The following is a 105,990-nucleotide window of genomic DNA, read 5'->3' as shown; positions in this document are numbered from 1 at the left end:
TTTTTGACTTATGATTATTAAATTTTGTGATAAAGTATTTTTGACGCAAAAATGTTTTCAAAATCAAAACGACTACTTTGAGCAACAAACTGACGAAGACGTCGGCGATAATCAAGCTTATTTTGATTCTACAGTAGATATTGTTAAAATTTTATGAAATTTATTATAATGTTCAATTGCATATTATATTTCCAATCATAGCCAACCAATCTTGTACAAAAACTTTTAATTAGTTTTAAATATTTTAGGCACACAATTGCATACAATTTCTAAAAACAAAGCACCAAAGTATACCTGCGTTAAACTCTACGTACATAATGTACCTTCTTGTTTCGTTCCTCCTTTTCTACGACCTCTGCCTCCCATTTCACATAATTTATAAATCTTGTATAATTAATTCATAATACCATAACGATGTATTTATGTGTTAAATTACCTCAAGATTCATCTTCTATTCTATATTATATAAAACGCGTGTCTTATAGCAGAGATTAATATAAACTAAAAGTACATTTATCCATATACTTCTATAATATAATATAATATATTCCACTCGCGCATTGTTGAAGATAATTTGCAAATGAACCTAACCACAGCTTGTCGCGTCATCATCATCATCATCAGCAGGCTTCAGAAGCTATACCATCTGTGATTAGCATAATTAATTCGATTTAAAACTCAAAACGTGACTATGAAATCGGTATACGTTTTCGCGGTGTGTTCTTCTAACTATATTCAAAACCACAGTGGAACAGCTGATGAACAGGTATAAAATTAGTGAGAATTCAAGCACCAATTCGAGTGTAAGCTCTTATTTCTGAGAATTCTCATAATTTTATCTTAGTTTTGTAATTAAAAGAAAATTAATTTAAAACCAACTTTATCATGCATGCTACCCCACTGTAATTTTGCCAAAATAAAGGTACAATCTAAACAAGCATAACATTCTCGCTAATCTCACATTAAAAATTCCACTCGAATCTCATGAAACTTGAGTGCAATTAAATTTAACATACCGCCGGCCGCGCCGCCGACTTTGCAAAGTCGTAATAAAAATACAAACAAATGATATACAAATTAATATTCAACTGCCCGATTCCAAGGCTATTTCACACTTCAGTTGTGCTTAGTTAAATAATAATAATAATTCCTTAACAATACGCTGATTAGTATGAAAATTCTAAAGGTACGTTAAATGCACATAAATAAAGTGTGTTTTTTTTCTTAGAGGTGTAGAACTTTAGTTGGTAACACTATTTTAACTGGTAGCCATTTTGACAGCTGTCAAGTGATTTATTTTAGCTTTGGTTTGTCATTTAAACATAAATAGAGTAACGACTTAACAACGCTTTTAAATTGTTAAAATTCATTTTGAAAATAATGATTCTTTTTAAAAATACGTATCGAATACGACGTTAATTTTAAAGAAAGAAACGTTTGGTAAGTTCTTGATTTCATGTTACGGACCCAAGAATTGGCCTTGACTATTTTCTGTAGTGAAATTGATGTTAAATTTTGTTATCCTCCATTCCGAAACTCCACACCCCTACAGAAAAAAAAACACCCTTTATGAAAGTTCGTTGAATTTTATCATCATTACGGAGCGTGTGATCCACTGCCACTTGAAATTCAAAACATTGTCGAAATCTCGTTTGCTGATGACGAGGTGGCGGCGGATGCCGTAGATGGTCATTATTAAGGCTGAAACATATTGTTACCAAACCAACTATGCAGGACGTACTTAGGTAGGCAGTTTATCACGGACGAAAATCAATGCATTGTAAGCCGCCTCTAATCCCGCTCGTTGAGTTGTCCCGTGCATTATTGATATCCTCTGAAAGCGGATTTGTCAATTAACTTAATTAATCCAATCAGTCGACAATATATCGTCGTAGTCTGACGGACGAACAAACGACGCCGGCCACTCCGCCGGCAACTAGAACGACGAAGTAAATGCAATATGTAGATGTATTTAAAATTAACCAGTGCTATCCTTAACCATTTCTATAGCTATGGACGAGTATATTCCAATTGGTTTTTCGTCTGGACTCGAACCCGAACCGGAACCTGAATCAGGACAATAATAGCCTTGCCATTAGTAAAATGATGATTACCTATTGCTGATGCTTCATATATTGGAAAGGATGTTAGCTCTTGTATGAAGGTGGAATTGGTATTGGTATTGGCATTGGAATTGGAATCAGAATCAGAATTGGAATCGAAAAGCATCAACTAGTCATCGAGGATATCTCTGTTGGATTAATTTGATGAATGGCCCAAGTTTTATTTGCCTATACTTTTACCATTACCTATACTCCATAGCAGCCTCCACTTCACTGATATTTTGTAGGTTAGACTTGTTCTCTCTTCCCATATAGTCTTTTAGGTTTGTACAAGGATAGGTATAGTTTTGTGTAGATATCATTAGATAGCAAAGAAGCATTGAAAAAGTAGAATTTTCATCAGTATCACAGTCGACGAGGCACAGGACGATATCCACCATAAATAATGAATGAATTCATCATCAACAAAAAGAAAAAAAAGAAAAACTACTTTCGGAAACGAAAACTCATTCGATGTAATTAGATTTGAATGATTTGTCAGTGCATTAGCGTGATTATGTTTACATGAGAAATGAAGGAAAAAGGAAATAGTTATAGCTCCATGGAAATTTATAGGGAAAAACAAGGATTCAACGAACAATAAATACAAATTTCAGTCTTTTTGTTTTTTCCCTGTATTTAAAAATGTTAGTTTGAAATAAGTGCACGACTGATGGATTGCTTGAAAGTGCATTTGAAGGGTTCAGGGCAAAGTTTTAGAAACCATTAGAAAGAGTTGAATTACTCAAAATTGTGGTACATAACATTTCCGCAAAACTTTCCAATGCTATATTAGTTCACTTCACTTATTTTTTGTTTTGCTGTTTTGAACTTCATGTCAAACTTACAGTATTGAAATGTGGTCAATTCCTGAAATCATAAGATTGAATTAATGAAGACGTGAACAATTGAGTCAGGATAAATGAGTTTAAGCACATTATGCTAATGTAGCCATTAACCCTCTTTTTGAAATCGATAAGCATAAGGTCATTTTGTTTTTTTTTGCTTCGAAAGTTGATAAATTACTGAACACACTTTTATTGTAATATAAGGAAAACACTTTGTCATCAAGTGTATATAACAATATAATTCAAATGATGGCCTTGGAAATATTCTGTCGAGGTATAATTTTTTACCACTTTTTTTTTCAGACCATAAATTTCAATAAATTTGAATCATCAGCAACAAGAAACAGTGATATTGTTAACGTTCCTTAAAATATCAGTAACGCTTCCTTTCCCTTAAAATTTTAAGGTTTTTAGCAATTGATAGGCTAATCGGTCGATTATGTAGACTGAAATCATCCCGTAATACGTGGAAGAACTTTTTTTAATAAGTTTTGCTTAATTTTAACGCAATTTTCAATTATAAAGCGATCTATAGTTTCAAATAATTTGCCCGATACATACAAAAGGAGACCCTCTAAATTGCGCCAGTTACAGAGGCATCAGTCTCCTTAACATTGCACATAAGATCCTTTCTGCCGTATTATTTAAACGTCTGAAGCCGTTGGTCAACAACCTGATTGGTCTGTATCAGTGTGGCTTCAGACCAGGAAAGTCCACTATCGACTAAATATTCACACTACGGAAGATCTTGGAAAAAACCCAGGAGCTTCAAATCGATACCAACTATCTCTTTATCGATTTTGAAGCCGCGTATGACAGCTTCCATAGGGAAGACCTCTACAGAGCAATGTTCTAGTTTTAACATCCCTGTCAAACTTATCCGTTTGTGCAGAAGAACGATGGAGAATGCACGCTGCTCTATCAAGGTCGGCAAAGATCTCACCGATGCATTTGATGTCAAAAAAAGTTTTAGACAAGGCGATGCACTGTCATGCGACTTCTCCAACATCGTTTTGGAAAGAATTGTGCAAAACTCAACCGTCAACACTAGAGGAACAATCTTCCAAAGGTCCATCCAATTACTTGGATACGCAGATGATATTGACAAACTGGAAGATCAAAGCGTGATGTCAGTGGAGCGTTTTTGAGCATTGCGACGGAAGCGAAGAAGATGGGTTTAGTGCTCAATGAGGGCAAGACCAAGTTTATGCTGTCTTGGACAAAACGTCACCATGGACTGCTATAAATTTGAGGTAGTTAAGGACTTTGTCTACCTAGGCACCGCTATTAATGCAGACAACGACACCTGCGCTGAAATCAAATGAATAATAACTCTTGCAAGTCGCTGCTTCTTTGGACTTAGAGTGCAATTGAGAAGTAAAGTTCTCTCTCAAGCATCTAAAATGACCATCTATAAGACACTCATCATCCCGGCTTCCATTTATGACTCTGAGGCCTGGACCCTGTCAAGGAAAGACGAGAGCGTCTTAGGATGCTTCGAGAGAAAAATTCTTCGGGATAATTTTGGTCCCGTACGCATAGATGGAGAATGGAGGAGAATATAAAACGACAAACTGTAGGGGGCTGTACAGCGGCACTGACCTTGTAAGCAGAATTAAAGTCATGTAGAGCGAAAGGACATCAACGCTCAAGCCGGGAAGGTCTTTGAATCCAACCCCGAGGGACGGTGCAGTAGAGGAAGACCGCGACTCAGGTTGGTGAAGACCTCAACCAACTTGGCGTGCGAAATTGGAGACAGCTTGCTTGGGACCGAGCTGCCTGGAGACGCATGTTGGTTGAGACCCAAGTCCGCCCAGGACTGTAGCGCCACCTAAAGGTAGTAAATTAGTATTGTTTCAAATGGAAACCATTAAACTAATATTCGGACACTTCAAATGACAACGGAGTTTGAAAGGTGTCGGTTGCAGCCGTAGCAACTTGAAACCAATAAACAAATTAACCTGTATTTGGGACATTGCCCTTGCCCTGCAGAATAATGGTTTGAAAATTTATTAATGTTAATGAATTATTTAACTGATGAGTGATCTGAAAAAGCTTTAAGAAAAAATCCCAAAAGACAACAGTCTTAGAACTTTTTTTGGGACTGCAATGTTGAAAAATTCTTCAAAAAATTACTGAGTTTTCTTTTAGAAATTTAAAATTTATCTGCGCGTTGCCCAGTGAACTTATTTTATAACACATTTATTGTTATTGGCAAAAGCTTTTTGGAAAGAACAGCTTCTCTTGTAATGGTGGGTAAAACTTCAAATGGAATTTAAGAATTTTAAAAGCGAAACAAAGAAATTTAAATTTTTAAATTTCTGTATATTTTTCTTGATATGATCATTTACGACCTTCAAAAAACGTTTCCCTTATTTTAAAATTTCCGAGTAAAAATCTGTGAAATACAACTTTTGTAATAATATTTTTAACTCAAATCAGTCCTCAAAATTTTATTCGGAATGGAGTTTAGAACATTGACTTGAGAAAAGTTTTTCCAAGTTTGTGGTGACGATATTGATTTAGAGAATATGAATGGTGAATTCTCGTCTTCCAAAATCCATTTAGTGTCAAGTCCTCTAGAATTCCAGAAAATGCTTTTTGTGGTGGATGAGTATCAAGTAGGAAATGCAATCATTTCTATAAAAGATAAACGCACTGGACTTGACAATAATAACTCTGACTTAATTACTACCTACCTCTTCTTCAACAATAATTATAATTAATTCTAAAACACAAATATTAATTTTCCACTTCTTGGAAGATGTCAAAAATCATACCTATCCCACAACAAAGAACGAAATGAGTACAGACCCATATCTTTCCTTGCTAACTAATTAAAAAATGCATTAAAAACAAACAACTTTTGACTTTTCTGCAGTCAGGATTCTGGTCTAGATATATTTCAGCTTTGCTTAAAAATTTACTACTGTCATAAACTTACTTGACTTTTTGAAGGCATTTGGATGCTTGAATTCGAATTTTCTTTGTAATAAACTGACTACTTATTTTAACTTCTCTAACATAACTTATAACCTTATTTATTCATATTTGACCAAGCGTATACAAACCGTATCTTGTAATTGTAAACTGTTTTCGTTCCTTTCTGTTTATACTGGTGTCCCTCAAGGGTTATAATCATTAGGCCTTTACTGTTTATGTTATTTATTAATGATCTGCCTTCTGTTTTGCCCTTCTGTCAATACCATGTCTACACGAATGTTGTTCAGTTCTATATTAGTTTTTCTAAGAGCATGATTAAGGATGCAAAAGCTTAAATGAACATTGATCTACAGTCTAAATATGATTGGTCGACCTACAACGGGCTTAAACTTAATCCTGATAAAAACTAAAGCTTTTCCAATATTAAAAAAAAACTCAAACCTAAAAACTTCCCTTCGGTTATATTTATTATTTCCATAATTGATTATGATACATAAGTCAAAGACTTAAGGTTAAACTTTAACAATAGACTAACTTGGGTTACCAGCACGTTGATACTGCTGTGTCGAAGATTTATGCATCGCTCATAGGACTATCTGTTATTAGATCAATTCTACCCAGTCGCTTAATGTTGGTTGAGTCTCTTGTTCTGCCTATAATTTCGTATGGGTGCGAGCTGTTTGCAGACCTTGACTTTCATTCGGCTAAGAAGTTAAAGGTAGCATTTAATGCCATTGATCGATTTGTTTTTAACTTGATTAGATTTGATCATCACCTTTTTAGCTGTAACCTGGTATTCAAATATCGGTTTCAATTTGTTTGTTAAAAAGTCTTCAAGTTATCTTAATGTACAGCTGCTTTATAAATAAATAATTATCAAATATCAAATGTCAAATATGCCAATGTGTATTCAAAGATTTTCAGTTAACAGGAAATTTAAAGAAATTGAAGAATTTTTTTTTTCAAATTCAACATTCACTCATTTTCAATCAAATTCTATCCATTTACCACTCCAATTCCTTCCTAGTCTAACAATCATTGGTTTTCCAATTCCTTATCCTTTTTTCATCCGTATAAATTTTCTTCATCATAAAAGAGTAACCCCTCTTACTTTATACGGATCAAATTAGTTCCAAACAAATTGAAATTCCAACATAACAAGACAATCTTAATCTTAATCGTTTCAGATAAACCTGGTCTTTATTAAGATGACCGTAACCATTAGGAATACCAGGGCCCAGCATCCCATACACAACTAACACAATATGCTATTTGCCAATTTATTCTATGAATCTGAATCTAAATGAAAATGAAAGAAAAAAAATCTCTCCACAGTAAAATTTAAAGAATTATACGGTACCTTTAGTACATTACATTCCTATATGAAGCCTTTAGGTTTTTGGGAAAATATATGTATTTTCTTCTCTTGGAAATAAAGCAAAAACATGTCAAATGATGGGTTATCTTCTGGACTGGTGCTCTGTGAATGGTAAATCCCTCAAAGCAAAAGCTCTATAGTCATGTACCTAACCTCTATCTATGGTGAGTGGAGAACCTCTTGTGAAAATTGTTATTTGAATTTCCAAATTCGGATGTATGTTGTTTTGGGAAAATGTGTGCACAGGTAATCTACTGCAGACACACAGACAGAGTAAGCAACACGTAATCTGGAACATTCCAAAAACACTTGCAATATTCTCCACTCTCCTATGCGCCTTCGTCCTTTCTTTCCTTTTACGGTACCCCGTTCGAGTGCCAAATTCATTCAAAAGGTAAGGTATGGTATTTGAAGAAAGAAAGACAAACAACAACAAAAATGTAAAACAAAGATTTTTTCACACAGCAGAAAAGCCAGCAGCTTAAGAGTGTTCCTCTCTCTCTCATTCGTTTTCGTATGAATTTTACAGTCATCCGTTAGTTATCCTTTGAAACTTTATGACCATACATACAAAGGTATGTATGTTTATAACAATGGTACCTATATTATGTCCTTCGTTGATCCTGACTGCCTAGCATCACCACCCCCCACTTGAACATACTCACAAAAACAGGCGAACTACAACAAGGCTCAGAAGTGGGATGCTGAGCATCATGGCATCACCATTCCACACCACACCACACCGCATCAGGTTAGGAACCTACCAGCTCTGTCTCCTTTGTCGGGTTTACAGAAAACTTCCTTCAAAAAGAGAGTAATTTAGAAAATATATATACATATATACGTACATACGTATAGGCATGTGCTGCAAAAGGTACATACTCGTAAGGAGGTTTGTAGGTAGGTGGGAACAGAGATTTTGTTGTGATATTGGGCTAAGCCCTTAATTAACTTCATTCGAGTGGTTAGTTAAGGTTGTTACACAAAAATTTAACGTAGATTTGAAAAAGTCCTCAAGAGTTTGTATACTGAAGTTTATAAACGCACAGCACACAAAAATATTAATGAATTGTGTTTGAGGTTTTTTTATATGTATTTGTGTATGTATATTTTACAACACATAACAAAAAAAAACCTTTAAGGACGAAATTATACTAAAGGAAAGATATAGCATGTTAAAGCATTATTTGAAAGGAAAAGTCATAAAGTTAAAGGGTTTTGTTATAGTTATTATTTTTTTGGTTTATTATTTTTAAGTTATGGATGGAGAATTGGAGATGGATGTCCTTTGACGTGTTATGGAAAAGGAAAGGATATAAAATATTAATCGTTATAAGATCTACTTGTAATTAGAAAATTTTAATACTTCCCTGTTTGTCGTGTGATGGGTTTTCCTAAATTTTATAGTTTTGTAAATATTTCACATCAGATTAGTTCGCTTTACAGGCGTAATTTACTTTGGAGAACCTTATTTTAAGTGTTTTTACATCCACAAATGAAAGTGATGAATTTTAGAACATTTTTCTCTCTGGAGTCGGGGATTACGACTTTTTAATTCTACTTAAAGCTTAGGAATTTTAATAAGATTTAACCCTTTCCTTTAGAAAATTTGATACGAAGATTTATTAAACATTAAATATTTGAAAAATGTTCGCTTAAATTTTATGTTTGCTTATTTACTACTAATTTCAAAATTTTGAGACCAGTGTTCGAATTTGTTTGTATGCTTTAATGATGAATTTTGGTCTACAATTGTTTTTCGAATTAATACATTTTTACATCAATTATGGGGTAATTAGAAACTACAGGAAAGTTTTTGTTGAAAAAAAGCAGTGGACCTGGTATGAACTCATTAGGCATACCAATAGAATGAGAATAATAATTAACTTATGTATGGCGCGATACAGTTTCAAACCTACGAAAAGATACAGAACGTGAATTGTTGTTACTTTAATAAAGTAAAGCACACCTTTGTGTAATTAACGAAAATATAGCTGTCTAAAGAAGTAGTACCCGTAGCGTGATGGTTAGTGCGTTGAACTACCTGCCAAATTTTCGGTCGATAAGTCTTCTTCCGAGCATCAGCAAAGTTTTCGAAAAGATCATTAATAGGGCTCTGACTAAGTGGGCTGCGGACAACAAATTAATTCCGGATAAACAGTTCGGGTTCAAGGCGGGTCATGACACAATTCATGCTGCGTCTAAACTCGTTGCTGATACCCATTGGAAAAAATCAAAACAACAATGCACAGGTGCTGTTCTGGTTGATTTGGAAAAGGCTTTTGACACCGTATGGTTAGAGAGTCTTTACCTAAAACTGAGCAGGCTTGGCATAAGCAAGCCATTGTTGTATAAACTTTATGATATGCTTAACGGTAGAAAGTTTGTTGTCAAAAGTGGCAGTGTAACTTCTACCACAACATTCACAATTAAAAATGGTCTTCAACAGGGATCGGTGAATTTGCCGATTCTCTTCAGCATTTACACCAGCGATCTGATAGGTAGTCCTACAAAGGCAATTGCGAATGCCGACGATCTTATTGCCTACAGAACGGCCCGAAAGGTTGAGGTTATTAGAATTCTCTTGCAGCGTGATTTCGACAAGATTCAGCGATATTGCGACGACTGGAAACTGAAAATAAATGTCCAGAAGTCGGAGACAATTCTGTTCCGGACTCCGTTGGCTAGGGCCACGAGGGTTACGTGTAAGAATTGGCGCAAGATGGTCATCGTTGATCTTCACGGGCAGCCATTAGCGAGCAAAAGTGTAATGAAGTACCTAGGTATCTGGTTAGATCAGTATTTATATTTCGACAGACATATAAATGCTGCACTGACTAGGGCCAGAGGAGCCTTCGCTCTGACGAAACGATTGTTTTTTAGCAGTCGGCTTGACTCCAGAGTGAAGGTAATTTGCTACATGGCCCTCATACGGCCGATGACCTTTTATGGTTGTCCTGTGTTGTTCAACGTTGCCCCCTCCCAGATGGAGAAGTTTCGGGTGTTCGAGCGGCAGTGTCAACAACGCTGTACCGGTTTATATCGAACAGCCGAGTCTTCTTATGTGCATTACTATTCCAACGGGGTCCTATACAACGGGGCTCGAATCAACAGAATTGACAATTTCGTGATAAAACTCGTCTGAGGTCACATTATCACATATCCGAACGACGAGTATTTTGAAAGTGCACGCTTGAGCGGGTTCATTCCACCAGAGGCATTCCTCTTTTTAGACAGATGCCGTCTGATACAGGATAGATTGGCAGTTCCGTTAATCTACCACGTCAGACGAAGAACCGTGGATAGGCGACTCCCGTACAATAGGGACGTCATGGCACAAGGCGGAGTGGAGCTCCTTCGGTTCAGTAGTGCTGTGTCCAAACGGGACCAAACTGATAGGGTGATGGGGTTTTAAGCCTTGGCCGGCTTACATACTTGTTTTATAGTTTAAGGGTTTAGTTTTAAGTAGAATAGACATGTTGGCACAAAAAAAAATAGAAACAAAATACAAAACAGATGAAAAAATAGAAAAAAATAAACAAAAAAAAAACATTAAAAAAAATTAAAAAAAAAAACAAAACAAAAAAAAATGGAATAAAACAAATTTTTAAAAAGACATCAAAATATGAAAAACAAAAATGTTAGATATTTAGATTTGCTACTGTGGTTGTTCTAGTTTTAATTAGTTTATAGGTAGAATAGGTAGTTTAAGTTAGCTTTAAGTTTTATATTAAGGACCTTATTTTAAGTAGTTTTTAAGTAAAAATAAAAATGGATCTTGATATTAGTTTTTTTTTTTTTTATTTTCTAATAAATACAAAATAAATAAAATTCAAATTAAAGTAAAATAGATCTTAGGGCCGAAACGCATTAGTATTAAGTATTATTTTTTGACTTATAAGTTTTAACTTTAACTCTATAGAGTGTCCGTATGGGACCATTAAGTTAGTTGTAAGTTATGGATAATTAGGCTAGTTTTATGAATTTGTGTCTAGCTTTTAGATAGGTTTAAGATTCAATTGATAAAAATGAATTGAAAAAAAAGTGCGTTGGACTGTCATTCAAGGGGTCTTGGGTTCAATCCCATCTCGTGCCACCTAACTTTTTTCACGGATACTGCCTCGTTTGGATTTGGCATATAAGCTGTAGGTCCCTTCCATCTCTCACAACATTGCTTAATTAGCTTATTTATCTTAAAAGAATTACTTTTCTTGCAATATTGGTTTTCTTTTTTAGTTTAAAGCTCTGAAGTGTGACTCTTCACCGCATGCTGAATACTCTAAACAAATTTTCTACAGAAACTTTCTTTTTTTTTGTTTTGTAACGCATTTAAGCATTTGAAATTTGTGGTTTTAAGAGGTGAAAATTTAAAGGATGGTTTCAGTTGAGTTGGAAATTAATAAATCTTTAACATTGATAAACTCATTTTAATTAAACGAGTTTTTAGAATCAATAACATGGTAGTAGATAAAACTAGTTTATTTTAAATAAATAAAAAAATATTGAACTATTTATTAACTTTCCATAGGAAGTTATTGTAATGGGTCCGATTTGTCGAATTGAATTATAGACATTTCTTGACGTTTCACGCTCACTAGAGTCGAAATAAAAGATTTTTAGAAAGTTGTCTGGCGAGCGTGTCTACGTACGTTCGCGACGTTTTTTTCGTTGCCCATAGCTCAAGAACCAGAAGAGATATCGACTTCAACAAATTTTGTTGTACAGATAATAATGCAGAAAGATGCAGAAAGGGACCTCAAGAAAATTGAGCAAGTGTTTTTTTTTACCATAGCAGTTTAAAAACAAGGTGAACATTTTTGGTTAAATCTATATATCTCACGAACCAATCACGCTAGAGATTTGAATTAGGTTTTATATTATATAACGTAACGTGATACCAAACAAGTAAATACAAAAAACACTAAAAAACAAATTTGTCACATCGAAAATTTTACGAATAAAAAACGATTTCAACTCCAAAACACTTTGGTGCAACGAAAAATAACGTTTTGAACATCTGGTAAAATTTTGAGAAAAATGCAATTGACAGTTTATATTTAATATTGTTTTCAACATTAGGACAAATTTTGATAAAAATCGAAATGACAGTTTTTTTTATAAAAAACTAAAAACCTAAACAAAATTTTACAAAAGTTTGTTAAAAATTAATTTTCGATTCAAATATCTTTTCAAAAATTTGAGATTATGGCTTCCAACTAATTTTAACTCATAAGACATATTGTTTTCAACATTTTGAACAATTTTGAGAAAAATCGAATTGACAGTTTTTTTTACAAAAACGAAAAACCTAAACAAAAAAATTAAAAAAGTGGGTGAAGATTGGTTTCTACTTAAATATCTTTTCAGAACTTTAAGACATTGGCTTTTAACTACTTTAATCTTTTAAAAAAATTGTTGTCAACATTCAGTAAAATTTTGAGAAAAACCGAATAGATATTTTTTTTACAAAAAAAACTAAAAGAATTTTTACAAAAGTTGTTAAAAATTGATTTTCGCCTCAAATATCTTTTTAAAACTTTGAAATATTGGCTTTAAACTTCTTTTATCTTTTGAAAAATATTGTTGTCAGCATTCAATTAAACTTTAAGAAAAATAGAATTGCCAATTTTAAATAAAAACCAAAAAAACACTACACAAAAATTAGGAAAAATTTTCTTTCGACTCAAATAGCTTTTCAAAAATTTAAAATATTGTCTCCAAACATTTTTTATTCCACAGAAAATATTGTTTTCGATATACATTTGTTTTCTTATAAAAATCCAACAGTCCGTTTTTTCATAAAAAAATTAACGCTACAAAAAATCTTACATTTGGTAAAATTTGATGCTCGGTTTTTGATATCCCTCAAATTAATTTTATTCATACAATTTATGAAGATTTAAGAAATGCTAATTAAACTGGTAAAAATTTGTTTTCGACTAAAAGTCTATTAAGAAAAACTAGATTTTCAATTTAAACTATTTCTCTACATGAAAACTGTATTGTTGGTCATTTTAAATATTTTAAGAATAATTCAATTTACAACTGTCTTAACCGAACACGAAAACCTAAAATCTTTTAAGCAAGACAAATCGACAGACAGGAAGGGAAGTTATCAGTGCGGGTCGCATCAAAGCCTCTTTTTCATCATAGAATTTATCCCCTTTGCTAGAACAACCTTTTTCATCGGCTATTTAAATTCATTTCAGAATGTTGATCAATTGTTTGTTGCCCGAAAGCACAATACAACTTTGAAACTCTAAGTATGCTGAACAAAAAAAAACACACACACAATTTTTACTTAGCTCAGCCTCTATTACACGTGTACAAAAAACAGAAAAATGTTGACTTTTTACTGAACTAACTTTTGAAATGACCCGACCAAAATTATAGTTCTTCCAATTTCGGTTGAATTTGATGAATGATGAATCAAATATGATAAAAAATATATTATAGGTCACCACTTTAAAAGAGATATAATTTTTACCAATAGGCTGAGAACGGTAGGTTTTAATGACAACATCGACGAAGCGGTTAACCTATAGTATCAAATTCAAAATCCATCTAAAACCTCAATATCGGCTTTAGAAATAAAAACCAAGACAATAGGAACATTTATAGCGGCTTTTATGAAGAAATGATGTATAAACAATTTTAAAGCTAATAAAGAGTTTTGCATAATGTGGTCTTAGATTCTTGAAAACGCCTTAGAATAGACTAATTTTGATTGTTCAGACGCCTAACCGGAGGTGATATTTTTGACCCTTCGACTTCAAATTTTAGCTCTAAACTTTTTATTACCTGCCTATTAGGACAAGAATGAAACCGAAAATTTGAGTTAACCCTCTTAAAATTGTTGTCAAATGCTTTCAATTTCGGTAGAAAAATTTTAAAATATAATTTGCACACGATGCTCGTTTCATGAAAATGTTGAGTTTACTGAGTAAATGGACAGTGACAGTTTGATGATTAGTGAAAGGTGGCTTATTAATTAAATTCAAATATGTGAAGTCCTATTAGATAACCCGATTCAAATTGGAATGTAAAAATTTGAATACAAACAATAATCTGAAATGAAAAGAAATATTTTTTGATTCAATTAGATAAAGCGGTTAAAAATGCCTTGCCATTAATGCACAATTGAGATGATAGAAAGGCCAACCAAATTGTAGTTCGTCTAAGGAAAATATGACTTATTCCCAGAAATCAATTTTCATAAGAAGCTAGTCTTTTTAACTAACAATATCTGTGACTGTGTGGCTGCATTTTTCAACCAATTTTCATAAACACTCAATTTTGTATTAAGCGTTTCTGGTAGAAGGTAAGCTACTTGACTAGAGCCCAAGAAAGAACCTTTTACATCAGATCTTTGTATAGCTTCTTTTCGCTCCTATTACGTGCCTTTTCTAAAATGTAGGAAGTAACACTAAAAAAACACCCTTACTTGATAATTTAGAATTTGTGTTATAATTTTTACTTATTGGACTTAAAATCCAAAACTGCCCTAAAATAAACATTTCACTTTTTCACTTGCTTTTGACGTCTTTAAATGTGTATGGACTAAAAGATAAAAGATGGTTTTTGGGGACTTTAAACTCACTACTCAAAATTAACCGATGTATCGATTGCAATCAGAAAATATTATAAATATATTATTTGGACATTTCGGTTGTATTTTACCTATGTTATGCCCGAACTTAAAAAGTAAAGAAAAAACTTAAAAGCCCACCGAACAAAAGCACTATCATCTAAAAAGGATCATGGATGGTCATCGTAAGTATACCGGGAATGCAGGATGTGCAAACAAATTTTTGTGTCATAAAATTTTGGTTAATTTTTAGTTAGATGGCTCATAAGAGCTTTAATCAGAATCATTATTTTATTTTAATAGAAACCATAACAACATTCACTCTTTCATGTAGTATGTCCATTTAATCGTATGCAAATTATTAAAAGTAAGTGAGTCAAATTTTTAAGACACTTTAATCAGAGTTTCATAATAATTACCACAAATCCTATTTGAGTTTTGCAATTGACAAACGTGCGTTTCCTCTGGTTTGTGATATCATCACAAAGTCCACCCCGTCCACCTTTTCCAACTGCGGTCATTGAAATCATGCGGATAAAATATCCCATTACATAGATATGATGGACATCCGTTAAATTATAAGCGTCCAGGTGTTTCCCTAACCATTCATTAGCGTTTGCATCACTAACTCAATATCCTTGGGGTTTGAAGTAAGGGTTTGTCGAAATGAAACTTGCGCCTAGAGCGAAAACTGCAGGGCCAATGCAATTAACATTTTTTATGGTTTTTCAATGTTTGTTTCTTTTCAATCAATTTTTAGTTTAGAGTGAAGACGGTCCATTTAAGTTTGGGGAAATCTTTCCAGAGGCGAATTACTGTTTTTTTTTTCTCCCCGAAGGATGACCTTTAATTTGTTTTAAGAATGAATCGATGGAATATTTTCCTGTTTTAAATTTTGAGCCCCAAACAGAAAAGCTCCCTTAGGCTTACCTATTCCTGCCCCACTTTTTCGGTGACTCTGTTAGAAATATTTCCATAGTTTCTGATTTCAATGATTTTAATTTTCGAAAAGTGCAATGAAAACCATCACCAAATCGATTGACTGCGCACATATTCGAGGTATGTATTAGGTTTTTTAGTATATACGAGTATCTAACCTATGCAAATGCATAACGTCATTGGGTATAATATTTGGAAATAATTATGTAAAATCGATTGATATTATGTTCGTTTGTAGGTTAAGTCCATGCGGTATTTATTTGAGGGACTTTGGAGACCGAATGTGATTATATTTGGCAATTTGTTTGCTGTCGACTGCGTGTGTAGAATGTGTGTTAAGGTTGATTTTATGGTCGATAAGAATTATGTTTGTAGAACTTTGGACATTTGAAATGTCCATCATTTATAATCAGACCGGATTTGTTGCAAAATTGACAATTTTGGACTTTCATTGTGAGTAAGCAGACTTACTGCATTATTGACCGAAGTGTCAATGTCAAAGCTTGTTTTAATCATAGCAAAGTTCATGAATAAAGGATATTTAATAAAACATTTTTGGCACCATGACTTTTAAAATAAGTCAATGAATTAAGTGAAAATTCTATTTTTGAAAGTTTGTTGATGAATCAAAATAACAAAAATTTGAAATGCTTGAAACAAATTAGGTTACGAATGTATTTTAAGACCAGTTGGTTAAGAAATATATGTTTTACTCTTTTAAATATTACTTTTCCCCTAATGTTATGCTATCATTTACATATATCATTTCGTTAGTCTTCTTTTTCGGATCTCACAATGAACCAACTTGAACAAACAACGTTATTGAATATTAATTTATAATTTGTTGAAAAACTTACCTTGAATAAACAAATATGAATTACTACGAAAATACTTCGAAAGAAATGATTTTTGGATTTGAGCGAAATAATCGAATGGATAAACCATTTGTTTCCCGATACTTCATATTTTTATGAAACAATTTCTTTCCTACTTTTTAAGCAGACTAGAGCTTAGAGCATATTTCATTAACATTGGCAATTGAGCCAGGTGACAGGTGAACATTTGGTTGTTTACAACTTGACAACTGTCCAAAACGGTCCCATAAACAATTTGGTAATTTTGTAGAATTTTAGGAAAAAAAACTGACAGTTGACATCTTTTCGTTTCATAAAGAAATTGTCACGACAAGGAATTGTCAAATGTTTTTAGACATATTTTCAGGATTTTTCCGACTAATTTGTACTGAAAACGCTTTTTTGGAAAAAAAATAAGAACATATTACAATTTAAATATTTGTCAGTATTTAATTGACTATTGTGACAGGTAACTCAGTTACGATCAAGTTTTGACAGTTTTCACTGTTAGATCTAAGATAATAAACGTCTTATTTTTAAGTGAAATTAAAAGTGAATATGATGCAGATTCTCAGTTTGGTCTTCGTGTAATACGTCGCCGGAGCCTTAGGATGATTTTGAATATGTAATTGGCCTTATTTTGAGAATGTTAGTAATTTTAAAACTCTCGATTTTTATTATATTTTCTGTACTCCCCGTTTTACTAATGAATCATGATTTTCCAAATTGTAAAATTTTGAAGTTTAAGGGCGCCAGTGTTCTGTTAGTCGTAATATCAAAAAATTGGTCCAGAAAGGATGAAAACTCCACATTTCAACTTTTTCGATCGTAACACATTTCAAGATTATGCAATGAAATTGTCACGACAAATCTGTCAGTATATGACGATGACAAATTTGTTACCTATTTTTCTGACAAACTTATCACCTGTCAATATTTAATGAAATGAAGATCTGTTTTTTTTTAAATAATGTACCGGCACCCAAGGTGATATTTATACCCTTAACATGTTTACGCTTAAACACAGTGTGAGTGTTAGGAAAATAGTGAAGGATTTTTTCTTAATATTTTGAATATTTAAATGAGGCGAAAAGGGGGGGGACTAATTCGACAGAACATTGCTTGTAAAAATATCTGTTAAACAATGAAAGGTATGAAACATTGCGGTGATTTTCGAGTGATGTAAATGTTTTGGTTATAGTTCTATTGTCTAAATTATAGCCAGATCAGAAGGGGTGAAAAATGGAACACCAGCATTCATTTTGTGAGTTTCATATTTGAAACCATCTAATACAACTTGTATTGTATGGTTTGGAGAGTTATTTCTAATCCGAAGGAGAAGAGTTTTATTTATACCAAAAGCACGCATTTTCGATAAGAGAGCTTGATGACAACCTCTACTAAATGCTTTTGAAATATCAAGTGCAATAACCTTTCTTTCTCCCAAATGATGTAAAGATTTGTTCCACAGTTAGGTGAGATAAACCATTAAACCACCAGTGGACCTATTGCTACGAAAGCCATTGTGCCGGTCATTAAGAAACTTCCGTTCCTCGAGATAGTTTTTAAGCTGATAATTGATCAGTGTTCTCATTACCTTGGAAAGAAGGGAAGTGAGTGCTATTGAATGATAATTGAAGGGGGAAGATGAATTGCCTTTTAAGGGACAGGCTGGACAAATGCTATCTTTCATCCACTCGGAAAGAGACCTGAAGAGTAGGAAAGATGGAAAAGTTCACACAGTGATTTTTCAACGTTAAAGAACACCTCTTAGAAAAAATTTAGTTCGTCAAATATGACCGTTGCAGGTCTTTCTAGGTTGTTTGAACTTATTCCGGTTTTCCTCAGTGGGGTTAGCTTTATAAATTTGGAAACTTACATCTTTGATCCTAATAACTTCTTTAGAGTTTTAATCAAACTATGAGTTTTTCATGGGCTTGAGAGATTTTACCCTATTCGGAATAAAATTTCTCATTCCACAAAGAATTAAATTTGTAACCATATCTGCTCTGGAATCCACGTCACTAACGAGAAAACATAGTGACCCATTAAAGTTCCTGAAGAATTCATTGAGACCGTCCCAGTTGAGTCTCATATTGCCAAACGATTCTCTTAGAAGTTTTTTTTTTTTACTTATTTTTTTTGACATGAGGAATTTACAGATAAGATGCAATGGTCTGATGAGCCTAGAGGCCACAATACACTGATTGTGTATTTACTAGGGTCAGAGGTAAGAAACAAGTCTAGGGTGTTGACGGATTAACATGCAACGTCAGGAATTCCTGTGGGCTCATCGATAAGCTCAGTTAATTTATTTAACTCAGCAGAGACTTCGCCCGCAAGGACAATTTCAGTGTGAGGATAATGGTCAACAATTCTTTGAATGGAGTAGGACTTCGATAAAGAAAGCCGGCGTGGATGATGTGCTTGTTTACCGTGAATTTTAACCACATGAAGTTAAATTTTGTGTTGGAGCACAAGCCATATTGTGGTTGAAATTGGTATGCAACATAATTTCTTAAAAAACGGCTAATCCATGGTGAGGAAAGAATAATGGCACTAGTTTGCCCATTTAGATTAAATTTTAAATGATCGGAATCTCCACCTATCTGAGTTTCACTTAATGCAAAAACAGCTGACGTTTGTGTTTCAGTGTGAACATATGAGGCATAGTAATTCTTTCTTAGACCACGAATGTTGTTAAATATCCACACTGAGTTCACCAAACAAGTCAAAAGTTATAATTCTGTAGAATTGTTACCTCATTCGGGAAGTAAAAAATCATTGTTTGTATATTTCAGATTCCTGTTTAGATTTGGGGTTATTATTTTGAACTTTCTACAATTTTGGGCAAAGAGTAATTCATTCTTGATTTGCTTTGATACTAGCCAAGGTTAGCTGTCATTTAAATTATCGTAATATAAAATGAATGCTTGCCATTTTTGATAATTTATCATAATTTGCAGCAATACGACTTGTTGTACCTATTTTGGAAGATCATGACATTGAAAACGTCACGGCAATGAGCCTCATAATTCAACCATATCGCGTGAGAAGTTTTTTGGTTGAACTATCTATATTTAAGACTTTTCAATTGTTTAGATATGTTTTTGGTTAGTGCTTATAAATAAATTGTTACCCTGTTTTAAAGATATCATACTTTGAAAATAAAACGAAGCAAAATATTGGGTCTTTGTGGGTACTCTTCTGGAACAACAGAAAATGTATTGAAAGAAGAACAACAAATCTTACAAACATATAACTCGAATATATGGACGAAATTACCGGCATCACTTTATCGACTTCTTTATATCGTTATTCCATCAAGTTCCTATACGTCACAAGTAAAAAAGTGTAATTAATTCGCATCTCGGAAAAAATTGTAGAATGCAATAAATAACTAAAAGAATGAATTACAAGAAAAAGAACTACATATCTTTGAAATGCCGTTTAATAACCAATAACACCTCTTCAAAAAAACCCTAATACCAAAAAAAGTTCCTCTCAAAATTGTGGTAAACCTATATTCAAATTTTTGTCTAGACCCTTTAAATTAGGTAGCGATATTTTGTGTTAATTTATTCTCTATGCATCAATATAGTTTTAATTTAATTACCATATTTAAGTCTACCATATGTTATATCACTTACCCCTAACTTCCTGCTAACTCAACTGGAAACACACTACTTGTCATCGGAATGTTTAATAATAATAAAAACGCTTAAATTCAAATAACTATTCTGATCGAATATACAATATGCCAACAATTATTGCAATCCTCGTTTATTTATTTTTTTTTCATACCAATCTAAATGTAATTAAAATTCCATTACATTGTGGCCAGTCAAAAAAAATACAACTATTTTATTTAAATTTTTCTAAAACATTAAAAATTAAGTCCTTCTGCCAACAGCAACTAAACTGCAGCCACTTGGATAACCATTAATTTTAACTTTGTTTCATTGTGGGTGACATTCAATGTAGACCAATATCCTTTTTTATTCGTGTTATATTTCATTTTACCTAAACTACCATACACACTGCAACCGCCAATTTTACAGGCCACAAAAACCAAATACTAACCCAATGTTACCACACTCCGGATACGGATATACTATATAAAATAGAACTAACCAAAAAAAACATCTGTATAGCTTGATCCAAATAAACCTGAACCCACAAAATAAATGTACATAAGTTTCAATGAATATTCCAATCAGTAGGTTCCCTTAAAATATATAGAGTACCTGATGATGATGATGATGATGATGGCTGATGGCTGATGGCTGATGGCTGCCTTCAGGAAGACACAAGGGACAGGAAAATTAAAAAATAAAATTTAACAAAAAAAGAAAGAAATGATGCAAAGAAAGAAATCAACATCGACTATAGTCCTCGACAGCAGTCCTCTCTATATTGACGGTCAATTAAAATAGCGAATGAGCCCATTTGTTCACTTGTCCACATTGGATGTGTCCACACATCCTTTTTGGCAGTTTCCAGTTTGTTGCCAAATGACAACATGAAAAGCGCCAGGAGTGGCTTCATCATTTGCCTTGGCAAACCACAACTTTACCATCATATACATATGTATGTATGAATGTAGCCCTATCGACAGTCGACACAGTGTTGTGTCTGTTGTGTTGGTTATGTCCTGAGTCCTGTGTAGTAACACATGGTGCGGTTTATTGTGCTTTCCCATTAAGCAAGTTGTTAAATAAAATAAAATTACACATCCTCGCGGAGGTAGGTAGGTAGGCTTTTTCTACCTATAGGGTTTTGGTGTTTGGTCATGTCCGTCGTCGTCGTCATCGTCCTAGATGTGAGAATATAAAATCATATAAAATATATAACTACCCAGGTAATGGGTTAGTGAAATGTTGCGTTTTATTGAGTATTTATCTGATGCAGGGTCATAAGTTCAGAGAATAAAAATTTCACAGTTTATAGACTGAAAACTGTTCGAGAGTTCCTAAATTACTGCCTGTTCATTACTTTTTATATTGACATTTTTTTTGGGTTTTATTAAGTACTAACCTTTATCTTTTAGAAGATTTATGTTGCATTTAAGTTGGAAGCATCCTCAAAAAAAGTTACGTTGTACTTTAGATTTCTAAATTGTTTCGTACTTAATCATACTCGAGAATATTCACTCGAAATAAATATTGATAAAGTCGAATTTTAGTGGATAGCGCAATTAAAACCTTCTTAAAAGTACTTACTTTAAAATTGAGAGGATTCAAAAATTAAGTAGAGTGAGAAGAGAACAGAATATTTTTATCCAAATTACTACAAAACTATTTATTATTCTTGAACGAAATTTGTAGATCATATAGAATCAAGATTTTGGCAATTTATTCAATCTCTATAAGCTTATTTCCTGATCTATTTTTTTTTAAATTAAACTTTACTTTCAAGAGCGTATAAATAAATAAATTGGGTGGTGCAACAGTCCGTTGAGAACCATGCCCTAGGGACTTTCAACTCTCGACCAATCCTGTGTGCGAGTACTGTTTTCAGGGATGGAAGGAGCGTTTAAAGAACTTTAAACAAAAAATTGAAATATTATAGAAAGTGACCAAGTCTAAAGGATGAATTGAATCTATAAATTATTCCTAAATCACTTTGTTGTAATTTGTAAAATAAACATCTGAATGGGAGTGGTACTTCCTTTAGATTTCAAACATATTTGAAAAATGTACATTTCGAGAGAAACAAAAAAAATTACATTTTGCTTCAAAGCACTCACTAAATGGTGTTTCTGAATTTAGGATGATTTTTAAATTAAACTATGTATATACCAAAATTCAATCTTGTGGGATTTTTGGAATTAAAGACTATAATTTCACTAAACTAACAAGAGTTAGAATTATGTAAAAATTACATTATGCGTATGTTTTGAGAACTTTTTCCGAACTTCTTTCTTATAGCCAACATTTTTTTAAAGAACCCAATTATGTTAAAAAGTCGAAAAATTAAATAAATATATTATTATAATTACATATACACTATATAAATATAAAATATAAATTTAAATATAAATATAAATATAAATATAAATATAAATATAAATATAAATATAAATATAAATATAAATATAAATATAAATATAAATATAAATATAAATATAAATATAAATATAAACATACAAATATAACAAAATATACAAACAGGTCTGCTAGGCTAAAAAGTTAAATTACACACTAAACTTAGCGACCAGCTTGGAAAGGTGTAAGGATTCAAAATTTTGTTGGTATAATGTACGGGAGTTGTGTGCAAACAATCGTTTGTCTTCAAGCTGAAGTTCTTGCATCCCGTTTGCGATCAAGATGACTTGCACTCGTTTCATTCTGCTTGCCCAGACACAGCTGATGATTTGCTTGATTCTGTAATAATCCTTGATGAACTGGCTTGCTCTTTTTAATAAGGGAAACAATAAGTTCCCAGCAATTGATGGCATTCCCAATATATGATAGAATACAAGCAATAGAATACAATCAATAACTTCTTTACCAGCTTACCTGAGAATTACAGAGGTATTTCAGTATTAATCTGCTAACAGTAGCTTCAATAAACATGCTCAGCGTAAGAGTAAAGAAGCTAAAGTAGCTCTCAACATAATGTGACCAACTTTCTTTTCATACAAAAATATAGACTTAGGATCAAAATACCGAGTTTTTTCAAGCAACCATTAACACTTGTTTGTCTTACCGTGTTCAAGTTTTTGGTCACACCTATTTTGAAGAATTTGAGTTAATACAACGCCTCTTTTTCAAAACCTATGCATTTCATGTTGAGTCCGGAATTGCGCCGATTTATAATAAAAATTTGAAATTGCAAGCAGATTTTCTAACAAGAGTAATGAGTAAACCAAGTTCGTATCTTCACACATCTATCATGAAGGTTCTTTTGCGAACAGAAGCATCGCCATTTAAGGAATGGACTCAACTTCCCCTACTGCATATGTTTTTCTTGAACTGAATGAGTTTAACATAGATAACTGGCAAGATATCTTTTCGAATGTTATCGCAAAAGTTGATGAACAAAAATATCTTCAACATCTAAATAGAGCATCATCATCGTCAGAAATACTTATAATAGAAATCTAAGCCATTCTTTAAATACTAATATTTCAATAATAGACTTTCTGCGAGAGCTATCGGTATGTACAATTTTCAGAGCAAGGGTTGAAATATTGATCTTGAATTATATTCCACATTGGTCAGATCTACCTCTCCTTTGCAATTATTGTAACAGAAATGAACGTGACGATATTTACCATATCATAGCTATTTGTCCGATACTACAAGAAATTCGAAGGCTCTATTTTCAACATAGTGTCCTCTCTAGAGAACAAGTGTTTGTTGTAATGAACGGATCCGTTGGGTGGACAGATATCTACATGTTCTGTGACCATGCCTTAAATTATCGAACAAGCTTTTCAACTATTTATTTTTTTTTAAATTCTGTTTTCCTAAAAATATTAATTTACAAATTTCTGAAACAATTTATAATATAAATTTATATAAACGTAAACTAAAACGCAAAAATCAATAGTGATCAAAATATCATTTATTTTTTTTTCTGTTTCAGCGAATGTAAAACAACAAATTATATTTTTTTATAACAAGAAATCTAATGAAAACCTACCAAGTATTTATTTTATTATTTTACTTAAGCAAATGTTATTTTCTGGCAGACGGCAATCTTGCCATGTTCATATATGATTTTGTTTTAAAATTGATTTAAATATCCACTCAATTTGTTGTTTTTATTTTTAATTTTACAGTCAAATCCTTATTTTCTTAAGCCTAATAGTACGGTTCCACCAAAAAATAATCCGAGATTTAAGGCAAATGATTTAAAATAAATCATGAGGTGTTTCCACAAAAATACAAAAATACTTGATTACTTACGTAAATAATACACAAAATACTTTGACTGTGTTAAAAAATATATATTTTGTTATTAATTAAAATTCACCATTTAATTTTTCTTTATAAAATTGTTTTGTTAACAATTTATTTAAATCCATTATTTTTTTAGATTTATACAAGCCTTTTGTAGAGAATTGTACGAGTATGTTCTTGTAAACAATTGAGATTAAACTGTTTTAAATTCAATAAAATAAAAAAGCATTGCATTAAATAGAACTTAATTTTTCAAAGTTAATTACATTTCATATCTAATATATAAAATTCTCCTGTCACAGTTATAGTTGCCATACTCTTCCGAAACGGCTTAACCAATTTCAATGAAATTTTTGCATATACAATACATTCGGTTTGTCTGAGAATAGTCTTTTATCTATTTTTATATTAGTAATTGCTATTGTTTAATTGCATCAACATCGTACACAGTGCAACGATTTTACGATAGTATTCAGTGACGCTACGTACAAAGATGCAATAATTGCTATTGAGGATCTTTGCGTTATGATTGCCAACTTACCACTCTGTAATTTCGGTATGCACTCACCAAATTGAAATGCATCTCATTCAATAGACACTGAAGTGAACCGTGAACTACAATACAATCCTGTAGAAATTGTTGCTCGCAATGTCCCAATATATGTCCCAATATACAAAGAACCATTTATGACCATATCATGCTCGCAGTATCGGCAGGACAAGGTGGATTATTTTTTTGGAACTGGCAAAACATTCCTTGTTTCGCTAATTCTTGCTATAATACGATCAAATAATGGTATCACATTTTTATTGGTTGGAGGCAGAACTGCTCATTCAGCATTTAAACTGCCAGTAAATATTCAAAATAACCTAGACGAGCTGTGCAATGTAAAAAAAAAACAATCATCCATGGCGAAAATGCTGAAATAGTCTAAAATGATCATCTGGGATGAATGCACTATGGCACACAAACATTCAATTGAGGCGTTGAACAGGACATAGAACGATATAAAAACAACAACAGACTATTAGGTGATCCAACTGATTTTTTGATAATTTACAACTGAAGGTTGGATCGGATCAGTGGTAATGTTGCTTCGTAATTTGAACCCACCACGGTTATGTAGCGGCACGCGATTAGTAATTAAAATTTCTATGAAAAATACTATCGATAATTCTAAATTGCAAATTCCAAGGTGAAAATATATTATTACGGTGAATGTCTATTTTACCCACAGATGTGCCAATTCAATTCAAAATTTTAATAAATTAAACAAAATTGTTTGGTGATTTGTTATATTAATATTTTGTCACCTTTCATACCACATTCTTACACACTTACAATAAGTTATTTATTTTTAGCAAAATATTCTATAGAAATTATTTATATGACAAAGCAAAGTTTTTCAGGTCAGCTAGTCATGATATAATAAATGTTTACCGTTATTGAACTTACGAAACAAACTGAAAATCGGAAAGTTAAATTAGTAAACACCTCAGCTAATAAATCATGTATAAAGTAATTTTAAAAAATGTATATATAAGATCTATTATAATATATTATTTTCTAATTTAATCTATCATAGGTGGAATTTTCCAAGCTATCATTTAAGTGTTTTCTTGTAAATCAAAGACCAATGTAAAACATCCAAATATGGTAAAACAACAAACTTTTAAGCTTTAAACCTATGACCCTGCATTTTTTATGAACAAATTTTGTTTTTTGATGTGCAAGATTTTTTCCACAATCCTCCTGTAAAAATAAACTTTTAATTATTGTATGTTTTTTATTGTTTTATTTATTTTTTATTTGAATAAATAAAAAAAATTATGGTATATTTTTTCTCCCCACATGCTTATGGGTGACCGAATGAACAAAATTGAATATATGTTTTTTTTTCTTAATTTTTATTGGTTTTATTTTTATATGCGAACAAAAAATTGCAGTTGTTTTTACAAATTGCTTATTGATGTTAACAGATGTAAACTGATTATTTTGCACTTCCACATGCTCATTATATACAAATATATAGAGAAGTTTGTAGATATAAATATTTTATTTATTTATACACAACAATAATCGTGTGAGTTAATTTATTTTTGATTTTTATTGAATGTAAATTGTGTTTTTTTTTATTATAATTATTTATTTTTGATGTTGTACATGTGGTTCAACAATAATAATAAATTAAAAAAAAAAACATATATATACTTAATACAGAAGAACCAGAGAATTGATTTATTTGTTTCTTCAAAGTCAATAATGAATATTGATTTAAGTTCATTATTATGTAACACATTTGAATTTTAATTTAATTTAATATTGTTTATTAATTTCTATTTACTTTATGGCTACCTCATTAAACATTGGTTTTTCAAATGTTTACTTTAATCTACTTTGATACCTGCTCATGGTTTAAGGAGGGGTCATGTGTTAACACAACATTATTACCTCCATGTTTTGAAATACACATCGCTTTTGAGGAGCAGTTTCAATACAACTCAATGAGGTCCCTCCTGGCTTGGACTTTTTAAAACGCCATATGGATTCTTAGATCAAAATACACATAAAGAATGGAACGTTGTTTATGATGTCCAGCGAACATAATTTCTGCCCTAAATTACCTAAAAAAGAATGCAATAAAAAAAGGACGAATCATGTCTACATTGCCTATTAAACTCTTCTTAATAGGGACTAAATAGCGCGCTGCCATTAAGTATCCTCCATATAATATACTTAAATACACCAAATGCTGCTCTGCTCTGCTCTTCTCTGGATGGGAATAAATTGCTGGCAATAAATTTGGAATCTGTTCAGATTCGAGCGGTTTGTCTGTCTGTCTTTTTTTATATCACATCCTTTACCGAGACCCTGCTTAACATCATCAACATAATGCACTAATAAAATGTCACTATGGGCTGGACCACAACAAGGACGACACCAAAAAGTGTAATACACTCTGGCAGGACCTGAGACTCCACCATCGCCATTACAAAAACAGGACCATAAACACCACGAACACAATACACTATAATGTACAAATACAACAAAGATGGCTGATGAAATGATGGCACTATGAAACAGGAACAGGAAACATTGAACATCATCAGACAAACAAAAAAGACAAACCTGGGGTTGTGCATAGCATAGTTAGGGCTTTGAATATTTCATGAATATTTTTATCACAACCATTAAATAAATTTGTCGTCCTTTTTCATATCGATGCGGAGTTATGTTCCATACTATGGTTTGGCTGATTGCTACCTCTTATAAGGACGATATTTATAGTGGTTATAGGGCTTGGGCATGAGGTGTGTGTGCACACGAAAGGTGTTTGACTTTATGTTGTGGCCCAAACAAGGTTCATATTTAAAGAGGGAATTAAATAGGTACAAGTGCTCAACAGGGTTGGTATCTTCTTCTTTAGCAGATTCCTTTTTTATGTTAAAAAAAAGGTCCTTAAAATATGCTTTCTTTTTGTTACAACTACAGTAAAATTGTTTTTGTTTTTTTAAGTTTACATAAGTCATTGCAAATTACTTAAGTAGAAGTATTATGCTACAATTAAGGTAAAATGGTAAAGTTTTATGGTTAAGGGTATTGCGTGATGAGTTGCATTTTTCTGATGAATTTAAGTTTGAAAATTCTATGATTATGTTAGCATGAAAGTTGACGAGACTTTATACGATTCCTTTTAAAAGCAGGAAGAAGAAAAATATCAATTTTATGTCGTTATAAGAAATGTAACTTTAACATGCAATGACGATTAAATACAAATAAATGTGAAATGTCGAAGTAGGTTTAGGTTTAACTTCTATAAAATTATATTGATTGAATAGTTTAAGGAGGTAAATGACTAGGTATGGTCTTTTGAATCGTTATTTAAAGTTCTTAATAAATTTTGCATTAAGTGATAGATTTAGAAGAATTTTTGTTGTTGTTTGGAAGAAAATATTGATTAAATAATGATTTAAGCCTTTAACTATATTCAATTGATTTTTTAATGTCGATAAAAGTGAAACAGTAACATTTTCCCGTTTAAAATTAAATAATTTTAAATTAAAAAAAAAAGTGTACACAAAGGTTGTTCAAGAATTAAAAGGTTACTGATATTTTAAACCTCAAAGCAAATTTGCATATTATAAGAGACAATAATATTTAATTTTTTAGTATGAATCGACAAAATTACAACGAAAAATATAAGAGTTTTATTTTATAAGACTATCGAAATGAAAAATCGAGATTTTGTCAAAACCTTTGAAGTAACATTGAAATTACAATTACAAAATGTTTACTTTTTATTTAAAATGGAATTTTTTTGAAATTTTTTGCTATAACTATTGTAATATTTTTAGGACACGTGAGACTCCAAAATTAAAAAAGGGACTGGATTAAAATTTGTATAAAGTATTTCATACTCGTATTCTTTAAAAAAAAATTGAGTTTTACCTGTTTTCTGTTTCCGATAATTTAAAACAATGTTTTAATTTTTTTTATTTATTTAATTCAGAATCACACCCGTCTTCTTCGGATGTGGAACTGCAACAGCAAAATATGATAAGCTCATTAAATTCCGACCTAAATTTAATGCTTCAAAAAGCCAATGCTGTCTTGTTTCGTTAAGGCGAGATATATCCCCTTGCTATTATCCATAAATGGCACTTGCATCGAGGAGACTGAACATCTCGATATGTGTATCCCCAAACACCTTTTGAGGAACGATCACATACGCGATGTTGTCAAAAATTCCGCAAGATGTTTGGGTTTTCTAAGGCGATGCAAAAAGTTTTTCTCCTCCTCTGATCTGGCTGTTATTTACAAGACTTATATACATCCAAAGCTTGAGTATAACTCCCATATCTGGGATGGTGCTCCTGCAACTTACTTAAGCCTCTTGGATAGTATTGAGCATTTAGATTGATTGGTGATATTACCATCATATGATCATTTACGTCACTTGAACATCGTCGAAATGTTTTTTGTCTCACCCTCTTTTACCGTTATTTTAATGGTTTATGCTCTAAAGAAATAGCCAGCTGCATTCCTCCCCTTAAACAGTTCAACCGTAATACTCACGCTTCTAGGAATGCTTATCAATATACCCTCGAGCCCAACTTCGGTCGAACTGTCAAGCACAGAGATTTGTTCTTTAGCCGTACTATGCGAATGTGGAATGCCTTGCCACACTCTGTCTTTCCCAGCTATTGCAATATTCAGGAATTCAAAACCAGCACCGACATCTCCTTTCAAACCTTCTCTCCCTTTCCTAGTGCTCCCTTTGAGTGTGCGCTTATTATAAAAAAAACATACTTGAAACAAACTTAATTTTGGTAAAATAAGTTTATGTCATAGTTTTTAAATATAAAAAGGATATTTTCGAAAGTTTTCCAAATTATAAATAATAATAACAAAAAAGCTAAGCTAATATCTTTATTTATTAACTTCACATAGGAAGTTATTGTTATGGGTCCGATTTGTCAAATTGAAAATTTTGACATTTCTCGACGTTTCAAGGTCCCTAGAGTCGAAATAAAAGATTTTTAAAAAGCTGTCTCGTGTTCGCGACATTTTTTTCGTCGTCCATAGCTCAAGAACCAGAAGAGATATCGACTTTAAATAAATTTTGTTATACAGATAATAAAACAGAAAAATGCAGAAAGGGCTCTCAAGGAAATTGAGTGGGTCGTTTTTTTACCATAGCAGTTAAAAAAAATGTTGGTTAACATTAAATATCTTACAAACCAAAAACACTGCAGACTTGAATTAAATTTTATATTATATGGATATTGTAACGTGATACCAAACAAATATATTTTTTGGTAAAAGTAGAATTAACATTTTTTTATAAATCAAAAAAAAAACTGAAAAACAAAATTTGTCACCTTGAAAATTTTAAGAATACAAAATGATTTTATCTCCAAAACAATTCTGTGCCACGAATGATAAAAATGTTGACATCTGGTAAATGTTGAAAAAAATCGAATTGACAGTTTTCTTACAAAAAATAAAAACCTTAACAAAAAAATGAATAAAAGTTGGTTAAAATTGATTTTTGACTCAAATATTATTTCAAAACATTAATATATTGGCTTTTAACTAATTTTATCTATTAAAAAATATTATTTTCAACATTCAGTAAAATGTTGAAAAAAATCGAATTGACAGTTTTCTTACAAAAAATAAAAACCTTAACAAAAAAATGAATAAAATTTGGTAAAAATTTACTTTCGACTCAAATAACTTTTTTTTAAATTAAAAATACTGTCTTCAACCTTTTTTATTTCACAGAAAATATTGTTTTCGATATTCAGTAGTTTTTTTTTAAATCCAACTGTACGTTTTTTCATAAAAAATAAAATCTACAAAAAATAGAACGCAAATTTGGTAATAATGGTAATGGATTAAATTAATATCATCCATCTAATTTTTAAAATTTAAGAAATATTACTTAAATTGGTAAAAATTTGTTTTCGACTAAAAATGTACTTAACAAAACTAGATTTTTAAACTTAACTTTTTCTCTATATAAAAAATATCGTTAGTAATTTAATATTGTTTTAATCCAACACGAAAACCCACAAACTTTTAAGCATGACAAATCGACAGACGGAATTTGAAGTTATCAGTGTGGGTCCATCCCAGCCTTTTTCCTTAATATAATTGAGTCGAATATCAAATTTTAAAAGTGTTTATTTGTTTTTTTATAGGTTTTCATTTTTTATCGAACATTGTCAATTGAATTTTTCTAAACATGTAACTAAAACAAACATTTTGTACATGATTAAATAGTTTGCTTTCCATACCTTTTCTTTTTTCGAAGACATTTTAATTGAAAACAAATTTTTATCAATTTGCTATTGCATTTTTGTATTATTATATTAATGAGAAAACTGTTAATTGGTTTTTTCTATTTTTGTATGGAGTGCAATCATTTTAAAGTGTAAGCAATTTTTGGTTCACGACTAATTTTGAAATTTAAAAATGAAGAACTACCCACTTAGGGTTTTTTTTGTATCCTTTAATTGTATTATCTTTGTACATACTACATACATACATATATAACAAAATCTATTTTAAATTAATAGCTCTACGGGTTCTTGAGTTGATCTAGATTCAATATTTTCAATTCCCAGAAAAATTACAATAACTTCTTATAAAGAGTCAAAAATTCGTTTCCGTCGTTCTGACTTCTCGTTACATAAAATATACGACTGGATTGCACGAACTTTTAAAAAGTAAAACCTAGCTGTACAAAAAGTGTGTTTTATAATATATGTTTTAACTTTATTTTCGTAAAGAAATTATAACCCATTTTTAAGATATTTTCTTTTAAAAACAATAATGTTTAAATTTTTTTTTTTCAAAAATCAAAATAGTTAAATTTTACAGAATTTTGACAGAAAAATGATTGAAGTCTTGAGAAAACTTAAAAACAAAATAACAGTTCTACAAAAATATTCCATTTTTTTAAAGAAGCAAAATTAAGAATAAATTTGTTTTCAAAAATTCCAACTTTCGATTTTGACCAAAAAATTCGTATGCGGACTAATATTATTCTTAGTCTTTAAAAAAAATAATAAAAAGTCTAACGCGAATCAGCTCATAACCTTAATTTCCGAATTTGAAGTCAATCGACCCAATGCCTTGAGATGTAATGGCAAGGATAGATAAGCGGACGGAAGCGGAAGACCCATTTTTTTCGACTTCTCTTTCAAAAATGTTTCTTGCTAAAGTTAAAAATCTAAAATTTGTACAATAAAATGACATATTTTACATTTGTATGATAAATCTATTGGCGCACTTTTAAAAAATAGTAGATTTCTGAAATTTGTTGTCGTAACCATCTTTCTACAGTCAGTAGGTAATAGGCATATTTGAAATATTTTTGATTGCTTATTTTTTTTTTGTGGAAGAGCATTTTTGAGAGCTCAAAATAAAAACTATTTGCACATAGAATTTTTGAACTTTTTCTTGTTTATTGAAGTATTGAGATTTTTTTTGACGAATCGATTATACAGCATGATACTCGACTTCTTGGTTCAAATTCAATAATTGATTTAATTTAGAATAAGCTTCTGTTTCTGCCGCTGTAATTATTGACATTTGACAAGTAAAAATGAGGCCATTAATTCAAAGTGGAAGTTTAGCGACACGCTTTAATAACTCAATTCAATTTTTGAAAAAAAAATTGAAAATGATTTAGTTACATTTCTCACTTCTCTTTTTTTCAAACAAATTGCCTGACCGTGTTATTTCTCTCACAAATGGCAATCGATATCTTGTAATTTACAACCTTTAGATTTGTTCTTATTTCCTTTTTCTCTTGACATTTATCTGTTTCAGCCGAGGTCTTGAAATTGCAGATGGTATGGTCACTTTCATTACATCGATATGGTCTTGCAACTGTAAGGCATTTGGCTGAATCTGTTCCTGAATGTTAATGGTTTACCTTCTTCTTTACAATGTTACAAACTTCGATCGATGTCTCTTTAATAAAAATTCTAATTTGTTACAATTTCAAAAAGTAATAATGTTATTAAAAAATCCTATATTCTATAGAAAACAAACATCTCTGCAAAGTACAGGCTTTCAGTTTGATATAATTAGAAATAAACAACAAATTATATTTTTTCGAGACAAAATTAATAGTTTTAGAATCAATAATTTAAGATTTATTTTGAATGAATTACAAAAGCAAACGTTTTGAGTTATCTCAATTTACTTTTTTCACAAATTTCACATTTGATTAAATTTTGAATTTATTAATAGTTCGCAATCCTTGGAACAATCTGTGTCCGAAATTTGAATAGAATTTGTATAGCAATTGAAAAACAAAAAAAAACACATTTGTTTATTCCGTAACACTTGTTTGTTCAAAATGTGTCAATATTGTTCTTCTCATAATGTGAGTTTCCATTATCCATACAATTGTGTAGCCAAAGAGGAAAGAGACTGTCTGCCTATGAGTCTAAAGGCATCTTAAAGATCATCCTAATATTATCTTAATTACAAACAAATATTTACTTTATTTTTGTACAAACGAAAAACAGCTTTTCTTACTTCCCCTAAAAATTCTCCTTCAGGCTATAAACAAAGTCATCTTCCTTAAGTATCATATTTATCTTCCACTAATTTCCATCAAAATTTATAAATGTTTCCTGTTTTTTGGATTTTGTTTCCTCTTATTTTCTCTTAAATACAAAATAAACTTTAATACTATCTAAAAACATTTATCTTTTATTTTTTTTTCTCTTCCATAACAATATTTCAAAAAAACAAAACGAAAAACAAGAAAAATAAATAAAAATATAATAATTCAAAACGGACAACACATATTTCCAATGTCACTTGGACTAAAACACCATCCCTTAGATGTGCACAGGACTCGTCTCAAACGCCTCAACATCAAATTATTGCCCACATCATTGTATTGACTCCATTCGAATGTTTGCATTGTCCACTTCAATAAATCAGCCGAGAATGTGTCGTATGTCGGAATATCCTGCAAATATTTAATATAAAAAACAAAATAAAAAAACTATAAGTTTATATAAATCGAAGAAAAAATAAAATACAAAAGTTCAACTTTACTCGTAATGTGTACTACGAGTATCCTTTTGAGTAAAATAAAATATGACAAATGGTATTCTTTTCTACGACGATTTTGTGTCAATATTATTTTATTCTGTGATGGCACCGGATATACTATAAGACAGGATATAGTATAGGAAGCAAATAAATAAAATAACATAGAATTGAATAAAGTACACTCTAGATCAGCTGATTGACATCTATATTCTTTGTTTTTTTCTTTTTTGACATTTCACTTGACATTGAAGTTAGTGTTAGATCAATTAACTTACATCAAGTGACTTATTTTGACATCTTTTAATTGTTTTATGATTAGAAATATGCATGCAAACATACTTCAAGTGAAGCAGGATTATAATTTAAAATAAAAATGATTTGGAATGAAATCAACTTAATGTCAAAATTAGATGTCAACACAAGACGAAAAGTTGAAGTAAACTGTGAGTGAAAATCATTAAAATTTCTGAATCTAAATATGAAATTGTAGAAAGTAAATAATGTAAAATTAAATAGCGTCATCGTATCATACGAACTGCGAACTGTGAATGTGTACATATTTTGACTTTTTTTTCACATGAGCTTTACTTCAACTCGCAGACAGCGGCGAATTGTCAATTTATAATTACCCTTTTTAATAAACAAAACAATAGTGGTATAATTTTGAGGTTAAGTTAAGCGCTAACAATTTATTCGTTGCAGTGTGGATGGTATGTGGAACGCGAATAGAGTTTGACATTTCGTAGCAACCGCACTGCAATTCGTTACTTTCAAATTTTTTTTTACAAAATTGTCTTATTTTAGAGAACAAAATGCAAATTTTATTATCCTAAATTAGTGTCAATTGGTATCTTATAATTTAAATGTGTTTTTGTTTAAAATTTACTTTTTTAAATATGTAAAATCAGGTTTGTTCGTCCATTTGTTCATTCGTTGTTCGCTCTCATGTGCAAGGCCTTTAACCATAACGAACTGTCAAACACAATTAGGGTTTTACAAACAATCCACACTTTAACGAATAAAATGTCCACACGCATCTTAACCTACAAACTTCATTTTTTTTTGTGCATCTTTATTTACGATCAAAAACAATAGTCATGTGAAAGAATTTCGTTGGTCGCTGGTGGTCGCTATCATGTGAACAGTCTTTAAGTCATCAGTTTATTAAGCTCTATTCTAAATTTTCGTATTAAAATTTCAGCGTTCAGAATAGCATAACGTAGGTGACTTATTTTATATCACTCCAGCTTGCAGATGCAGGAAATTTTGACAGGAAATAAAGTAAAACAAACTGATAAACTCTAAAAATAAAATGTCAACATGAGATAAAAAGCTAGATTGAACTGTAAACTGAAGCCATTGATATTTTTGACTATAATGAAATATAGTACAGATGTCAAATTTTATCTGACATTGAAGACCCAATATGATGAACAGCAAGGCGAGCAAAATAAAAATGCTCTTTCGCTTTCAAATCTTCATTAAAATGGCAGCCAACTTTTGACAGACGTAGATTAAACTCATTGTGAGTAATTTGTGTTTTTTGAAATTGACTTTTAAGGGTGTGAAATCATTGAGATTTAAAGATGTCAAATGGTTGACATTCAATGATGCCACATTATTGACATTTAAAAACGTCAAATCAATAAAAGTCAAAATCCAAATATGTATGCTTTTAATAGATAATAGACATAGAATAACAGAATTGACACTTAAGTTGGCACACATCTACCTAAGGATTAAAAACAATGTAATTATTTAGTTGACATAAATAAAAATATATCAAAGTGACAGCTGTCGCTCTGTCATTTTTGATCTTTGTAAAATATGTATTAAGAAATAAAAATCATAGAAGGAGCTTTTATCATTTATTCCAGCTTATGGGTCAGGATCAGGAAAAGACCAAGACCTCAATAAAATGACCTTGAGTGTATAATGTGATTCCATCTCTATAATAAGTCAAGTGAGTATGTTTTCTTTATTTCATTCATTTGTTTTATTTTATTCGCATATAATGTTCCATTCTTCTTATAAATGACAACAATGTAGAGCTACAGATAGTATGGTAGGTGATGTATTTTATATATGTACATAAACAAAAATGAACCCGCAATGCATCAAGTTAAGTAAATGATGGACACGAAGGACATCCTTTTGTGTAGGCGAAAGGAAAGGAGTGTATAAACGCTGATAGCTAGAAGCATCGCCATCCTCGTCCTTTTGCTCGCAAGCTTGTTGTTTAGTCGTGTGCCATTCTATGATATTATCCTTCCTTAACTAACCAACCAACCGAGTGTGTAATTATGCACGAGAGAGAGACTATAACAGTACATAGTACATTACTCAACTTTTGCACAAGGGTTGCGGTATACAGTTTGGCCCTAACCCTTTTTTCCGTTTTATTATGTCCTCGTACTTATTGTTTTGTTGCTTTTGTTTTTTTTTTGTTTTTTTTTGTGTTTGAGCAGGCGATTTCCTGGGCTTGTAATCAAATTGCAATCAGTTAACCAACTTATAGTCCTAGTCTTATAAATAGAGAGTATAGGACCTCTTTTATTATGGGATGGGATGTTTAAAGAGGATGAGGGAGAGAGGGTTAAAAAAGAGAGTTTGTTGTTTTTATAGGGATTCATAAGATTGTGGATAGTAATAAGTAATTTAGTCCTGCTCGGCTGCCGGATGTAATTTACCCAGACGTATCCTTCCTTGCCTGGAAATGGCAAAACGTTTAATTATGAGTGCCTATTACTATCCTGAGAGGGTCCTTATGTTTGTTATTTCAACCCACTACCACCAGATGGCTGAGTAAACATTTTATTTAACGTTTCAAAAGGTTCATTCTGCATAAAAGCCGGTCTGTTTTTCATTAGAAGGTGTTTCTCTGGACGTTCGTTTAACAAAAAATACAAAATAGACAACTTAAAATGATATGTGAATAATTATCCTTACATGTACATAATTTTATATTGCTGGGGAACATGATTTTCTATTGTTATTGTTGGTTAAACTTTTTATCATGTTTACAACCAAAATTGTAAAATTGCCAAAAACTTATTTTTCTCGGAACTATAAAAGCCACAACTATAAGCTATTCGAGTTTTAAATTGGCAAACGTACGACAACGTTACGAGTTTTGTCTAGGACATTTTTTTCTTTTTTATGGATAAACAAACTTTCTTCTTATCCTCAAAAATTTTATACATGAATAACGCTTTTTTCCAAATTAATTTGAGATAGTGATGCTCTAGAAAAAAGGTTGATGATTTCGATGGAACTTTTCAATTTTCGTCTTTTTTGAAAAAGGAACCATCTATAGTACCCATACATGGGAGTAAATTTCTATGTGCTCAAATAGTTTAGAAATGTTCAGAGAAGTTATTTAACTGAATTAGCAAATTTTGTCTGCAGGTAAACAAAGTTTCTTCTATCATACGACAATATACAAAATACATATATCATCCAAAATATCGTATTTAAGGAAGTTATTTGGCAATGACAGGACATTCCATTTTATACTGTGAAGGGAAATTTAAAAAAAAATAAAGTTGCACATTATTCGATCTCCTTTATGTTTTTTTCTTCATTTGTACAGCAGCAATTCAAAAAACAAGTTGGTGAAGGATAATAATGTACGTAGGCAGGGCAAGAGAGAAATATCCTAGAGAAAATATTTTATTTTTTGCACCATAATTTATAAGTAAAATTTTATTAAGAATGAGTTTCTATAATTCAAAAAGTAGTAGAGTCATTATTTAAAAAAACTTCAAAGTAATTATTGATTAAATCAAAAAAATAGTTTTACAGTTATAATTGAAATAAATTTAATCAATATAGAAATACAAAAAAACATGTTAACTTCCCATAGGAAAATGTTGTAATGGTTTCGATTTGTCGAATTGAAAATTTTGACATTTTTAGACGTTTCAATGTCCCTAGAGTCGAAATTAAATCCAGAAAATCCAAAAAACTGAGAGAAAATGTTGTCATTTTGATAATTTTACGAATGAAAAAGGTTTTACCTCCAAAACAATTTTATGCCACGAAGAATAACGTTATTGATATCAGGTACTATTTTGTTCTATAAAAACAAACACATACAAAAACGATACTCAACGTTGGTAAAAATTCAATTTCGACTCTAATATCCATAAAAAAGTTCAGATTATGGCTTCCAACTTATTTCATCTTATAAGAAATGTTGTTTCAACATTCGAAACAGTTTTGAGAAAAATCGAATTGACAATTTTTTTGACAAAAAATAAATACCTAAAAAAAAAGTTCGTAAAAATTGTTTTTCGACTAAAATATCTTTTCAAAAATTTAAGATATAGGCTTCAAAGTAATTTTATTTTATAAAAATCTCGTTAACCAAAATAGATTTTGAAATCAAACTCTTTTATCATATCCAAAAATATTGTTGGTAATTTTTAAATTTTTTAGAATAATTTAACTGATACATTTTTTAACGAAACGCGAACACCTACAAATCTTTTGAGCAAGACAAACGGGATTTGAAGTTAAAAAAAAAGGTTTTCTTCTTTTCTTTAAGGTGGCGCTACAGTCCTGTGTGAACTAGGGCCTCACCCCAGTTTCGCGCTCCTAGTTGGGTGAGGTCAGCTTCTACCTGTGCGCGCCACCTAATCCGCGGTCTTCCTCTACTGCGCTGTTCTGTGGGTGTGGATTTGAAGACTTTCCGGGCCGGAGCATTGGTTTCCATGCGCTCTACGTGACGCAGCCATCTTAGTCGTGTGACTTTTACCCTTCTGGCTAGGTCTACGTCGCTGTACAGCCCATACAGCTCGTCGTTCCATCTTCTCCTCCATTCCCCTTCGATGCATACGGGACCGTAGATCACACGAAGAACTTTTCTCTCGAACCGACCCAAGGTACTTTCATCCACTTTTGTTATAGTCCATGCTTCTGCACCGTATAGCAGGACAGGGATTATAAGGGTCTTATATAGAAGCACTTTGGTCCCTCGAGAGAGGACTTTACCACTCAATTGCTTTCTTAGTCCAAAGAAACATCGGTTACCAAGGTTATCTCAGCTCTGGTGTTGTTTTCTGCGTTTACAGCGGAGCCTAGGCAGATGAACTCCTTGAATTCCTCAAAGTTACGTCTGTCGATGGTGACGTTTTGACCAAAACGTCGGTGTTGTATGACCTTTCTTGATGACAGCATGTACTTTGTTTTGCCCTCATTAACCGTTAAACCCATTTTTGCCGCCTCTGTCTCAATACTCACAAAAGCCCCATTGACATCACGCTGAGTTCTTCCGATGATGTCAATGTCATCAGCATATTTTAGCAACTGGACAAACTTTTGATAGATAGTGCCTCTGCGTTGACCTGTGAGCTCTGCTTACACATCACATCACATGACAGCGCATCACCTTGTATAAAAACTTTTTTGACATCGAAAGGTTCTGTTAAGTTGATTCCAACCTGTATGGAGCAACGTGAATTCTCCATGGTCATCCTGCACAAACGAACGAGTTTGGCAGGGATGCCAAAACTAGACATGGCTCTATTCAGCTCGTCCCTTCAGATGCTGTCATATGCGGCCTTGAAATTGATGAAAAGATGGTGGGTGTCGATTTGGTGTTCTTGGGTTTTTTTTCAGGATCTGCCGTAATGTGAATGTTTGATCGACTGTGGACTTTTCTGGTCTAAAACCACACTGAAAAGAACCTATCAGGTTGTTGACGATGGGCCTTAGACGTTCACATATTACGGCAGAGAAGATTTTATATAGGCGATGTTAAGTAGACTGATTCCTCTATAGTTGGTGCAGTTTAGAGGGTCTCCTTTTTTAAGGATCGGGCAAACATTACTAAGGTTCCATTCATCGGGCATGCTTTCTTCCGATTATATCTTACAGATAAGTTGGTGCATGCTCCTAACCTACTTATCTCCAGCTGCTTTAAAGAGCTCGGCATTGAAGCCATCCGCTCCGGATGCTTTATTAGACTTCAGCTTAGATATATCAATCTTTACTTCGCCTAAATCGGGAGGATTGTTGGTTTTCGTCGTCTATGTTGAATAGATCATCCTGCCTGACAGCGGAATTCGGTTCGTCGTCGCCGTTATACAGTCTGCAGAAGTGGCCCTTCCATATCCTCAGCATTGACTGCGAACCCACTATGATTTTTCCACTTTCGTCTTTGCAGGATTCCGTTCTAGGTTTATGTACCTGTGAATTTCGTTTCACCTTCTGAGAAGTCGGCGTTCTTCTCGCCTCTTCTGCTTATAGAGCTCATGAGCAGCTCTTGTCCTTTTATGCAGCGCCACTTTGCGTGCATTATGTATGGCTGCATTTGCCTGCCGACATTCCTCATCAAACCAGGGGTTCCTTGTTCGTGGCTGCTTGTAACCCAGCACATCAGGGTCTATAAACCCGAAGTGCTACCTTGGCTACAACGAGGTAGTGGTCCGAGTCAATGTAAGCTTCTCGGAAAGTTCGGATATCTATATGATACTGGCAGCGTGTCTGGCGTCGATCGCAACGGTAGATTGATCTGGAGAACTCCAAGTTCCTTTGTGGATGTTGAGGTGTGGAAAACGCGTACTGGCTAATATGACGATTCACCCCGCAACGAAATCTATGAGTCTGAATCCGTTGTCGGAAGTGTTGTCGTGCAGGCTGTTTTCCCGATTAATTCACCAAAGATGTCTTCCCTTCCTAGCTTGGCATTAAAATCGCCCAGGACAATTTTAATATCATATCTAGGACACTGCTCATATGTTTTGTCTAAGAGCTCGAATTACATATCTTTGCTTTATAGCAGTCTAGGGCCTCCGCAAATTCTTCGGCTGCATGTGGTCTGCTAAGGGACCTAACATTGCACGTGCATATCCGAAGTTCGCTTTCCCTAATTCGTTTGCGTAGGTTGTCAACAGTAAATCCGTCCGTATCCGAGGCTTGTTGGTGCTTCGCAACTATTAAACGTTTCAAGACTTGAAAATATATATGCCATTTTGAGAATCAAAAGAAACTTAATTTATAATTGTTTTTTTTTTTTTTGAAAATCGTTAGATCGTTTTTTTTTCAAATTAAATAACGCTGTTTGTCCGCGATGGACTCTTAAACTACTTAACCGATCTAAATCAAATTTGTAAACGATATGCAGTTTGATACAACTTGAATAATAGGATAGTATATATCTCAGTTCATGATCGAAATATTATTTTATTGCAAATTTTATGTCTATTATTTGGCAGTCAAAGTTATATATATGCTCCAAACAGATAGCGACATCTGTTGGCTGGATTGAGTAAGTATTCAATAGATGGCGTTATGTCAATCTTATATCGAAAGTATACGTTAAATTTATCTTGTAGTAAAGGAAATATAAAATCGAAGTATTGCATAGAACTTAGCAAGATTTAAACGGTAATGATACATTTTCAATGGTGCTCTCTGGTGTTTACAATAAACCTTACCAGTTATACCTCAAAAGTGGTCCAGTTGCCACGTATTCCAATGATACCGCCAGATTCTATCATGCCCTTCACAAAGTTACAATTTCCAATTCGTTGAGCTTTTGCTATGTCTATAAATAAGTCTCGAGGCCAGACAATGTCCATTTGTGGTCAACTATCGCATCAAGTGCTCTTAACTGCCTTATTAAAACTGCTTTTAAACGACTTATAAACGACTGCTTAATGAGTTGTCAAAAGCTCTTAATCGGTTTTTCAACGGCTTTAACCGACTAAAAAACTCCTTTTTATCGTTTTATCAGTGGCTCTCAGCACTTATTTGCATTGCCAATACAAATTTTAGCTTCACCGAAATCAATTTAAAATCCTATCTAAGCTCAAATTGATCAATCAACTTCACTTAACCAACGTTTAATCTATTATAACCCTCATAAAATATATATGATACCCTATAATTCTATGATACATTTAAGTTATGAATAAAGGGTAAACGCAAACGCAAACTAAAGATACCTTTGCTCGTTGTTATATTAGTAAGATATTATATCTTGAAAATTATACTTGCACCGCACAAAATCAACGAAAACTTAAACATTTGTAAACGTTTCCTCATATCTGATATAATATGATGGCAAAGTGTCAAATGTGGTGTCGAAATTTATCTTAATTAGCATTATCCATATATCCATATAGAACTTATATAGCCATATGAACACAAATTGATGCATGCATAAATATTTGAAATTCCTAACTCGCACTAAAATTCGCGTACCTTACGTACCTATGTAGGTACCTAATACCTACGTATTCTAACTAACTAATGTTTACGTATGTACCATGAAACTTTATTAAGTTGATGCTGATGATGATGATGAAGAAGGGTGAGTGGATGTGTGTAAAACATATCTCATTAGAGCTCCAGAGTTGGCACTTTCGCATGAATTTGCGATATTCATGGTGTGTAATATGGTCAAAGTCCGGTGTGAAGTCGAACTTAGTTTTTACAGACCCAAATGAGTTTTAATCAATTTAGTGTTTTAAGGGACACTAGGCTCGAAATACTTTCAATTTTCCCCACATCCAAAATGGATTCAAATTTATTAGATACTAATCAGTTTGCATTCAAAGCAAAATATATTAGAGGAAAACTTGTTTATACCAGAGTTAATATTTTAATCAGTATTTATTTCAAAAATTGGGACAAATTTGTTTCAAATTCAAGTTCTTCCTATCCAATGAGCAAATCTTTAAAAGACGTTCGGTACTATATCGACTTTAATGTATCTTGTATATAACAGGTACAAGATTGGTCGTAGGTCACTTTATTCAATTTTTTGATCGTACTGTACTATAAAAAGTAGATTTGTAACAAAGAATTTTAGTATAGCAGCGCAGCCTGTTAATATCCCTTTCCAGATTGTGCTCAAGTCCGAAGTTTCAAGTTGTACCTAAGGCTTGATTGACATCTTTATAATAACAGTCCCAATTCTTTTTTAATATTATTGGTTTATAGTGATTTTGGTTTCTCAGATGTTACTTCTGTTTATGGCCTACTTTGCTTAGGTATAACAATTAGCACTGCAATTTCACACGATGTGGCACATATCGATTAATTTACAAGAAAAGTGCGTATACGCCTACATGAACTACAAAAGGGAAATTCTAGATAAAAGTACCATCTATTGGGTCAGTAGCTTAATGAAAACGTCTCAAAAAAAATATAAATAAGTGTTAAATTACATAATAATTCAAGGAGCTTACAAAACGAGTCGTCAAAATGAGACGCGTCAAGTTATCCGTACTACTTAAAAGAGATCTAAGAAAATTAATTATTAGAAACGAAAACTACATTATAGGAGGTGACCTCAATTGTAGACATAAATAGTCCAACCTATTTTCCGTCTGGGTCGAGAGGTTCACCTTCCGTCCTTGATCTATTTCGAACAAATGTACCCTCATTTTTCACGCAGCCCGAAACTATAAATGATTTAAGTTTTTATCATATTCCTATAAAATTGAGGTTTAAGTTTAGACCAATTGCAACTGATTTAAATATTGTATCTTCAAAAGAAGATTTTTTCTTAAACCAAGTTCTGAGAACAGTGCAGACATGTGTACCAAAAAAAAATCAAGAAACCATTTGTCATCAAAATGCCGGATTATATTTTAGCTAACATTCGTATAAGGAATTCTTTTAAAAGACAATGGCAACTTTACCGCTTACAAGAGTACCACAATAGCGTTTAATTGTATAACAAAAAGATTGCGGCGGAAATAAGTAAATTAAAAAATACAAATTTGAATGAGCAACTTAGTAAGTTGGAAAAGAATGTTTAACCTTTCTGGAACATAGCAAAAATGATCAAAAATAAAAACAGGCAAATGCCTAACCTTCAAAATAATCATGAAGTTGTTAATTAAAAGTTCAGATAAAGCCAATGTCTTTACAACAATCTTCCTGAAAAATCATTGTGTATCTCAACACCTTAGTGATGATCCTACTAAAATGCTAGTAAGTGAAACAGCAAATGCAGTTCACTCACAAATCACTGAAACTCCTAGGGATCAGTGTATATCCAGGGATTATGTTAAATACATCGTTTCAATCTTAAAAGTCAAAAATCTGATGAACTTGATAACATTAAAAACACATAGGTATGTATCTAATAAAAAAAATAAAAGCAGATCTCGAATTTCTTACGTTTTTGATAAACTCTTGTCTCAAAACCCAACATTTTCCATTGAATTGGCAATATGCAAAGGTAATACTGATGCCTTAATCTGGAAAATATTCAAAACTCCCAACAAACTATTGACCAATAAGTTCGTTCAGTTGTATAAGCAAAGTTTTCGCACAAATTTTGAAATGTAAAATATTACGCATCGTTGATGAGCTTCAGATATTTTCTAATGTACAATTTAAATTCAGAATGCATCAGAGTACTACTTAAAGTCTGTGAAGATATTAAGAAAAATCGATCCCTTGGCAAATCGACGGGGATTATTCTACTTGATATAAAAAGACAAAATGTCATCTTAAAAAACTGCAAGTATCACAAAACAAGATTCTAAAAATTATGCTTTATCTTTCTCATTTCACCATAGACTTCAAGAGGAGGCAAATGTTAAATTGATTTATCTAAGAATCAATAAACTGACTAACACCTTCTTGCTTAATTGTTAACCCTCTGAAAATCGTCTAATCAATCAATTGATTCATCAACCATTTTTTTTAATATGTTTTTGTTAGTTTGAATTATTCGTACCTATGTTTAAATATTACTCGTTACATTTTTGATTTATTAACTTATTTTCTATGTTCATTATTTTTGTATTGTTTGTCTATATTTATCTTTTTATTAATTTATTTATTTTTTTATTAACCTTATTTTTGATTGACTGACAATTTGCCTTTGACCATAACCCATATAGTTTAGTTAAACAACTCTGGGATGTGCCCTACCTATACGTCAGCATTGAGACTTTTCCCATTGCTGATGCTCTGATGTTCACTTATTCATTAGGAACCACAAAACATCAGCCAAATATCCTCGTTTACTCCTACATGTACCCACCTATATTAGGAAGGACAAACATTGTGGGATTAACTTCATCTGCCGCGCTCGCGGTATTCAAGTTGATGGATGGATGAATGAATGGATGGATGGATGGAACCTCTATACCATCAACATCATCATCATCATCAGCACCAGCACCATCACGTAACCCTTCAACAACACCCTGAATGATGGATGTGCGTTGAAATATGTTAAAGAACTCAAAGTATGATCTATAGAGTACACATGCAAACTCAAGACTTTTTGGTTTGGATTTGATATAATTGCTTGATAGAAGGTATTTTCGTACAGTAATGGAAGTAATAAGTGTTGTAATAAAATAATTTGAGAAAGATCCCACAACCAAGGATATAATGTTCCTTTATATGGTATAAATTTATATAAGCTTGAGGTATTCGTGCAATATGTCATCATATCTTTAAATAATTGTTTAAATTATTCCCTTAAGGCGTCAATTTGTTATGCCTATTGGGCTCTAGGGCGATATTTGTCTGTTAAAGTTAATAATTATTTAAAACAAACGATTTTCATACAGGTTGTTTATTCGAGGTAAATCACTTGAAATGATATGCAATTAAGGAGCAAATATTTGCAGTTAAATTTTGATCTAGTTTCAGGTTCAATATTTCTTAGATTTGGTTTAAAAAATAAATTAGATGATGGGTTGTGGCCTAATAGCTTCAATTTATTTTTTGAAATAAGCTTAATTGTCGATTAACGAACAAAAAAATGATGTTATCTATAATTATTGAAGTTTAAGCTGGTTTTTGTTTTTTTTTTCTATCGAGATGTTCGTGACTTAACCCAAATTAATGCAATATGATTTCAAAAAATTTTCAAAAAAGTTAACAATAAAATTTCCTATAAAAAAGAATAAGTTTAGAGTTAATACCTTAATTTTTTCGAGATATTCTTTTCAAAAATCAATGTTTAACAATTTAGAACTTCCTTTAAGAAAATATTGCAAAATATTCCGATTTTCCGAATCGACAATTTTCGATGTTTCAACGTCCTTAGAATTTTAATAAAAGGTTCTAAAAGAGATGTCTGCGTGTGCGTACGTAAGTCTGTAAATTTTCGTCAAAGATATCGGCTTCAAATAAATTTTATTTCAAAAATATTTACATCAAAAGATCTAGGAAGGACTTAAAAAAATTATTCGGTGTATTTTTTTTTATCTCAAATATCTCTTAAAACAATATCGCTAGCTACTTAGAAAACATTTTATTTAATAAAGTGCGTCTTGGTCGAACAATATTAAACTAACGGTTTATTTTTCTAAATAAAAAACTTAACAAAAATACATGTCACCTTGAATATATTGCAAAAAAGTTATAATACCTCCAAAAATCATAAAAAATAACGTTTTAGATATTTATTAGTTATTTAGGAAAAAATCGAAGTTTACGTTTTTTACAAAAACTTAAAGTCCACCTAAAAGTTTTTGAAAATTGATTTTCGACTGGAATACCTTGGCAACAATTAAATATATTGCGTTTAAACAAATAGCGAACTAGTAGTACCCGAGGCGTCATGGTTAGTGCGTATTGCGTACGGGACCAAGTCCCTTGTTAGGGACGAAGGTTGAGCTTCAGCTCATCTTCAACTCAATAAAAAACAAAAAGTCAGCAGGTGTCGATGTTATATCCAACGTTGTACTAAGACATTTACCGATTGAGGCAATTGACATTTACACCACGCTCTTCAATTATGCACTAAACAATGCATATTATACCGAAAAAGGGAAAGGACAACTCCAGCCCGTCAAAGCTTCGGTCGATAAGTCTTCCTCCGAGCATCAGCAAAGTTTTCGAAGAGATCATTAACAAGGCTCTGACTAAGTGGGCTGCAGACAACAAAATAATTCCGGATAAACAGTTCGGGTTCAAGGCGGGTTATGGCACAATTCATCCTGCGACTAAACTCGTTTCTGATATCCAATGGAATAAATCCAAACAACAATGCACAGGTGCTGTTCTGGTTGATTTGTAAAAGGCCTTTGACACCGTATGGTTATAGGGTCTTTACCTAAAACTGAGCAGGCTTGGCACAAGCAAGCAATATTGTTGTATATTATACTTTATGATATGGTTGACCTTGGGTCGCTTCGAGAGAAAAGTTCTTCGTGTGATCTACGGTCCCGTATGCATCGAAGGGGAGTGGAGGAGAAGATGGAACGACGAACTGTACGGGCTGTACAGCGACGTAGACTTAGCCAGAAGAGTAAAAGTCCAACGACTAAGATAGCTGGGTCACGTAGAGCGCATGGAAACCAATGCTCCGGGACGGAAAGTCTTCGAATCCGCACCCACAGGACAGCGCAGTAGAGGAAGACCGCGGATCAGGTGGAGCGCACAAGTGGAAGGTGACCTCACCCAACTTGAAGCGCGAAACTGGAGACATCTAGCTAGGGACCGAGCTAGATGGAGAAGTTTGTTGGGTGAGGCCCTAGTTCACACAGGACTGTAGCGCCACCTTAAGTAAGTAAGTATATGGTTGACGGTAAAAAGTTTGTTGTCAAAAGTGGCAATGTAACATCTACCACAACATTCTCAATTAAAAATGGTCTTCAACAGGGAGCGGGGAATTCGCCGATTCTCTCCAGCATTTACACCAGCGATCTGATAGGTAGTCTTACAAACGAAATTGCGTACGCCGACGATATTATTGCCTACAGAACGGCCCGAAAGGTTGACGTTATTAGAATTATCTTGCAGCGTGATTTCAACAAGATTCAGCGATATTGTGACGACTGGAAACTAAAAATAAATATCCAGAAGTCGGAGACAATTCTGTTTCAGTCTCCGTTGGCTAGGGCCACGAAGGATACTTGCAAGAATTTGCGCAAGATGGTCATTGTTGATCTTCACGGGCAGCCATTAGCGAGCAAAAGTGTAGTGAAGTACTTCGGTAGCTGATTAGATCAGTATTTATATTTCGACAGACATATGACCAGGGCCAGAGGAGCCTTCGTTCTGACGAAACTGCTATTTTTTAGCAGTCGGCTTGACCCCAGAGTAAAGGTAATTTGCTACATGGCCCTCATACGGCCAATGATCGTTTATGGTTGTCCTGTGTGGTTCAACGTTGCCCCTTCCCAGATGGAGAAGTTTCGGGTGTTCGAGCGGCAGTTCTTAGGACGCTGTACCGGCTTATATCGAACAGCCGAATCTCGTTATGTGCATTGCTATTCTAACGAGGTCCTATACAACGGGGCTCGAATCAACAGAATTGACAATTTCGTGATAAAACTCGTTCGAGGTCACATTGCAAGAGCTATGTCTTCGACCAATAATTTAATTTTCGGGGCGTACTATCCGAACGACGAGTATTTTGAGTGCACGCTTGTGCAGCTTTATTCCACCAGAATCATTCCTCCTTTTAGAGAGATGCGGTCTGATAAGGGATAGATTAGGAATTCCGCTAAGCTACCACGGCATACGACGAACCGTAGATAGGCGACTCCTGTACAATCGGGACGTCATGGCAAAAGTCGGATTAGAGCTAATTCGGTTCACTAGGGCTGTGCCCGAAAGGGAACGGGAATTCTTGTCTAGCTCTAAGTTTGTTTTAAAAATTATGAATAAAAATGAATTTAAAAAAAAGTGCGTTGGACTATCATGCTAAAAATCTTGGGTTCGATCCGTGCCTGTGCCATCTTAAGTATTTTTTTCACGGGTACTGCCTTTTGCAAAGAATTGACAAATCCTCCATTTTGATTTTTTTTATAAAAATCGACAAAAAATACGACACACAAAATTGTTTTTGACTCAAGTGTTATGAGAACAAAGAAAGATTAAGGTCCTTTAACCTTTTTTATCCCTCTCAAAATGTTGTTAAAAATATTTTGTTAAACTTTCAAAAAAACCCAAAACGTCGATATATGTACGTCCAATTTTTAACATGACAAACCATAGGTACTTGTTCCAAAAACTTCCCATAGAAAGTTAAGAACTTAAAGAATCTCCCAAATTCAAATTTTAAACAAATAATTTAAACTCATTGCATTCCTATGCGGACAATCAACATCGCAATTACACAGTGTTTTATATTGCAAGTTGAAAGCTAATTTAAAAGTTTAATTATTTGATACCCGTTTTTAAAAGACCAGTGTACATTTTATTATACTCTATAATATACTTTCGTAGCTTCACTTCCTTTAAAATGGCACAGTTGAAAAACTAAACTTTAATCCTCTCTCGTTCATTAAGAAGTCAACATAACCAAGCAAGGCCAGTAAACAAAAAGAAAATTGGAAAGTACAAGGAACAGGGTAAGGGTAACATCATCAGCATACAAAAACAACAATAACAAACAACACCAACAATATAACAACTGCAACAATTCTTCCCATTTCCCAATTAGTGCCTCCAACTGGATATCTTCTATATCAGGGACGTCTCTCTAGAAAGGCAATCCAGGGAAATGCCTCTTATAAAGGGTTCAAAAGTCTCATCAAAAGTTCTAGTTATCAAAAGGTTTTAAAAGTTTCATCAAAAGTTCTAGTTCAAATTTGACATAAAATTGTAGGTCCCTTAAAAGAGTTGTAAATTTAATGAAAAATTTGCTCAGGAAGATTGTCAAAAGATATTTATCTTGGTATTTGAGAATTATTTTGTTTTAAAAACGTCACCTATCTTAAGAAAATCCTTTCTAGGTCCCTGTTTTACAATAAAGGTTGCCTGACCCTTCTTCGAGTAAGTCGTCGGTCGTCGCCATCATCATCATCATAGTCGAATAAGCTTATATAAACAAAACAAAACAGAAGATGCAGGAAGAATTGTAAAAATTATTGCACTTTTAGGAAGGAGCCAGTCAACGAATTTCAGGACACGAAACTTTGTTCAAGTATCATCGCCACTCGACTCTTTTAGGCCACTTTATATATAAGAACAACAAGAAGAAGAGAGTCAACAGTTGCACTTGTGTTGCTATATTTCCAAATTATAGAACCTCGAGCAGCTGATGAATATTGAAACTCTGGACCGGGACACACACACAACATAATCACGAACAATTTAATTGAAAGTAGTTTCAAAACAATTAGAATGACTTTTTGCCTTTTAGTTTGATTTTGTTTTTTCAGCTTTTGTATTTTATTTTTTGAAACTTTGGTTGGTTTTACTGATTTTGTTTGGGAAAAACGTACATCCATACAAACTATGATGGCGGAAAAAAACCCTAAACTAAAAGAAACTTTTTTCCCAACTTTTTCACAAAGGCTAAAGTTTGGCCAATCAAAGTTGTGTCGTGTGTACCTAGATATAGTGATGTGAATGTTTAGGTTGTTAGGTTAACAAAAAAAATTAATTTATTTCAAACCCATTTTTTGTTCCCGCTGTTTAAGAGTAATTGCTTCAATTTGTTGGCGATAAGTTTGCAAAGAACAAAGAAAGGTATACAAAAAAAAGTTTTCTAGTTTGATTGAAATTTTATTAATCGGTAATTTAAAACGAAAAAGAAATTGTTAGTGCGACAGTTTTTAGTCTCAAATTGAACAATGGAAAAGTTGCTTTCAAAGATCGGGAAGTATCTCTTTGACGCTTTTTCTATACATTTGACATTTTTTGGGGAGTCTTATTTTGACATTTTACCATATTTCGCTTCCATTCACTTTTAAAAAGAATTAAAAATGGCCGCCTGTCTCTTTTTAACTTCCCATAGGAAGTTATTGTAATGGGTCCGATTTGTCAAATTGAAAATTTTGACATTTCTCGACGTTTCAAGGTCCCTAGAGTCGAAATAAAAGATTTTTAGAAAGATGTCTGTGCGTGCGTGTGTACGTACGTTTGTACGTCCGTACGTCCGTACGTCCGTACGTCCGTACGTCCGTACGTTCGCGACGTTTTTTTCGTCGTCCATAGCTCAAGAACCAGAAGAGATATCGACTTCAAATAAATTTTGTTATACAGATAAAAAGGCAGAAAGATGAAGAAAGGGCTCTCAAGAAAATTGCGTGGGTGGTTTTTTTACCATAGCAGTTTGAAAAAAAGGTGAAAATTTTGGTTAACCCTAAATATCTTAGGAACCAAAAACGCTAGAGACTTGAATTAAATTGTGTATAATAGATTGTAACGTGATACCAAACAGGTATATTTTTTGAAAAAAATCAATATAACGGTTTTTTTTTTTAATCAATAAAACTGAAAAAAAAAATTTGTCACCTCCAAAATTTTACGACTGAAATATGATTTTATCTCTAAAACAATTTTGTGCAACGAAGAATAATGTTTTTGACATCTGATAAAATTTTGAGAAAAATCTAATTGACAGTTTTTTTTATAAAAAATAAAAATCTAAAAAAAACATTACTCAAAGTTCGTAAAAATTGAATATCGATTCAAATATCTTTTCAAAAACATTAAATTTAGGCTTCAAACTTATTTTATCTTATAAGAAATATTGTTTTCAACATTCTGAAAAATTTTGAGAAAAATCGAATTGACAGTTTTTTTTACAAAAAATAAAAACCTAAACAAAAATTTATAAAAGTTGGTAAAAATTGATTTTCGACTCGAATATCTTTTCTAAACTTTGAGATATTGGCTTTAATTTACTTTTATCTTTCAAAAAATCTTGTTGTCAACATACAGTCAAAGTTTGTATTGAGCAGAAATTCGGCGAAGAGAAAAATGTGGAAAAAGAAAAACAAAGGCGTCTTAACGATTGAAGAGTTTATTTGCGAATGAAAAAATATATTCTAGATATTTACAAAATGAGTTTTCATATTTTCCTACAGATACTTGATTTGTTATTTGTATACAGTAATATTTTCACATACATAAGTTACATACATTTCAACACCCTTCCTCAAAGCAAACATATTTTCAAATTATAACAAAATTTAACTAAGATTTAACATTTTTGTAAATTCTTGATGTTTGTTCTTTGCAAGGTTCTTTGTAAGTATATCTGCTATCATTAAATCTGTAGGAGCATATTTAAGAACGATATCACCTTCATTGACAATTTGCCGGACAAAATGATATCTAATATCAACATGCTTAGTTCTCGCATGATGCACCGGATTCTTTGCAAGTTGTTGCGCACTCAAATTATCGCCATAAACGACAGTTGGACTTCCCGCTTCACCACAGCCAATTTCAATTATGAGTCTTCTCATGGCTATTGCCTCCTTGCATGCTGTTGATAATGCCATGTACTCAGCTTCGGTGCTACTGAGTGCCACACTGCGTTGCTTCTCCGATTTCCATGATATAGGACCACCTGCCAAGAAATACACGTAACCAGTATAGGATTTACGGTCGACCTTGTCTCCGCCCCAATCAGCGTCAACATAGCCCGTAAAAGCCATTCCACACTTCTTGTAGTGTATCTTTTTGTCTACCGTAGATGCCAAATATCTAAGAATGTGCTTCACGCCTGCATGATGCTCAACATGCGGATCCTTATTTCTCTGAGACAATTTCGCAACTGAATGCAAAATATCTGGCCTGGTCGTTAACGCCAACCACATCAGTTCCCCAATAACTGACTGATAGGATCTTGTATTTACCTTTTGACATCGATCGTTATCACAAGCTACTTGGAAACCGGCGTCTAAAGGCGTAGCTGCTGGCCTGCATTCTTGACTGCCATGTTGTTGCAATAGATCCTTAATGTATTGGGTCTGACCCAAAGTTATCTCGCCTAGTTCGCCTTCACGTTGAATCTCCATACCAAGAAATAGGTTCAACGTTCCCTTGTCAGTGCAGTTAAACGATTTTGAAATATCTGCCTTGATGTTTAACAAATCTTGTTTCGATTGGCATGCTATAATAATATCATCAACGTATATTAAAATCAGTGACAAATTACCCATTTTTTGCTGTTTATACAAGCATGGCTCATTATCGCAAGGTACAAATCCCATCTCTCGTAAAACACCATCAAGCTTAAAGTTCCACTCCCTTCCTGATTGTTTTAAACCGTATATTGCCTTCTTCAGCAATAAAACTTTGTCAGGTTGAGAACTATCGGCGTATCCAGGTGGTTGTTTCATGTAAACGGTATCTGTAAGATCGCTGTTCAGATATGCCGTGCAAACATCCATCTGATGCAGAAACAGTTTCAACTCTGCAGCTAACGCCAAAATTAAACGTACACTCTCCAGTCGGCATACAGGTGAAAATGTTTCACCATAGTTCACACCATATTGCTGTGAACACCCTTTCGCAACGAGACGGGCCTTAAACCGTTCTATCTCGCCACTGGCATCTCTTTTCAGGTTGTACACCCACTTGCATCCAATAGCACGTTGATTACTTGGTAACTCAGCAACTACCCAGGTCTGATTCGCCAACAAAGCCTCATACTCCTTCTGCATAGCGTCACGCCAGTATGAATCGTATTCACTACTTGTCGCTTCTTCGTAAGATGACGGAATGGGGACATCACTTGCAACCAGTGCGCTAAGTACGTTGTATTGCTTCTTAGGGCGACCAATTCTACCTGATCGAAGCAATCTTGGCCTTCCAGGGCCAATCCTCAAATCGTCCTCTTGAACATCGTTGACCGCTTCCTCGAGATTATTTTCGCTGCTGTTCTCAACAGCTGGCTCTGTTTGACCACTTCGCTCATTAACAGTTTCTTCAAAACAGTCGTTGTCATCAAAACTTTGAGCATCTTCGTAAGCCTCAGCTTCATCGCCACTAACAACAACTTTAGAGGGTAAATCAAATGAAATCGTGTCCGGGGTCTTGAAAACAGTGCTGCCATCAGCATATTCTCTGTTTTTTAGCTCATCAAATAAGACGTCACGTTTTTCAACCACTTGTCTCGTATTGACATCATACAGTCGATAACCTTTTGCTTGAACTGAGTAACCAACCATTCGATATTCCTTCCCTTTTGCATGGAACTTGCTATTCTTATGCCCCTTCTCAAGTGCCACTGCAAAAGAACCAAAAACTTTTAGATGGCTAATAGAAGGCTTCTTACCTGTCCACGCCTCCATAGGTGTCATATTGACCAGCGCACTTGTCGGTGAACGATTGCGTAAGTAAACCGATGTGTTGACTGCTTCGCCCCACAATGAATTGCATAGTCCTGACTGCACTAACAAAACACCTTGACATCTCAACCAACGTCCGATTTGCTCGTTCCGCAACGCCATTCTGTTGCGGTGTGTATGCCATTGTCAACTGTCTTGCGATTCCATTCGTCTTTAAGTAAAGGTCGAACGTCTTATTGATGTATTCACGACCATTGTCACTGCGTAAACATTTAAGCTTCTTGCCGGTTTGTCGCTCCACCAGATTCTTGAATTCCACGAATTTGCTGAACACCTCATCTTTGGTCTTTAGGAAGTAAACAAAGACACGTCTGGATCTATCGTCGATGAACGTCAAAAAGTATTTCGAACCACCAATTGATCTTGGCTCAAAAGGACCGCAGACATCCGTGTGTACCAGCTCTAATAATTCCGTTGCTCTGTTCGAAGTTGCATTTGGGAAAGGATGGACGTGTATTTTACTGACCATGCACGTCTTACATGTCGTATTGGATTTGAAATTGACTTTTTCAATCCCGTGCACCAAATTCTTCTTGGCAATTTCCATCAAACTGCCATAATTCAAATGGCCGTATCTTCTATGCCACAAATCCGCTTCATCTTGAACAGCAGCAAAACAATTACTGTTTCGACATTCGAATATATACAGATTTCCAACTTTATTGACTTTCAAGATGCATTCACCATCCTGTATAACTTCAGCGTGCTTTTTTCCAAAATGCACAACGCAATTATTTTGTACTGCTCGACTGACGGACATAAAATTTGACTTCATGTTTGGTACATATAACACGTTCAATAATTTCAGAGTACAAAGATCCGTTTGTAGCTGTACATCACCTCTCCCTTCTGCATACAAAAAATCTTCACCGGCCAAACCAATCAATTCTTTATGTTCTTCGAAATTTATGAAAAACCTTTTGTCACAACACATGTGGCTTGTTGCCCCACTGTCCAAACACCAATTTGACCGATTTAATGTACACACATCCATCGCCCCCAACAAACTACATTGCTTATGTTGTTCATTTATGGTAGTAGAGCTCTCTTTGTTTCTACATTGTGCCTTCACATGTCCACGACACCCGCACTTGAAGCAAGTAATGTTTCGCAATTTTCCTTTTGCATTTGTATTGTGTTTTCCGGGAGGGTTCATCCGTTGACGACCAACTATACTAGCTGTGAAAGCTTGTGGCTTTTCGAATAATGAATCTTCATTGCCTTTGCGTTCCCCTTCTTGTTTCAGCTTGATACACAGAATATCAAATTTGGGTAAATAGTCACGCGTCTCTATAGCCACTACAAAACTTTCGTACATTTTCGGCAAACTAGAAAGAAGAATTATTGTTCGCAATTCATCGTTCATTTCTATGCCGACTCCGGCAAGCTTGTCCAATACTTCAACAAATGTATTCAAATAGCTGGACATGCTCTGACCGTCTGACATCCGCAAACTCAATAATTTCTTGTAAAGGGATACTTTGCGTTGAGGTCCACTTGGCTGATGAACTTCTTTAAGTTTCGTCCAGGCGTCAAAGGACGTAGCACAATCCTTTATGTAACCTAATTGCGAAGGTTTTACACTCAGGGTGATCATGGCCAACGCTTTCTCGTCTATGCTTGGCCAATCGGTTCCTGTTTCTTCTTTTACTTCTTCTCTCTTCAACGTACCTGATGCAACACTCCATAGTTCCGCATGTACCAAAACGCTTCGCATCTGAATGCTCCAAGAATCATAATTCTTTTCTTCCAACTTCTCTATTTGGTACATTGCACTCATCTTGATAATTGTGACGAACTATTGCTGCGATTCAAATCTTTTCTTTTTACCACATGCGGTCGCCTGGGCCCATAACCTATTGAGCAGAAATTCGGCGAAGAGAAAAATGTGGAAAAAGAAAAACAAAGGCGTCTTAACGATTGAAGAGTTTATTTGCGAATGAAAAAATATATTCTAGATATTTACAAAATGAGTTTTCATATTTTCCTACAGATACTTGATTTGTTATTTGTATACAGTAATATTTTCACATACATAAGTTACATACATTTCAACAGTTTGAAAAAAATCAAATTGACAGTTTTTTTTACAAAAAATAAAAACCTAAAAAAAAAATTATAAAAGTTGGTAAAAATTGATTTTCGACTCAAATATCTTTTCAAAACTTTGAGATATTGGCTTTTATTTACTTTTATCTTTCAAAAAATATTGTTGTCAACATTCAGTTAAAGTTTGAAAAAAATCGAATTGACAGTTTTTTTTACAAAAAATAAAAACCAAAAAAAAAAATTATAAAAGTTGGTAAAAATTGATTTTCGACTCAAATATCTTTCAAAACTTTGAGATATTGGCTTTAATTGACTTTTATCTTTCAAAGAATCTTGTTGTCAACATACAATTAAAGTTTGAAAAAAATCAAATTGACAGTTTTTTTACAAAAAATAAAAACCTAAAAAAAAAATGTATAAAAGTTGGTAAAAATTGATTTTCGACTCAAATATCTTTTCAAAACTTTGAGATATTGGCTTGAAATTTATTTTATTTCACAGAAAATATTGTGTTCGATATTCAGTAATTTTTATATAAAAATCCAACAGTCCGTTTTTTTATATAAAAAATAAAATCTACAAAAAAAGTACCCAAAATTGGTAAAAATTGATACGAGTACATAAAGACAAACTTTTAAGCAAGACAAATCGACAGACGGGATGGGAAGTTATCAGTGTGGGTCGCATCCCAGCCTCTTTTTTAATATCAATTGAGAAGGAGACACAATTATGAAACTTCAAGATAAGTCGTCCCAAAGGAGACTAACGTGAACCCTGTCTGTTAATTAAAGTGCCTGAAAACAATATTATAAAAGAAAACCAACAATGAGATAAATAAACATGCTCACCATAAACTATCAAAATCAAAATGAGGAAGCCTTACGTCAAAAGTTGATTCATATTTTTTTTGAAAATTGGTAATGACGTAAAATTCTTATATCATAATATGTTATTGAAACTAGCGTCAACTGTCAATAATTCTTCTCTGACGCTGTTATCAACCATTGGAAAGAATCCCTTTGACGTTTGACTTTTTTGATGTTACTCATTTTGACACTATATCTCGTCCCCATTGGATTATGACACAATTCCAAGACGTCAAAATGAGCGACCTAATGTTGTTTTTTTCGACTTATTAAGTTAGTTAGTTTTATTGACTTCAAAATATACAAGAATATTGTAATTGTAAGATAACACAAGTCTTTAAATGGTCTGGCCGAAGGCCGTCTACCTCTGCACAAATCGCACAATATTGGCAATTCTGGACGATGAGGAATGTAGTTCAAATTGATAAGTTCACCTCTTACTTTAAGTAACAAGCTAATTTTTTGTGTACTATTTTTACCCAAGAAGTAGGTGTTATGGTTCAAGAAATGGTTAACTTTACGGTAGCAAGATCTGTAAATAGATGTTTTAGCTTCACTCATATAAACTTATCGTACATCATGTTGCCGACTTTTTCAGCAAGTCATCAAAATTCAACTTAAGCATCTCGATACTTTCGTCTGCTGATATTGAAAAAGGAGTTGAGCATTTAATTGCCAGTTTCTTCCACTCATTAACACATGAAACTTCAGAACTGATAGCTTGTGTGAGTACTATTCCCGGAATTCTTTCGTCACCCATCGGCAAAACTCTTGACACGTAGTTGAAATTTAATTTAAGTGTGTCTCAAACGAGGGGACCTATTTCTGTTTCAAGATGTAACATATAGTTGGGCGTGGTACTTCGCAACTTGAAAGTACTTTTAATAAAAAAAACGGAGGAACTTTTTCACAGCTTCAAACGATTGATACCCCCATACATGCGCTCCGTAAAACAGTATTGCAATTGTGGTAGCTCGAAATACTTTGTGTTTCGCTAAGTGCAAAACCCTATTTCTTAAAATGCAACTTCTGCACACAGAACAAAGGACCAACGAGGTCCTATACAACGGGACTCGAATCAACAGAATTGACAATTTTGTGATAAAACTCGTTCGAGGACACAGAGCTATGACGAACTCGAACGACGAGTATTTTGAAAGTGCACGCTTGAGTGGCTTTATTCCACCATAGGCATTCCTCTTTTTAGACAGATGCGGTCTGATAAAGGATAGATTGGCAATTCCGCTAATCTACCACGTCAGACGACGAACCGTAGATAGGCGACTCCTGTACAATCGGGACGTCATGGCACAAGGCGGAGCAGAGCTCCTTCGGTTCACTAGGGCTGTGTCCGACCGGGAATTCTTGTCTAGCTTTAAGATTGTTTTAAAAAATTATGAATAAAAATTAAATTGAAAAAACGTGCGTTGGACTTTTGTGCCAAAGGTCTTGGGTTCGATGCGTGATTGTGCCATCTTAAGTTTTTATCATGGGAACTGTAATGAATTTACAAATCCTCCATTTAGATTTTTTTAATAAAAATCGATAACAAATACGACACAAAAAATTGTTTTTGACTCAAGTGAATCGTTTTTCCACTCACAAGCCTAATTGCTTTCCAGAACTCCATTGAGTTTTTCGCGCTGTTTACAATTTCGATGTTTTTTCGTCAAAATTCCGCTTTTTTGCTTTTCAAAGATTTTTGAATTTTTTGTTCGCTGTTCTAAAATTGAGGTTATTGGTCGTTCTGCTCTCATGCAATCACTTTGAAACCACTCTTGCTTACTTGCCAAAACCTCCTTTTTTGTCGATGTTTCTTGATAATGTTCGTCAACATGTGCATGTCTAGATTAGCATTCAAAGTTATTTGAGTTTCGAGCTGTCTGTTTAGGTTTCTTTGGAGCTCTCTATAGCTGTCTTTCAATTGAAACTTTGGAAGAAGAGTAAGGGCAGGTTCAGTTGTCTCCATACAAGATATTTTTATTTTAAGGGATATCTCTAGCGGCATGTGATCCCAAAATGTCTTTACTCCTACTCTAAAATCATCAAAAAAGAGGAACCAAGCTCCAGACAGAAAACAATAATCGATCACTAAACTAGCTGTTCCGCGGATGAAAGTGAGTTCACCATTGCGATCACCTTCACAGCTTTCATTTAGAACTCGACAGTCCACAGCATCTGCCAGCTCAAGAATGTTGGTCATTTTTGAATAGCACACCTAGTCATTTGATTTACGGTCGAAATAAATATGGGTTCTGTCTACTCCACTATTAAAATTATTTTGCGATATGCCTATTCTTCCGTTAAAATCACCAGTTAACATAAGATTTGCTGGTCCCATCAGCACATTAACAAGGTCTCGTAATTTGTCAAAATCGCGCTCTTCTATTTTGATTTCAAAAAATCGGGATTGCCCAATATTTTTAAAATTGATTGCAGCGTCTTTAAGTGCCTTTTTACACCCGAACAATTCACCCCCATTTGCACTACCAAATATGTTACTTTTTTCATCAAAATCAATAATATGGGTTTCTAATAATATAAATACATCAAATCGTTTAAAATAATTAAAGAACTCAGTAAATAAACTTTTGTTTTTAAGCCCGGTGGCATTATAGCTTATGATTTTAAGTGCTGAAACATTAAAGTTCGCCTGGCAGATGGATTATCCTCAGTTTGATGAAGTACTGTGTGAACATCACAATTTGTACAGCGGTTCTAGGTTCCATTGTGGTTGCACGTATTGCATTTTGCAGTTTGACGTTTCTATCAGTGGCTGACACTTCATTATTGTTGTTTATATTTTCAGATTGCAATTTATTTAATAAAATTGTTAATAAATGAGGAATCATGAAGTGTTTTATTACAGCCAAACTGTCTTTATTGCCCCCATTCTTGAGCCCAAGCGATTCATCCCATGTAAAAACAGTGTCTTCCACATGCAGCCTATCGTCTCTTACGAAGTCTAATGTAAACACCGGCTTTAATACAGTTGTTTCCAATAATAGACTTCATTTTGAATAACCCGATACTTGAGCAGCTGTCACTTTTGATAATGTCATCATTTGATAAAATGAAACGATTTACGCTTCAACATCGCATAATTGCCTGGCCGTGTTATTTTTCGAAGAAGTGATCACAATTGGCTACGGTGTCTTCTCATTTGACAGCTTTAGACCTCCTTATTCGGAGCCACTTCAAAAATATGATAATATTTAGCAATATGTTTAATAACGGATTCAAGACCTTATTGAAGGCATACAGCCTGAACTCCTCGAATTGGATTCACCGTAGTGGTGAATAAGGAGACCCCTAATTAGAAAGCCCTAGATCTAGTGTCTGAATTTAATAAAAAAAAAATGTTAACGATGAAATAAAACAACATGAACACTATTAGCTGTCAAAGTCGACGTAATCCCTTGAGTCGAATGTTTTCTATAAAAATTTAAAATGGCGTAAAAAGTAAAATGTCATAGTTTGCAAATGGAGTCTTTTTTGACTCTTAAATTATTGGATACAACTTTGGTAAGAGCAAAAGTTAACAAAAATTGTTTAGTTTTAATAAAATTTCAAAATTGTATTTATCGGGTGACAGTTCTCAGTCTCATTGTGAACTAGGATAAACAAATTTCCGACGATCGAAAGCAATCTCTCTCACGGTATTTCTTCACGTTTGACTTTTTTTTAAAGCTTCTTATTTTAAAATTTCATAATTTTGTTTTTATTAGTATCTCTTAGATTCAAATGAAATTAATAATGTTTCCCTCACTTTTCTATCTCTTTTTAACTGTCAAGTTGAATAATGACACAGTTCCAAGATGTCAAAATGAGTCACAATGTGAACACTGTATTAAATGAAAGAAGCTCAACGATCAAATAAAACAACATGGCCACCGCGCTGTATCTAAGTCAACTTAATCCCTTGTGTCAAATTTGTATAGCAATATTTTTAATGAAAGTTTAAAACGGAGTAAAAAGTCATGTGTCCTCATTTTTACAAATGACTTCAATTGAAAATTTTGTTTTGACATTTATTTAATAAACAGAAAAAATATTGATTTATGTCAAAGAGAACGGAATAGCTTTACTCATACGAATTGTTTAACGCTGTAACACAGCCTTTATAGTGGTCTTTTAGAAGAAGAGAACTAACTAATAGAAACATAAATACATTTAAATCATTTCTAATTATCGTTCTAGAAAAACCACAGTCAAATGAAAATGATTTCCTTTTTGTCTTCGTTTTTTCATCTCTGACAAATAGATGGCAGTGGAAAAGAAGAAAAGAAAACAAATTATTTTCCACTAATTATTATGTTTTATCTCCTTTGTAGGATGAATTCAAGGATATTTCTATAACAACAAAATAAACGAACTTAAGATGAACAATGAAAACGTCATCTCTTGATGAATAATGCGTTGATGTTATCTGTCTCAAGCGGAAAAGCAAACAGACAGCAATAAAACAACAAAAAAATACTAAAAAGATATATCCTGTGACAAATGATAAAGTTATTCAATCCTCTGTCTCTAAGACCAACTATGTACGTCACTATAGGACTACTACGATTTAGACTCGAAGCCTTGAAGTCTCGAAGGATTTTGTAAGTGAAACACTATTAGAGAAGGAAACACAGAAAAAACACAATGAATATCTTTTCTTATATATAAGAGACCAATTCTATTACGCTCCAGTCTGCAGTCCCGCTTATTCTTAAGAATAGCCCCCGCCAGCACTCCGACTGGTCAAAGCTATCCTCCGCCGAGGATTCCACTCAAAAGGAGACAATCTTATGTAAGATATAAATATGTATGTTTTGACAACAGAAAAAAAAAGCTAGTAAAAAGAATAATCATCATCTTTCACGAAAGTGATTTATCTTTAAGAAATTAGATTCTAAGCAGTCCATCAGAAAAATAAAAATAAAACCAACCATCTCAAGAAATAAAAGACACTGAAGGTTATATACACATCTTCTTTATACGTAATAATAATTCGTCATAAATATAAAAATAATCAAAACCAAGACAAGACAATATTTTTATAACGAAACAAATTTATTATCCTTGTTCCTTTTGAATAATATCATATTAAAAGTAAATTGAATTTATCGTCTTACTCTCAAGTTCTTTTCGCTTTATGACTGAAAATGAAATCATAACTAATTTCATTTATTAGTATTCTATTTTTTCTTTTTTTTTGAAGAAAATATGTTGAGATAATATTTAAATTTAAAAAAGGAGAACAACAACAAATTGATTGACTGTTGTTCGTTGGATGAAAACAATCGCAATTGAAATTTCTTCAAGACTTGACAAAAGAAACAAGATTTGACTTTTGACAGGTTTTTGAAGTTTTTATGACACAATATATCACATAAGATAATTTCAGGTGCAAGATCATACATATATTGTAGTCGAAAATTGCACTTACTTACTCACTTAGATCCTCAGACCTGTAAAGTCCGTTGGGAAGCCCATAAGGAGCATAGGGCCTCTACTACGCCTCCAACTCTTGCCTAGTGACGCCGATTCTGCCTCGACTGTCATGTGCCATGTGCTCCTCGGTCGTCCAGCTCTTCTCCCTTCTTGTGTGAGCGGATTCCACTGCATTGCCTTTCAATGCAGTCGCTATCTTTGAAAGCGTATGTCCTATACATTGCCACTTACTCGCATGTCTTCGTATTATAGATTCTATAGGTCCCTGACCTGTCCTTCTATGAAGAACCTCATTTGATATACGGTTTGGCCAGAAAATGTTTAGAATGTTACAAAGACATCTATTTACGAAGGTTTGCAGCTTTCTTGTTATGGCTCAAGCAACCTTCCAAGTGATGCACCCATAAAGAAGCACAGATTCGACATTTGTGCGAAACATTGGATCCTGGGCGCAGTACATCGCTTATCACTAACAAAAACAATATTAGCGACAAAAAACAGCCCTGTCTGACTCCGCTTCGGATTTCAAAATCATCTGACAAACTACCATCGATCGTGCAGAACGTGACACTTGGATCCATCATATGCTGGAATGCCTCTTCTCCTTAAAGATAACCAGATATACTCCCTGTTAACGCTATCAATGGCCTTCTCGAAGTCGATGAACACCAGGTGTAGTGGCGATCGATATTCAACGCACTGTTCAATAATGATCTACATGGTTTTGATATGATCAATACAGGAGGATCCACGGCGGAATCCTGCTTGTTCGGCATCGACTGTGGCCTCAAGGTATTCTCTGATGCGTTCCAGTATGACATTTGCTACTATTTTGGCAACGGTAGGTAGAAAGCAAATTACTCTCCAGTTTTCGCACTTTGTAAGATCACCTTTTTTTGAAAGCTTGACGACAATTTCCTTCTTCCACTCAAGGGGGAAGCTTTCGGTGGTCCAGGCTTCTTTGACGTTGGCGCTACTTGTAAAAGGTCTGCGGGAATTCTATCAAGTCCTAGCGCTTTGTTGTTCTTGAGTGCTCTAATTGCAGCAAAGATCTCATCTTTACTGGGAGGTGCGGTGCTGATTTGGGGATTAGTTTCTTCAGTCGCTTCAGAAGGTAACAGCTAAACGTTGTTTGCAAAACACTCGGTTTAAAAGTGTTCTTTCCACCCTTGCTCATCCACCGAACTTATTACAGTGCCGTTTACTTTTTTCACCAGGTGTTGATTTGAGCTGTGTGTACCGGTCAGATCTTTATTTATTCTGTAAACGGTCCTGTTCTAGCACCTGTTTTCATCATCTTCTGCTTCTTGCGCCAATGCGTTGATGTATAGCGCACACTACGGTGAACCTCTTTCTTTATCATGCGATACGAGGAATCCAGCTCGTTTCTTTCTTCCTCTTGTGCATCAGTTAATCGAGCCCTTAACTGTTTGCGTTCGTTGATCCTTGCCAAAGATTCTTCTGAAAGCCAAGTGTTTTTGCTTCCTTTTTTAACAACGACTATTTTGTCAGCACGCTTTTGCAATGGTTGCAATGGATTTTGATGGACTTAATTCAACTACAAAATCCCTCTATCACGTTTGGTTTCTGAAAGTTCGAACACACACATAAAGCTTTTTCAGGTTATCTTAATTGATGTTAAACTTCAGATGCCTAATATAAATCTTAAGGAAAAGTTGAATCATGTATGCTAAAATAGTTTTTAACAGAAGAAGCAGAAAGCTTTAAAAATATTTTTTCTTTTTGTAACAACAACAAGTTTTTGAAATACATATACATATTTAAAAATGTTGAAATAATAGTGAAAACGAGTAATAGTTCAAATCAAAGTTTGAATTCAAAATAAGCACTTAAAACTAGTTCCAAAACGTATTTTCCAAAACCAAAAAAGCATTAAGTTCAAGGTTTCTCAAAACTTCATAATATAAAGTCAAATCAAGACCCATAATTTATAAGTTAAGAACTGTTTTGCGTTTTACAATCTCCTTTACAAAACCGTTTTTGGTCTTCTGTAAAGTTCTTAAAAAGTTACATTTTAAAACCTTTATGTTTAGTTCTAACGCAGGACAACTAAGTTCTTTAGAAAAGTATTGTGTGTTTGTGGGGCAGAAAAAAAACTCAGTTTTTTCAACCAGTGAATCAGAATGTCAGTGAATGACACCTAGAGTTATAAAACCACGCCAAACATGTCAAATGAGAAGGTATGAGAACAAAACTTTTATAAAAGAAATATTTATTATTTTAAAAATGAAATATGATTCGGAAATGATAAGGAGGAGCTGTTTAATACTCTTAGAGAAATACTGAAAAATTGTTTATAAATCAAAAAACATTTATTTATTCTTCTACTCTACATGTTTTCCAATTAAAAAAAAATTGGAGTGTCATTTTCGAGTCTGTCCTCAATTCCTTCTTTATTGTTCTCAAAATGCTATCAATTTAAAAATATTGAAGTCAATATTTTAAATAAGAATTATTTTTCTGAGATATTTCAGATCATCCAACGTTTGCTTTTTTTTAAATTGATACACTAATACACACTGACTTAATTTGTTTAAAACCGTTTAACTTGGTATTTCTGTACTTGAGTGATTAAACATAATCAATTAAGATTCTAGTTATTCCGAATCCTCAAGATTTGTAAAAATGTTAGCTGTAGAAATAAATATTTTTCGCTGAAATCTGTACCCATCATTTTATTGTGGGCTTCATTTCTACGTTTTTGATACTCCTTGCAAAGCTTTCTTATTTTTGATTGAACAAATGTATTCGGATGAAAGGGGATAAAGAACACTTTCATGCATATTAAACAAAATATGCCGTGATGATAGGCTTACTTTCACCTTACAAAAATGAAATAAGGTCTATTTTCAGCAGTTTGACATTTTGCAATTTGACAAAGTGAAATAAGTCAAAATTGTTTTGAGAAATAAGACGAACTTATTTTAAAGGTGAGTATAAAAACAGAAGCATGTATGGCGGGGGTATACTGCCCTCCTAAAAACCCTCTGCGATTACTACTCAGCGAGCATTTCGCATTCGATTTTGGATAGAAAAACCAATTCAAGTTTGGTTATCAAACTTTAGAGCAACGGGTTATGCGCTACAGAGAAAATCGTCTGGCCCACATTTAACCGCAATAACGCCGGATAATGTGGCACGTGTAAGTGCGTCTATCCAGCAATCTCTTAAATATGCCGCTGCCCTTGGATTGTCTGATAGCAGTGTAAGACGAATTTTGCACACACATTTTCATATACATCCCTACAAAATAATGATCGCGCAAGAATTACTTAAGAGAGATTTTGAAACTCGCAGAGCTGTTTGTAAGGACATTCTTTAAAACATTCCCATTGGTGCTGTTTTAATTTCGTCTGAAGAGGCCCATTTTCATTCATCGGATACTGTTAATAATCAAAATTTCCGATACTGGGCAACAGAAAACTCTCAAGAAATTCATCAACGACCACTTCACAGCCCTTATGTGACAGTTTGGTGTGCTGTTGCTGAATTGGGTGTGTTAGGTCCGTACTTTTCGAAGAAAATGGGCAAAAAGTTACAGTTACAATGCGAGTCGCTACTGTCACATGATTGAGACCTTCCTCTAACCAAACTTCAATAAGTTTACTAGGAACCACAAAGAAGTCTGGTTCCAACAAGATGGAGCCACAGCACACACTTCACGGCGTTCATTAATCATTTTGTGAGATATGTTTCCAGGGCATCTTCTATCTTTATGAGGAGACATTACCTGGCCACCAAAGTCCCCCGATCTATCACCTTGTGATTTTTTTCTTTGGGAACATTTAAAGGCCCAAGGGTACACTCATTGCCCAACATCTTTGGAAGCACTTAAGAAGGCAATCTCTCAGGAAGTGGCAGCTATCACACCACAAATGTCTTGAAGAGCAATGGAAAACTTCCGGGAAAGGCTTCGTAAATGTATTAATAATAGAGGACAATATTTAACGGATAAAACTAAGTAATTATTTTATTTAATGTCAAATGGCATAGTATTTAATTTAAAAAATTCAATCTAATTGTTCTGTTTAATTGTTTATTAATTATCATTGCCTTTTTAAATATGGGAGATCTTTTTGTCGGACCCTGTATCGTTAAAATGATGTATTAAATACGAGTGTACATAAAGTACAAGTTTAATATTTTCGTCAAGATTTGGGTAGGAAAACCTGGATTTTATATGTTGTCTTATAAATACGTTTGGTTTTTTTTTCTTGGATACTACTTTACTCATAACCTTTTTAGTAGTGCTCTTAACAATCATAAGACTGAGCCCTATCTCATTAATATTAGACCAAGTATCAGCAAATCTAAAGCCTCTTCTGCACTTTTTCGATGTTCAGATATTTTTAAGAATTAAACCGTAGGAGATAAGCTAAATTCAACCCAATCAAATTTATCCCAGATTAATGATAGTTACCTTTATTACTTTGATTACTTTCTCAATCTTTTTTATAGAATTTACATTTACAAAAAATTCTTTTGTATAGCATATCTACAAAAATATCTCACAAACTATTCTTTCTGAAGATCTATGACTTGGACTTCCCTCGGAATAAATTACACGATATTATTGTACATTCATCTCAAAAGTTTAGACGTCGCTCCTTAAACAAATGCAAATTAATTTGAAATGTGTTTGGAGGATAACAAAATAATGAACATGAACAAGACACCTTAGATTCGTAAACACACGAACTCTTCCATTGGCTAAAAATCTCTCTAAATCACTCAAGAAAAACCCGTGTCACTTTAGTTTACGAATGCTATAAATGTACTCAAAGTTTGGACAAACTTTTGTTGCTTAACTTCCGAACTGATGCAGTTCCATATACCACCTCTCTGATACACTGATGATGATACTGCTTGGTCCTTGTAAATTCTATTCATTCGTCCCTTGATAATATCATGCAAAATGTAAATAATTGTTTAGTTAAAAGTTAGGTTTTATAGGACAACGCATCCTAAGCGAATGCATTTTCAAATTTACTGATGATGTAAAGGGAAAAGATCTGTCTTATAACTTTTGGTTGGTTGGTTTGTTGGATCAACTTTTATTTTGTTTAAAGTTAAGGTAAACAAAACTACATAAACTCTTAGAAGACCAAATGTATTACGAGTTATTTAAGTTATAAATTTAAATAAATATTAGAACTTAGCTTGAACTACGGTAACGTGGATGTTTTGTTAGCTTTTCATTACCTGGGTTTTGGCTTGAGAATAATAAAGGAATATGTGTGAAAACGTTTCTTACAGGTTAAACAAGGAGGTTTAAGTCTGGTTGTCCAGGAATGTTTGGAAATGCAGACATTTTTAATAAAATCACTGTTACACCGTGCAGTTTCATTTTACCGGGTGTTCTTTTTAATACGTATAGAACTTTAAGTACGCAACACTATTTTAACTGGCACCCATTTTGTCTACCGTCAAGCAAATAATTTTGAGTTTGGTTAAGCATTTTAGCATGGAAAAAGTCATTGATAATTTAAGCTACAGATTAGACTCCGTCCGAGCCATTCGTGATCAATCACACATTAATAATAACGCCAGAAGACTATCTTTCAGTGTTAAGTCTTTTTGTATTTTATAATTGTTATAAAGTCCAAAATTTGTTCACAAATCCCAAAAATTAAAAAAAAATCTCCAAAAAAACCCAAAGCGAATCTTGTAAGGCAGAAATAAATGAATGCCCAAACTGTTGGTTGACATTTTGCCCAAAAGAATTTGTAGTCTTTTTTGGGGCTGGGCTTTGTGTCATTTATTTGTGGGTGACGACGATAATGATTTCTATTGTTTCTTAAGTTTTAAAACGGCAATAAGCCCAATATGTGAAACGTCATAAGAAATATCACTAAAAAAACTTCACAAAGGCCAAATGTCATACCACTGAAACCAGCTTTTAATGTTGCAGCGCCTAAAATGTTGTATTTTTGTAAAAAATTTGGATCGTTGGGCTTTAAGACGTTTATAAACGGGGTGAGTTAGGTATGGGGTAATATTTGTTACTCGTTTTTTGCGTTCTGAGTTGTTGGGCGATTTGACATCTTTTTTTGTTTAATGTTTGAGTTTGGGCGATACAAATTAAAACGCGAAATGCTGTAGTTTCCAAAATAAATAAAAAGTTTGTTGGAATGCCCAAATGTTGAAACAAATGACATCTATTGGGTGATATGTCAATTAGCAATTTAGGCGTTATTTTATGCTTGTATTCATTCGATATGATACATTCATTTTTGACGGATTTGATATTTTCAATTTTATTGGGCAGTAAGACCAAACGTTTTAATTTATATGGAATTTCATAAAACCCAAAAAAATATAACGCCCAAAGGGTTGGTAGCATTTTCCAAGCCGTTCAACAACAAAATGTTTATAGAATGGTTTTGGTCGCTATGACATTTTTAGTTTCGGTGATATGGTGTTGGGCGAAAAGGACTAACATCTTTCAAATAAAGTTTTAAAAATTATCACTGTTTTATTCCATTTCAAAGCTTAATACCTCTCAAAAAACATCCTGATAATTCGCAAAGTAAAAACTTTCCACTTTAAAGTCCTTAAATTTATCTTCATTGATTTTGAAAATAAATTTAAAAACCAAGAAAGTGGGTTAAAGAATTTGTATCCTTTAGAAGTATCCTTCTAGAACGTGACTTACATTTTAAACTATATAGGATTTTGGTATACCCAACGTAACAAAGAACAAAGGAAAATAAAGTAGCAAATATTCCACTTTGATGGTTATTAAAATGGCGCTTGCTTTTGCTTTTTTTGTGTTATTTTTTTTGTTTTTGAAACCAAAGGAAGTTAAATATTGAATATGCATTTGATACCAGCAATAAATCTAAAATGTTTTTGTTGTTTCTTTTTCAATATTTTTTCCACAAGAATTCAAAACAAAATAAAAAAGTAAGTACAAAGGTATTCGAAAGCTCAATATGCTTTTCAGCACCATAAACAGAAAAACCACAACAAAAGCAAAAATTAAAAAAAGTAAAGGAATACAGAAAGCAGAAAACAGGAACAAAAATTGACAACATGGGAACAAGCTTGAAACAAAAATTTACACAACAAAAGTCCTTTAGCATATTTCAACGATGACGTCGACACGACATCGACGACCAAAAACGACTTCGAGGACTAGGATGAAAAATATTCCCTTTTACAGGATGTTCGCCCCGACAGCAATCGACAGACCACATCCGTAAAAGGCGAAAATATATATGGATGTTTTTTTTGTTCACGTCGTCGTCGTTATTCTCAATCTCCATCATCTGTGTGGCAGTGACGACCGGCAGCGTCGGCGGCGGCGGTGGTGTCAATTCAGTGAAGTGAGGTGATGTCCTTTGGAAAGTGACGACAAAGGTGGCAAATGGGAATGTTCCTCACAATACAACTCCTTTTAAGGATATAAGTATAAAAATATAGGATCACAAGGACCAACCAACGACGACACGACCGACGGCATACCGGATTTCGCCATTCGCCTTTTCAAGAGTTAAATTTCCAATTTCCGGTGAATGCAAAATGCAATCCGCATTGAACTGAAGCGGTGCTGTTTGTCGCAATTGCATTATTTATCCTTCGGCAAAATGGAATACAATTATATTGAATGAAAGGAACGAAAACGAAAACGACTACGAACCAACGAAAGAACGATTCCAATGAGAAAAGTATTATTGTTTGAGATATAACGTTCTTTTCATTTTTATTCGATTTATTTCTTTTTTCAATATTTTATATCCTTTTTTTCAGATAACACTGAAAAGCTGAAGATCTGCAAGGATATTTTTTTTTTTGAATTTTTAAATTCTTAGTTATAAGTCACTATATACCGTATACTTGAGCATATTTTAATGATAAAAAGTCAGTCATTTAGTGATGGAAATTTATATTTGTTTGTTGAAAATTTAAATTGAATTCGATAAGAAAAGAAAAGAAAATAAATATAGGTTTTTACTTTTGCTTTGTAAAACTTTTAGTCTGCTGTTTTTGATAAACTCGCAATAAATCATTTCTACAAACATTTTTATAATACTTATTTCAGTTTTTGACGGTTTAGCTATGATATTTTTGTGAATTCTTTCAATGAAAATCTATCTACAATTTTGTTCTGATGGATTATGGTACTTAATAAAAAAATCATAATTTTGTTTCGTTGGCCATTTTTGTGGTATTAATATTTTTTTCCGCGGAGCTTTCCTACTTGATTTTAAAAAAAAAGGATTATTTTTAGAAAACAAGATTATTCTTATTCTACCTGATGAGCGAAACTGGAAACAAGACCACAGACTAGAAATATCTTTAAACTTGTTTCCTAAAGGATTCTACTTTAAGAGCATTGTTGTTTTTTTTTATAGAATTATTTATCTTCCAGTTGAATACATATTGCTTTTCTCAGATTTATTGTATGCACAATTTTTGTATTGGGAATTTAAAAGATGTAAAATCTTATGGCGTATTCAAACGTTGCTTAAAATAAGTCTTGGATAAGTTGTCAATTCATCGAAAAAGGGAGTGCCGATAAAAAAAATTGAGCTGACAAAAAATCTTCACTGCCGGATTTAAGACTTTCCAGTATTTTAACTTGAGAACTATAAGAACTATTTGACAAGTATTGCATTCGTACAAAATGGTAGAGAAGTTGAAAAAAATAGGTCACCCGATTCCTCTTTTTCTCAACAACTAATGAATAGTAAGCTGTTATAATATTATTCGATGATCAAAAAGAATGAAAGAATAATAGATGTTCAATTGTTTCCCTCCCTCCTTAACTAAGTTAATATCGAAAATAAATAAATAAACCGCCGCATGTGCTTATTCCCGGGGCGAATCTTTTTTCGCACTCGTACAGTTGCTAGAGTTCTAAAACATCTTGACATTCACAAATCCGCTGGCCCGGATGGTATCCCTGCTATTGTTCTGAAGAGGTGTTTTTCAACGTTGGCAAGCTTTTCCATCTGTCCTATTCTACAAGTATCTTCCCGAGTGGATGGAAAACTGAAATTGTGAAGCCAATCGACCAATTGCACTTACACTCCTTCTTTTTTTAAGGTCATGGAAACGCTGATCAATTTTCAGATGAAGAAATATCTTGTAGAACTGAAGCTTCTTAATGACTGGCAGTGTGGTTTTCGTTGCAATAGGTCCACTGGTGATCTCATGGCTTATATCACCGAACAGTAAAAGAAATAAAAAGTAGTACCCGTAGCATGATGGTTAGTGCGTTGGACTGTCATGCAAGGGGTCTTGGGTTCAATCCCTGCCTGTGCCACCTTAATTTAAAAAAATAATTTTCGCGGGTACTGCCTCTTGCGAGGAATTGACAAATCCTTCAAGAGTAATTCTTGTCATGAAAAAGTGCTTTCTCAAACTAGCCGTTCGGATTCGGCCTAAAATTGTAGGTCCCTTCCATTCCTGACAACAGTACTCGCACACAGGAATGGTTGAGAGTTGTAAGTCACTAGGCCCTGGTTCACAACGGACTGTTGCGCCACACCATTTTGATTTTTTTTTAGTAAAAGAAATCTTTACATCATTTTGGAGAAAGTAAGATTTTTGCACTTGATATTTCAAAGGCTTTTGATAGAGTTTAGCATCAAGCTCTCTTATCGAAAATGTGCATTTGGTATTGATGAATCCCTTCTTCGTTGGGTTAGAAATTACCTTTCGGACCGTTCAATTCAAGAAGTATTGAACGGGTTCAAATATCAACACTCAAGGGGATAATACTACTAATACTACCTTTATTATGTAGACACAGTGTGAGCACTAAGAAAGGGAGAGAGAGTATGAAAGAATATGTCGGCGCACATTGGTTTTGAATTGAAGACATTCCATATTCGAATAGTACAGCTAAAGAACGAACCTCTGTACTTGACAGTACGACGGGAGGAATTCCACCGGCTATTTCTCTAGAGCATAAACCGTTAAAATAACGGTAAAAGAGATTGAGTCAAGAATCATTTCGACAATGTTCAAGCGACGTAAATGATCTTATGATGGTAATATCACCAATCAATCTAGATGCTCTACGTTCAATACTATCCAAGAGGCTTAAGTAAGTTGCATAAGCTTTGCCCTGATATGGGAGTTATAATCAAGTCTTGTAGACAGGAGGTGGAGAAAAACTTCATGCATAGCCTTAAAAACCCAAACACCTTGCGGCATATAAAAATATGCGGAATATGAAAAGCTAAGAGTACTATCGTCAGCAAAACAATGTTTTGGATTAGAAGTTGCAGACAGGAGATCATTAATAAAAATGAGAAAGAGTGTTGTGGAAAGAGAGAGTGGACATAGAACAGAGCCCTGGGGCACACCAGCATTTATTTTATGATATTCAGACTTGAATCCATCCAATACTACTTGTAATGAAGGATCCAAAAGGTTATTACTAATCCAATGAAGCAGGGATTCATGAAAACCGAAAGCAATCATTTTCGATAAGAAAGCTTGATACCAAACCCTATCAAATACTTTTGAAATATCATGTGCAATAATCTTACTTTCTCCAAAACGATGTAAAAATGTACGCTCCACTGTTCGGTGAGATGAACCATGAGATCACCAGTGGACATATTGGTACGAAAACCGTACTGTTGGTCATTAAGAAGCTTTTTATCTTCAAGATATTTCTTGTGCTGATAACTAATCAGCGTTTCCATGACCGTGGAAAGAATGGACGTAAGTGAAATCGGTCGATAATCAGAGGGTGAGGAAGATTCGCCTTTTTTGGGAATAGTCTGGACAAATTTTGTTTTCCATCCACTCGGAACGAGACCTAAGGAGTACGACAGATAAAAAAACAGGCAGAGTCTTAAATATAGGTAATAGATAATAGGTAATAGGTAATAGGTAATAGGTAATAGGTAATAGGTAATAGGTAATAGGTAATAGGTAATAGGTAATAGGTAATAGGTAATAGGTAATAGGTAATAGGTAATAGGTAATAGGTAATAGGTAATAGGTAATAGGTAATAGGTAATAGGTAATAGGTAATAGGTAATAGGTAATAGGTAATAGGTAATAGGTAATAGGTAATAGGTAATAGGTAATAGGTAATAGGTAATAGGTAATATAGGTACATTTTTAATTAGACTGATAGGAGTAAGTTTGTGGGATCCAGTAGTGAATTTTCTGTTTAGTTTGAATTTAGTGGGAATCTTATCTCGCTTTCAAACTTATTTCAAACTTATTGTTTAATGATTTGTCAATTCCTCTAAGAAAGCAGTGCTGATGAGAAAGTGATTCTGGAAATACGGGAAATTTTTTTCCAGCAAAACTCCAAAAGAATAAATTAAACAAAACCCTATTCTACCATTATTTCAGATTTACTGACATTTGGCTTTTAATATTGTATTTATGCTCGTAAATTCGAACAAATTTACACAAAATTCAGGAACGAGCCACGAGAAATGAAACTAGCTAGTTGTAAGTATGCAAGCCGAGGAGTAGAATGGTACTGTTTTCTATTCTGCTTAAATTATATTGTCTATAGTTTTATGTTTTGGAAACTTCGGCATTTTTTTTGTTTTGATAATTTTTGGTTTTCTTACGTTTTAATCTAAACAAAAAACTTCGAAAAAAGTTTTTAGCTTGTTTTAGAAAACATCGCATGCTTAATGAATATCCAAATTGAAGATGAAATTATTTTCTATATAGATACATAATCAGATTTTTACAACAGCAGAGTTGAATTTAAAATTTGACCTTTTTGTATTCGATTTCGGAACTCCTTCTAACTTCAGTACCAACAAGCTTAGAAAAATAATTTCGAATAACTTGCTTATTCCCAACTTAAAATGTTTCTTTTAGAAATTTGTTTTTCATCTGTTCGTTCGAAATTATTTTCAAAAAGGAGAACTTAAATATTAATAAATCTGAATTTTCCTTAAAAAATGCTGTTTACAAAGTCTGAAAAATAAATGAAACAGACGCAGTCAAATAAATTGAAAAGTTTCCTTTGATCAATGAAAAAAAAAACAGTTATATTTTTTATTAACTCAATGTCAACCACCAATCATAAGAAATATCCAACAACAAAATAAAAAACCTTTCTTATTATAGCAACACTGCTTAATGATGTTTTTTTCTTTGACTTGATTCTTTTGAACCGAATTTTATTATTTCCCTGATGCTTACTTAATTGACCTCTCATCGAAACCGAAAATTGTTTAACCAAATTTAATGAAGTCGTTAAAATTATATTACACACCAACCCCTATTATGCTGCAAAGTCGAAGTGTAAATAGGTATAGAGCTTATATAGGATATCCCCGATAAGAAATTAGGACTTTTTTCTTCTTCTTCGTGCTTCGAAAATCATCATTTACACACCTTGTTGAGTTTTTCATCGAATAAAATGAAGATAAGGGTGGGTATCTTCTAGTCTATAGTATCTATAGATTTTTCAGAGAACATCGATGCAAGGGATGAATTTGAATTTTCTAACATTGAAAAAACAAAAAGAAAACAAAAATGCCCACCAGAGTCTCTTTAGTCGAAAATGGTTTTTTAATTAAATTCTATGAACCGCATCACCATTCTTGTTGCTGATCTTATTTCTTTTTTTCTTCTCACTTTTCTCTTCCAAAAAATGTCTTATTCGTGTTTTTCGTTTGGGCTAAGGCAAGAAACAAGGGAGGGATATGAAAAGTTAAGGGAAATGGAAAAAATTAATTTACGCAATAAATCACCAATGACATAGTATACCATCATCATGGGTCTCATGCGGATACAAGACACCCTCTCATCAATGTCAAGACATATTCAAGGTCTGGGGTATTCAAACCCTACCCACTGCCTCCCTATTTCACAATAATTTATATAAGATTTTTCGTCATCGTCTTCGTTGTTGTCCTTATTGTTAGAGGCTCTCAAGTCGAATTCAAATGTTCCTATATTACATTTCTTGATTTTACTTAGAAAGAAGAACCTATTTTGAATATTTTGGTATAATGTAAGAAGACCATTAAAATGAAAGCCTCTACCATTGTAATCTATCTGTTTGGTCAAGACCTTATGTTTATAATATAACATTGAGAGTGGTTTCGGGTCTTCTCATGGTATATTCAAACAAAAATGTAACTAATGGATTGAAAGAAATAGCAATCTCGAATTTCAAATTTTATTGTAGGTACAATGTATTCACATTCACAGAAAATAAATGTATAGTGAACGTGGTATTTTGAATAGGCTAAGGGTTTTCAATGCTTTCATGAGGTATAATATTTTTATCAAAATTCAACAAAGAAACACGAAAATAGTACAACTGATAAAATGGTAGAAATATTTGGGTGAAATTCACAAGGATACAATGAAAGGTTCTATTAACTGATTGAACCCATGATCCATGAACCAAATATCGTTTTAAAATCTCAGAATGAACTCAGCATTCGAATTAAAGGATAGATAGATAGGAGAAATTACCGAAACTAGTTATGAACAATATTTTTTAAATTATGTTTTTGAAGTTCTTGTCCTTCTGCTTTTTAGAAACTTCTTCTTGTCATTCTTCTAATGTTTGTTCTTTCTTCTTCTATTTCTTCTTTTAGTCATTTTGTTTTTGATTTTATTTGCTTTTAATCCTACTTTTCGTTCTGATTTGCTATTGTTTCTGATTTTGCTTGTGACTCTGATAGTATGGATTCTACTTTTTGTTCCTATTCTGATTCTTCTTTTACATTTGATTTTCTGAATATGCTTCTATTTCTGATTCCGATCCTGATTTTACTGCTGATACTGTTTTTTATTCGGACTGCTTCTGCTTTGGATTTTGATTCTGGTTGTACTCCTTATTTCTTCTAATTCTTCATCTTTTCTTCTGCTTTTGCTTCTATTTCTTATTCTATTGTTCCTTTTATTCTGATTAGTGTTAAGCTTAAAATGTTGCTTCTGTCTTTAAAACTTATTCTGCTTCTTCTTGTGCTTCTAATAATGCTTTCTTTTCTGATATTGCTTCTAATTCAGATATTAATTTTGTTTATGGTTCTGCTTCTGTTTCTATTTGAGAAAGAGTCTTTATAATTGTAACTAATCTTCTAATTCTGCTTCAGATTCTGATAGTGATACTGATACTTCTTTTAATTAATTTTCTTTCTTCTTCTTCTTTGTATCCTACTTTCTTTTCTCATCTAATGTTCCATCTACTTTTGCTCCTAAATTGTATTTGCTTCTGAGGACCTTTATGTCCTATTTATCTCCTACTTATGTACTGATTGCACTTCCGATTTTTCATATTCTGATCGCGCTTTTGTTTTGCTTCTACTTTATCCTATTTCTAAATGTGCTTCTGCGTCCATTTCTAATTCTGTATCAGTATTTGCTTACTGATTGCAGTTCTGCTTCCAATTCCGGAACTGATTCTACTTATGACCCAATTCTGCTTAAGCTTCTTATTCTTCATCTTCATCTGATTTTGATTCTGTTTTGCTTCTGATTCCTATAACATTTCAGCTTTTTCTACTGATGCTTCTTCTGTTCCCGATTTTGTTTCTGCTTCTAATATTTGCCTGCTTCTGATTCTTTTTTACTCCTGTTTCAGATTCTACTTCAAATTTTGATATCGTTTTATATTTTCTTTCTATTTTTTTAATTTTTGGATCTGATTCTGCTTCTGTTTATTTCATATTGCTTCTGTTTTTCCATCAGATTCTGCTTCTGTTTCTGGTTCTTCTTCTGATCCTGTTTCTGCTACTTTTTCTTTTGCACCAGATTATTTCTAATTTTGAATCTGCTTATGATATAATTTTGTTTTAATTTGTATCTGCTTATGATTTTTCTTCTGATTCAGCTTTTCATTGTCATTTAATATTACCTTCATTTTGTGCTTCTAACTTTTCTCCTGATTCAGTTTCTACTCTTGACTTTACTTCTTCTTCTGATATTAGGTACTTCCAATTTGGCTTTTAATTCTATTTTTGTTTCTTATTCTTATTGTGCTTTAGATTCTCCTTCTTTTCGTTATTAATTCTTCTTCTATTATTTTTTTTTCTGTTTCTTCTTCTTCTTCTTCTACGTCTGTTTCGGCTTTTCTGCCAAATTCAGCTACCTTACAATTTTAAGTAAAGATCAATTTCAACTATTTCAACTTGAAACTTAAAATTTGCACCCGTATGCAATCTTAATAAACCATCTTCCGATTAAGTGATGGCTTTTCCACTGTTTCAAATCTTCTACACCATCTCGTATCAAAGAACATATTTTTTTCTATGTATGAATGTATCCTTCTATACCATTTCGATAACAGCTCTTCTTCACTATTCAACAAGTCACCCTAACCTACTTTGGAAAGCCTCACGTCCCGTTCCGGTGAAATTCTCATAAAAATCCATCCGCAGCCTAACCTCAGTTCTCGCAGTTCAACAGATTTTTGTCTTGCGGCAATTCTTTTATGTTCAAGTTTCTATTTTTTAAAGGATTTTTCTTTTGGTCCTTTTTTCTTCATGCTATGTATAGATCTTGTATTCGTTGCTCATTGGAGTTTGAAATAAATTACCTACTTTACTATCCGTACACAATATCTTGTGTGTGCTCATTTCTTCCTTTTACTCAACCTCCTTCAACCCTCATTTCTCAACCCCTCAGACCCCCACATCCTTCCCTCATGACATTAGATTGCAAATAAACGGAGTTATCTCATTTGTAGATGGTGATGTGACGACTACCTATTAAGATGTCACGATAAAAGACATCATAGTTTTTTTTTTTTTGTTCAACCATCTTTTGAATTTCAATTCAACCTGAGATGTGTTGTAGAGGGCGGATTCTTCCTGAACGCATCCTAAGGACATTTATACGCACATAGTACACAAAACATTGACGTCCCCCACATAAAATATATACCATGTCACTGCGGACGACGACGGATTAAATATGCCTTCGACCAAAAAAGAAAAAAGGTAAATAAGAAGCATGAAGCTAGATCCAAGTCATACAAACACCAACACCGCACCGACTAAAGGAATAAACGACAATGTACCTGATGTCCTGATGAACACATACACGACCGACCGATGATGGAGGATGGATAAAGTAGAATGTTCACAGGACCTTAAGGGTGCAAAAATTTATTCATACTATTTGCATAGCAAGAGCTTCAAAGAGAGGGAGATATCTTCTAAGAAGATTCTCTTCACAATAGTTTGTGAATATCTGCTCGAGGGTTGTAGTAGTCGAAAAGTTGCATACCCTAGTCTCGGCTATAAATTTCAAAGGGATATCCAGATTATACTTTACCTACCTACATCTACCATATGAAGAGTATAGAGGAATGTCCTTTAACGTGAGGAATAAAAATATTCTTTGCATTTCAAACAAAAATACACGTGAAGTTATACTCGTATATCCTTAAAACAATATTTGTCTTTGACTTTCAGCCTCTGGCAAATTAAACTCGATCTGAAACTAATGGAGAATGAGTTTGAGAAATTCGATTTATATCCTTATTTATTCTGAAGGACTTTCACAAATTATCTCAATTAAATACGAAGGATGAACTTTTCGTCAAAAATAAAAAAAAATGGAAAAAGAAATAAGGACGAAAAAACCCGAAAAGACCAAGGAAAAGTTACATAAATTTAAAAGCATACACACATCCTTGTTTTTGTCTGCCTGTCTTTCTGTCTGTCTGTCTTCCTTTCTGTCTGTCTGTCTATCTATCTTTTCATAGAGCTATGACTCTTTGCGGTCCGTCTCGATCTCGGTCTCGGTGTGTTGTCTGTGGCTGTGTCTATGTCCTTATTTCTCAGAAGCAGTCTGACTGAGTTGAGCTGAACTGAAACTTTCTGAGATGGAGCAGCTTCGTTTTTGGAATTAATTTCCTTACGGTATCCTTAAATTTTTCAGCTCCAATTCGTAAGGATTCCATGCATTTGCCGAGACATAACCACGATCCACATTCTATGCATAGCTAATGAGAGATTTATTGAACGAAATGGCGAGGTAGAAGATGGAAAAAGTTTGCTGATTCTGTTGATGCTCATGCTGATGCTGATGCTGACGCTGACGTTGCTGTTGAGGTGAAAAGGAAACGGAAATGAATCCTTGGTATAGGCGGAGTGATAGCTTGTCGTCAAATAAAACGACCAATCTTTTTTTATTTCACCTTTTATTATGTGTGTTTGTTTTATAAGGATATAGAATGGGGGGAATTCTTTCTTTTCTATGAAAATTGGGCATGCAAACAAATGAGGTTTAAGAAATTGAAATAAATAGAAAAAAGAAATAAATAATGCTAATAAATTTTTATTTAGGTGGGGTTTTATGAAAAAGTTCATAATATTATTAATTTTCTTTAATGTCAAAGGTAACTATGTCTATGATGAATACCTTACCCACATTTTCTTACTTACCTTAAACATTTCTTTCATTTTATTTGGAATTTCTTGTCCAATATTTATTTGGGGTGATATTATACTTTTATTTTTAGATGTTGAGTTTAAGGCCTTTGCCAAGTGATACAACACAAATAAGTCACGATCTGAAAAAGAAAAATGAAATGCGATATGAATAAATATTGTTTCGATTAATTGGACTTCTAAAATTTACTTAAAGTAACAATTCGTTTTAATTTTAAAGAACCACATCTTTTTTAGACATGGTCAGTTTCCAAAGATTCACTATTTACGTTCTAAGTAAGTAGTAAGTAAGTAATTCATTTATTGATTTTATAAAGTAATAACATGATTATTACAAAAATGAATTTATAAGCTAATTTTCTATTTTGTATTTTAAAGGGAAAATTTGTATCCAAATTGTTGATACAAATATGATGATTAAAGAAATGTTAAGGAGCTGTGACGTGGGCTATTTACATTTTTGAAAATTTTATCATTGAATAAAAGGAAAGGTTTGACGTAACAGTCCGTGAATGTAGATATAAGGAAATACCAAAATCATGCATTTTTTATCAAGGAAAGTCAATCGAAAGACTTATTTATAAAGAGACCACAAAAAACGATTTAAAAATTTAGTACTGTCTCATAAAAAGTTTTGATTTGAGTAGCACGTATTTTCCAAGTTAAATCATTGAAGGTTGATTTGATTGTAAAGAGGTAATTATGCAATTACCGATGGAAAATAATATCAGTACAATGAAATCCTGTCCTCGAAAACTTCAGGAATTCCATCTATAATGTCTTCAATCAATTGTAAGACATTGCCATGCGTCGTTAACTTTCATGTAGGCTTAAAGCAAAAAGTCTAAGGGTGTTTAATAGCTTCATTGTGAAAATGCTCGGTTAAAAAACTTTTCTATCAAATCTTTTAACTGTGACCACTAAATTTTCACCATTTTGTAGTAAATTTTAACAATTTTAATCCATTTTTAAAGCGTGTAACGCTTTATTTTCAGTAATGTAAGTGATCGTTTTAATTTACTGTCATATTTCAGAAGATGACAACTGTCCAAATAACAAGTTGTTAAAAAAAAAGAAAAAATAAGAGATTTTATTGGAATTTTTTTTCCTTTTATGGCAAGAAACTGTTCCTATAAAATTTTCTTATGGCAGATTAAAGCAAGTTTACTAATCTGAACATAAATTGTATATTCTAATATCATTTGATATTCATTTAAGGAATTTCGAATTTTTGCCCATAAGGTCTAAATCACTGTGTCGATTAAGTTCATACTAGGAAATTAAAGTTTCAGGTAGAATTGTATGAACTTTCTGAAGATTTTTATGAAATTTTCTCGTTTTGTTAACATGGCTCCTTTCAATTTAAAAAATATATATTTTTGTTTTTTGTTTTTAATTTATTTTTATCAAAAACAGTTCTTGTGTTAAAATGTTTGAAGATCAATAATTTCTAATTTTATTTTGGATTTCTAAGAAATACTTTATTTATTAACTTCTCATAGGAAGTTATTGTAATGGGTTCGATTTGTCAAAATGAAACATTTCTCGACGATTCAAGGTCCCTAGAGTCGGAGTAAAAGATTTTTAGAAAGATGTCTGTGCGTGCGTGTGTACGTACGTTCGTTCGTCCGTACGTTCGCTACGTTTTTTTTCGTTGTCCATAGCTCAAGAACCAGAAGAGATATCGACTTTAAATTAATTTTGTTATACAGATAATAATGCAGAAAGGGCTCTCAAGAAAATTGCGTGGGTGGTTATTTTATCGTAGCAGTTTAAAAGATGGTGAACACTTTGGTTAAACCTAAAAATCTCAGAACCAAAAACGCTAGAGACTCGAATTAGATTGTATGTAATAAATAGTTTGTTTTTTAATAAAATCCAGTTAACAGTTTTTTTATAAGTCAAAAAAATTGAAAACAAATTGTATCACCTCGAAAATTTTACGAATACAGAAAAATTAAGTTTTTAACATCTGGTAAAATTTTGAGAAAAATCGAATTGAGAGTTTTTTTTTTAAAATAAAAACTTGAAAAACAATACTCAAAGTTTTACCAAATTGAATTTCGACTCAAATATCCTTTTAAAAATTTTAGGTTATGGTTTCCAACTAATTTCAGCTAATAAGAAATATTGTTTTTAACATTCTGGAAAATTTTGAGAAAAATCGAATTTACAGTAAAAATTTAAACAAAAAAATTAATAAAAGTTGGTAAAAATTTATTAACGACTCAAAAAACTTTTAAAAATTAAAAATATTGGTTCAAAACTATTTTTATAGCACACAAAAATTGTTTTCGACATTCACTAATTTTTTATAAAAAAAAAAAACCTTCAAAATATAAAATAATAGTACGCAAATTGGTAAAAATTGATGTTCGGCTTTCCATATCTCGTGAATAATAGAAGACATTGACTTCAAACTAATTTCATTCATCCAATTTGTATTTGTTTATATAGTAAATAAAAACTTTAAAGAAATGCATTAAAATTGGTAAAAATTAGTTTTCGACTAAAAACCTCGTTAACGAAAATAGATTTTGAAATAAAACTTTTTCATCATATACAAAATATTATTGTTAATTTAAACATTTCTTTAACTAATCCAACCGACTCCTTTTTTAACAAAACACGAAAACCTACAATTTTTTTAAGCAAGACAAATCGACAGACGGGATGGGAAGTTATCAGTGTGGGTCCCACTCCATCCTCTTTTTTTAGATTCGATATTTTAAAAATTGTTTAACATTTTTAATGAAATTCGAATAGTTAGTTAGTTAGTTAGTTAATTGACTTTTTATTAAAATTATTTTTTGGTGATAATACAATTTTTTACAATAGTAATATTAAAACAAAGTCTTTCAGTTTGGCCTAAGAGCCGTCTACTAGATTAACATTTTTGTATTAAAATATAAATGTTTTTGTAAATAAGATAAGTTATTAACAAATTCAAAAATTAATTTAAGTATTGACAAAAAAGTATACATTTTATTATTATTCTTATTATTTTTTTTTTTTCTTAAAAATCTTCTTCTCTGATTTGTTGTCTGTACTTCAAGGCAGCTTTCACATAAGTATAGAGTATATTCCATCCTCGTTCACCATTCAGAATTCGTTTAAGCTCATCGACGTCTAAAGTTCTTTCTCCAAAATACAAAAGCCGGAACTCGCAGAGTATTGGACATACAGCCATAAAATGATATGTGTCTTCTCCCTCGTTCTGATTGCAAAGATCACAGATTATGGGGAGGTCAGGTCTATGAGGCACATAATTTAACCCTATCAATTCACCTCTTATCATAAAGATGTTTCTTATCATATCTGACGTATATCTGTTTAAGAAGTATGTTCCTTCATTTGAAACATAATTAATGGTGCTGTAGTACATTCTATGTTGTGAAGAACGTGCTTCATTTAAGTAATTGTTGTATAGGCAAGTTGCCGCACTCTTGATGATGGTATCAAATTTGATTCTTATTGTGGCCTCGTCGTCACTTGAATTGAGTGTAAAATTGCAACCATAACAAGTAGCCATTTCCTTCCATTCATTTACAAGATCATTGTTTTGATTTATCATGTGTTTCAGCAGAACTTTTGGTAAGCTTTCATCTTTCATTTCCATTACTTTCATCATATATTCGAAGTGAAGCTTGAGTGTTGTAATTATAAGTGGAGAACAACCAGTCTCGAGATATAACATGTAGTTTGGGGTGCTGCTAGGTAATTTAAATACTCGTTTTATGCAATATCTTTGAAACATTTCAACGGTGTTTGACGAAGTATATCCCCAAACTTGAGCTGCGTATAGAAGTATGCTCTGAGCAGTTGATTTTATTAGTTTTATTTTTGAGCTATGCGCTACATATTTGCTTTGAATACAGGTATTCCAGATAGAATTGATTGCTCTTTTTGCTTCCGCCAGTTTTGTTTTATGATGTTTTTCCATATTCAAGTTTGCTGTAAACAGAACTCCAAGGTACTTATACTCTCGTACAACTTCAATAGTTTGTCTTTGGTATTTCCAGTTTTCATTCCTCGAAAAGCGACCTCCTCCATTCCTGAAAATCAAAACCTTTGTTTTTTCGAGGTTAACTGTTAGATTCCAAGATTTGCAGTAGCTCTCAAGCTTATTTATTTTAAGTTGCAGGTTGTTTACCGTATCTCCTAGGAGGACAATGTCGTCAGCATACATAAGACCAGGTATTGCGACTTGGTTTATCTCGACTCCTCTCACCATTTCATCAGTTAAGTCGTTGATGTATAATATAAAAAGCAAAGTACTCAGTATGCATCCTTGTTTCACTCCCATTGTCGTAGAAACCTCTTCCGATTGAAAATTCCCATCCCAAACTGTTGCTACATTATTTTCATACAGGGCTTTTATTATGTTAATCATCTTATAGCTTATACCAATTCTATGGAGTTTGTAATATATGGCTTCACGTGGTATTGAGTCAAAAGCTGATTTGAAGTCAACGAACAAGGCGTAGAGTTTTTTTTGTTTTCGTTTGTAAATTTGGGCAATACTTAGCAATGTAAATATTTGGTCGAAAGTTGAATACTTTTCTCTAAAACCAGCTTGGAATTCATGTAAAATATTTTTGCTTTGAATCCATTTTGATAGCCTATTATAAATAATGGCTGTAAGCAGTTTGGCTGAGGTATTCAGAAAGGATATGCCTCTGTAGTTGGCTGGATTTGTAAAATCCCCTTTTTTGTGAAGAGGAAATATAATGGCTTTTTTGAAGCTTTGTGGTATATCCTCGTTATGAAAACATCTGTTAAAAGTGTCGGTTAGGGCTTTTGCATATTCAGTGGTGCAGTTCTTATAAAATTCGAAAGGAATTCCATCTTCTCCTGGAGCCTTATTGTCTTTAGAATTTCTAATTACTTGAATTGTTTCCTCAATATCAAACGGTGCATCAAGGTAGTCATCAATAAAACGGGGTTCAGCATATTGAATCTTAGGGGATATCTGCGTGATATTCAAGAGATCTCTAAAATACGCATGCAATTCACATGATTTGAGCTGTACCGATATTCTGTTTTTACTACCATTCATTATTTTGACTGCTTTCCAAAATTCAGCTGACGATCGTGCATTGTTAATTGAAGCAATATTCCTGAATTCAAATTCGATTTTTTTTGTTTTGCAGATAGACTTGAATTTTCTATTCGCTTCAGCATACAATAGCTTGAAAACAAGTGTTTCGTGTTTTCGGAGTAATTTAAGAAAAGCAAATGACTTGTTTCTCGCTTTTATACAATCCTGATCAAACCATTTTTGCTTACAGTACTCAATGTTTCTTGAGAATTTTAGGCTGGGTGATGCAGTCTTGATTATAACCGTTAATTGATCAATACTCAGTGTTTCTTCAAAAGTGATTTGATGATTTAGTTCTATGTTAAGCGAAGTTTGGTAATCAATTAAATTGTTTTTATTCCAGAAAAGCTTAGGCAAGAGAGTGAGCTCAGTTGTATTTCTCTCATTATGATTCTGAATCAGTTCAAATTCAACTTCCAACGGCATGTGATCGGAAAATATCTGACTTCCTATTCGAAAGTCTGTAATCAAACCACACCAGGTAGCATTGGCAAAACAATAATCAATCACCGAGCATGCAGTGCCTCTTATAAAAGTGAGCTCACCTTTTGAATCCCCTTCGCAACTTCCATTTAAAACATGACAATCAAAAGCATCTGTAAGTTCAAGTATTTTACTACCTTTCCTGTTACATATCTCGTCTTTGGATTGTCGGTTTGATTTCAATAGTTCACAATTTGTGCCTGACGAGAAATCGTTCTGGGAGAGTCCTATTCTACCATTGAAGTCACCTATGAGAACCAGATCTTTTGAATTTAAATCGTTAAGTAGGTCACAAAGCTTGTCGAATTCTTGTTGCCATTTGTTGCAGTTGAGGTAGATAGGAACCAGGTATAAATTATTTGTACTTACACTTAATTTTAGTACATGCGAGTTACATACGTTAACAAATTCTACATTCAAATCTATACTTTTACGGTATGCAAAAAGTTCACCTCCACTTGCTCTTCCGAATATGTTTAGTTTCTCTGCAGGAATCCATTTTAGTTCGTAATTTATAAAAATATTGTTAAATTTTACTTGATCAACATTTAATAAGTGCGTTTCAAATAAGAAGAAAATATCAAATTTTTTCAAATAATTAAAGAATTCAGTAGCATATAATTTGTTATTAATTCCAGAAATATTATAACTTAAGATTTTATATTTTTTGTTGTCTTGAATCGAGTAGACGGCTGGTGCTCATTGACTGTGCCTATCTAAAGCTCCAGTCATGTTCTGTACAGCGGCATTCTTTTGTCTTACTCTTCCTATACCTGTACTTGTACTCGCTGTCGAATTTGACAGTTGCACTTCGTTATCATTACTTGGGCTTTCATTCATAAGTTCGCTTATAGTATTTCGTACACCTGTTGAGATATTACCAAATATTTGTATCAAAGTTTGGATTCCATCAAAATTTCCGCACTTCAATCCATCAGAATTGTCCCATGTGAATATTTTATCCTCAACATGCAAGCGATCGTCTCTTAATACAATCTTTTTCTTAGGGAATTCATTGCGGAGTGGTACCATGAGTTTGATTAACTTTGATCTTCTTTGGCGTACATTAAATGGAAGGTCTTTGCTGACGGAGATACCAGTGTTCTTAAGTTTGGCTGAGTTTCGTAGGACACCCAAAGCTTTTTCACGGGTTTTCATTTGGATAACAATTGTGGCTTTTTGATTATCTCGGGTTTGGACTTTGAAGGCGCTCTCAATTTCAATGTTTGTGTTGAGGTTAAGTAGCCCCGAGCAAACAGATTTAGCTTTTTCTGTCATGTCCACATTAGTTTCAATTGGTAAGCGAACTATAAGATTTTTTTCAATGTTTTTTTGGATTAGCTTATCCATTTGGATTTCTAATGCCTTGTTTTTTTGCTCCAATTGCAAAATTTTGGCGGACATCCCATTGTGTTTACTTTTAAGTGCTGTGATTTCTGTGAACAGATGTTGGAAGTCGGATTTTGTGGGAAGTTCTTTGACAAGCTCAGTGTTATTTTCGCGGAGAATTTCTTTTAGTATCTCTTTGTTGAAAAGAACACTTTCATTGGAGTTAGACATGATGTGAAATTGTTTAGCGGCTCTTTTTCCCGTGTCGAGTTTTTCTGGCGAAATTTGTGCTAATACCCTTTTACTCATTTATTGAGGTTAAGCTTTTGGAATCAGAGCGCGTATTTTATTTGCCGATTTTTATCTTAATTCTACCACTTACTCAGAGTTTATTTATTTATTTTGCTAAACAAATATAAATAGCAGACGAATTTCATAAAGAATATGTTAAATTGACAGATTTATTTCACTTTTTTGGCTTTTTTCAGGGAGCTCTTATTTACACAACTTTTTCCACCGTTTAACAAAATGTCAATCCTCATTGAAATTCGAATATAAAACGTAAATTAATTAGCACTTAAAATCTGCTCCACAGTTCTGACCGAGCACTGCATTTTATTTTATATGTTTATACTAATTTAAATTAAAAAATAAAATTTAACTGAAGTCGAAGAGTTATTGGTTTGTGAGGTATTTGGACTTAAAATACAAAAAAACAACATCCAGTGGATGTTGGTTCTTGAACGTATCCGAAACGTAGGGAATTTACGGACACACACAAAAAAATTGTTTTTCTAATAGTTTTATATACTTTTTATAAGAAATAATTATGTTAAGCATATATTTTCTATCTAAGCCTTATTTATGCAAATATTTATCGTATCTTTGTGTCGTTCACTAAGGCGTATTTGTACTTTTTTTTTTAAACTATGTACAAATTTGTCTTGACTGAATATTTTCAAAAGTGATTTAGGGATGTGTAGTTTAGAAAATCTAGAATTTATTTCCGTTTAAAACTGTGAGTAACATTTTAAAATGTTAATAACGTAAATAAATGTCATTCTTCTTATTAAATTATGGCACCTTTTTACTATAGAGTTAAGTATTGAGTTAATTGCTCACTCAAACAGAACTAAGAACTCCAGTATTTTGTTTTAATGATAATGACAGCTTCAGTTATCTATGGCAGGTGCACGTTCTAGAAATAATAAACATTACATGCATATGAAGCTTTTCACTTGTCTGTTTTGTTTCCTTTTGGGGAAAATTCAAAGTTAAATTAACTAATTTACACGTCTGATAATTTCCACTTAAAAGGGGTAAAGTAATTTGTACTCCTTTCAAGCAGCCGTAGATTTGTTAATACTACTCTTTTACAGCATTAAAATGTTTCGCTTGTCCTATTAACTTCGAATATGAAGTTTTTATAATAGATTCGATTTAAATCGAGTCGATTTAAAAATGTATAATTTGACAGTTTTTTGGTAAAATTTGTAGAAAAATAAAATTTTAAAAAATGCACGACTGGGTGGTATGAACTTGATCATATAACCATAAGTCTGTTTAAAAATATTTCCTGTATTTTAAGATATAAAAATGTACCTGATTTTTCAAAAATACCTGAATTCTTCAAAATTTGTATTTGTAAGATCGTTTTTTCTTTTAATTAATTGTTTATATATGCAATTCTTAAATACGGTTCTACGGGGGTAGCCTATCTAGAGCAATACAAAATAATTTTGTTTTGTATTGAAAGCAGCAAAATTAAGAAAAAATATTTAAAATTTAATAGAAATCTATTGTTTGTTTGTTAGAAAATTCGAAAATTCCAAATTTCAATTTTTAAATAACAAATTTATATGGGTACTGCTAAAAACTAAAATATCCAAAAATTTGAGGAACACTTTTTTCGACAAAAATTAATCTTTTGGGATTTGTCCATTCTTTTCAAGATACCCGTGAAAAAAACTTAAGGTGGCACAGGCAGGGATTCAACCCAAAACCCACAAATACTCATAGTCATATACTTTAAACAAGGAGATTATTAACGAAAAATTGAAACACCATTTTTGTAAATCTTTATCTTTTACATTTTTCTTTTAAAAATGTTAATGCTACTACTTTTGAAAGAGTGGTGGGTCTTAAAAAAAACCTAAGACCATATTAAAAAATGTATTATCTTAATTTCCTAAATTAAAAATGGATTAAAAAGTAAATTTTGAAAGTACACCTACGCCTTTTATTGAAATTAAGATAAATTATAGATTCTTTCTGAAAAGTCAAGCTCATACATGTAAAAATACCCAAAAAATCGAAAAGTAGTTCAGAACTTTTCTCCTCTTATCAAAGACTTGTACTCAAACAATCATTTTAAAACAAGTGACAATTCAATTTATTAAATTGGAATGAAATATTTTTAATCTTCCTGTAAACTTCTTTTAAATTGAATCCTTTGTTGTTTTTTCGTTTATCCATGTAAAAATATTTCTTAAAGTGAATTCCAATAATATTGTCTTCAAGTGAAGAACATTGTACACATTTTTCTCATCTCTTTCACTCGCTTTCTATTATTTTTCTCAAGAAAATCAAACAATAATATTCCTTATACACATTTTCAATTGAAATCCTCTTTAAAGGATTTACTTCATCCATCCACTTTATCCAAATAACACCATCATATCAATTGATTTATATCAATAGAAAACATTAAAAATATATACATGTTCCTTTATATGTACATACGTACTTGTAGATAAAACAAAAATTCCTTTTCCTAAATCATCACTCTCCTTAATTGCACAACATTATTGCATTGAATGTTATAGGTCTGTCATTTTCATTGAAAAAGGATTTCACAAAATCCATTTTGTTGTCCTTGTCGTCATCGTTTCCTCTGTTTTGCAATTTCATCAACTATCTACTACTAAACTGTCTATGATTTCATACATATATAGAAAGAGGAAAAAAGTAAAAAGAAATCCTCTCACTTGATGATGTTCCTTGCCATTCAATCATTTGTCGACAGAACATCAGGATAATAAAACAAAAACCCCACCAACAGGTTCATAGTTCACAGACACATACTCGTCTATGCATCATTTCAATCAGTTTTTCTCTTTTTGTTTATAACTATAGATAGATAGATAAATAGAGAATTCGTTTCCGGTTGAGCTCCATTATCCTGACAGCATCAAGTAGTTTACCTATTCGACATCATCAGAGAGAAGGTCCTGCCTACTTATGTGCATAGGAAAACATTTACATTTTCATTTCATCAGGGCCTAGGCCCTATCACCTTTACGCAGTCAGTACCTTACCTATCATGAGATCAGTAATAATAAAATCAAAGCTTTTTTGCAGGACATGATGTAGTCTAGCTGTATCTATGAATAAGAACTTATAACAATCGAATACAATAGAAGGTCCTGATGTATAGGTAAGATCATGAAGCCAAATGGAACTTGAAACAACTTTGTTTGTTCTCAACCAACCGAATTGACACAAAACACCTCTGCTCCTGTTGCTGCTTATCCATGTCATCCTCCAGACTCAGAGTCACAGTCAGAGTCAGAGTCATAGTCCAAAGTAGAAATTACTCACCTTTTTCAGTAAAGGTCCTGATTTCATTTGATAATTTCATAGTCGTAGTCGTTCTCATTCTCGTTACATGAAAACGACGTACCTATGTAGAACTTTGGTTGTTACATCTACGAATCTGCCTCTCTATGAATCTGGAGTTTGAGTGTTTGGAAAGTCAGGAATGGAGTGATGATGTTTGCATAGAAATGTGTTTTCCATATTGAAAGGATTCAACCGCAGAACTTTTACCGAGAGAGTGTTTCAAGCCTGTACTTATAGCTATAACCATTCCTGTATTCGTATATATTGGTCTTTAATTGGTGAATGAGCGTGGGAAGTTCTGGGATTGGGAAATGACTCGTTCTATCCTTTCATGTTCTGTTGGCAATTTTCAAATGAATATTTGATTAGAGATGTCTACGTCGCTCGCCTCTACAGCCAAAGCCACAGCCATCGTCTCCGTTGTCATTTTGACATTCAGTCCCTTCGCACACGCTCCCAGGTTTCACCCCACTCCAATGAACTGAACTTCTTTCCACATCCTTTTACATAATAGAAAAAAGTTCATACATGAATTCACAATAATGCAGAGGAAAATCCTGATCCTGTGAGGAGTTGTTGGAAATACTTTTTTAATACTTTAAGACCCAACACTTTCGCTCGTCGTCGATGTCGTCAATCCAGTAAAAGGATATAACACTTACATATAAAAAGATCGATACATCTTTATATTGGGTGTGTGAAATTTGTTCAAGTTGAGTAACATGTATAACGGTACCTAAGCGATAATTTATTTGATACTAAATTGCCATCGATTGGCCTCCTTTGCCTTTGCTTTTAGATTTGTATTGCTGTTACAATATACTCGTCCTCCTGTTGCCTGGATGTTATACTATTGCCTTTTGTCATAACCCAAGTTGTGAGATGCTGAAAGGATTCGCCTTATGCTATCGAACCATGGAAAAAAGGGATTAAGTAGTTTATTCAATTGGATTAGAGGACTATTCAATGTGAAAGGATGTGTTGCGTTGTGTTGTATAGATGCGTGTCTGATGTAAGAAGGCTTTCATTTGTGTATATACGACACGTGAGAGAGTTTTTTCTTGATTTGGAACTTTGAAAGCTATTTGCTAAGAAGGCATCTGGAAGACTTTACTCGGGATTCTGGATACCTTTGTATATAGTTCTTGACCCTCTATAAGAGGGTTCTATTTGTATATAGAAGATGTATGAATGGATTTTCTTAACCTTATAAAAGATTTGATTTATTTGGATTTTCCTGGAAGAAATGAACTGGTGGTACGTGTGTGTGTGTGTGTGTAGGTCATGTCGCTTGTTGAGAAGTTAATTCTTAATTGTTGACTGGAATGCGAAATGATAGCAATTTATCAAATGAAATTATTTACAGAATCAAACTAGACATACGAGTATACGAGTAAATACTCTGATAAATATTTAAAACTTTTAAGATTGTAAAATATTTTGTATATTTTGTTCGGAAGGAACCAAAAGGGGATTTTTTAGATTTCAGTTAAAATGTTTATTACAAAAGTCTGTAGCTAAATGGTTGATGGCCAGCTGGATATTGGGATCTTTGTTGAGTAGATGACTGTGGGTGAGCTGGGTGTGTCCAATCAAGTTCAGGCTTAGAGGTGGGGTAGACAACAGGGCTGTAATTTTGTTTGATCAAAGAAAAGTAATGATGAAAACGAGACCAATCTATTATTTTTTGATTACGTAAAATGAAGCAAGTCAATTTTAAAATATCGTTTTTAGTAGAATGGTATTCTGAAATTTCTAAGTTTCTGTTTTTTCTGTAGCGGTTAATTTGGCTCCATTGTCTGCGTTCTCATTGCCTTTTACACCAATGTGAGCTGGAACCCTAAAAATCTTTACCGCTTTTCCAAGTTTGATGACGTTGTCTCTGATTTTGTTGGCGTTTTCGATGGCGGCTAAAGTTGAAAGACTGTCCGTGCATACACTGTTTTTTCTTGGATTTTTTTTACAGGCGAATTGCGTGGTTTTTAAAACTGCTAAGGCTTCGGCTGAGAAAACAACAAATATTGGTAGCTTTTCTGAAGAGATTAGATTGTTGTTTAAACCAACAATTGCGAAATAGGTATCTTCCTCATATTTTGAACCATCGTCAAAGACGATATTCCAATTATTTTTGATGAAAGGAATCATTAATTCATGAAAATGCTGAAGATATGCCTCTTTTGGAGTTGAATCTTTTTAAATTGAGCGAGTGTAGTGTTGATGGAAGGATACAGTCGACATCTTTTTTTTTTAATTTTTGGTTCAATGCCGAATTTTCTCGCATACATTAAAGTTATGTAGAGGGCCGATAGTTTTTTAGGTGTCTTTAAGTGTTTTAGGATTTTCTGAAAGTTCAAAATAATTGGAGAGTCATAGGTTTCAAATAATTTTCCTACAAGTCTTGATGTAAGGACTTCTTTTCTTTTTGTGATCGACGAAAAACGTCCCTCAGTTTACATTTTTTTTAAAGGACTTGTCTTAAAAGCTTTGAGGCTGGCTCTGATTGCGGCGTGATATGCTACAGGTTAGATGTAGGATTTTGCACATTTGCCATAAATAACATGCCATAATCAACTTTTGATAATTGTATGGCTTTTGTAAATTTAATTGGTTATCAAAACCATTCACAGTTTTGGACGAATAGAATTCTAAAATTAACTGTTAATTATTTAAGCTACACAAATAAAAAGCACTTTAAGAAATATTCAAGCGAGAAAAACTTGAACAAAACAAAATGCTGGTATGCGACACTGATAACTTCCCGTCTGTTGATTTGTCTTGCTTAAAAGGTTTGTAAAGTTTCATGTTTTGTTAAAAAATGTATCAGTTAGGTTAGGTTAGGTTAAAGTGGCTGCGGATTCCGAATCCATACACTTAGGCCAAAAGAGAAGGCCCATTGTGATACCAAATGAATCTAGAGAATTACTTCCCACTAGTAGAACGATTTTGAGCTTTTTATAAAGCGAAGGAGATATTTGATATCCTTTTTAGCTAGTTCACTTGGATTATCAAAAGAGTATTCTCCCAGATGGAGTTTGCGTCTTAGTGAAAGAGCAGGGCAAGTGCAGAGGAGGTGAGAGATGGTTTCCTCTTTTTCCTCGTTCATACTGGTCCTGCAGAAGTCATTTGAGGCTACACCAAGTCGTATTGCGTGTCTGCCTATAAGACAGTGTCCCGTAAGGACACCTATTAGGGAGCTAATAAGAAGTCTGCTTTGAGATAACAAGTCTTTAGAGCGCTTTAGGTCCAGTAAAGGCCATATAAGTTTTGTGGCTGCGCATGTTGGTAAATTGTGACACCTAGAGTTTGCTACCGCAAAAGCTATTTCTTTTAGCAGAAGTTTACATGTAGCTATCGGTATACATATCTTCTCCCTTTCAGGTAAAATAGGTGTGACAGTTCCATTTTTAGCGAGTTCATCGGTTCTACAATTTCCTGTGATGTCTCTGTGGCCCGCCACCTAACAGGGGTCAAGGTGAATGTTAAATTGCTGCGCCATTTCCATAAAAGACGATCGACAATCGAGGTCCGTTTGAGATTTGGTTGAGACACCGTCAAGAGATTTAATAGCAGCCTCACTGTCAGAGAAGATGAGGATGTCAGAAGTTGATATCACGTTTTCTCTTAGCCAGGAGAGAACCTCTTTGATTGCTAAATTACCGCTTGGAAGATGCTTCAATGATTAGAGAGGCGGAAGGAGATGCTTAGATTATGCTTTTATGAGTACACACCACTACCAACTCTCTCATTTGTCTTGGATGCATCTGTATAAAAATGGATGCCGTTGTCATCCAGGAGTTTTTTGTCTTCCTATTCATCTCTAGATGGAATGGACGCCTGGAAGTTTTTTTCCGAATTGGGGTTTTGGAATAGTGTAGTCTATGTATTAAAGAGGTTCAAAATGATGGAGTGCCCCACATTGTTGTTGGTCCATTGAGATGAGGCGTTGAGTCTTATAGCTGTACTCGCTGCCACTTGTTTGCTGAAGATGTCGAGGGGTGTCAGAAGGAGGAGAGTGTCTAACGCTGCTGACGGTGTGGTTCTTAATGCCCCGCTTATGCAGAGACATGCAGTGCGTTGGACCCTGCTGAGTTTGTCGTAGTATGTGACTTCCTACAGTGCAATCCACCATACTACACCCCCGTACATAAGTATTGGTCGGATGACCGATGTTTATAGCCAATAGGTTATAGGAGGTTGAAAACCCAATTTGGTTCCTATGGCGTTCTTGCAAAGGAAAAGAGCTACTGTAGCTTTTTTAACTCTTTCCTGAATATTAGGTTTCCAACGTAATTTTTGTCCAATATCAGACCAAGATATTTGGCTTCATTGGTAAAAATTATTATTACACCTTTTATTAAAGGAGGGATATTGCATTTCCGTATAAAAAGGACGAGGTGAATAATACTAAGACCGCAGTGATCAGCCCATGTAGTGAGCATATTGAGTGCGTTTTGGAGGAGGTGACGGCAATAGCATCATCATCGGCATACGGAACCACTCTGTAGCCTTCCCCCTCAAAGGATATTAGTAGTTCGTTTACCACTATGTTCCACAGGAGAGGGGAAGTTATGAGTTAAATTATTCTAAAAAAAAATTAAAAAGAAGGTGGAATGCGACCCACACTGATAACTGCCCATTCCGTCTGTCTATTTGTCTTGGGTATAAATTAGTAGGTTTTAGTGTTGGGTTAAAAAAGTTGTTAATTGAATTATTATCACAAATTTAAAAATTACCAACAACATTTTTCACATATAGAAATAGTTAAGTTTAAAAATCTAGTTTTATTAAATAGATTTTTAGTAAAAAACAAATTTGTACCAATTTTAGTAGCATTTCTTAAATTTTTACAAATTGGATGACTGCAATTAATTTGAGAGATATTAAAAACCGAACATCACTCTTTACCAAATTTGCGTACAATAAATACAATAAAATCTAGTTTTATTAAATAGATTTTTAGTAAAAAACAAATTTGTACCAATTTTAGTAGCATTTCTTAAATTTTTACAAATTGGATGACTGCAATTAATTTGAGAGATATTAAAAACCGAACATCACTCTTTACCAAATTTGCGTACAATTTTTTGTAGATTTTATTTTTTTTATGAAAAAACAGACTGTTGGATTAAATAAAAAGTAATGAATATCGAAAACGATACTTTCTGTGAAATAAAAAAAGTTTGAAGAATTTTTAAGTTTTGAAAAGCTAATTGAGTGGAAAGTAAATTTTGACCAAGTTTTTGTATTGTTTTTTTTTAGGATTTTATTTTTGTAAGAAAACTGTCAATTAAATTTTTTTCAAAATGTTACTAAATGTTGAAAACAATATCTGTTAAAAGACAAAAGTACTTTAAAGTCAATATCTCAAGGTTTTGAAAAAATATTTGAGTCGAAAATAAATGTTTACCAACTTTTATTAATCTTTTTGTTTAGGTTTTTATTTTTTGTACAAAAACTGTTAATTTGATTTTTCTCAAAATTTTACTGAATATTGAAAACAATATTTTTGAAAAGATAAAAGTAGTTTAAATCTAACACCTCAAAGTTTTAAAAAGATATTTGATTGGAAAATCAATTTTTACCAACTTTTATTACATTTTTGTTTGGATTTTTATTTTTTGTAAGAAAACTGTCATTTAGATTTTTCTTAAAATTTTTCTGAATGTTGAAAACATTATTCCTTATAAGTTAAATTTAAATGAAATCCATAATCTCAATTTTTTAAAAAGATAATTGAGGCAAAAATCTATTTTTACCAACTTTTGTTAAATTTTCTCTTAAGTTTCCTATTTTTTATAAGAAAAATGTCAATTCGATTTTTTTCAAAATATTTCCGAATGTTGAAATCAATACTTTGTATATGTTAAAATTAGTTGGAACCCATAATCTCATAGTTTTCACAAGATATTTGTGTCGAAAATCAATTTTTACCAACTTTTGTAACTTTTTTTTTAGATTTTTATTTTTGTAAAAAAACTGTCAATTTGATTTTTCTCAAAATTTTACTGAATGTTAACAAAAATATTTCTTTCAAGATAAAATTATTTGGAAGCCATAATCTCCAATTTTTGAAAAGATATTTGAGTCGAAATTCAATTTTTACCAACTTTGAGTAATGTTTTTTTTAGGTTTTTATTTTTTATAAACAAAACTGTCAATCCGATTTTTCTCAAAATTTTACTAGATGTTGAAAACTTAATTTTTCGTAGTAAAAAATTGTTTTGGAGATCAAATTATTTTGTATTGGTAAAATTTTCGACGTGACAAATTTTTTGGATTTTTTTTAAAGAATATATTTGTTTGGTATCACGTTACAATATATTGTACAAAATGTATTTCAATTCTATCGCGGTTTTGGTTCCTGAGATATTTTCTGCATCTTTCTATCTTATTATCTGTATAACAAAATTTGTTTGAAGTGTGGTTCTTGAGCTATGACGAAAAAAACGTCGCGAACGTACGGACGAACGTACACACGCAAGCACAGACATCTTTCTAAAAATCTTTTGTTTCGACTCTATATACCTTGAAACGTCGAGAAATGTCAAAATTTTCAATTTGACAAGTTAAAAATTCAATATCATATAAAATAAATTTAAAAAAGTACGTATACGTGAACGACTCAAATGTATGTAAGAAATGTTTGATAAACAAAAAAATTCATTATTTCATGAATTAAAGGCTGAGAAGAACATTTGTGCTTAAAAATATAAAAGTTTATAAAAATAACAGTTTAAAAATGTATAAATAAGTATAATTTTGAAAAAAAAAAATTCAAATTCTTTACAAATAAAAAAAGGAAACATATATTTTTCAACAACAAAAAATTATATTAACTACAGAATAATTTAATACAATGAACAATAACATTTTTGACATTTAGTTAATATTTTTGAAAATCGAAGAATCGGTTTTCATACAAAAATTACAAATTACACATTCGTAACAGTTAAAAATATTGCGTTCAAATAGTTGTTTCTTATAGAAAATATTGTTTCTAACATTTATTGATGTTTTTAGAATAATCAAACTGTTAGAAAATCTGGAATAGATAAAGGTATTGAATTCAAAATAATTTCTTATTGTTTGGAAAATTTTATAATAAAGTTGTGTAAACTCAAGATATTGTTCTTACAAAAATTCAATTGGTATTTTTTTATAATAAATAAGAACTTTTAAAAATGCTGCTAAAATTGATAAAAATTGGTTTTGCGTTAAAATAATTGTCGAAAACAAAAACAGATATCGTATGCTAAATATAGTTGCTAACTTCAAGTTACCTTGTTTTGAAAAAAAATCAACTGACAACTTGTTTAACAAACCACGAAAAGCTTACAATTATTTTGATAACAAAGATATTGACATAAAATTTTGTTATTCAAATTTTGTTTAAGTTTTAGAAAAATCAACAGACGGATTCATATGAAAAGTTTTTTGTATCCCAACCTCTTTTCTTGTGAATTTCAGCCTGTTTTAAATAACTTACCATTTTTGAATTTATAGCCTTTTCATTTATCTTTATGGATCAATATTAGAGACAATTTTTAGCTTGTTACGAAATTACAACTCTTGTTATAATAAAAGGGGGAAAACTCGTATTTTAAAATTGTATTCTTAGTTTGAAGTATTATCAGCACACTTAAGTATAAAATCAAAGTGACTCATATGAAAATTCATTGAACCCAATTGTCAATGACTAAACACAGTTCGGCGGAAACGGCCACTATCTTTCAGTTAATATTACCTCATGAGCTCTTCCCATATGACGCACACGTCGTCAGCATTTTTGAGTAGCCCAAAAGTTTAAAGCAATATTTCTCAATATTGCATGTTCATTTAATGTTTCAAAAACTTGCTTTTTTGCAATAAGTTGATTGTTACAGACAAAAATATATTGAAACATTAACAAAGCTATATATATTTTTTATCCGGCACATATACATATGTATTTTTGTATCCGAGTTGGATTCTTCAAAAATCTCACTGTTTTGTGCCTCATTTACTTTCTATATTCTCACCTCCTTTTTTATCAAAAAATTTTATATCTCTTTCATGAAATATAAATTAAAAAATAAATGAAACACTTTCCATCATTTAATTAAAAGTAAACAAAAGTAAAATCTTACAACAACCACAATCTATCATTTTGAAGTGAAATGTTGATATTCGCACCTTTTTAAATGATGGCATACAAAACAGACAACACACTACAAAAATTCAACCTTTAGTACCTTAGGTACTTAAAAAACGACATCAACAACAACAAGAAATGAGACGAGGATGTGTGCGGTTTGTATATGCTTCAAAAATTTGTTTTTGCATTAGATTATCTGTCAACGCAATTCTGTCCAAAACTTAATTAAAGTTAATAAAAAAGCCCACCGCATACGAGAATAACTATTATAGTGTATCTCAGGCTTTCCAGATTGAGTTATCAATCGAAAAATTGGGCTATTTTTTAGGAATTGAGCCATTTAATGGAAATTGAGCTAATTATTTGGAACTGTGACATTTATCGGTAACTGGGCTAATTATTTTGAACTGAGCTATTTATCGAAAATTAAGCTATTTATCGGAAATTGGGTTATCTTTTCGAAAATTTCCGAAAAAAAATAGGATTGACAGCCAAATTATAATAGAGCTATAAATAGCCCAAATTTAAACATAATCGTGCTATAAGTAGCCCAATTCTAATATTGCTCATAATTTTCTTGCGTAAACTTATGAAGCTTTAGTCAAAAACCTTTTTCTTTATGAACGCTATTTATCGTTGTTCGTTCCAAATGTGATTGGGCTATTATTTGGGCTACTTTTTTGGCTGTGCTTTAGGGCTACAAATATTAATAAATTGGATTACAGAGCGGATTCAGAATATGGCAACCCTGGTGTATGGTTTTGAAATACGTTTATGCATACAATAAAAATAGAAAAAATATGAGTGTTACACACTTGTTACCTCCAGATATCCTTGCTTCTTGTTTCTCTTTAGTTTCTCTAAGTTAATTAGAGTGCATGGATCCGGATAAAAAGTACAAAATAGAAAATAGAAGAAAAAAGAAACTTATCAAAACATCACAACACACATAATAACATACACAATACACACTTGCATACACAATTTCTGATGCAGGTTGGTAAGGGGGGAGGTATACCCCGCTGAACAATAAACAAAATAACAACATAAAAAACACAAAACCACTTCACAATTCAGCACAAGTAGACAACAGAATCACAATTTACTCTCGCTACGCTGCGGAGAGTATACAGAAGGAACTAAGCCAAGGCAAAAAGTCATCACATCACTTCCCAAACATTGACACTTCGAGTCATAAACTTAGATGCAAGCAAAAAAGTTCCAGCCATTTTCGGAAAATTATAAAGATTGGCCAACGTTTCGCGATTTATTTACAAGTAATGTTGATTCCAAAACCGATCTCACAGCCACTCAAAAATTCCATTATCTCAAATGGTTTTTGCGAGATACCGCGTTTGATTTAGTAAAAACAGTTCCGATTTCCGAAACAAATTACATTGAAGCATGCGAAAAGCTCGAACAAAGATACGATCGTTTTAATATAATTCCACAATTATATATTCAATGTTTTTTATCTTTGCCTACAACCACCGTGTCAAATGTACAGTTGCTTCGCTCCATTATTGATGGGCGGATTAAATTATTCGGGGACTTATTAACTCAAACCGGACGCGATCCATGGCTCATGTAACTATTGCTTAACAAAATCGTCACCAAATCGAGACAAGCGTGGGCTACAGAAGTTGGCTCTCGCGATGATTGTTTTTTGGATGAACTTCTGTGGTTTCTACAATTAAGGTGTGATGCTTTAGAATCGTGCCAATCAGTAAATTGTTCTAGTATTTCGCGACAAAAGACAATAAAAATAAAAGCTCATGTAGCCCAATCGAATGAAACTCAATTAAAATGCCCAAAGTGTCAAGGACCTCACACTCTTAGTCAGTGCCCAGAATTCGTTGCTTTAAATATTGAAGCACGAAGAAATTTTGCTAGAACTAAATCGCTATGCTTTAACTGCCTCCGTGTCTGTCATTCGTCAGTAAAATGTCGGTCTTCGTTTCCTTGCCGGTCATGTCAATCACGTCATCACTCTTTAGTTCATGCTAACGAGCAAGAAAGCATTTCTTCTGTCACATCCCCATCAAAAAGTTCGCCGGAGAGCTCACCATCGTCGTCGTGTAAACTCTTTACTGCTTCAACATTTAATCCTTCCATCGTCAATAATCATTCGCTTGAACTTAGTCCTCGTCAAAATATTTTACCTACTCTTGTCACCAAGGTTCAAGATAAGCATGGAAAATTCGTGAACTGTAGGGTTTTGTTAGATTCTGGTTCTCAGGTGTAATTTATTGTTGAATCTTTTGCACAAAGGCTTGGTCTGAATAGGAAACATCCTCGTATTCCGATTCTTGGGCTATCCAAAACTGAAGCAGGATTCACTAAAGGTTGTATGTCTCTGCAGCTTTTCTCACAAGACAGTTTCAGTTGTTTGTTAACAGATGCATTTGTTCTCAAAATGTTAACGTCTTATTTACCGTCTAAGTTAATAGACATTTTTGGTTGGTCACACACTTCTAATTTGGAATTAGCTGATCCTCATTTGAATGTCCCAGGACCGATTGAAATCTTACTAAGAGCAGACAAGCTATGGAGCGTTTTGAAAAGTGAACAGATTCGGGGTCCAATAGAAATGCCAGTAGCGCAGAATACGTTGTTTGGATGGTTATAGCCGGAGAAGTTTTTGACCCCATTACACAATCAATCTCTTCGATCAATGTCAGCGTTGATGTTGAGTCAATATTACAACGATTTTGGGAACTAGAGGACATCACGCCTTCCAAGAATATAGCTGCTATTAACGATCCAGCTGAAATTCACTTTCGTAAGTTCTTTTCTCGTGCTTCTAGAAGCAAATATATCGTTCAACATCCCTTTAAACATTTGTCACCATCGTTCGGGGATACACTTAAATCTGCAATTTCTCGTTTGTTATCTATGGAACGTCGCTTCAAGTCTCCATATACCCGATTTATGCGAGAATATCTTGCTCTAGGTCATATGGAACGAATTCGCACAAAAGACCTCTTGTGGAAAACAATTGTATCTACCCCACCATGCAGTATTTAAACCGGAGAGTTCTTCGACAAAACTGCGAGTTGTATTTGATGGGTCAGTGAAAGATTCATTAGGTCTGTCTTTAAATTTTCAGTTATTAATCGGTCCTCCGATCCAACGAGATTTGCCAGGGGTTTGTCTTTGCTTTCGCCAACATCGGTATGTCCTTACTGCCGATATAGAAAAAATGTTACGACAGATATGGGTTGGTTATCGTCACACGAACTTCCAGAGGATCATTTGGAGGGAATCTCCGGATGATGAAATTCAACACTTTACTCTTTTGACAGTCACCTACGAAACAGATTCGGCTCCTTTTTTATCGGTCAGGGTTCTCAAACGACTCGCAGAAGATTACAGCCCGATATACCCAAATGCCTCTCGGGTTCTCTTGAATGACGTTTAATAAGATGATGTTATGACGGGAAGCAATTCTGTAGAAGGCTTGATTTCTCTTCAATCTAGTACTAGTAGACTTACTATCTAAAGCTAGTCTAAATCTTCGTAAATGGACTTCTAACTGTTGGCCATTATTAGCTACCCTGCCTCAAAACGACTGCGAATTCTGTTGGACGGATGCAGAACAATCAAAGACATTGATTAAGATTCTAGGCATGTACTGGAAACCGGCTAAAGATGAATTTTCGTTTTGAATGTGTGAGTTACGCGAGAAGTCAAAACTATATCCGTTCCAAGAAATATATCGTCGCACAAGGCTAGAACTAAGTGGTGCGTTGCTCTTGAGTAGGTTATTTTCCCTTATTACAAAATTTTCTGCTTGGTGCGATTCGGAAATCGTTCTCCACTGCTTCTCTTCACCACCTCGTCGTTGGAACTCTTTTGTGGCTAACCAAACCACAACAATTCTAGAAACGGTTCCACTTAAATCGTGGCATCATATCGCGTCGGAATTCAACCCAGGAGATTGCGCGTCGCGAGGAGTTCTTCCATCAAACCTTGTTGATCATAGCCTCTGGTGGATAGACCCGCCATGGCTTTCAAAACCTGAACAGTATTGGCTGAATCCCATTTTTTCCCTAAAGGAATCGTGGATGAAAATCCAATTTTCGAAGCGAAGTAAAAGTAAACTCACAAAAATACACATTTAATTTCATGTGAACCTATTTACTAAACTCAAACTGTACTTGAATAGATGTTTACGTGCATGTTCTTCCATAAAGAAACCCAAGAAACGTGCATCGGAATGACCCTTATGCAACCATTTTCTTTCTCTACTATTTTTATAGACCTTCATTGCAGCGTGATGTTTAGATTGGAAGAAGACAAGAAAAATAGAATCTTATAAAGTACTATAAATATATGTACATATGTGTATTATCCTTAAAGTCGGCAAAAGAAAATAAAAGAAAATAAAAAATGGGGATTGGATATCTCAAAACTTAAACTCAAACCACTTGGTTCACTTGGCACTCACCTTTTTCCGGTACCATAGCTATCACATCCTGTCCTCGACATCTTCCCTTAGGTAATGCGTACTTGCTATCATTGCCAAGTGGTAAGGACATCTTCTCTACAACTGGTCCGGGTCCTGTTCCTAAAAATGATGTTGATTGTTTGGATGCATCAACCAATTGAAACAATGCCAAATGACCCAAAATACCGATTGCAATTGCAATTGTAAGAAGTTCTATCTGATCTTGAAAACCAAAACCTAGTTCTGGAAGTTTGCTAAACGAAGAACACCATCTGTTGATAAGCCTCATTTTCTCGTGTCTCCTCATTATTCTATACGTATAGATAGATATATCCTCAAGATTGCACTTATGTCATTAGAAATTCTCAAACCGGGTTATCTCAAGAGGTTATATTCGTCTTCGTCGTTGTATTAAAAAAAATAAAAAAAAAAAAGATAGACACAGCGACGTGTATATTCCGCCACTTGAATTCCGGGGCACTTAATGTTTTCCCTTGCCTTCGTCTATTTTTTCTCTAAGAGGATAATAGATTCCAGGTGAACGAGGAACTAAATAAGGCGCACAAACAGCAAAATGCAAAATAAGACGAGAGAGACGAAAGACACTCTTGACACTGACAAAGTCTTTGCTGTCAATATAGTTGCCAGCGAACGAGAAAATCCGTTCCCTTCTTATTTGATATCCTTCGAGGGTATCCTTGAATACTTCACTTAATTTTTTTTTTTTTTGATTTTGTACCTCTTTGGATTTTGCTTAAGACTTTTTTCGTTTGTTATCTGGGCTGATAGAGTGGTATTTGCCTTCAAGAACCTTGTCCTTTGGGTAGTGGGAACAAAAAAAGGGTACAAAACCCTGCTCTACTCGTACATACAATTTACTATATATTTTATCCTTGGCGAGGACTGAAGACGAAGAAGAGTGCAGCTTTAAGAGGAAGTCAACTTCAGCTAAATCCGCTTAAATCAATTTTATTTTGAACTGTGCGCCTTTTTGTGCGGGTAAAATTCCTTCTGCAAACGACGACTTGCGACGGTGTTTGTCAACTTTACCCAAAGACTTCGTTCTTCTTCTTCGTCGTCGGCGAAATCTTCAGCGTCGTTGGATTGGCGTGGCGTTGCTGTTGGTGTTGTTGTTGTTTTTTATTGGAATTCCAGATACGCGTAAGTTTGATAAGAAAAAGTTTTTTTTTTTTTGGGTTGATTTTGTTCTATTTTTAGGGCTTTGATATGCGAAGCAGCACTGTGACGTCTTTTTAAAGTGTGATTACGGAGAAAATTGGAAATTTTAGTTTTGGAATCGCGTCTGGGAGAGGAGACGTTATTGTCTTGTCACGCGTCGCGTCGGTCGTCGGTCGATGGTGTAACTGAAGGGTCTTACAACAAATGAGCACGTAGATATATAAGACTGATAAAAATATAAAAATGCATCACAGAGACTGGATGCGATGAGAGAGTTTTTGAAGAAAACAGAATTGAAAAATATAAACTTGCTGATAAGGAACGTCATTTCTCATTATTTGTGGTGATAAAATCATATAATTTTTGTTATAGAAATTTTTGATTGAATTTTATATTTATATATTTTTTATCTTACCACATGTCAATCTAAGAACATTAAAATAACGATGGAAAGTTAGGGAGGGAAGGGAAGAACTTTGATGAATGAATTTGACATTGATTTTGGACAGTAACTTTCAAGTCGAGAGCGTTAACACAGAAAATTCGAAAATTCCACTTTGGGATGTGTTCATAAAATGTAAAACTGGGTCACACGAACTTGATCCTAAATCTAGAAAGTATGTTTAAGAACAGAACCTTTGTCTTAAGATTAAAAATAAAAAAAAATATAAATTAGGTGGCGCAACAGTCCGTTGTAACTTAGAGCTCTCAACTATTCCTGTGTGCGAGTATGTTGTCAGGAATAGAGGGGACCTACAATTTTAAGCCGAATCCGAATAGCTAATTAGAGAAAGCACTTTTAATGGCAAGAGTTGCTCTTGGAGAATTTGTCAATTCCTCTCAAGAGGCAGTACTCGTGAAAAAAAAACTTTTGAAGGTACAGGCAGAGATCGACACCAAGACCTATAGCATGACAGTCTAATGTACTACCCATCATGCCGCGGTTACTAAAGATTAAAAATAATGCTTTAAAAATACATAATTTAAACTTTAAAAATTTAAATTCTATTTTATTTCTCAAAAAAAGTGAATTTATTAATTTTTTTTTCAAACTCGTTGAAACGGTTAACAATTTTTTACAATCATTGTTCATTAATTTTTCTTTTTTTACAAGGTTAGACCTGTTTTTTGATATTGAATTTGTAAATCGTAAAATTTTTGAAATCCAAAAACAAATAAGACATTTTGGTTTATCAAGTATGTATTACATGTTTAGACAAGATAAGATATTATTCAGAAACGAAATATTTAAATGGGTTAAAGGCTAAACATTTAAAAATAAAAATAACGTTTCTATGGAAGATATCTTTCTAAAGCAATAAAATTCATAGTTTTAATATTGAAAGAAGCCAATTAGAAAGTATGGTTTTATTGAAAATTCGACTTTTCGATTTTGGACCAACAATTTGGATGTTGACAAGCTATAATTTTGGTCTAAAAGCTTCTCTTAAGGTTCAAATGAGGGGTCTTAGATTTTGAAGGAGGGCTTGAGTTTTCAAGGTAGTTTTGGTCTTTACATTCACTTAAAGCCTGGCCTTAAGAAATCTAGACTATCCACTAAATCACCAGACACTCAAATATCTAGACCTACCCTTTAAAGGCCAGCATAGGTTAATCTATATTTAGACTCATGATGGTCCTGAATACTCTAAATGGGCTTCAAAAGTTTCACAGACTCTTAGTAGTGTGGAGCGATTTTGATGGTTCAAACGGCTTTTAGGTTTGTACAATCTAGATTCTGAACGTTCTTGTGTCTTAAACAGTCTTGATGTCATTAAAT

At 33.0% G+C, this 105,990-nt stretch overlaps 1 protein-coding gene across 1 annotated transcript; it reads right to left on the bottom strand.

Moving 5' to 3' along the window:
* Positions 1-33,434: 33,434 nt before the first annotated feature.
* On the bottom strand, positions 33,435-104,446 carry LOC129947608 (uncharacterized). The gene is made up of 3 exons (XM_056058239.1): positions 103,032-104,446; positions 79,908-80,035; positions 33,435-34,065 (listed from the first exon to the last, which is right to left on the bottom strand). The coding sequence occupies exons 1-3, from the start codon at positions 103,336-103,338 to the stop codon at positions 33,880-33,882; spliced, it is 621 nt and encodes a 206-aa protein (XP_055914214.1). The 5' UTR covers positions 103,339-104,446; the 3' UTR covers positions 33,435-33,879.
* Positions 104,447-105,990: the final 1,544 nt, after the last annotated feature.

This window comes from Eupeodes corollae, chromosome 2, assembly GCF_945859685.1.
Source record: "Eupeodes corollae chromosome 2, idEupCoro1.1, whole genome shotgun sequence".
NCBI classification, from domain to species: domain Eukaryota; kingdom Metazoa; phylum Arthropoda; class Insecta; order Diptera; family Syrphidae; genus Eupeodes; species Eupeodes corollae.
Note: the sequence above shows the minus strand (reverse complement) of the source record. Positions and strands in the feature narration are given on the sequence as shown.

Coding starts and splice junctions, on each gene's coding strand:
- LOC129947608 (XM_056058239.1), bottom strand. CDS start 103,338: ATGAGGAGACACGAGAAAATGAGGCTTATCAACAGATGGTGTTCTTCG. Junction 80,036..103,031: donor AGCTATGGTACCGGAAAAAG/GTGAGTGCCAAG, acceptor TTTCTTTTTCAG/ATCGTGACTTATTTGTGTTG. Junction 34,066..79,907: donor AAATGAAAGAAATGTTTAAG/GTAAGTAAGAAA, acceptor AAATATTTGCAG/GATATTCCGACATACGACAC.